General features: G+C 45.7%; 4 protein-coding genes and 1 long non-coding RNA gene across 10 annotated transcripts; 2 read left to right on the top strand and 3 right to left on the bottom strand.

The window, feature by feature from the left end:
• Positions 1-10,998: 10,998 nt before the first annotated feature.
• Positions 10,999-65,885, bottom strand: LOC135399185 (uncharacterized). Of its 2 annotated transcripts, none has more exons than XR_010424209.1 (3): positions 65,622-65,885; positions 23,747-23,805; positions 10,999-11,253 (listed from the first exon to the last, which is right to left on the bottom strand). It is a non-coding gene; the product is annotated as an uncharacterized LOC135399185 (long non-coding RNA). The 2 variants fall into 2 exon arrangements; XR_010424210.1 differs by lacking the exon at positions 10,999-11,253 and adding an exon at positions 22,930-22,969.
• Positions 16,371-36,834, top strand: LOC135399182 (copine-8-like). Of its 2 annotated transcripts, XM_064630950.1 has the most exons (18): positions 16,371-16,780; positions 17,606-17,693; positions 17,886-17,989; positions 18,058-18,097; positions 18,744-18,820; positions 19,130-19,180; positions 22,516-22,547; positions 22,731-22,759; positions 24,464-24,567; positions 25,115-25,261; positions 25,375-25,450; positions 25,542-25,595; positions 25,677-25,738; positions 26,931-27,159; positions 27,248-27,375; positions 28,132-28,292; positions 30,005-30,078; positions 31,907-36,834. In XM_064630950.1, the coding sequence occupies exons 1-18, from the start codon at positions 16,701-16,703 to the stop codon at positions 32,141-32,143; spliced, it is 1,773 nt and encodes a 590-aa protein (XP_064487020.1). In that variant the 5' UTR covers positions 16,371-16,700; the 3' UTR covers positions 32,144-36,834. The 2 variants fall into 2 exon arrangements, with proteins under 2 accessions (XP_064487020.1, XP_064487021.1); XM_064630951.1 differs by lacking the exon at positions 19,130-19,180.
• LOC135399184 (FMR1-interacting protein NUFIP1-like) lies at positions 37,304-39,216 on the bottom strand. Its single transcript, XM_064630952.1, has one exon. The coding sequence runs from the start codon at positions 39,115-39,117 to the stop codon at positions 37,717-37,719; it is 1,401 nt and encodes a 466-aa protein (XP_064487022.1). The 5' UTR covers positions 39,118-39,216; the 3' UTR covers positions 37,304-37,716.
• Positions 54,694-64,592, top strand: LOC135399181 (antizyme inhibitor 2-like). 2 transcript variants are annotated; one of them, XM_064630949.1, is made up of 8 exons: positions 54,694-54,787; positions 60,186-60,451; positions 61,123-61,219; positions 61,284-61,507; positions 62,043-62,203; positions 62,354-62,519; positions 63,124-63,581; positions 64,232-64,592. In XM_064630949.1, the coding sequence occupies exons 2-8, from the start codon at positions 60,377-60,379 to the stop codon at positions 64,356-64,358; spliced, it is 1,308 nt and encodes a 435-aa protein (XP_064487019.1). In that variant the 5' UTR covers positions 54,694-54,787; positions 60,186-60,376; the 3' UTR covers positions 64,359-64,592. The 2 variants fall into 2 exon arrangements, with proteins under 2 accessions (XP_064487019.1, XP_064487018.1); XM_064630948.1 differs by lacking the exon at positions 54,694-54,787 and adding an exon at positions 58,985-59,169.
• Positions 65,886-80,413: 14,528 nt separating the features above from the next.
• LOC135399180 (SLIT-ROBO Rho GTPase-activating protein 1-like) lies at positions 80,414-143,855 on the bottom strand. 3 transcript variants are annotated; one of them, XM_064630946.1, is made up of 19 exons: positions 143,246-143,855; positions 90,950-91,133; positions 90,693-90,858; positions 89,961-90,023; positions 89,484-89,642; positions 89,288-89,416; positions 87,681-87,902; positions 87,520-87,621; positions 86,826-87,008; positions 86,534-86,758; positions 86,392-86,452; positions 86,254-86,331; positions 86,019-86,153; positions 85,829-85,934; positions 84,477-84,698; positions 84,307-84,386; positions 84,170-84,214; positions 83,908-84,088; positions 80,414-83,086 (listed from the first exon to the last, which is right to left on the bottom strand). In XM_064630946.1, the coding sequence occupies exons 1-19, from the start codon at positions 143,316-143,318 to the stop codon at positions 82,246-82,248; spliced, it is 3,255 nt and encodes a 1,084-aa protein (XP_064487016.1). In that variant the 5' UTR covers positions 143,319-143,855; the 3' UTR covers positions 80,414-82,245. The 3 variants fall into 3 exon arrangements, with proteins under 3 accessions (XP_064487016.1, XP_064487015.1, XP_064487017.1); XM_064630945.1 differs by lacking the exon at positions 143,246-143,855 and adding an exon at positions 121,005-121,419; XM_064630947.1 differs by lacking the exon at positions 143,246-143,855 and adding an exon at positions 101,675-102,379.
• Positions 143,856-144,179: the final 324 nt, after the last annotated feature.

Below are 144,179 nucleotides of genomic sequence, written 5' to 3'. Positions count from 1 at the left end.
TAGAAGTCGGCCCAGGACGCACATTCCCCCAGGGCGTTAGTCGTGACGTCGCCCACCACCAGAAGGATTCTTCAGTACACAGGGTGTCATAGCTTATAAAAAAAAAACGCAGTATGCTAGATCCTGAGCGGGTATTTTTTAACAAAAATCTGCGTTAATTTAAAAGCTGTGTTTCCTTGTTTGTTTGTTACATTGCCATGGACTGAAAGCGTTCAGGCAAGAACTAGCTTACATTACAAGTTTAAATGTGTTTTTGTTTTTTCTTAGTTTTATGGAAAGAACTGAGACTCGAGAGCTTATGTATTTCTTGTAGTCGATGAATAACGTGTTAAAAAAATTCATTTCATTCATTATCAAATTTGCTATTGGAAGATCTATATCTAATAAGATATCAAATTCTGCTTCAAAACGCTTTTGAGTAGCAGTGCTTTCTCCCCCTGGCTCTTTAAACTCTTTTTCTTTCTTTCTTTCTTTTTTTTTTTTTTTAAAGAAAGGATTCGAAAGATTCGGGTTCAGAAAATTCTGGATTCGTCTAGTTGAAGCTAAAACTCATGGTGAGCGCTTTTATCCATTTGCTGGAAATGAAAGAAAAAAGGTAATACCTTTAGTGTTTTCTAAGGCCAAATTTTCAAGGTTGCTCTATCCCTGCAATTCCACCTGCAAAGTAGAGAGCGCCTTGTACTGAGTACATCTGCGTAACTGCGGCGCAATCTCAGCTCTTACCTTTGTCGCTTTTAACTTTCAGGCACACTTACTTTGCAGAATAAACAGCAACCCGTCAACAAACTTCTCACGTTATCACGAAACTGACAGACACCCTAGATAGGTTGGAGACGCGGAAGAAAATTTTTGGAGAGTTTTGCTTGACGATATCTTGGTATACGGGTAGCATAACCGTGGTAAAATACAGGCTGCCCCTACCGTTTCCACCCTGACGCCCACCCTCTTGTCTTACCCACCCTCTCCTAGGCTACTTCCTGTCACCCCAATTACACCCCTATTAGCTCGAATCGTTCTAGCATTATGCATAGATACTCCAAGAAAAGTACGCTTTAGGCAGCGGGTCCATAGAAAGCAGCAACCCAATTTTCAAATGCTCTATTAATTAAATCGAGTATAATGTTGTGTCTGCTCAATTTTCGCGTCGGCCGGGATCGCCGCTGAGGTTCTGGGAAGCTCTCATGTAAATTAATGTTATATTTCTGACTCTAGGAGCTTTTTTTTTCGTTTTCGGGCTTATGAGCGTTGCTTCCTAACTATTCTAATACGAGGGTGGTTCCATAAGTTTCCGGCCCGAGGTAGAAAATGCGCGCGAATTTGAAAATGTGATTAAGGACGCGTGGCGCCATCTGTTGGAGGGCCGGAGCACCACCCTCAACCCTCTCCATGCTTTTGTCGGTTGGAGAGCGGCATTTCAAACAGCCAGGGTGCACTCTTCAGTTAAAATTGAAAAAAATCGAGTACCGCGCTGTGATAAAATTCTTGACAAAAGAGGGACTTTCGTCTAAAGAAATTAAAGCGCGACTGGACAACGTGTACAGGGAAGCCTCTCCGTCGTACACAACGGTAAAAGACTGGGCTAAGCAGTTTCGACTGGGGCGAGAGTCCATTGAAGATGATCCACGCGATGGTCGTCCAGTGGAAGTGGTGACACAAGAAAATTTGTCTCTTGTCGAGGAGGAAGTGCTGAGCGACAGGCGTCTGAAGGTGAAGGAAATCTCAGAAAGGCTGGGGCTTTCCAAAACAACCGTTTTTCGCATCATCGGCGAGGGCCTTCACATGAAAAAGGTCAGTGCGAGATGGGTGCCACGACTTCTCTCGTCAGTTCAAAAGCAACAGCGCGTCGTCTGTGCCAAAGAGTTCTTGGAGCTCTGTCAATAGAACGAAGAAGAAATATTGAAGTCAATTGTCACAGGGGATGAGACTATGGTGCTCTACTATGATCCCCTTTCGAAAAAGGAGTCGATGGAATGGCACAAACCAGGAGAAGCACCCCCAAGAAAAGCCAAGGTCACACAATCCACAAAGAAGATCATGGCAACAATATTTTGGGATTGTCACGGGATCCTCCTCATCGACTTCAAAGAGAGGAACACCACAGGGAATGCGACTTATTATGCTTCACTCCTGCACCGACTGCGAGACGCCATCAAGGAAAAGAGGCGCGGCAGGTTGAGTCGAGGCGTCCGGTTGCTCCAGGACAATGCCCCTGTCCACACGGCTTCTGTTGCCAAGGCTGCACTGAAGGAGTGCGGCTTCGAAGAAATCCACCACCCACCCTACAGTCCAGACTTGGCACCGAGTGACTACTTCCTGTTCTCAAACATGAAGAGAGATCTCACAGGACGGAGATTTCAAAACGATAGTGAGGTGCAAGAGGCAGTTTTCCAGCATTTTGCGGACAAAACTTCGGACTATTTTTTCAAGGGTATAACAATGCTGGTTGAAAGGTGTCAAAAGTGCATCGAAGTTAAGGGTGACTATGTCGAAAAGGGATACACTTGTTTCGTCTCTATGACTATTGAAAGTTGGTCGAGCCGGAAACTTATGGAACCACCCTCGTATATTCGGTTTCCAAGAGCAATCGCTTCGATTGAAATTCCAATGTAGTATTCGACATCCGATTCGGATTATTTATTTATTTAGCAATGCTGCATGGCGTCCATTCGGGCCCACGCAGTTACATTGTAACATATACTCAAACCAGGGGCGGATCCAGACCCTCGGTTTGGGAGGGGGGGGCGGTATTTTTGTCTGATCGCGTAGTGGGGGAGGGGGAGAGGAAAATCCAATGTATAAACTGACATTTTGGGGGGTGCGATCGCTCAACCGCCCCCCGCCTTGGATCCGCCACTGACTCAAACTGATATAAAGTTAATAAGCGCCGTCACCTGACTCACAAGAAAAGAACCTATAACCACCATAAATCACACACATGATAACAAGCAAGAATAAATAAACAAACAAACAAACAAAAAGAACAAGAAACGACCATATGCCAATAAAGTTTCTATGTCTTGAAAAAGCTTGGAAGAGGTCAGAGGTACAGTCACTATCTGTAGTCACAGGGACACAACAGCTGGTGGAAGGGCACTCCACTCCTCGACAGTTTTGAAAAAAAAAAAAAAAAGAAGGATTTGCATAGAATACACAAGTATTTGGTTATTCGGGATTCGAAAAATCCCGATATTCTCACAGCCCTATAAGCACGGTTACTGCAAGATACGGGGAGTGTTTCTAAAAGGCGACAAAACTTCAGGAAAATTAGATGTGTTGGTTCATAAATATGTCTGTGTTACACAATTTATTGAATAGTACATTTGTTCCCTTCCTTCAGGGAAACGGCAATGCCAATAATAAATTTTGGAGGAGACACTTATTGTTCGCAGCGTTCTCCGTGTAGTACCTTTCTTCATATGCATAGCTTCATAGATACGTTGTAAGAAGAAATGAGCATAAGTGTTTTCGACTCATCAAATAACCTTGGTGTTTGTTACAAAAACACCTCGGGTAAGATAATTTATTCCGCACAGGTATTCAACCATCGTTTACAAATTCGATGGACGCAACACATGTGCGCCGCGTCCCGCGCATGACTTACGACATCACATGACGTCACACCATAGCTTTACCCCTGGTTTTTCCCTCTTTCTGGTGAACCGGCACACCCTGCCTATACGCGTGCTTCTTTTCACTCTTTCTGGTGAACCGGCTTACGCAAATGCACCCCACCTGTGCCGAAACGCCCGTATACCTCATAACTGTGGTGAACATTGTGAAAAGGGCGCCGCGGAAGCACCTCAGACCGAGGGGTCGGCCCGTGGGTGCTTACTGAATATCCCCCACGGCCTATCCCCTGCCGTTCCACCCGACGATCCTCACTGACACGCTACATCCTTTCGGCGGAAATACCCCCTGACCTTACGACAGAAAGATCCCGTTTCGGAAAAACCAGGGTCTTTCTGTACAGCATTCAAACGCTCAGGGCCAGTTCTCACTTGGCGACGCCCGACGCGGCGTCGTGAGCGGTCCTTATCCGTTAGGTCCTTATCATGTCACTTGACAATGACAAAGAGCACGATGAAGCCCATCCTGCGCTCTGGCACATTGATGCATTGTTGTCATGCGAGGTCTCTGGGGCTCCCTGCCCAAACATGGATGGATGTCATGTATGGTGCACTTGAAGTCTTGCGTTAGGTACCCTTGAGAGCCAAACAGTTCAATTTTCCATCTGAACCGAAAACATATTTTCGGTTTACCTCCGTTAGCATAATTTTTTTTTTCTTCTGTTCCGGTTCGCCCAATAATTAAGTTTCTTTTTATTATTATTGTTATTATTATTTCTATTCATTTATTATTATTATTTTATTTATTTATTCATTTATTTATTTCGGTTCGCTTTGGCACTTTCTTCTCTACCTTCTCCGGAACCTTCTCTTTCCACAAGCTATGGGGGACTATAATGCAAAAGTGCAATTCTCCTTTCCCACCTTAGGCTTCCTGACGCTTTTCCATTCCCACCTTTCCAAAAGTCATTCAGCCCTCTAAATCCCAAAACCTTTCACGGCTTTCACCGAAAGACTTTTCCCAAGCTTGCAACTCAGGTGCAACATCGGCGGCGGTGGCGCACACCTCTAGTTCTGGTATGATCCATATGAAATTGCAAGGTAACCTTGAATAACAAAGTCGAAGGCAATCGAGCTGGTGTAGCTCTCCCTCGTCCAGTCTAGACTCAAGCCCAGTCCTCAGAGTCAACGAAATGTTCGCCTGTTGTTCGAAGTAACTAGCCGACATTTAGACATATATTCTCATAGCCAGACAACTGTGGGCTACCACGTGGTCCGGTATTGCGGTGAAGCAGTCAGTGCAGTAGTTTCGTTTTCGTTCGAGCTGTGTTGGCGGTAAGAGAACGGTATCTCCCATATCTCGTGTTGTACAGCGGAACAAAGGAAGGAATGCAGCGCTGTTTCGGACAGTACGTCATTGTGTACTTTGGAATTCGGCGGAACCAGAGCTTTCCGCTGTCTTGATGGGTTTGATATGTTGCATGAGCATGAAATGGTGAAATGGAGAACAGTACAACAGTAGACGACCCTAGACGTGAAAGTCAGGCTTTTGATTTTCTCGTGCAACAGTTCGCTGTCTCTCGCTCTTGGACGCTGTCCTTGCAATATCTAGGAGAAGAGTATCTGATACGTTATGCCGACAGTGACGCGGCGAAAAAACTCATACGGTGTGTGAAAAATCGAGACATGTTCACGTTGAGCAAGAGCCCATACGGTTATGTCGTTTGCTGCAGCACTATTCCAACGATAGAAGCAGAAGAGATATTGCGTGTCTTTTACGAGGCGCTTCTGCTGAGGTTAAGTGAAGGCTCGTGCAGTATCGACGTCCTGATTGCTTATATGACGGAAGCACCTGCAATGTTGACTGACTCCAATTTTTTTGAAAAACTCGAAGATACTTTTGTTGTCAGAAAGGATGACGAGCCGAAAGTATGCCTCCATGCCTCAAAACTCAGCAAACATTTAACGCACTACCTCAGGAAGTATTTTGTTGGTGCGAAAGCATTTTGCCGAGACTCCGCCGTCCCATTACAGCAGGTTCTTCGGCACATCTCGTCCTCTGCACCACATGCCATCAGGAACCACTTTGCAGGCCCTGAGGCCATTGAAGAGCTGCAGAAGCATCTACAGCAACACAGTCTGCAGTTCAGCACTACAGAGAGCAGCACTGTGTACCTCGTCTCCCGTCACACACCTAGTTGGCTCAGCGGCCTGGAACAGGCTGCGAGATACTTTCACCAGATCTTGTATGCGTTCAAGCTTTGTGGCCATGAAAAGGTCTGCTTCAATGTGCTATTGAGCTGCGTTAAAGTGTCGCAAGAACCTGCAAAGTTCTTCCTGAGCACAGAGTTTCCGAGCACAGCATTGGTCGACTTCTTCCAGTCTATGCCGGAGTACTTTGACACTTTTTCTACTTTCAACTGCGTAGCGCCAGTATGTGAAGACGATCCAGAAACTTCTGCAGAGCACAACAACTTAAAAATTGCTACCCTCGAGTACTACGTGACATTGCTTTGGATTGCCTCGGCGGAGCTGAAGGTGGAGGTGCTGCAACTGTGTCTTCAATATGGTGGTGAAAAAGTCAGAAAGTACTGCCTTAATAAATATCCAACAGGAATTGCGCACTTTTTTTTACAGTACCCATGTGTTTTCGAAGTTTCCAAAGACCGGGGTGCAGTTAAGCTTTGTCTCGACGTTCCAAGGTTTTGTCCGTCTGACGAGGTGCAGAGCGAAAATATGACACAGGCCGTAGTAAATAGCCGTTATGAACTCATAAAAGAGGTGATGCAGGGAACATGTTCACTGAAGAAGTACGAGCTTCTGTCTGTTTTTCTGAGGAGAAATGACTGCTTTATGCTCAAGGGTAACGAGGTTGTTCTCACAAATAGATTGAGGCTGAAGCTCTACGACCAAGGATCAAGCTCATTACATTCTTCCTCCTCAGCGTCAATAACAGAATCTTCCACCCTGGGGGTAAACAGGAATGTCTCAATTAACTATTTTGTGAGTGTCCTAACAGCTCAGCCTGGTGGGCTAACCTTTTTGCAATTAGAAGAAGCGCTGCACAAAAGCCCAGCAAGTGTCCAGGCATACTTCCAGAGTAACTCTTTCAAATCTTTCTTCACGGAAAACACTGAAGCCTTCGTGGTGCTTAACAGTGGCTGTATTTGTGCGAGACAAAAACGAGACTCCCAAGAAGAACAGGGACGGTTTCACCAACTGCTCAAGATCCAGAAGGCTGTAAAGACCTTTGATGAGCTTCTACCAAAGATACTGACGCCCTTGAACAATATCTGCACGATAGAAACGCTTGAAGACATTGCTCGACGAACATGCGAAGCAGAAGTCAGTATAATTAAGCAGTGTTATAAAGGAGGCTTTGTTGGTTTCTTGAGAACACGTACTCACCTCTTTGAGTCATCGCACGGTGGAAGCAGCGGCGGAACTCTTAAGAGTGAAAGCTGTTCAGGTACTGTAACTGCGGTAGCCACAGAGTATGGCACAATTCGCCTGGAACATGTCTCAGTGTTATTCCCCTCCTGGACTTTCATAGAGTACAGCCATTCGCATGCACTCCATTCCAAGCTCAAAGTGGGAGACACAGTGGAAGTGCAGTACTTGTTCTACACTACTGACAATCCATGTGTCACATCGGTCATTAAAGTAGAGAATCACGACCGAGCGGAAGCAGAGTTGGAAACGCGAGATTGTACAGTCGTCTTTGCTGGACCGTATTACGCACTACTTGCCCTAAAGCAATGTGACGGCTCAACTGACACTGATGTTACAGTTGTGTATGCAAATGTTGACATACTGGAAGACCTGCGAACGGGAGACAGTATTAAGGTCAGGGTGAGGCCAAGTTACCCATCCGCAACTGTTTGGAAGGCATACGAGCTGGGAAATGAAAGCGTCGCAAAAGAGCAGACTAAAAGCAGGCAGCCTGTATTGCCCGCAAAAGAAGAGGCAAAGTGCAAGAAAAGTGCCCCTCCAAAATGTGTAAGTGCAGCGACAGCAGTGGCACCTAAAAAGCTGAAAAATGCGGTACTCCATGATGCGATTGCTTACTTTGCGAATGCAATCGGAGACACTCAGTCGGAGGCTAGTCTAACGAAACTTGAAGGTGCACTGCAGAAAAGCCCAAAGCCAATACAAGAATTCTGCCTCAAGAATTTTCCTGACTTCCTTCGATTCTTTGAGAAGTACGGACATGCCTTCAATGTGTCAAAAGGAGGCAAGATCATCAGGACACTCCCTATGGATCCGCAGTTAGATCCAAAGAAAGGTTCAGTTCAAGCTGAAGCAGAAGGGAAAGGTCGCACAGTGGTTCCTGTTCAGGCTACAGGAAATGCAAAAAGTAGCTCAAGTTCCGCAGTGCATGGTAAACCACAGACTAACAGTAGCGTGAAGAGTAACAACATTTCCTCTCAGAAATTGCAAACAGTCCCGCAGATGGCAAAAGAAGTGACTAGGTGTAAGAAAAGTGCACCTTCAAAATGTGTCAGTGCAGCGACAGCAGTGGCACCTAAAAAGCCGAAAAATGCGGTACTCCATGATGCTATTGCTTACTTTGCAAATGCAATTGGAGACAAGGGGACCACAGCTACCCTAACGAAGCTTGAAGATGCATTTCACAAAAGCCCAAAGCCAATACAAGAATTCTGCCTGAAGAATTTTCCTGACTTCCTTGGATTCTTTGAGAAGTACGGACATGCCTTCACTGTGTCAATAGGAGGCAAGGTCATCAGGACACTTCCTATGGATCCGCAGTTCGATCCAAAGAAAGGTTCAGTTCAAGCTGAAGCAGACAGGAAAAGTCACACAGAGATTCCGGTTCAGGCTAAAGGAAACGCAAAAGGTAGCTCAAGTTCGACAGCCAATGTTAAACCACAAACAAACAATGTGAAGAGTAACAGCATCTCATCTCAGAAATCACAAATAGTGCAGCCAAAGGCAAATGTGCAGGAAGTCCGTCCGGTGCAGGTGCAAACGTGCCTGCAAACCAGTGCAGGTGTGCACGTGCAAACTGGTGCACACACGCAAACCAGATCCATCACAAAAACAAGCACGCAGATAATGGCAACAGTTGGAAGTGCTGATCAATGCAAACTGTACGAAATTTTAGAGGTAAACGACACTCAAAGCACCCATTTTGCGACCACAACCAGCAACCCCTTCAAGTACGCAGTTCTTGGGACTTTGTCCGGCTTATGGGAGCAAGGCGCACAGATTACCGCCAAAAACTATCCCAGTCCCATAGCAGTCTACCCGTGGGCCTTTATACAAGATTCTGGCACAGTCACCGTGAAGATGACGCCTGCTTGGCAGCTCGGGGACACGGTAGAGTTTGACGCCGTGCATGACCCGGGAGAGCGCAGTCCATTTGTCACATGCGTTGTCAAAGTGTCGAAAGCAATCAGCGATGTTCCGCCGAAAAGCTACGCGTGCGAGGCCATTCTTGTTACGACGTACTATGCCCTCTTGAGGTTGGTCCCTGGGGACCACAGAAATGAGACGGTGCCAGCGGACCAAACGTTGCTCTTGTTCTCAGACCCAAAAGGCGTGAAGCTGGTGCCGTTTCAGAGGATGGTGGCGGAAGCTGTGCCCGACTACCCGTCCCCAAATCTGTGGAAGGTGTGCAGTTTGACGGACTATCAGACGCGAGCACATATCGTTACCAACGAAATTGCATGAGAAAGTTTGTATGCTTCCGAGTACCTGACGTGCATAGAATGTGATGAGCGGTATGCTATGACGGTATATTATATCTGGCAGCTGTGCCCAATGAGGCTACGTGATCGGACGAGCATCGCACATTCCGTAACGTTCACGCAGACACATTGTATAAGTGAACGGCAACACCCGCATGTCGCACATGTTGGACACTTGGCAACGTAGCCATTAGGCGATGTTGTGAAACACAGAGATTGTGATTTTTGTATTCAACATAATAGTTATTTTTATGAAACTTTGTATCTGAAGTGCAGTCTCCAGATGCAACACAAGAATGACGAAGACATGCACCTGAATTTATGTTTTTAAACGGAATAAACGTGTTTCCGCACCAAAGCTAGTACAAGTTCACTTGGATGTTACGAAACCTCCATCAACTTCCAGTGGGTTTGGTCACAGACCCTTTGGACTGGTATTGGCTGTGACTTGAAAAATATATATCTGCACACACACACAGATCCAGCTGTGTGGTAAGGTTGTCTACTGGTGTACAGAAAAAAGCATGAAAGATTGAGGTTTCTGTTGTATTTTATCTCTCAGTGTGTTCCAGTTACTTAGTCAGAAAAAAAAAAAAAAAAGAATACCTACTCCTAAGCCCTCCTTCCATGGACTCTCTTCCTGGCTTGGCCTGCAAGACCGGTCGTTCCGAAAAGGGCGGACCTGTGGTCCCACCCACTGGAGGTCCAAGGTAATGTGGAAATTGCACACTCTCTACTCGCACCGGAGGTCGTCGCGATTTATGCTTGGGTGTCGTCTTTGTTCCACATGTTGAATGCCGGGGGTGTGGTTCGACCAGGTACAGCGGCACCGCGTTGGTGGCGCAGCGCCACTCGGGGGGGGGGGGGGGGGGGGTCTCCCTTCTTGAAAAACAGTCACATACTCCAGTAAAGGGAAAAAAAGAAAAGGAACTCCAGTATCCAATAAAAGTTGGAGTTCATTGTGATCAAAACATCCTCAATCTTCCCAAACTCAATGGTCATCATTGCTCTGATCATTACCGGCAGGATCCTTTGCATGTTAGTGGCTTCGATTGTCGTTATCCTATCATGATCTATTGGTGAAATTCGATTGCGTAGCTATAATACGGCGCAGAGCGAAAATATTTTGCAAGGTGGATAGCTCCTGATGGATAGCTTGACAAATGAGGCAGGGTTTCGAGCCATATATTAAATGACACCTCACTGCTCCTTTAATATATGCATTCAACACATGGAAACAGATTTCGTCCAAACAGGTTTCAAAAGATTTTGTCCACTTTCACCAATAAGGAGGATTTTGTGCTGCATATTTTCATCTCGATCTCCTATGTTCCACGCCACACTCGTACAGGTGCTATAACCTTGTCGGCTGCTCCAAGTGCTATCTTGCGGCTCATGGTTTGCCCCTAAAACTGAGTTCTCCCAAACCAAGCGGGCCGAAATCCAGGTCAGATGATCGCCTTCCATGCCAAGACTGGTAGGCGGTTCGAGTATGTTTCCCATTTTGAAATTTTGTTTCTACACCATGTAGCAATAATGAAGCTTGTATAGAAACTAACCACAGACTACTGCATCAGAACTAAAGTACTGTAATCTGCATATCATCAATGGTAAAAGAGCAAGGGCACAGGCGAGCTGGTACACGGTGAAGAACGCGTTGCGTTTGTCCTCCTCCCTCTTCCCGGGTTCGTTTCATGCATATCATGCATAAACAGCAAATATTAATGACTACTGGACCTTTTTACTAACGAACACATAAATATACATCACTGAATAAATGAGGTGCAATGATGCAACATGATACACACTGCCAATAAATTCTGAACAAGAGAAGTACCCTTGCAAAATCTTCCATTACACTACTTCAGCTATAGTATGTGACAATTATTGTAACGCTCGTAACATTCAAATGATCACTTGCAATATCCGCAGCAGGTTCCACTGCGTTTGACATCTTGCATTGCTTGTGATAGAGTCTAAAAGATAAATCATTCAGATCAAGTAATGCACAGAAGACATAAAACAATATGAGATATAAACTCTGAACGAGAGAAAAGTACTCTTCCATTATATTACTCAGAGTCTGGCAATTACGGTAGCATACTTCCCGGTAGATCTCCCACACAGCTTGTGGGGGAGACTCAAAGCTAAATAGTAAGATCAACTCATGTGTAGAAAAAATAAAATATGACATATAAACTCTCAACAGGAGAAAAGCCCTGCACAATCTTCTATTGGATCACTTCAACTATACAGGGTGTTCAAAATTAAGCTTTCACGAGCGCTACGCAAACACAGCGATGACAGGAAACCGGATGATAACTTTACACTACTTGTGTAAGAAACAGGTGCTGCTAATTATGTAGCACCTGTTTCTTACTCAAGGAACAGAAAAATAGCACCAGTTTTTCTTTTGTTCGCCTATTTATAAAGTGCTAGTGAAAGCTTAATTTTGAACACCCTGTATAGAATCGGACAACAAAAATTATTAGGACATATTTTCACACGTAACGTTCAAATGAACGCTTGCATTTGACAAATTTCTCGCAGCAGGTCTGCATCTCACACTGCTTGTGAGAGAGATTCAGCTCCAAACAATTAATATCAACAAATGTGTTGAAAACATAAAATGATATGACTTATGAAAGTCCCACGTAACACAACTGTGGCACCAGCCTGAAAAACAAAACAGCAAAATAGAGTATGCTTCCTCCTGAGTGGACCAGACAACGAAATGACTAGAGCTTGCCACATAAAGCACTTAGAAACATTTAGCAGCTCGTAACAACAACAACAACACCGGTATTGCATCGAATAACACGTTCCGCGCAACAAATTTACATTAAACGGAAGTGACGTGAAACGAGATATTTCCAGGTTGTCACAGCCAGTACGGTCAGTACTTTGTAGTCTTCAAATTAGCACTGCTTTCCAGAGGTGCGGAGAGGGATATCCGGGCCACACTCTAAGGCACACCTCTTGCGACACTTTCAGTCCTGCAAGATTCAATTCGGACACTACCGCTGTCACCTCGGCCTTTCCTTGCGATAAGATTTCAAACAGCACGTAGTCGCTTGTCACGACCTTGACCCTACAGTGGCACTTCTCAGGAACTATTGCATCCTGTGTCACCCAAGTTTTGAGGGGGAGAATGCTCAGCATGCGGTGGTTGGTATTCTGCGGGCTGCAGGCGACGGTAAATTCCACGGACTGTCCGGACTCCCACTTTGAATCTGCGGTCAAAAACATTGAGCCGTCTTCTTGAATGAAGCACTGCGATGCAGCTCTTACGGGACACGGCAGGCTGGCCGATATTACTTCGCCGCCATCGACTGAAAGGTTCGACAGTGTGCCGACGCCGCTGACCGTGCAGATTGGTTCCGCTGCCGTACACTTTCTATCCTGACACTTTGAGATCCTGCTTTCCCAGTCCTCGTGCCTGGTGTCCTTCCTGAAGCGCCTACGTTTTGTTACCACCTGAACTTTTCCGTTTTCGAGAACCTTGAAGCTGTGCCAGTCACTCCGAAAGAAGTCTGCGAGCCCGCCCGGATAGTGCCGGCTCAGAAAATTGCGGATGACCTTTGGACACTTTTTCGCTGCAGACTCCAGGGCCTTCATGTCGGCTTCACGTCCCATACGTGCGATCGCTTTGCTGTAGTAATGAATCGCCGCTTTTCGTACGCCGGCGTCGCAGCCTTCGATTTCGTGAGAAAGCTGCATCCCGTCGCCTCTCACCGCATCATCATCATCCTCATCCGCGAGCACCGTGAACCTGTGCACTTTCCACAACGTAGAAGACGGGTAGTTCCGCTGCACCATCGCCACGACCCTCTGTCCAACCGCAAGCTCGTCGAGTCCATGTTGATGAAAATACACAGCCGTTACCTCCTGCGATGTGCTCAGTTGTGGTTTCATGAGAGCAAAATATGGACAGGCAAGGACTACTAAGCATTCACAATGAATGTTGAATGCCCCATGGCCCCGACCTCTTTCCAGTATCGTCACACAACGGACACAGGGGTTGCCAGACTGCCCGATGGAGGTGTAGAACTCAACCAAGCTGCCTTCCTTTGCATTTTGCGCGTGTGAAGCAGGAAGTGCAGTTTCCACGAGCAACCAAATAGGAAAGCACACGGGGCGACGAAACCGCGTCGACATGATCAGGCCATCCCGAGCAGTTCGTTTCACTATTTTGCCGGCGCAGATCTCATACTGCCAATCCTCTTGCTCGACGTCGGCGTTCAACTGCACGGTCTTTCCCGAGCCCGACACATTGTAGAGGTGGCCGTTGCACTTGAGAAAGCCCCTGATTCCGAGGTCATAGTTTTCGTTACAGTAGTTGGCAAGCATAGGATTCTGCTCTTTGAGAATTTCCTGAAACATATCTATGCTGATTCCACTGCTCATCTGTTTCAACAAAGACGACACGTATGTGTTTGTTCTTACTACGAGCCTTGTAACGCTCATTAAATGTTCAAAATTTGAAATGCCACTTTTCAGCCAGTTGGTTTCCTTTCCTGCATTGGTGTTGTTCATGCTTTGCGAAATGCTTCCATCAGGAGCTACTCTGAAATCGTTACAGTAGCTCGAGAAAAATGTCATCAGCCCCTTCGGAAAGTTCTCTTCCACAAACTTTCGTACATCTTCGGGGGCTTCGAGCAGCATTTGTTCCGCCCGCGTAATATCCACGCCATCTTCAACATCTCTCACTGCACGTGCAAAAAAACGTACGGCTGTTTCTTCCGCTGTTAACTGCGGTTCTGTGTCCTTCGTGTCTAACTCCAGTTCTTCTTCGCTATCATCAACGTAATACTCAAAAGAATAAATGCTTTCTCGAGGAGGGTCATCGTAGTCACGACAAGACATGTTACAGGGCAGCATGTCAATCGTGTCGTGTGAGCTGCTCTTCGGACATCTGTTGTCCCCAGTACAGGCATCTGTACTGATGCACTGCTCCACTTCTTTTTCCCCATCTTCCTCGATGCAAGCTTGTTCAATTGGGGCCTCCTGGTAATGTTCTGGGTGCTGAATGACACCTTGCTCTTTTATGGCTACTTCTAACACTGTATCTTCATGGGCTTCACAGTTTTCATGCGGTGATGAGCGAACAACAGTTTCCTCGGGTGTTTCCAAAACGTCTCTTAGAAGAAAGACTTTGTCATCCTTGAACACGAAAGCACTTGAAGAGATGAACATGGAAAGCAGGCACCATCCTTTCAGGCTACATTCACCGTTTTCCAACTGCTGGATCGTGTTCCCCAACCTTTCGTAGAAACGAACCTTCGAACCCGTGCAGGCATGTAGTCCCCCGGGCTGGTTGCTCTCGCAATCTTCGGGGGCAGCAGAGAATCTTGGCAGGCTTAGTGCCAACTCCACTACTGTTCTATCAGGCGTCACTTTGAAAATAATGTACTTCTCAAAGAACTCAATTAGGCCTCCCCTGTAAGTTGTGCGGCAGTGCTCCTTAATTTCTTCCGGAGCGTAGCTTAAGTGCAATACAAGAATCTCGATGCGAAGACTACACGACACAGTCCAAAACAGAGTGACAAACTCTCGAACCAGCGCCGACTCAAGCCTGTTAGCCCCGAGTTCACCGCAGTCAAATTTGTCTATGGGAGACCTCAGCACTGGGGACACACAGTTTGCTTGCGACGTGCAGAAATACTCTGGAAGGAACTGGAAGAAGTCGATCATCGCCAGATTAGGAAACTCCAGGTCGAGGAAGGCCCTCACTTTGGCAGGAGATGTTTCAACACAACGCAACAGGACATTGTAGCAAACTGGGCCACAGTGACCACAGAGGACAATGGCGCGTAGAAGGTTGTGGAAATAAACGGCTGCTGCTAACATGCTTGTCTCATCGTCTATGATAACACCCGGTGATAAGTGTACCTCCTCATCATCTGTAAGAGAGAAGAGGCTGTTATGTGTGGCAATAACCCACTTTACAGTGATATTCATGTGGCATCCAACGAAACGATCCCTTATCGCTGGTGGCGCTTGTGGTGCTGCCTCGTCTACGAGAGTCTTCAGCGACACTGCGGATGATCTTGAAAGTGCTTTGACACTGAACAGGTACTTTCTGAAATAAGCAACAACGAGAACGCTCCACTCTGCAATGTCACATCTTTTCAGAGCGATGCAGGGTGTAGAACCGGTAAGATCAACCTCGAAAGTGGTTCTCAGTTTGCGTAACAGCTTCAGCAAGTCTTCCTTTTTGCTGTTGCATGGCGCCTCAAGTAGGTAAGCCTGCAAATCGTTTAGGGGAATCGGAGAATATGAACAGCTCAGCTTGACAAGCAGCGTTTGAAAAAAGCACGCCAACGTCACTTTCTCGTACAGCCTTGCGTGTAAGTCCGGCTCTGTGAGAGCGGCCGTCTTCCCGTCCAGCACTCGGAACCTATCGGCACAATCTTTGAAGCAAACACCTGTCAGAGCACACTCTCTGTTGATGTACCGTAATGACAGTTGCTTTTGTCGCGCATGCGTGAATAGATATTGCGTGAAACGGTACGCCAGATCGTTCTTCGATAACACATACACATGCAGCGAAGTGTCGTCCAGCGCAAATAATTTGGGAAAACCTTTCACGAAGTCGCACAGCTTGTCGAAACTAACTCCCAAGTCACGCATGCTTTGATACATGAACGTTGGCATCAAAAAGCGAAGGCACTCGACGGAGGCTTGATTCTTGTAACTTGCGCCCAGACGGCACAAGATCTCTTCGATGTCACCAGCGAGTTCCTCCATCTTCAGCTTCACAGTTCTCGCGTCAGGGAGACCGACTTCGTCTCGAGGTCAATGTTCGTGTGCTACGTATCTTAAAGATACTCGCCGTTCCCGCGGGCGTGAGTCACGACTACTTTCGCAGACGGGTCATATACTTTCGGATTTGCCGCAGTCGCCCACGTGTTTATTACTAAACACGCGAAACAAACAGTGCAGGTGCGAGGCGCGTCGTGCACACATTCGCACGCCAAACACGTACGTATATAGGTTTCAGTGGTTTCGGTTTTTCCCCCTTCTGCCATAGCCGTTTACGGCAGCAGTCTAGCTGAAATAGCCAAATAGCCGTCGTGGAAATAGCGTCCGCTCCTCGCGCCACGCCACGCCGCCAACGCCGCTGCCTTCTACGAAACGAAACGAAAACTGCGGCGTCTTCTTTGGCCCAATCAACCCCAGATGACGCCACATGTCACAACATTTCTGCTGCATCAAGCGGGAGGTGAAGGGGGGTTCGCTGCGCTACGAGAACATTACTCGTCAAGCTGTATTTTAAATACCGTGCAGGGGATTGTGAGAAGAGCGGGCACAGATCGCTTATTGGAGATGGTGACCTAACGACATGATGTCCCGATCAACACCAGTGTACTTCGAAGCCCTCGATCCAAACGGCAGGCACTGAACGGTTAGTCAGCGCGGTATGGCGAAGGCTGCTCAGCCTTTTGCACCCGCTGCTGCGTGTGCGCCGGTAACGAAGGTGGAAATCAGCGTGTCTTGCAGGTAAGCTTTCTTTCGTTTGTGAGCAGACGACGACATGATTTAGTCTGCTTAATTTTAACGCATGCAAGCGAGCGTCCAACAAGTAACGGTAGCCACAAGCTCTTTCCTCTTGATTTCGGTCGGGTCGATTTGGGAGCAGCCTTTTCGCTAAATTGATCGTTGCTCCACAGATGATAGGACCCACTCCGTTTCCTCGAACGCTTGGTCGTTTTCTTCGGAAACACCGAAAGGCGAGCGCTCCGCTGCGAATAGTGATCATCGCGTGATTTATCGTGGAGATGACGGGGGACGTGAGGACAGATTTCCGAAATGGTGCTGTGGAACAATATTTGTCCTCGTGATGAGTCTTCGAGCGGGTATTTTCCTGGAGATTCCAAAACAAGAAGTAGAAACAAGTCGTTTGCCAGGTTTTGACGTTTTCTTTTTCCCAAGAAAAGTTATTTTTCAATGCCTGCACAAATATCTTATTTTTGTTTTTCCGACGCTGGAATGCGTAACGTATGACGTGCTAAAGTCACGACGATTCCTGTTTGCTACAAAATATTGCGACAAGCGAAGTCATCTGATCCCTTTTGCGCGAATGTGCGGGGAAGGCGGGGCACCAAGGCTACCACCGCTCATGTAATTCGGGCTCTCCCAAACGAGAACAACTTCCTGTTGCTGTTTCCCGACAGCTTCGGTTCGTAAAAGAAATAAGGCTTGAAATACGGGAAATTTTGCTCGGGATATTTAAAGACAGTTGGACAGAACACAAAACGAACAGCAGAGGACAAGGCTCAAGAGATATGGTTACATGCTGACCTGAGCTTTTCCTTCCTCTTTTAGGCAGCTCAAAGACAAGGACTTCTTCTCAAAGTCAGATCCGATGTGCGTGCTATTCATGAGAGAATGTGACAGTGACTCGTGGCGGGAGGTAATAAGCTAATTGTTACTCCAAACTACGAAGGAAGCCTTGTAAGTGTGTCTGTGGGAAGGAGGGGGTAGTGGTATACACGTCAATAACGAGTAATAACTAACAGTCATAATAATTATATTTATTTTGGCTCTGGTGCCCAAAAACAACCCGTACAACAACTAAGATACCGTTTGCAATGACCCGTCACAGGTGGGCCGAACCGAAATGATCGACAATTGCCTCAACCCTGATTTTGTCACGAAATTCATCGTCGACTACTATTTCGAGGAGCGACAGCAACTGCTATTCAAACTGTAAGTGGTGCTGTCTCGTCCACATCAGTAATTGTTCGCAACTTATAATTTGTATACTCCTGTCGCAGGTTCGACATTGACAGCCCGAGCTTAGACCTTCAGAATCACGTGAGTGCCCGTAGCAGTCTCGTGCACGCAGCACTTTCTCTGAACTCCGCTGCACCCTTCAAAACAACAATTTAGGTGTCCCTAAAAAGCTACTCGTCAGTAATGTTTCTATCAGTTCATTTTCACACACAAAAAGAAGAGAACAGGCATCATTACAAATGTAGCATGACTCCAGCCTTGTTGCACTAGAGAAACAAACATCCCAGAAACTTAAGGGTGTTGTGAAGCCATTTCCAAACTTTTAAAAAAATAACTATGCAAATATTGATTTATGTGTACTAAACATGCACCGGAGAACGGCCTTCGTTAGGGTGCCCTCCGGGTACTTCGAGCAAGCATGATAGAACGTCACTTCCCATGTGTTTGCCGACATCAACGGTAGCTAAAAAAAATTGTATTTTGGAAAAAGTGGACTTTGCATGTCGAGTCCATGGGACGGAGCCATATGTTTAGTGGGTTCCATATTGTTTATGAACCCCTTTAAGGAGCAGTCTAAATTCGTGCTGTCTGATTTTGTACTTTTGCACGTTTTGCTCATTCTAAGATCCGTGGGGTCCAACTCAGAACAAAACAAGCCCTACTTAAGTTGTGACGGAACCCTAACTACAATGTAGCATGCAAACCGAAATCACCTCCCCTTTCTTAGGACTTTTTGGGTCAAGTCAAGTGCACTTTGGGAGAACTAGTATCTTATCAGGGAACCCAAGTTAAGCTACAGCTGTCGTGAGTATGCTTTACATGCTTATGTTGCATCTTAGATATATTGCACCAGGGTTGCATGACTTGGATGGCTGACAAGGTAACCAAGCAGTTGTAATTACCCAAGAGATAGGACCCTGCACAGCCCACGTAACGGTGCACCACTCCCTCGTCCATTCCCCCTACCCTGCCCTCTCAAAAAAAAACTGAATGTCAACCAAGTCTGGCAACAGGGTGACGTGCAACAGCGAGAGCGTTAACTTCATTCTCCGTGTTCAGCATGCACGTTTGCATGGCTCCGACCGTGTGTAATTTGTTTGTCTCCATAAATAGGCTAGACGCCCCCGAGCAATTGGACTTCAAAAAACAAATTATAAGTGAAAGGTATGTTCCAGCGCCACGCGAAGGTCCACTTGCCTGCTCTTGGAGCCTGCCGACTCCGGCATGCTCTCTTCTGTGTCTGGCAACCACCACTGTTGCAACTTTCCTCTGTCTCACCTCCATGGTTCTAGGACAGCGATTCTCGAAAAACCAATCTCAGAGACCCGTTACGCGGACAACCAAATTCTGTCTCGTCAAGCGACCTAGGTGCAGGCTGCGGGGAAAGCGACTAATCAATTTTAACTAGTCCTATGGTCTAACACAAAAATGAAAAATGTAGTGTATTAGACCAACTCATGTTAACAAAAAAACGACACACACACACACGGTGCAAAAGCTGACTAGAATTTTACTTTATACTTTTTATTTTCTGGGTAGGAAACCTTGGGCACTTTTTCAGACGCCAAGGAAAAGGACAGGGAAAAAAACTTTTTTCTCAACAATTTTTCCGTTCTTCTCCAAGGCCTCGTAACAAGGCTGATTTTCTGCTGTGTCTTTAGCGTCCCTAGCATTTGTATGCATAGGTCTCAATTATTAAACAATTTGTTACTGTCACTATTCTTGCTGTCCGTGGCTTATCAGTTGCTTACTATCATTACTACGTGGCCATCAGACCTTTCACTTTAGAAATGGGATAGCAGTCTGCCTTTAGGTCTGAGCATACTTTGAAACTGATCAACAGAACGGATCCACTTTAACAAAGAAAGCAAACAACAAAACCTTTCTGGCAAAGTCACCCTGCAAATGATTTCTTTTTCTTTTCTTTTTTTTTTTGTATTGCTACACTGTTCTTTAGCATTTTAAATGTTCTCCTCAATGTTAGACTAGAGCATAGATACTGTAGACTGCATGGCAAAATCTTAAGTCCATGGCTGCACATATTTTGCTAGGGATGCCCCAAGAATGGTTTTGCAACAAAATTTCTGTTTGAGAACCACTGTTCTTAGAGCCTTTCTGTGCCAGTATCAGTGTCTTTGTCTGTGTAATCTGTTGACCCTCATCCCTCTCCCCCTCTCTCTCTCCCCCGCTTCCTTCACAGAATATTTCTGTGAAATACTGAAGAGTGCTTGTTTTGCATTAAAACCATAGTGGTGTTTTTGAAGCTAGCAGCATTTAGAGCCAAGATGGTTATAATTTACCGATATAATATTTTAATGCTCTTTTAAAGGGACCGTCTCGTAGAACATAGCCTACTAAAATCGTATGTCATACTGTTCTCAGTCATTGATAAATGAAAGGGTGTGAATTGCCTCGCATCAACACGCTTACACACCAGCAGTAATTTTATAAAGGAGTTAGGGTATACTAATTGCAGTCACATAGCTGGCAGTATTTGCTACTTTCCCTGAATATTCACCTCAAGGCTGAACGAAGCCTCAAATTCTGTTGGGATGTCTATGGGAGATTATCTTCAAAGCATATAGAGAGGCTATAATTATTTACTAGTCCTGTCCAAAAGGACAGCTGCACCTAAATACAGGCTACAGAGAGGACACAGACAGCTGGGTCCGTTAGGAGCCTAACCGTAAGGAACCTTGTTTAGTGCAGCTTTGCCACTGCTTTAAGCAGATACTGCATCTCCTAGCTTGTGACAAACATACTGTCAAGGTTGTGATTAATGTGTTTCTCATGTTAATGTATGTTAATGTGTTTTCCATTCATTAAATTCAGCTTGGAGAAAGCGTTAAAAATGGTGCACTAGCACATGTGTCGCGTTTCCCATGGTTTCATGCAAGCGAGGCACTCCTTACCCTCAAGATATGTTGTCTGCTGCTACTGCACCTAAATCCAAATTTTTCTCTTGCAAATAGAGTTTGGGAAACAATCCGACAGCACGGGACTGTCCCTTTAATGCTCTGATGTTCTAGATCGGAAATTTTTAGCACGTTCTGTTACTGTAGGGGACCATGTCAACCAGTGTATTGGGGGAAAACCTTATTTACCCTTATTGTTATACAGATTTGTTTTCATATTAACGGATAGTCATCTTAATAGCTTGCATCTTGCCCGCATGGCAAGAGCAAACATTGAGGACAAAATATCCGTGTTTTACCACAGCACATTGTGAAGGGCCAAATCATGCAGGTGATATTTTGCAGCCCATTACACGTCACCTGATAGGAGAACAAGCTCCAGTTGTCCCAGAAAATACGTAATCTGAGCGCTGCTAAAAGTATAATGTGGTACGCAAAATAATGTTTACACCTTCTACGTGGGTGTTTTTAAAGGGGAAATTTAAATCCTAAATTGAATTTGTACTACTAGAAATTCCATTTGTAAAGTCAGAAATGTAATTTTAAAAATCAAAAATTATTTTGTAACATTAAATTCACAAAAACGCCCCGAGAAAGCAGCTACGACTCCTACGAGTGGTGCGACCGGTTGTGGAGGTCCGGCATGATCTCCTGGCTTGACACAATCAGGTCCATGGCCCATTTGTCTTTCAAAATTGTTCGCTACAGACACAGCACTGACAGTGGATAACAATGTGTACTGTGTTGAGTAAACGTTGACATCAAAAAGCGTTATTAGGATTTCGCTTAGTTGAGAGGTTGTTTCAATTTAAAAATTTGGGAAAACAACCATTTATTTGTTTATTTATAGATACAAAAGTGCGTGCTGACATTGGCATATGCTACAATTGTAAAACTCTTTGATTTCGCGACCTCCACTTCTCACGAATCCGTCACAGGGCACATATTCACAGCCGCCGATTTCCGTGAGTTCGGCGCCCTAAAGTTCGTGGCTTAATTGGCTTTCTTCGTGATAAGCTCGAGATTGCCCTCTGCGTGCTTGATCAAAGTGACATTACACATATGGTTGGGCTGTAGAGCAGTTCAAATGCTTAACAGTAACTTCATAACCAACTGCGAAGGTAAAGCTTGCGATTCCGGCATAGCTTTCGAAGTGTCACAACTTGCTGCAAGGCCTGTTTGTCTGAATTAAGCAACTCTAGGGAAAGGTGCTGACGCCAAGAATCGAACCTGGGCCTTTTGATTTCCGGTCAGATATGCTACCGCTGCACGGTAGCATTTTTACCTGCCCTTACAATTTGCAAATTTTTTTCAAATCGCGGAATTCACCAAAAATTAAGGGCTCGCGAACAATATGGGTTTTATTGTTGTTTTTTTTTAATTATTATTATTTGTTATTATTATTTATTATTACTATTATTTATTATTAATTTGTTATTATTATTTATTATTATTATCATTATTATTAGCATTGGATCAAAAACATGTGCACATACAAACGTAAAATTCGTCAGCACTTTTTGTACTGCATAGGTCATATATTTGAGGTAAACGGCTAGAAAAAGAGCAAAACTTTTCTTGCAGCGGCCTGCCTGGGAACTGCGGATATATCTTACGTAAGTCGCAAGCCTTTGCCCCCTTTTCTCTTTGGTGCAGCAAGAAAAGAAAGCACCTGTTGCATGATGTCCTGGGCTGTTCCATCTTTTTAGCAAAATAATTTCCTGCATGCTCTAGTTCTCTCTGGCTTTTCTTTCCTCTTTTGGGCTTTCAAAACAACTAGTTCTGTTTGTGTGTTTCAGTAACAGTAGAAGAAGTGTTAGATTGCAAGGTAGGTGCTTCTCCTACACTCTCTCCCATACATAGCACACACCATTTCTTTATTCGTGTTGGAGAAACAACATGCACAGGGAACAGAGACTCTTTAGGCGGCACTATAGTTAGAGCATCTTACACGAGTTACAAAAGGTGCTAAGAGACCTATTGCGTGAGAAGAGGTAGTACTCATACCAAAGTATGTAGTACAAACATTTGAAGACAACTGTGAAAGAAAGTAGTAGTAGTAATTAACTGCTAAAAAACAAAAACAAAAAAAGAAAAGCAGAAACACTCTTAGACTGTCCATTAATATTAGTCATTTCACAATTTTGACAAATGTGCACATGCAGATGCAGGGAAACATGAAAGTGGTTCTTGTACAGATTTCACAAACGGTGCAACAGTGGAATCCCGTTCCTTTTGTACTGCTGTCGAAGTAACGGCATGTTTCATAACACACAGAAAAATTTTTTGAAATTTTTGCACCTTCAAATGGTAAAATCCCGGCATTCTATCTCGTCACGACTAATGTGACGGGGTTGTCTGTGTAGAAGGCTGCAATGCCTCAAGTTCATTCATGAAACTTTACGTGCAGCACACTAGGGTGGTTTGCACGTATTGAACACGCTGAGCTAATTCTGCCGACGGATTGGAGAATTTGCCGATGTGATTAACACAACAATTTTGTGTTTGCAAAATTTTATGTTGTGCAGTTTTTCTGATTTATGCACATGTGTGCACACGTGCGCACTGCTGTTTCCTCTCATACTTTGATAGTTGTCCACGACAACCCAAACATCAGATTTCCCATTTAAGCTACTGTCAATAAACCTGACTGATAACATAGATTAGAGCACTGCACAGGTCACATTCTTAGGCCCGGCCTTCCTTTGATTTACCCCCCTCGGGCTCGGCCCGACGGGTTGGGCCTGGCTCAGGTTTTCGAATAAGCCCGGGCCCATGCAGTGCTCTAACATAGATAATGAATGCCTTTACTTACGTGGTTGTACTTTGAAGTTAGGAAGCATGTGCAAAATGACTTGTCAGAGAAAAGACAAACTGAAATGACAAACAGATGATAAATAAGATTACGAATACAGTTTTCGTCCTCTGTTCATTCCACGTAATAAGGTTATACAAATATACGTGAATGAAGGAGAGAGAAGATGCAGGCTATCTGGATGACGGAAGGGAACCGAGAGACAAGGAATAGACGTATGCTGGACAACAAATTCTTGAAAATTTGTCTATTTGACATTCGTCTATTCCTTGTCTTGGGGCTCCCTTCCGTCATATGCGAACGTATCGTTAAAATGTTGGATAAAACTGAGATCACACTTATTCTAGAGACATAAGTATTCACACATTATCATATATTTTAAAATATTAAAGGCCCAAACAATGGATAGCAACAATTTTCAATATTGTATGTGTGGGAATCCTTCAGAAACTAGAATTTTAAAGTCTTCCCACTCATGCGAATGTTGAGGTGAACGTTAAACCGCTGCAATAGGTCTTCTAAAGAAATGCATGTGAGGCATGCTTTTCATCACCTTTTGTAACAAGTAGCCAGACATGAAAATTTGCATGGGCCGATATTCACTCACGATGCTGGCAGATTATGTTCCTATGTTCGAAACACCATTTTTCTTGTTACTAAACCAAATTACAGATCTTCACGTATCGCTACACCTTCTCTTCCAATGTTTTGTCATAGAAAATTATCGACATGCAATGGAATGGCCACAAGTTGGACAAGAAAGATTGGTTCGGAAAGTCTGACCCGTTCCTACAGTTCTACAGAATCAGTGAAGACAATACGTAAGCATTGTCTACCATTGGAAATCTTGACATTCACTGTGTGTGTGCTACAAAATAGACCCTTGTTATAGGAAACAGATTTAATAAGCAAAGCACACAGTGTGAATAGGTAAACAGCAAATCACCCGATAATGTTTGTCATGCTTGATTCTTTTAAGAACTGTGCTATTTTTCTTGAGACAGCGGTTAAATGTACAGGCAACGATTATTGGGCACATCTCTTATTACCATAAGTACAGTATTAATCTGTATGTGTGTGTATGCAACATGATCAGATAAACAAAAGTGCGACTATCTACTAAGTACAAGTAACTTCTAGTCACAGCTGCTGACAGCATGCGTCACATATCATAGGAATCCGCAGCAATTCTCGCAAGCTTTGTACAATGCTGTGAGAAAGAAGAGCGCAATCTTAATTGTGTTTCCCTCTGTAACAACCCAACCTTTGTGTTTGACCTAAGGTAGCTACGGAAGAGTTTCAAACATGTCAACCTCTCTCTCCTGCTGAAGCCTCCTTTTTATTTTTTTATTTTTGTTGCTTCTTCAGATACACAGCAGTGTTTCGCACCGAAGCAGTAAAAAAATCTCTAAACCCAACGTGGCGGCCATTCGCCATTCAGATGCGACAACTGAGTGGTGGGGACGAGGATAGGACAATTAAAGTTGTCTGCTACGACTGGGACTTTGACGGAGGGTATGTGTGTACAAAACTACATACCAAGCCCAATAAAAGCGGCGGAGAGTACTTTCACTTGTACAACACCCCTCGTATTCTAAATCTAATCTTCTAACCTCTCTTTTACAAAGTCACGATCTCATTGGAGAATTCTACACAAATGTCAAGACCCTCGCTCTGGGTCCCGGCACTAGGAATGAGTATGAAGTGAGTAGTCCGTTTAAAAACATTTATTCGATGCCTAAGGACATTTGCAGCTTGTCAAAGAGGACTGACAAGTTTGAAATTCTCTTTACAGCTAATTAATAAAAAGAAGCAAGCGAAGAAGAAGAGCTACAAGAACTCTGGCATCGTGAGTACTTATCCGTTTCTCTCAGCCATGTTGCGCGAAATGTGCATGCGTAAAATGGTGCTCAACAAATTACCTCGATAGGTAAAGCTCATGTCCTTTGGTATCCGCGAAGAAGCAACGTTTCTGGACTACATTAGAGGAGGGTAAGTTGCTATGCAGAGTATGGTTCCCATGTTGTATGTACGGTCATCCTCAATTTAAAGGTGCATGGATGGGCTTGAAAAAAAATATGTCGGGAGTAGAAATTAGCACTACGTAGAAACTAGCATCACGCAATCCTGGTGGGCAAGAAGGCTTTTAGTCTCGCGGATTAAGGATAAACATCTGCTTCCCTCACCTGCCACTCCGCGACGTCATCTCATCTGCCCCAATGGTGAGGGGCGTGCTTTCTTTTTTCTTTCTTTCTTGCGGTTGTATCTGACATGGAGCAGTCAATTGGTCACCTTGCTCCCACGCTGTAGCAGACAATTCTTAGCAGCCAGTGAAAGTGCTCGGATGAGCTGATGTCACGACACGCCTGAAGGAGCTGGGAGAGTTCGACGCTACTGCGCGCATTCTTGTAAATGAATTTTCTCAGGAAATGCATACTTCCCAAAGGGTATATTTTACATGACAGTTCCTGGAGGTAATATGTTCAGATGACGCATGAGGGCCTGCTTTTTCTGCTGCAGAAAATCTCTAATTCTGCGACCGACAGGGAATTAGAAATTATACAATTTGCCATGGCAAATGCTTGCACGTCGAGGCTGACGGAGATATACAGAGACAAAATCTTTATTAACTAGCATGACATAAAAGTAAAGTGTCTACAAATCGAAAATACAGTTGTAGCTAAGCATCACATTGTACTTTGTGCCCTTTTAACAGTAGCATAACACAGTTGACACAGTAACGGCTGAAAAACAATCCGGCGTTTTCGTAGAATTGTCCAGTACCATACTTGTTGCCCGCTGTGAGGAATGCGCTAGATGGGATATCGATAGGAGCAAAACAGAAGCAGTAAAGACAGGATGGATGTGAGCTCAACCAGTGTTGCCAACGTGGGATGCATGGTACATGGTTGTTTTCCTTTCACTTAGCAGGAAAGGGCTTTACGAGCCATAGGTACATCCATCTACGGCTGTGTCCTCAGTCAAGATTCGTAGTTCCGCAAAATTACATGTAAAACGCTAGGTTCCGCGATACATCCTGAATTCCGCACATTTTCGTGGAATCGCAGAAAAGTCAGTGCCATAATCCACACAGTAAAAAAAAAGGCTACTTTCGAGTTGCCCTCCATGCTCCAAGTAGTCACGTAGTGTGAACCACGTAACCTGCTTTTAAACTGCCGTACAGATTACAAATGCACTTCACTGTTGCCATCGACTTCACGGCATCCAATGGGAATCCACGAGATCCCTCATCTCTTCACTACATTGATCCCGTGAAGCCCAACGCGTACATGATGGCTATTCGAGCAGTGGGTGACGTCATCCAGGACTACGACTATGACAAAATGTTCCCAGCACTCGGCTTTGGTGCACGCTTGCCGCCGGACGGTACCATATCCCACGAGTTCTTTCTGGTGGGTATACCTCTCTCTCTCCCTATCCACGTGTGTCCCCCTTTCCCCTGCAAGGGACGCGACACTTACAGGATTCCGTGCATTTCAGAATGGGCACCCGACCGACCCTTATTGTGCGGGTGTGGAAGGTATATTAGAGGCGTACCAAAGGACCCTGCATTCTGTGCAGCTGTACGGACCCACGAACTTTGCACCTGTCATCAACCACGTAGCAAAGTAAGCACGAGCACATTCAATCAATCAATCAATCGAAATCTGTATTTCAGCTGACAGGCTCCCAGCCACCTTTTACAATTGACAAACACAACGTGACATTACGCAATCCGAAAACTATACGAAATTAATACATACCTGACATGAAGGAGACATATGCCTCCACTAAGAAACTGGTACAGTCAAACTCCTTTACAACGAAACTCAGGGGACAGCAAAAAAAATTCGCAGCAAAGGTATTTTCGTTAAAAAGGATGTCCATTATTGGACCTATAGAGCTCCAGCTGGACCGCAAAAAAATTTGCTGTAGTGGTATTTTTGTTAAAAAGGTGTTCGCTATAAAGGAGTTTGACTGTATTATTTATCAGGATAATGCTATTCGCTATATGTCTCCAAAGCTACAAGAAAGACTGTTACGGTCAGTTCATCAGCATACATTAAAGCCATGTCAGAGTAGAGTAGACGTATTCAAGTTCTCTTTCTTTGTGAGAACGCTGGAGGAGTGGAACCGGTTGCCAGTTCCTTTGCTTAGTGATGTATGTAACGATACTGTGTTTACTCGGCTGTTAGAAAGTGTTGTGTAGCATGTGGAAATATTGGGAAGAATTGTGTGTATAGATTTTTAAAAGCGTTTTCTTGATGTACTGATATGTTATCTATGTGTGCTTCGTTGCATAATTGAACATGTGGCTCTCCTGTAACGGCCCGGTAGGGCCCACAGTATTAATAAATAAGAATAATTTTCTTTTTAACTCGCAGGTTTGCGAGAACGTACAGGGACGGTGCCAACTACTTTGTTCTTCTCGTCATCACGGACGGAGTAATCAGCGACATGCCACAGACTATGGAGGCCATTGTGCAGGCATCCTCATTACCAATGTCCATCATTATCGTTGGTGTAGGAAACGCAGACTTTTCTGGTACGTTGCGTGCTTTTCTATCAGCTTGCAAACACATATAATGCGTACTGCATAAACAGTCACTTTTGCACCGTTGTTGATATACAACACGCCTAGTGCTACATACTGTGTTTTCAGGTTTTATGCGTTTTGAAAGTCAGAGAGCAAAAATCGGGTTTTATTTCACAAGTAGCGATGCAATAAAATCAGGCGATGTCGAGGGAAAAAGCATGTTTACGGGTGAATATATAAAAAAAAAAGAGCTCACATTTTAGATTAACAAGAGGTGCCGAGCAGATGTACCGAATGTGCAGTGCGTAGCCGAATTTGTGCTTTTGCAAGTCGATTTTCGGGATTTTTCGGGTTTTACCCCACGTGACAATGATGCAGATTGGTGCGTAGAAACAGGTTTTATCGAGAGTCACCCTAAAACACAAGGCTCTAGCCATAACACGTACATAAGAGTTGCATTGCATGAAGCGTGTACATATTAAAGTTACTAGTACTGAATCAGAATTTGTTCTCTGTTCCTATAGCCAATAACGCTCAGCAAAGTAGGGCTGTGGTAGTACTCTGGAACATTACATAGGCAAGCTGAAAGGGGTGCATCGTGACAAGACATGGTGCATACATAGAGTATTGTGTTTCTTTCCAAATTGTGGGGTAAAGATAAGGTTTTACGTTAGAAGCTATAAAACAGGGTAAAATTGGTTGATACCATATGTGAAAGAGCAGATTTTCGAGTGGGAAAGGACAAAAACGAAAAGATGAACACACCTGATGGCGAGAGGCAGCGGCAAGTGCGGAGTATCTAGTGCTCACGTGCCTCTATAGGTGGCTGAGCTTACACTTTGCCAAGTACAGATCAGTGGGTTTTCTGGGTAACGATTATGCAAATTGGGAGATAAAAACAGGTTTTACCCTGTTTAATCCAAAAACACAAGACTCTATCGACATTTACTTTGGTTCAATGCACTTCGTTTCATAAAATCATATGAGACAGACAGAAATGCTCGACCAAACTGATCAACAAGATTTTCATATTTGGTTCGTGTGTAGTGTTCATCTCAAAGTAGCCTCGTCGAAAATAATTTAAGTATATCGTAACACGACGAACAAACACAGAATAGATTCTGATGGACATGGTAAACCAAGAGGCTCCGCATCTTCTTGTACAGTGTTTCACATGGTTCGCGCTCGGTCAAGCTCGGCTTTACTCTATACTCAAAACCTGTGAAAAGCTCCAGACTGTCTCTAGTCCTTCCCCCAAGTAGTAGTAATTAGTAGAATGGCGTAAATGCTGGCTAGCTGGTGGATAAATTCCATGATAGACAAGCCTGAGCGATGGGCAAGACACATAAACAAACACAAACACGAAGGCTCAGAACCAGCAAGACGTTTAATTGATAACAACGAACTTCATGAACATGTAGACGGTGCGAGGGAAGGCCTTCAAGCGCCTCCTTTGACCTCTTTCAACTCATTTTGTCCTCAATTCCCTATTACTCTCTCTGTCTTCCCTCGCACCGTCTACATGTTCATGAAGTTCGTTGTTACTATAAATTAAACGTCTTGCTGGTTTCGAGCCTTCGTGTTTGTGTTTGTTTACGTGTCTTGCCCATCGCTCAGGCTTGCCTATCATGGTAGTAATTGGCCTTCCTTCCCAAGTCATGTGCCCCCTTGAAACCAGTTTAATGTTCAGTTTAGCATGTCCTCACATACTAATATTACAGCCATGGAGATCCTGGATGGAGACGTGATTCGTGTCAGCTCGAGAGGGAGGACAGCCGAGAGGGACATCGTGCAGGTGAGTTACTTTGTGATTCGGTTGTGATTTTTCTTGCGATCTCAATCTGCGCAACAAATTTTTCCCCACACTAGTGTAGAGCAGTTTTGGCTTCCTCGTATGCCATATGTCATCTGTAGGCTCCACTTGTGATGACAATGATAATCTGTAAAGCTACAGATAATAATTATCGTCAATCATGATATAGCTTCGTGTTGAGCACACTATAAGTAGGGAGTGACTTTTTCGGGTTAAACCTGATTCCACCCGTTTATTCCCCCCCGAACTGACCTCCGACCAATTCGGGTTAAACCCGATTTCTCCCCGAATTCCAGTCACCATGAAATCCTCAAGTGACGTTTCCACTGAAGACGAACAAAAGTCGCCACGTGTAACACGTGTAAGAATTGGTCACTTAGGTTCCCAGCAATAAACCCATGTGTGTCAACACTGTCTATGCCTTCGGGGATTACCACTGAAAGATCACAATCCCGCAAAAAAAAATAAAGGAGAGAGATTAGGAAAGGACTTAATACACAAGAGGAGAAACAAAAACACCCGAAGACACAATTACCGCCAGATTTCTCCCCGAATTACAGATTTAAAAATAGCGCCCGATTTTTACCCCCCGAATCTGAGAAAGGCATTTAACCCGATAAAGTCACTCCCTAACTATAATACCCCTGTCACACGAGCATTTTCGATCCTGCTCGACCGAACCTGCTTGAACCCAATACAGATCGGATGGTGCTACACGGCCGCTTCCAAGCAGGATCGAACTTTGATCCTGCTTGACTCAAGACAGTTCCCATAACAGGATTGAGAATTTCAAGACGGCTCGACGGCCGCGATTTGCATCCTCGACCCCGGTGAACTGTCATAACTTAAGATGGACATGCACGCGAAGCTACAAATGATGCTTACATCGGTATACGATAAATTACCACTAATATCGTTGTTATACATATAGGAAACGCGAAATTAATGAGTTCCGTTTATTCATTTGCACAGGTCAACCATTCAATGCGCATTGAAAGTGGCCGTGTAGCAGCGTCAAAACTCGAGCGTGCTCGGGAAGTTCGATGCAGACCGGATTCGAGAAGGATCGAAATGCCCGTGTGACAGGGGTATAAGGTAGAGGGTGCTCTCTCCGGCCATGCAACCAGCCCAAGTTAGCAAAACTTTAAACCAGTTGTGACACTTTTGTAGATGTGGTTGATTGCGTCATGAGCAAAGTTGTGTGTGAGTGCCAGTACACCCGCGGGTACCTCCGCAGTTTTGAGATTTGCGGGTAGAAATTCAACCTTGCTGCGGGTCGCAGGTAAACTGTATTCTGCAGGTAGCGCGAGTAAACCCGCATTACCTGCGTCCATTAAAATAACCACAACCTTTAATGTTCAAGACTGGGACTGAAACCGGACTGCAACCGAAAACCGTTTGGAACCCAAATTTTTTCAGGAACTGTAGCCGGAACATAACCGCAATTCACCATCGGCAATTAGCCTAACTGAAACCGTAACCTGAAACGAAAAATGTGATTTCGATTACCAGTTCACATGAATCGGTTCAAGTGTGGACGCGAACAACTTTGGATGCGATATTTGTGTTGCTTTACAACTCTGATTAGTGGTGTAGTGTGTGCTTCTGTTACAGTAGATCTCTTCATCATGAAGATGTATAGACTCCCGTATGATGTATGAATCCCGTATAGACTCCCGTATGACATATAAATCCCGTAACTGTAACCGAAACCGCTTTCGTAGTTCTGACGCTGAACCGTAACCGAACCGATATTCGTTTCAGTTTCAGTGCCTGGTACTGACCGTCATCCTCTATTTTCTGTTCCCAGTTTGTACCATTTCACAAATTCCTGCAAGGCGGACCGTGGGAGCGGAACCAGATAAGGCTAGCTAAAGAAGTGCTTGCCGAAATCCCTGACCAGGTCACCAGCTACATGCTCAAGAACCACATCAAGCCTGGCACAGGGGTGCCACAGCCCCGTTCAGACTCTGGGGGAAGGGAAGAGGAAAGCCCCAGCACAGCTCCCACACCGTCCTCGCCACCAGCCGAGGAACAGACCCGGTAGCTCTCCCTAGGTGTCCTCTCCAAAGATAGTCCATCAGCCAAACCAAGTTGACATTCCTGTTTGATTTGGCTAAGCTCGGGAAATCAGTGACCAGACTCTCGAATTGTGGTGTAGACACAGTGACCTCATTCCATTCTCGTTCTGTTATTCTGAGGGAACAGTTTCAATGTCAAGAAGCAACTTTCGTAGTACTATGTAGCTTTGATTCAAAGTAGAAGTGTTTCCGCCACATCAGAAAACCAAAACGTTGCGGTCAATATCAACGTTCTCATAGTAACATTTGTTTTTTTGTAAGTTGAGTTGTTCAACGTGTCATTTCACATGTCAACTGTGGTTGCTTTCCTAGTGTTCATGAATATGGTTTATGTAGCATTTCTGTGTGTCGGTTAAGATATTGAAGTTCAGCAGAAGAGATTTTCTTGACCTCTGTGTGTTAGCTGTAATTACTGTTGCTTTGAATCTGCATATGCTGCTTGTCGCTGCAAGCTGCAGTACTTTTTTTGTGTGTGAATTTAGCTTGTTTTGGAAGTGCAAAAAGAGCAGCTAAAGTCTAAATGAGACAGTCTCTTGCGGTGGGCTCAGAGGTGAACAAATGAAGCAGTGTGATCAAAAAAAGCAAACATTTATGATTTGTCTCTCGCTGAGCAGTTTCTATGAGGTTAGTGCCATTAAGCAATAGCAATCACTGGAACTAGCTGACTAGCAATAGCTTATAACATTAACATTGAGGAAGGCGAGTACCCTGCCATACTACAAAGCAAGGGAGAGTGAATTCAGCAGCAATACTTGACAATGGGCCTTGTGTTCTTGGCTATTTTATGTGCAATGAGAAGCTGTCTGCTACATTAATCAATTGTATATTCTTGTGAGCAGTAGCACTTCTGTGATATCAGAACCTTCATCAGAGTTTCGGAGATAAGAGTTACAGAGAGCGGGCTCAGGATTTAACTGGTTCAAATTTTTGCCTATCAGAGTATTTACAATGTGGAATGAAATGCACGACCCCGGAGATTCCAAAGTTCCTTTGTAATCAAACCGCTGTTCCTCTACGTGTCTGTGCCAACGCCTGTTACCACTGATGGTATTCAGTGGCTAATGTCGGTGCCTCTCGATCAAAGAAAAAACAAGAAAGACACCACGTCGCCACTGTCCTTGCATTCAGCCCACATTACAAACATGAACAAACAACGAGATGCAATCACTCGCAGTCATCTTAGTTCCACAATGCTCTGCCAATGTTTTTTCACAAGCTATTTTGTATAGTCAACGTTCACAATATGCACCGCTTTACCTTGGATACTCAAATGAGGGTTCGTTTCTTCCTTCTTCAGCAGTGCTTGAAGAACGGCTGTGCCAAGGACATTTTGTACGACTTTGTGCGTCCCACCATCATTTTAATTGCAGTCTTCTCTCTCACACTGTTGTATGTTTTGAAACTGTGATGTGCAAATGTGTTTCACGTTCACTTTCTGTCACGACCTACTTGAATTATAATGAGCATGTCACAATCGGCAACCCCTATGAGGAGCCCGTCCGCAAGATCCGCTAGGGGCGCTACTCATCGGCCCGCGAGATCTCCATCATGATTGGACGATGGAAATTTGAATTTTGAACGCGCAGAAGCGGACGTACGACTACTGCAGCAGATGACAGCGACAGCTGCTATGAAAACGCGCAGAATGATGATGATGATAATCAACTTTAGAATGAAACATCTTCCGCGGGACATTCATCGCTTGTACAAAAATACTAAGGTAAGCTGAAGTACAAAGTATTGTAGAAGTTGAGGAAGCAATAACCGGGCCGATGAGTAGCGCCACCGCTAGCTTCCAAATGCGGCACTGGGAAGGGGTGCCTATGACATGGTTGTTATAATATAGTTGGCCGTGCTTTCTGTACTTGTGTAATGACCATTGCACTGGAATGCACGTTTGTTTCTACCACAGCACATGCACATGCAAAAAAGGCCGCAGCGGCAACCCAATTTGTGTTCTATTTACCGTGTATTCACACGAGCGACATTCCTCGCAGAAGCGGGAGACGCGAAAAACGTTGTAGCTCTCTGAGCGCGAGCACTCAACGTCCAGTGTCCGCGTACACTGCTAACCGTGGGGGATATCCTGCGACACAGCCACAAGATATCCCGTAGCAGACGACAGGAGTGGACGCTTACGGTGTCGTCTGCTAAGTGCGCAGTACGCCACTCCCGATATTCCGCACCGTGTGAATGCTCAACATGACACGGGACGGAACTTCGGCTCTGTGAGCAGTGTTTTTGCTTTTTCTTCCACTAGAATATTCCGTGAGGATGTCGCTCGTGTGAACACATAGTTACTCGCTTATTTGTTGACACTGTATAGTATGAAGTCTGTGAAACAAACAAAAAAAAAAACAGAAGAAAAAGAAAGTGCCACGTGCAAATATTTTTCGCGACGAAGGCTGCATGCAAGTGTACAGTAAAGTTTTGTGTTAGGCAAAAAAAGAGACTCTGTGTTTCGATGTTTTCAGAAGCAGAAGGTCGTTTTCGAGCGAGTGACTTCGAGCGCTCGTTTGCTTCATAGTTCGTGCAGTGAGAAAGCGTCCACACATGCAGTAGACCCTAGTTGAGCAAAGTCTTTCAAGTAGTGAAGCTCCATGTTTCATGTGAATTCAGCTTAGATCAAATGCATAGGTCTCTCTCTCTCTCTCTTATTGCTGTATCTTCCAGTTTACTGAAAGCACTCGTGCGACGGTGTGCCAATTGGTGTTCTAGATTCCCGCTCGAGCAGATTGTTCTAGGAACCTTTCTTTGTACACAAAGTATGCAAACTGCTACATTTTTTCATGTTTGCAAGAAACGGTGTGTCGCATTATTCACCTAGCGCAGCGAAACGTAACGCAAAACAGAGTGCGTGGTGCAGTAGAAATATATTGTTTTAGAAATAGTGAACATGTTCGTGCTAACCAAAACTGCAGAGTGATGATGATAAGACCTTCAGGATGTAGTTGACATGTATGCTCAAAGAGTAGTGTGAAATATTGACGGGGGGGCAACAGGGGGTCATAGGTGTTTGTGGAAATTGGGTGCTGAGGAATGTGTTGTAGAAGATTAAGTTCGAATCTATACATTGGCATTTGCAATATATGGAGGCTAGTCAATGTTTCTGTGAAATGCATGACCTCTGCAGCAACACCTAAATGCATTTTCGATGCAATTCTGCAGATTTATTGTTAGGCTTCCGTCATTATGACTATGTGCTGCCGACATAGGCCAGTTGCGTCGATGTTAACCAGTTATCTAGAACCTTATTGATACGAAATTCTAGGTAATCACATCATTTCTCTTTTTTTTTTTGTTATTCCATGCAGTTTGTTGCAATATGGTAATTCGAACTAATTTGCTCAAAAAAAGAAAAGTGGGCCTCAAGTTGTGACAGTTAACACAACCACGCTTTATGCTAGCTTTTACCAATAATACCTGGTGCATTGTCTAGCCATGTCTGGTACCCCCCTTAGTCAAATTATCCAAAGCTCAAAGTACGCCGGACATCTAGAGATCACCAGTCACCCCTTCTCAGTTGGAGGCTAAAGCATGGTCCTACCCTGCATGACCCTTTTAAAGTTAAAGCAACGAGCTCGACAACTTGGAAAAGTGCTGCCTCTCAAAATGTTGATGCCAGGTTTGGAAGGTGCGAGTTGAGACCTCACTTGAAATTTCACAGCTTCTACTTAAAAGCGGTGTGGACAGAATTCAGAGCAGGTCATTCAGACGACAACGAAACGGGGGTGCCCTCTAGGCTTCCCTTACACAGCTCAAGTTCCCGGGAGGCATGCCCTCAAGTCTGTTTTCACGTTTTGCTTTAGGAGCTACTCTCTCTCTCTCTCAAGGTTGTTGCTTGAGTACAGAATGCACTCATTTGCTTCAGTCAGTTATGGAAGCACCCACTTTTCATGCTGCTTCACGATTCATTTGTCCTCGTACATTCATTTTTGACAGAATATAAATTCCGAGACAATTTGTGCTGTGACATAATTACCTTTGTTTTTGTTTGTTTTCTATCTTGCTACTCTGCATAGATGATGCAGTAGAACCATATTGTACGAAGTTTTGGTACCTTTCCAACGTGGGTACGTAACCTATGTTTATTAACGTAGCTACGAAGCATAGTAGCAAAGCAGAGAGAAGCGCAACAAATCTGTTACACCCCAAAAAGTATTTGCTACGATGTGGTTCTACTGAGATCGAGGAGTGCCAAAATGACATTCACAAACAACACAGTATTTCGATAGCACTCACTGCCACATGTACTTCTATAATTTATAACAATACAATACAATACATTTGAAGAGTGGGTGCTTTGTTATGAACGCCTAGTTTACGTGAGAACTCGTCTCGGTTCCAGTTTAAATGTGCAATGCAGTCCAGGAGAAGCGTTTTGCCACACACTATATGCCGTTTGTTTGTGCCAATGGCTGCACCCTGTGTGCGCTTTGTTTGAATGTATGTGTGAGCATATTTTAGAGAATGTTAGTCTTGCACATGCACATTTGTTACATATGGAGAGTATATAATATATATACACACACACATTAATAATGAGTGCTTTGATGTTTCGTTGGAAATGTTGTGGTTTTGTGATTATTTTTTTATTCAGATGCATTCACTGCAAGGAAGATCACCCGAAGTAATAAAGTGAGAAGCATTTTTCGAACTGTTCGGTTGCTGTGTCTTGTTTGGAGATGCACAACGTCGGCACTTGCAACTCCCCCTCACCCATCCTTTCCCCTTCCTTCCTTCCTTTTTTCACCCACCTTCGTCCTTTGACTACAGTAAGCAAGAATGAGCTTGAATGAGGTACGGCTGCCAGCACAGGCTAATTTGCTGCAAGCTCTGGGAGACAGATCATGCACATGTTTATCATACTTCCCTCCAAGATAACAAAATTAATTATGAATTAATAAAATGAATCTGCAAATGAATGTCAAGCTCGCTCATCATAAAGACAAACAACATTCTCCAATGATACATTGTGAGGTATGTAGACAGTAACGTAGCCAGAAAAATATTGCGGGAGGGATTCTACGGGAACTTCACATAGGGGAGAAGATTTGCCCTCGCTTTCCCTCTCCCACGCACGTCATTTAGCCAACACAGTCAACTGCCTTAACAGGAGCGAGACAAACTGACAAAATGCTGTTTAATACTGATTCAACCTGCTGCAGAACAAGCAGGAAGCATATATTTCTCTTTGGATGCTTAGCTGGAAAAAAAGTTATACTGGCCGAAAGCACAGCACTTGACTTTGAGAGTTAGTGCTTCAACACTTCAACGTTCGGGCTCCAACGAAGTCACCATACAGATGAGTGTCTCATTCATATCTACTTCTGTTGAAACATAACACATAAACATGAAACACATCCATTTGATCCTATATATCCAACTGTTTGAAAATTTATCCTAGCTTCACAATTTGGCAGTCCATGGTAACCAGACTTTGTTTGCCTAATGGAAGCTTCATACTGTCTTTGAACTGCAATGTCCTGTGTACTTTTACGGAACACAAAATAGCATAAGTCGTTTTTGTTTTCACACATTAGGTCTTTATGCCATCAGTAGACAGAACAGAGAGGGCTGTTTCACAGTTTTCTTCACGACTGTCGTGCTGGGACAAATCTGCGATTGGCTCTTCTTTCGGCGAGTGACATTCACTGTCCTCGAAAAACTTGTTTTTAACCACAAAATGAACACACTGAAGCAAGATGTTGCGCTCGTGCCGCATCTCATTCGCAAGCAGTTTCTCCAAAAGCGTCAGTCGTTTCTTATTCGTGTGACACGGTCTTGGTGCATTCTGTTGCTTGCGTTTTTGACCCTGGTGCTGCACCTTATTCGAAGCTTTTGTTGGTTCCTCTGGCAAGGATGACTCTTTTGGCTGTTCGACAGTTGCGGCTGCTGGCGGGGCCGGGACTCTCACTTCGGGGGTTTCGTCCTCCGAGGAACTCCCGTAACAATCGATAAGAGACTTCAACACGCTCGGTACCTCAATCTCTTTTTTCACTTCGGCTCCTTTTGCTTGAGCGACAGTTACAGGGTCCTCAGAGTCGGAACCTGTAATTTCCCCCTCTTCTTTTTCGTCAACTTTTTCCGACACTTCGGGCTTGAAATCGCCGGCATCTTCGCAGTTCATCCAATCGGCTTCTGGAGCTTTTTCACATTTTGTGTGTACCTTTTCAAGCTTTGTGTCTTTCACTCTCTCGATTGGGTGTTGCTGCTTGTTGTTCTTTCCTTTCTTACGTCTTCTCCTTTGAAACCTGTTACCCCTCTTCTTCCAGGTCTTCGTGTCCAAAACCTCTCTTCTCGACTTCATCTCTTGCTGCTGAGCTTTCTTGGCCGCTATATTTCTCAGCGTGGGGTATCTCGCCTTTCTTTGCTTGATCCACTCTTCAGCATCTTCTGGCCCTTCTGCTGGTATTCGACGTATGAGCCCGGTGTCGTGCTGCAACTTGACGTGAAGTTCGACCAATTTCGCGCATGCAGAGAAGCGACATCCTTCCCGTCCGCACGTAACATGCCCACTCACGTGTTCGTGATAGTCGGCTTGATCGACGAAAGCACGGTCGCACGGATCGCAGTAGAAAGTCGACTTCGCCGCCTGCACTTTGCGGGGTTGGCTCTGTTTGGTGGCACGTATGAGCTTGCCGATAGCAAAGCGTTGTTTCTTGAAGGCAGCCCAGTCATCGGGCTTCTGGGATTCGCGGGCCACCTTGTACAGTTCATTTTTCTTTTTTATAGCCACTTTCACTTCTTCGGTGAGCCAGGGCTTGTCTTCGGGCGTCAATTCAGACGCTGAGCTTTGGGAACACGTGGGAGCGGCGATGCGTTCCTGTTTCGGTGCTTCAACAACCACGGGCACGTACGACGTGATGATAGGTGGTCCCGTTGCACACGGCCTAAAGGGGTTTGCGAGCAATTCTCGGCCAGCGCAAATCACTGACATCTTCGCGGTGAAAGGGTTGATGGAACTCGTCAAAATAAATCTTTATCGTAATTTTGGATTCGTTTGGATTACATCGGATTGGATTCCACTTGCCGAGAAAACCCAACCATGGTTGCTAGACGAATCCGTCGACATCTGCTTCGTCTTCACGTAAATCCGAGCGGTATAAACCTCTACCCGAGAAACGTCATCATGACGTTGGTAGACAGACTGAAACCGAAACAGATCGGAAGGGGAGAGCTGGGTTCCACGAATGGGCATTTGTTCGCTGCCTCCTATTGAAAGAAAAGTAGGACCCGAAGGTCGCGTCCCTTTCGGAGACCATCGTAATCCCATCAAGACCGTGGCAATGAAAGATGAAAGTCACTGAAAAGGTGGCTTTCGGGCGCGACCTTCTTCGCCTCTAGCTTCGAGCGCGCTGTCGAACATTATGACGTCATTTGTTTACAAACAGGGAGAGGTCTATTGAACAAGAGATAAACTGATGTTCTGAGGCTGGAACAACATAAAAGGGACAGATACAAACAAAGCCTCAAATTGTTGTTCAGTTTTCGTTGTCCGCGTAACGCAGACGAGAAGAACACTGCGACAGTGTGTTCTCTGTTCTGTTTTCTTTTCCTGTCGAGAACGCACGAGGAATAAGCCAAAATAAGTTTAGACAATCGCGAAGCACCATGCAAGCGGATCAAGGTGGGGTGGCTTTCGCTACTTCCCTACTTCCCCGCCAAAGCATTAGGTTTCCCCCTACCAACACCACCTAGATCGAGAAAGCCTGCTTACTCGTCGATGTAACGCAACAACTAATAGTCAGCCAATCAGGATCGTGTTTCCAACGGCAGTAGCCAATCACGAACGTGCTTTCAGCGGTCGTGGCCATGAAGACGAACAACCGTGATCTGCGAGTAGTGATTGAACGTCCCCCGCGTACTAGAAGGGAAAACTTGAAAATAAGGCGCAAAACGGTCCCGTATCTTTCTCAATACTGATTTTCTGGAAAGCGTGTTGCACTTTTTGTCTACATATTCAGGTCTGCAGGTTCCAAGTTAGCTGCATGCAATCATTTGTGAGTTCTTGAATTCGTAGTAGCAGACAAATACTGGCTTTATGTCCACGTAGCGAAGGAGGGAGAGGAGGCCCGATGGGCCCACCAATATGGCGGCCGGTGGCCACGCTGTGGAGCACCCTATGTGCGATCCAGTCTATACTAGAGAGATCAGTGGCCGACACTAGGGATCCCCCATGCGCGTGAGAAGCTGCAGCAATCCGTCGAGGCTCCCTAGCCGACACCAGGCACGATCTCCACTCCTCCTCGCCCTTGCTGCACGTGCTCACGCCCTCGCACTCGCACGTGACATTCCTTGTTCCTCGCCACTCTCTTGGCGGCCTTGGCGGTAGTGAAGAGAATGGCCGAGTTTGAAGCAGGGCTCGGAACCGTTCTTTTTGGGGGGTTCGGTTCAAGTTTCGGTTCAAGGTTATCGGTTCGGTTCGGGTTCAGCACAGCCAAAATAACGGTTTGAACCGGTATTTATCGGTTCGAACCGGTTTACGTCTGCTGTAAATCAGCAGAGCTCGAGGTAAATCGCTACTGTAACTAAGTTTCTTTTGTTAGTGACTTGTACTAGAGTTCCGGGTTGTCGGATTTATCCGAAAAACACATAGCCCGGTAAAATTTTAAGCAATTCGACAGATGTTTTTCTTTCTTTTTAAACCGTGTTATTGTTCTTGGCCTCCTTTTGTGTCCTGGGATTCTTCTGTCCTCGGATACCGTCCCCGCCGGAACATGATAATGGTCTCCGCGACCTAGCGTTTTCTTTTGCGGTCATACTGGCCACTTTGAGGATTCACAGCCAGGGTTTTTCCCCAGGATGTTTCCCGACTTCCTTGTCCTACCCGTGACCTAAGCACTAAAATGAGCATCGAACCGAGGTCATACGGAGTGATCTTATTGGAAGGGCAACTAGTTGCAGTGCTGAGGGGAAGATGGGACGCAAAAGAAAGCTCCACTGAGACTACGTCAAGGAGTACTCTGATTTCGAGGAGCTCACATCGTCTCGAGATCTCAATGTAGAGCTTGTCGTATGTAAGCACCAGAGATTTCCCTACACCCCCCTCAGGGGGGGTGTACACCCTCCCTGCATTTTTGCAACACCCCCCCCCCCCCTGAAATTTCTCAGGTGACTCCACCCAGCTCGGCCACCAACACGTTCTGGTAGTGAGTCCGGCGCAGCGAATTACATCCTGTGCTGTCAAACTTGGGCTGTAGGACCACAGTCATTCAGATGATCGTACCATGCATTTGTCCAAAATCATTTGAAAGTGACTGTGCAATGCATATATTGCGCGTATGTACGAGCAAAAATGCGTGCGGGCACGCAAACTCAATGTGGATCATCAAGAGCCATTTGCGCCCAACTCAACCAAGCGAGGTATTCTAAGGTTTTCACCGTTGATTGCTAGGTGTTCATTGACAAGATGGTAGTCTCTTATCTTTGTCGGTCGTGTGATTATGCATCTTAATGTTGAAATGCCGTTCACAATGAATCTCTATTCTAATGTACTGTGTTCTAAAGTAATAACATGTACAAATAAACCGGGAAAGCTGTGCAGATATGTCACCATTGTGCCACGATTCTAAGAAAAATTCCGTAAGTGGAACCATCACCAAGCATGACCCCCCCAAGTAGTGAATTTCTGGGGAAATCCGGTGACTACAGTATACGGAAAGGGTGCATTTGGAATTGTGGAACACTTCAGTGTGCGATACACGAAATGTATTTTTAAGCCCGTGTCTCTTTTGTGTAGCGTTTTCGTTGCACAACCGTGCGTGCGCCGTCAAGTTTTCTTCAAATTTCGGATATTAACTGAGCTGTAAATCATACATTCGGAAAAACTTCGTTCTCCGAAATACCAATAAACTTCGAAAAATATACATCGGTGAAGCCTAGAAATAAAACCCGGAACCCTACTTGTAACTTAACTCGGTACTTTTAGGCCGTTATAACTTTCAGAGGGACTCGTTTCTTTTTCAGGTAACTTTATCAGAGTAACTTAAACTAAGTTACAAGTTACTTTTAATTCTTTTTTCACTCACGTACACTTATTTTCTTCCTTTCTCTCCGGTTCTTTCAAGGCATTTTAGGCTATAAAACGTGGTATCTAATCAATGATTGTAATCTACTCAGGAAGTAAGAGCCGCTGCCATTGAAATGAAGCTGAACCATTATGCACCCACAGGGACTATAAGATGCAAAGCGTTCGAATTGTTGGGCGTGAACGAAAACGATCAAAGCGTGTCGCACTCCTCCGCAGGCAGCTGAGCGTTGAACTCAACTGCTCACATGCCCAGCAGCTGTGTAGTGCTATTTTGTGTCCGAAGTAACTTGGAAGTAACTCGTTCTTTTTTCTAAGGAACTGCGGGTTACATTTCAGGCTGAATAAATTGGATATTACCTCAGTTACGTTTTTCATACGGTAACTCGTAACGAGTGCTAATTAGTGTATCACATGTGAGAGGTAATACCAGGTTCCGTCGACGGCTTGCTCCTCGTTCTCACATCTTACTCCCTCGACAGAGAACCATGCAGTTCACAGAATATTATCCTTTACCGTACTGAAAAGCGCTGGGAAATGACGCACAGCATACCATTGAACTTCATTGCAAATGACTATCGCCAATTTCTCAAGAAAAAAGGAAGAAAGCTGTCATGTGGTAGACAGGAGCATCTCAGAGTCCCATGCGCAGGCCAGCACGCTCCCCGCTGAAAATAGTGGGGGAGGCCGCTCCTGTGTTCCCTTCCTCCATTCTCTGGACCACACGTCGCAGCCTGTTTCCCTTCGTCGCTAGAGGTCTGCGTCGCTTGTGGATGTCACTGTGAACTATGAAAATTTACGCCGCCTTCACACTGCGGTGCTGAATGAAAGGAAGCCGCCGAGGCACTAATACAGAATATAGCTGTCTTGTAGCACACCTTTTTTTACACCTCAAGTTACAAAAATCTACAGGGATGTCGTGAACCTTTTGGAAATTGGAGGTGAGGCTGTAGGAGGTGCATGGACTCACCACTCCTTGGTTTATTTCTTTGTCTGTTCTATGAATTCGGCAAGATTCCGAGCGATGCAGGGAGCTTATGCGTGGTAGACGAGTGAGAAGGTATAGACGTTTTTACCGTCTCGCGAACCGGTTACCGAATCATATTTTTGCGGTTCAGTTCCGGTTCGTTCAAGGAGGGAGAAAAAATGTTTACGGTTCGGTTCGGGTTCGGTTCGGCAAAAAATAACGTTTTTTTTTTTTTGCGGTTTGCGGTTACGGTTCAGTTCCGGTTCCGACCCCTGGTTTGAAGGCGTCGACGCCACCTCGGGCGCGGACGCCGTCTGCGAGGCTGTAATTACGAGCAGCCTGAGCAAAGTTGCCTCCGTTCTGTCAGAGGTACCGTGGCCACAATATCGAGAGCACTTTAAAGTCATCGGAACGAAGGAGAACGGGAATCTTGAGCTGAAATGTCTCCGCTGTGAGCCGAAGACGAAGTTTCTAAGCGTCTCACCTGTCTCGGTTACGCCCAGTTTAGGCGTTCCTTTCAGTGTTTTGCCTGCAATTACGTATGATTACACAAGAAGGGATGTCTCTGGTCTCTGTGGCTCTAGAGTGACACCTATTATGAGCCAAAGGCGAAAGGTATGGTCTGCGTACAGAATTGCAAAAAGTAACTCTACCCACAATCGGATACTTTTCCGAGGTATTTGTAACTCTATCTCATTATTTTTTCCTGTCAGTAACTCTAACTGCAACTTAATTACTTTTGAAGCTGAGTAACTGTAACTTAGTTACTTTTGAAAAGTAACTTTAACAACCCTGTGTATGAGCGCTTGTGCAATATTCTACCAGTACTGTCCTGAAATCTACTCAATCCCCCCCCCCCCACCCCCACCCCACCCCCCACCGGGCTTTGTTTTTCCCTTTTTTCTTTCGTTGCGCAAAGATTCGTTCACCTCGTTCTGCTCACGTGATCAGCTGAAAACGTCAGCGGCTTCATACCATCCGAAATGCCGTTGCGCGTAATCTCTCTTTTACCCAGGATGGACCATAGGTCGCCCAGTTATACGCCGTCACAGTGATAAGGGCGTGCATGGCAATGACAACGCGGAAAGTGTCAGACGCTATCGCTGAGTTGGTATTGACACACGCTCCCCATTTTTAGCGATCCTCACAAGAGGCGAAGGCTCCGTCCTCCACGTCACCTCAAGACATGTTTGAAGTAATGACTATATGACTCGACAATGTCGCAGCAGTTGAGCTCACTGGGTCGGCAAATTCACCCACGATGGCCATTATGGACATCATTCACAATCACATCGTGGCAGTGATTTCCCCAGAAATTCACTGCTGGGGGGGGGGGGGGGGGGCGAGCTTTCAAGGGGGGGGGTGCTTGGTGAAGGTTCCACTTACGGAATTTTTCATAGACACGGAAAGAATCGTGGCACAATGGTGACATATCTGCACAGCTTTCCCGGTTTATTCGTACATGTTATTACATTAGAACACAGTACAGTATAATACAGATTCATTATGAACGGCATTTCAACATTAAGATGCATAATCACACGACCGGCAAAGGAAAAAGCCTAGCACATTGTCTCACGAAGCTCAATGAACACCTAGCAACCAACGATGAAAACCTTAGACGAAAAAAGCAGAATACTTCGCTCGATTGAGTTGGGCGCAAATGGTTCTTGATGATCCACATTGAGTTTGCGTGCCCGCACGCATTTTTGCTCGTATATGCGCGGAATATATGCATTGAACAGTCACTTTCAAATGATTTTGGAGAAATGCATGGTACGATCATGTGCATGAATGTGGTACAGCCAAAGTTTGATCGTACAGGATGTAATTCGCTGCGCTGGACTCACCCCCAGAACGTGTTGGTGGCCGAGCTGGGTGGGGTTACCTGAGAAATTTCAGGGGGGGTGTTGCAAAAATGCAGGGAGGGTGTACACCCCCCCTGAGGGGGGTGTAGGGAAATCCCTGCATCGTGGATAATGGTTATGTATGACGGTGAAGTTGAACGATGGTCTATGATGTAATGTGATGTGATGCTGAAGTTGATTGCATATGATGGGTTTTAATGTGGAAGTCGAATGATGGGTTGTGGTTTTGATGTGATATAATGGACTGTGAGTAAGTCCCACCATGATGTGATGTTGAATGCACTTCTAGAAAAGTGCCGACCTATGGCTCACTGTTCAGCATCATTCAGCTGCGAGATATCGTCACGGAGAGATGCGATATTATGAGGTTCAATTCCAATGACGGGTTTTAAAGTGGGTGTCGGTCACGGCTCTGATGTAATGCGCGATGTGATGGACTGTGAATAGGGCCCACCATGATGAGACCGACCTACAGCTCACTGTTTAGCATCATTCAGCAGAGCGCTACACCGTGGCACGAACAACTATCTTGTTGATTTAGCCTCAGACTTGTATACATAGCAAAAAATAGTGGTGCGTACAAAATCTTAAATACAAAAATATTACAAATACTCTCAAAAGTGAGTATTTAATAACTCAAAGTACTTTTGGAGGGAACTTATACTCATTTCTCAAGGAACTCCTAACATACAACCTTTCTGGGGGGGGGGGGGATCGAGAGAGAGAGAGAGAGGCACGCTATTCCACTTACGTGTGACGTCATAAATTTTTGTTGCATTTAAATACAACTACAATATACTTTACTTACATATGTATGTAAATACTTGCCATAAATGCTTTGTCAATGCAATATTTAAATAGAAAATGCAAATACATTATTTAAATACCCTAAACGGTGGTGCACGGTGGTGGAAGTGGTGAAAGCGCTCGCCGTTGTCGGCCTCACAGAGGAGGGCAACGTCACGACTAATGCTCCGTGGGGAATGTGCATCCTGGGCAGACTTCTAAGGGAACCGTGTGCCGACATGTGTCTAAATACTTTCATAAATCCATCGAATGAGCTAAGATCAATGTGGACTGAGTAATTGTTTGTACTGGTATTCAAAGCAACAGCATTCCCTCATCGTGGTGATTTGAATGATCAAACGATTTTGTCGTCCCTGCAGCTCCTGTTTGATCAGATAATGTTGGTTCGCGAAACCTATATAACATTGATGCCGTTCGACTGATGACAGAAGCGCAGTATCCACGTAGGCAGGAAACCAAATTTCTAAAAATGTTCTATAATGTACCGTCCTCGGTATAGCTCAGTCGGTAACGTGCTGGCTTGCTGAGCTCAAGATCGTTGGTAGCAATGTGGGGGAGGGTAAACATAGCTTCCAGCACCGTGTGTCGGAGATTTCCGGCGCACGTCAAAAGAACCCCAGGTGGTCCAAATTATCCGCAGTCCTACCCTGCGGCACGCGCAACATGTCGCCACCACGACCTACTAGATTATAACGACCATGTCACAATCAGAAAACCCTATCAGGAGCCTGTCCGCACGATCCGCCAGGGGCGCTACTGATCGGCACAACACGATTGGACGATGGAAATTTGAATTCTGAACGCGCAGAAGCGTGTGTACGACCACCGTAGCAGACGACAGCGACAACCCCGACAGCCCCTATGAAAACGCGCAGAATGATGATGATAATGAACCTCAGAATGAAACATCTGTGGAACGTCCACCGCTTGTACAGAAATACTAAGGTAAGCTGAAGTACAAAGTATTGTAGAAGTTGAGGAAGCAATAACTGGGACGATTAGAAGCGCCACCGCTACCTTCCGAAAATGCGGCGCGTAGAAGGGGTGCGCCTGACATGGTCGTTATAATCTAGTAGGTCGTGGTCGCCACACTTTGCAGGCAAACCGTACGTGTAACATCACGGTACCATTATTATTATTATTGTACTATAATGTTCCAAGCCAGGTTAGCAACCGGTAGTAACCGGGCAACACCTCGGCCACGGCAATACATGCAGCTGTGAAATTTTGAAACGTGCGCGTTCGGACGTATGTAAAGCGCCCGTCAACCTTAATAATAACGATGGGGGGAAAAAATCGGTTTCACTTCCGAGCGCGATAACAGCCATCCTGGGGGAACTGGGGGAATATTAAGTGAACAAAATCGTTGCGTTAAACAAACAAAATAAGTTTATTCAATTAAGATCTCATTATGGGCCCCAAAGTGTTGCTGTAATCGCGCTAGGGAACGAGACCACATTTTTTTCCAGTGTTATTATTAAGGTTGACGGGAGCTGTACACCTGAAGTATTTAAGCAAACAAATACTCAAAACACGTTTGCCCCGACTATATATTTAAATAGGAGATATACGTACATGTAATTATATTCTAAAAAGTACATTAAGTACATTAAGGTACTTTGCATATATAAACGCTGCCCATCCGATGGTCTTGAACGTCGACCTCTACACTGTGCATGTTCTTGTGCGTTTAATTGCCACATCCAAACCCATGTTTTCTCCCATGGTTTCCCAGATTGCGTCCCATTTCAGTCATAACGTTTTCTATCCATCTGGAAATTTTCATATGTGTCCCCCCCCACCCCACCCCACCCCTCCTGCTCACATCTAATAGCAGTCTAGACAGCACGGTCAATTCTTGAGAACACGATGACAGAGTCCCGCACTGATTCTGTTTGCCCCTCGGGATTGACTCTAACGCACGTCACCACCTGCGACATCCTTTTCGTCACCGCATGTTACGCCTTTCCCCAAGCTTCTCTAGATGTACCTTGTTAGTGAGACGCAGTTTGTCACTCCACTTCCCCAACCTTCACCCTCCCAGCCAAGAAGAAACCAAATGAGTGTGAAAGGTTTGTTGCTGAACTGCGTTTTATCGGTCGGCAGCTGCAGCAGGGGCACGACGAACATGACAGCCTCGGAAACATAATAGACCTCTACCGAAGAAACGTCACAGTGACGTAATCCTGACGTTGGTAGACATAGTGAAACGGAAACGGCGCGGGCGGAGAGCACCGATGCTTCACAAAGCCATATTCCTTCACGTCGCTTTCGTGTCTTCATTCGCGGTCCCAGTCCACCGCCGAAAGAAAAGAAGGCTTCACCCCAAGATTGATTGATTGATTATATGTTTAATGGCACAAAGACAACAAAGGCACCCCAAGAGTTGCGACGTCTGAAAGTCAATGTCGTAATAATGCGCGGAATTGTGGCTTGTTATTACGACTTAGTTCGCGCTTGCTTTGTGTAGAGACACCACGGGCACTCCGAGAGAAACTCGTGCCCTTCAGGCTCCTGAAGATGGAACAGCCCAGTAGCCATCTTTAGAAAGAGCTACCGAAAAGATAGGGCGTGCCGGTAGAATGGAGCAGAACAAGGCCATACAACTAATAATATGTAAATAATTGCAAAAATATCTTACAATGTGAGAAGCCCCATTTAAGCGTGGCTTTCTTGTGACCTATTGATTTTTTGCTATAATAGTTCCAGTCTACCAAGTTGGCGGCGCTGTTGTACCATCTGACGTCATTTGTTTGTAAACAGGGATAGGTCTCGCGACGCTGCTGACGGGAGTGCTTACAAGGTTTCAGAATTGAATTGCTGGATGTTATCCACAAGTAATGAAGAAATGAGCTGGCAATAAATAGTGATCAGTGCTGTGCAACTGCATGTTACTTCACAAGTAGACAACAATGTACCAACTGTAAAGGAAAATGTGTTTAAACATACATAATGTAAAACCTCGAGACCAGGGAACACGAAGGGACCCTTAGGTATCCCATCGTGTTCGTGATCTGCTGTGGGCGTGCGCAGAACCACCATATCTCTTACGTACGCAAAGGCGATATAGCGTATACGATATACTAAAACTCTCTATTATTACAGTTGACCAGGGCATCCGGTTAGCGGGTCCGCAACTCTCTCGGGATGTAACCGAGTGACAAGTAATCACTTACTGAACAATTAACGAATACCTGTAATTAATAACTCTTTGTCAGAGAGCAAACTTCCATGCTGATTCGCAATGAGACCAATTAATCGATTAGGGCCATACTTCACATTCGCTAATGCCTGTGTAGTAAGTAAGTGCCCCATTTTCTTTTCTTTTCACCCCTTGGTCATCTTGAGATCGTTGTTTGTTTTTCCTTCTTTTACGCCTCTCTCGAGGTTGGGTTTTGTTTTCTTTACTATTCACGAGTTCTGGAGTAGCCTGGACTGACTTTGTTGGGTCTAGCATCTATTTTTATTTCTCAATCAATCACATGTAATGCCCCTGGGCCCTTGAGGTACAAGAATAAATAAATAAATAAATAAATCCTTTTCGCTTCCATTTTGGAACCCCTCGAACGCCGTCCCGTTTCCGTTTCGTGTTCCCGAGCCATTTCCTCTACACGCGGTGTTCGTAAAGCGTCAACCTCGTCAGTTCCGCAGTCCTATATCAGAGAAAGCGCACGGTACCAAAAGCTATTTGCAAAGCGAGATAATGGTCACGTTTCCAGGAGCCGAACCGATAAAAATAGCTTTTTATCGAAACTAAGGACAATCCTGTCAGGATTCACTCTATGACCGTTGGGTATACTACTATTTCGAGGATGAACCGACAAAGAAAGGAGAGAGAATATTTTCTCGAATGGATTCTGCGTCCGAATTGCCGATCGGCGACATTTAACCGATTAAATAAATTAGGTAACCAGTTATACGAATAGCCCCTATTCCGTGGCATACTGGTCTCTTTCCACGCTGAGTTTGGGAGGTCACGCGGGTTCGAATCTCCGCACCGGCTGCGCTACCCGGGGTTTCTCCTAGGTCTTCCGATAGTCTTTCCAGACGAATGTCGGCACAGTTCCCCCTGAAGTCGGCCCATGACGCATACTAGCTACCCCCCCTGTTCCCCCATTCCTTCCAGCTGTACTCTCTCTCCATCTGTCCACATCTATACGCCGCTCATAGCCATAGTTGCCTCGCGGCGCTAACGCGGATTTTAAAAAAAATATTTGAGGTTATGAAGAAGGATGATATTGCATGGGAAATAGAGGAATTGTTTACACTGCATTCGGTCATATTCCCTCTGCATACATTGCATTTTATAGTATAGTACTGGAGCATTGCGTCCTATTAATGCTCTCGTGACTTCTTTCACGATAAAAACGCGTTCTTTCCTCCTCCTCCTCTCTCTCTCACACACACCGTTCTCAGAAATCTTATCTGTGACCGGGGAAGCCCAAAATTACCTCGGACAAAACCGAGATCCGACCCAACGATTTCTATCCTCTCACTGATCTCACCTTCTGCAACACTCGACAGGCCGAGCAAACCGCGGACGAGTACATCAGCGTTCAGCAAGCCCGTCCCGTATCGACCTGTACCATTCGCAGAGAAGCATGACTCAGAATCTTATCCGTTTCGCCCGATCTTACACAAGCCGTACTTCACGCAGTCAATAGTATCGCGACATGCCAGAGGTCGTCGTGAAACGCCAGAGAGCGAGTATTTTTACTGCAGCCGACACAGCGAGGGAAATCTTGTCACATACGAAGTCAAGTGGCCCGTTACTCTGTATATGTTGAGATGCCGAAAAAATGTACCCTGGGGTAGTGGAACTCCCCCCAGCGTTGCGCACGCACGCGCGCAACGCTACGCCGTTTGACAAAAACTACTTTTCTTGATACTTTTCTTGCGGGGACATTTTTTTTTCCGGGGCGACATTTTTTCCGGGGACGATTTTTCTTGCACTCGGACATGTCATTCTGTGCCCCTGCTCTGGGCTTTATTCAATCCATAAGCTAGAAATTTTGCTGCAGACATCTGGAACATATGAAGCGCTGAAAAGTTAAATGGGGCAAGATGTACGTTGTTCCTATCTGCCTTCCTCATTGATGTCATTGACAATGACATGATGTCATTGATGTCAGGATGTTCACGGGCTCATGGGTGTTCCCAGGATTTTCTTCGAAGGGGGGAGGGGGGGAAGTGCGGGTGTTCTGAAATTCTTCTTATGAAATTTTAGAAAAATCAGCGCCGACCTATGAAAAAGAGTGCACAATTTTCATAAGTGATCTTGAAGCTCCATTGAGGGGGTGGGGGGCACGGCCTCCCTAATTGCACTCCTTTCGGTACGCCCATGATGTCAGGGTTGTCTGCACGCCATCTTGTTACGTAATTAGTGACTTCACGCGGCAAGAAGCTAGGTGCCCGGACAACTGGCAAGCCATCTTGCGCGAAAAGGAATTTCATCGGGTATTCAGCCCGGCGCCGAAGCACCTCTCAATCTGAAGTGTCACCGGCTGCCTTGTATCATTGTATCATTCCCCAGGGTAGATAAACTCGATTCTTAAACAGATAGACAGGGTTTCTTTTGCTTTTTTTTTTGCACCCACCGCCTCCCTCCCTTAGGGACTTACGCAGGATTTTCGTCAAAGGGGGTGTGGATGAAGTGCCATTGCGGTGTGTGTCCGGGGTGGGGGTTACATCCCATTTCGCCTATTCCCATTTCGCCTAATCCGGATTATCGGATTAAAAAGGCGGGAGGGGTGACTGGCGTTAGGCAAAACGGGACTGTCGACAAGTGTGCATTACTTACATGTCCCGCCCCGATAGTGACGTCTGCAAGAAATGAATGCGCTCGTCCGACGACAGCCTTTACGTCGCCCGAAACAAGGACCCTTGACATTTGCAAACGAAGGTGTGTGCGATACCACTAATAATAAAATAAATCGATTATTATCGAGTAAAACGTTTTCGTTGGTTCATGAATGGATTGATAGATGAATGTTTAACGTAAAAAAGGGATAAGTTGCTATACAGACTGAACACGGAAATGCACCTGCTACCACTTTGCAAAATCACTAGCAGGGACACAGGTTTTTCGTGCGGCCAAGAGAATTGGACTGGGACTGGAAAAAAAAAAAAGAGGCAGAAGTTTGGATTTCTACTCACTTCAAAAAAAAAAAAAGAAAGAAAGAAAGAAAACTCCACTCGTGAAAAGAGCGGAGGGAACACGAAGGCATGGCGAAGGGTACGCCGTGACCAACCAGATGGTCGTGACGTGGCCATGTGCACGTGACCTGTGACAGACCCCATTGGCTTAGCACACAGATACGAAATATAACGGGTAAAGTGACTTTTGGCAGCACGCTTGAATAGAACTAGCAAAGGGATAAAGTTGTTATGTGGAGATGCGTGATTAACTTTTGACTTCCCGAGAAAGATTAACAAATTTCTCGCATTTACTTTTCAGGAAGTACTAAAAAATGCAATTAACGCAATTCCATGCTTCAATAAAACCAACGAGGTTGTCAAGTTACGTGAGGATGCGAAAGTGACTTTTGGCAGCACGCCTTCTTTCATCACGTGACACGGATCAGTAGGCGAAGTGGGACTGTCTGCAGCATACATTAGGCCAAATGGGACCCCCCTTGAGTTGGAAGTTGGTGAACTTCCTAAGGGATTGCGAGATAATCCGCTAAAAAGCATTAGACGAAACGGGAGTAGGTGAAGTGGGAAGGCACGGGGGTGGGGTGGGTGTGGGGCACCCGTGTGTGCTGGCTTTTTGGAGTCTTCTTCTCCATTTTGGCAGGTTTGTTTTTTATCAGTTCTTTTGTGTATGTGTGTGTGTGAGGGAAAGAGAGAGAGAGAGGTTATGTGAGATCTTCGGGTGGTGGGAGAGCTGGGATAATCCTTGCCCCCCTAACAAAGACCTTCTCGACAGATTTTTAAAAGACGTACCGCTCCTATTTTTCGATACAAATGCATTGTATGTATAGAGATGCATTGGAATAGCCAGCCCACAAGTGTCACCCCCCTTCCCACCCAGGGATCTTCACCTCGGGAGGTGCTGGTGTAATGTAGGTGGGGGTGACGCTCATATCTGCCGTTCTCTAAGCTTTTTTTCACCCCCTTCCTGCAATTTTTCCATCATCTTAGAAGTGTTCCTTTTGGAAGGGGGGGGGGGTTGCAGGATCGTTGGGGAGCGTGTAGCGGGTGTGCTGGAGAAATTCCAGCCCCCATCCTAGTCAATATTTACCGCGCGTCAGTTGCCCGGCGTTTTTCCCAACCAGGAATCCCACGAATTTTGTCACATATCCTCCGCTTATAACGCGGTACAAGTACGCTATAGGCCCGGCACAAATGCAAAAACAAACTGCTTGAGGGTTATATTTATTCGATTTTTTCTTCTTCTTAGAAGGTAACTGTAAAGTAAGTGTAAGTTACTTGAACGTGGTAACTGTAGCTGTAATACAGTTAGATTTCGAAAACAGTAACTCTAACTCAGTTACTATTTTTGCGGACTATCTGTAACTTAGTTCCTTTTTTGTAGTAACTTGCACGTCACTGCCCCATCCCCACTACGAAGTGCCGACACCCCCCACCCCCAAAGATGAAAATCATGTGCATGTCACTGCCGTGCCGTCTTCCGAGTCGCGAAACTCACGACCAGAATCATCTGATAAGGCATGAGCTCAGTCGCGTGCCTGCTACGAACTCACGTTAAGGTCGACACGGCGTATCGTCGCCGAGCTCGATCGTGCCCTATAGTAGTGCACTCGACCAGATAACATCACACCTGTGACCAGAGATCGGGGGGGGGGGGGGGGGCAAAAATGGTGTGGCAATGGCTTCTGTTTATAAGTGTGATGTTACCTGGTGAGCGTGCGCTAATGATCGGCGATATACGCCATGTCGACGTTCACGTGAATTCGCAGCCTGCGGCTGAGCTCACCCCAGCCTTAGGCAATAATTTCCCTCCCCAAATCTACATCGGCGAGTGTCGCGTCGTAAACTCACCCATTATCTCCAGAATAAGACTAAATATGGCCAGCAGTTGAAACGTACACGCTTACATTCTCTCTCTCCCTCTCTTTTACCTTCGCGCGCCATTTGGAACACGTGCAGAAATTGCGCGCTGACTGGCAAGAACTGCACACTGCAGACGGGCCGGTTAGTGTACATTCCCAAGCCGGATATACAGTACACTCGACACCGAGTGGATGCTCTTCGTTGTGCAGGGTGCTGTCGCTCTTGATAAGCGTGCTGAAGGGGTTGAAGTCGAAAAGCACGCAAATGGAATTCAAAGAAATGAAAGAATGGAATTCAAAATTGCGTGGACTCGTAATCCAGAGGAAGAAACACCCAAGTTTCGTGAGCAGCAAAAATAACATCGCGAATGTGCAACAAGTATCCGACGGACGGAGTAGGTTGTACCGGAATATCCGACGGAGTATAGTTTGCGACACGCGGCGCGAGTCCCACCACAAGAGTTAACTTTATATCTGAATGCTGTAACCACCACCGTATATGCAGCAGACAGCCCAATAGTGTATTCCCGAGACACTTTTGCACACTACTAATACAATTTCGAGTGATGGTGAGGCCGTTTGTTCAAACGCCACCCCTCAAAGTCGCTGACGAAACAGCGGCTCTCTGAAAAGCGTAACTTTCTGTATTATCACCATGGAACAGAGGTCTCTTCTTCGACCACGTGTCTGCTCTTCAAAGCGGACAGGAAGCTCTTCAATGACTGACTGATCGCGAAGTCCAAGGGCTCTTACCGGGTGCATAGTATACAACTTGATTGTCGCGCGCGTTACTATAAAACAAAGCGGGACAGCTTGGACACTCAACAGTCTACAGCCCATTCAGCAAACCGCCCATCAGAGAGCGCTTTTCTCTTCTTCGTTGATATCCAACCGCATCGAAAATTACTGCCATCAATTTCAGTGTAAGTATGCGCACTTGTCTCTCAATCTTACAAATCCGTGGCTTTCCCTGGTCTCACGGATTTCGATTACCATGGATCACTTCCACAGGGTTCTTACGGTATTTGGGAAATTTTTCGAGGGTTTTCAAGGACCCACACGGACTTTGAAAGGTAATATTAAAGGTAATACCTCTAGGCTGTTTTGCACACGGTGCCGCCGCAGAAAACTTTATTAGAGAAATAATTAGAAATGTCGAAGCAAAATAGCTGTTACAGCTCTTTACATTGCATGCGATATCTCGTGACGGTAGCCTTCGTGGGTTTGCTAAGGTGACTGGGAGGGACTCTTTCTGTGCATATTCGGTCACTTTAGCTTCATATGCTCACTTCGCACCAGTGTCTTCAGCTGTCCATAAAGTCAGACAGAATTGAACAGAAAGTGGTGAACACGTGCACACAGGTCGGCACAGATGCAGACGAGCGCAGAGCGTGCTTTTGTACGAACAGTTGCCAAACGGCATTTTGGAGAAATGCTATCGGGCAGTTACTAGACGCGTTCAGAGGTTTCTGTGGCCAGAGGAGGAGCAATGCTATACTCGTGTTCAACATAAAAACGAAAAGAAATGTAGTTCGTCAGCTACATACGCCGTTGGAGATAGACGCAATAGCGCGCCAGGAGTAATACTGCAGCGCCACCACGCGCTATCAATAGAGGGGGGGGGGGCACTTTTTGCTGTAGCGTAGTGTCATTGGTGTCATGCGGCCAGTCTTAACAGCCAATACGGAAGCAGCGTGAGTATGATGGATTACATTATGTGGCGCAGGGAGAGAGCATGGCTTCTCTGCGTCGAGACATCCTATTCCTATCTGCGGCACAGTAATATTTTGAGAGCTGACGGACTAGATTTATTTCCTTTTTTAAAGGGAGACTCCGCACCAAAAATGTGTTGAGGTAACAGTGCAACATCAATCCGTACCGTATCATATTTCAGTGAATACAATTTCTCACTCCCAAGTGGCACAGATAATCAGAAAATGAACATTTTCCTTTGTGTGATTAGGCGCACGGAAAAGCAGTCCAGCAACACTGGGCTTCACCTCACCGGTATTTCTCGTGTGCGGCTTTCTGTAGGTTTTGCCATTACCGCTGGCGAATATTTTAAAACGAAATCGAGGAAGCAGATGACTGGTCATCCATATCGAACGAAGAAGTTACAAAGCGCGTGCCCGAAATGCAGCCCGTGGCCCACACGAGACTACCGGTGACGTCACGAAGGGTACAAGAGGTAGGAGAGTGAACCTTCAGAAGTTTCGGTTTCGTTTTCAGCTTCTTAGCTCTTTCGGCAACTAACGGGTCTCCGACTGCCAAACGAACTTTATTTCTCATTTCGGAATAATGTATCGAACTTATTTCCACAGCAATTATAATAGTTTCGGATTGTCCCGGTCTACATAGTCTACATTTGGTCTGAAGTCTAATACTTGGACACATTGATACGAAACGGCTATAGTTTAGGAAGCAGACGGGGGGATACTTGAAGCCGTGGCATCGTACGTCAAATAATAGCGCGGTGATCATAGTTATCGTGAAGAAATACACCCAGAATTCAAGGGATTTCAAGGGCGACTTCAAATTCAAGGGCCTTCAAGGACTTGAAATATTGACTTTCAGGTTCAAGGGTCTTCAAGGCCCTGTGTGAACCTTGCTTCCACCACTTCCTGTATACCCTCGGCTCTTCAGTCATGTTCCTGGCACTTTTTCAAGCAGACGGTCTTTAGCAGACGATTCTCAGCAGACGATCGGGCGCGAGTTGACTTGAGCCAAAAATAGCCGAACCAACGCCTGCAAGCTATTGCTTTTTTTTCTTTATATATGCGGCACCCGCAACTTTAAACTTTTCTGTTAGCAACTCCAGTTTGAGTACACCTTGCACCACTCCTGGGTAGCAGCTACGTTAACTTGTAACTGTGAGTAGTTACCTTTTTCAGTAATTTGTAAATGTAAGTAGCCGCAGTACTTAGCGAGTTACTTTTCTAGGGAAGTGGCTTCCTACTGTGATTAGCTACCACTATATTAGTTTGTAAGTAACCGTTAAACGTAATTTTGTCGTTTCTTTGTCGCACTGTAAAGAGCTTTACAGCTCTTTACAGTGCGATGTAATTGCGGTTGCACAGCGCACCTGTTGAAACGAACCATCCAGAGTTGCGTTTACTCAGCCTTCATTTGTCAGCCGCCAAATGTAAAGTGACGAAGTTGGTAACCATGGCTGTAACAAGTTCCATTAAAAAAAGAGAGAGAGAGAAAGCTCGAATTGTAGCGAACTTAGTTCCTGCTTTGAAGTGACTTACCCATGACCATCTTGCCCTCTTTCCAGCGTGTGACTACCAGAGTCAAGCGTACTGAAATATGATGTGTCTTGTGCTTTCTGTTTGAGTCATGCAGAAGCAACCGACATGTGACGTTCATCGTTAACCGACATGCGACGTTCATCGTTAACCGACATGTGACGTTGTTTCATGTGTAGCCGTAGCGTGACTGTATAGTCAAATCAGGGCAGCTATATAACAGAGCCTTGCTTCCGCCGCGTGCTATACAGGATCGCGGTCGTGGTGGTAAGTCCTATAGTTTCAGGAGGCAAAGCCCTCCATCCATTTATTTATTTGCTTCCACAAAGTGCCGGTACCAGGGACACAAAAGCTAACGTGCAGTTTGTTATGCCTGTAGAGCGAACGTTTGACTCAAATTACGAGGCCGTGGGAGTCTACACGCATCGTCGTGCCGCAGTTCTTTCGGAAACCAGATGTCGCCGCGAGCCAAGTCTTGTCGCGCAGTATTCTTACGACTCAGAAAAGAGTTCTTATTCTCGTATTGCGCAGCTAATCTAATCTTGCACAGCGAGTTTCGCGCCTCTGTCGCGAAGTCGTCGATAATTGCACTGGGGCTTTCGGACCTCTGAACAAACCGTGACCCCTGAGCCGAAGTCCGGCAGCTTCGCACGAGAGCGGTATCGCAGAATTCAGTCGGGATTACGCGACATATTGAAGTGGTTGGGGCCGTTCTGCAGTAAAACCAAGGAGAAAGGGGGGAAGGATTCGAGTTAGGAATCGCAGGTATTTTCAACGGAAGACTCTTCTTCCACAGGGCCCAGTAGAAGTAGAATATCCGCTGCTCCTAACATAAGGTTTGCTGGAGCTAGTACGTTATTCTAAAACACGTGACAGCTATACGAATATTCCGCGCAATAAAAATAAAATAAGCGTAACAAATAAACTGTTCAGACGCCCATCCCAACACACGTCATTTGGGCGAAGGCTACACGAGAAGTCATTCTTGCATTGCAACTTCCCACGAGATTAATGTGCGCTATCTGGGGCAAAGCAGCAGTTCACAAGCCACGAGGAGGACACGAACAGCGCTCATCCCTGTAGCGGAAGCTATGCATGGCTTCGACGCGAAGCCCGCGCCTCCCTGCACCGGTTTATTCCAGTTCTCTGAACCCGGTTTTCAGAACAGCCCGCATCTCCCTTTCCTGCTCCCGATCCCCTTGCACTGTTAGTAAACACTGACTGGTCTACTCGTGTTATGGCAATATTCTCTTGTGCGTGCGCAGCTGACGTCACTTGGTGTGAAACGTCTTGCGCGCGCAAATGCCTAATCACACACCTGTCATATTTGTTGAAAACGATATCAAAACCGGACGCGCGGCGTCTCACGTGACGGTCACGCGTACCCACTCCTCTTTCATCACAACATGCATAGGCGAAAAACCTGTTGTGAGCAAAAAAATAATAACTGCGCAGAAAGAGTTGCAGCATCGACAGACGAAAACATTACGTCGTTTCCCAGTACTCCCACTTGCATTTCCTGCGAAAGACCTTTCTTGTTGCATATAACGGTGGCAGTGATACTGCGCTTGCGCAGTGTCGCCGGCTCAGATGCCAACTTGCCTCCCGTAAAACTAACGAAGCCGCGCGCATCGCACGAATGGAGAGGAGGGGAAATTTTCCGAAAAGCTATGGAGTCAACTGTCAACTTGTTTCCAGTTGCTCGCGTAACACGAACCGAACGCACACGTGCCGCATGTAAGCAAAAACCGCAGACTTTCCCGGAAGATGCGCCTGACGTCAGGCGACGGCGCCAACAGAGCATGCGTACTGGCACAACTTCCGTTAGTTTTTGCCTCCTCCTCCTCGAGCATATATATAAGCCCCACTGCGCCATTCAAAGCCCCTTCCCTCTGCTTTCCCGTATGGTGTCATTGCAAAATTTCCCAAGTTCTCGTCAACGTGCACAGCAAATTCCCTTCAGACGACCAGATTTTCTGTGTTGACTCTTCTCAACCAGCTTTACAATTCCGCCCAAAACCAGCCTTAAAATTAGCGGGCGGGACGCTTCTCCCCAGGTGAGTGTTCATTCAAAGCACCGCTAAACTGCTGTCGTCCGCAATTCGGCTTGTAGGCACTAAGCCTATTTTCGTAGCAACAAGCGTGTGTTCTACTGGTGTTATACTTTGGTTGTGAATATCAACTGATGAAACTCGACAGATCAAACTCGAGGAGTTGAAGGGATCACTCCAAAATATGTAGTAGAATGCGAGGATGTGAAAGGATCCCGGCAACAGTCATCTGGGGTGATAGTAACAGATAACAGACTGACTCAGTCACTGTATAGGAACATTGCCAGATCGGTGTCATGTTCAGCTTTCTTTCCGTGAAGAGCAGGCAGAGCAGGCTCGTATTGCACTGCATATGCTTTTTCTGTTGTGGATCTCCACCTTAAGATCACCAGTGTCGCACACGACGTGGAAGGAAAACATGCCGGTGCATGCATGCTGCCAAAACATGGATCCATTGTTCCTGCTGTAGAGATGTGCACCTCCCATTTTTGTGGTCGTCCGCTTCCTGGATACGGTTTCCAACAGGAAAGCTCACGCACAGCTCTAATTAGCAATATTTATTTGGATCGTAGCACGGGGCCGAAAATAACACGGTGTCGTGGACCCGCCCGCGCGATTCGCGTATTTTACGCGTGGCGCCATCTAGTGGGGGAGTCTGGTACTACAGTGGAGAGGACGATTAAGGGTTTCCTGCTCAAGTGTTTCATATTCGTTTTGCATCTACAATGTTCGGCTAATGTATCAACTACAGAGCTAAGCTTGTTCTTGGGCACGTCAAATAAATATTATTTTTGAGGATTATTAACCACAACATAAAAATCACCAAATTTATCACAAATGTGATCTTTTCTCTTGGTAACAAAGCTACAAAAGAGTCATTGAGACAAAGTCAGAGGCATCAATATGCTAGCCAGTTGCATGGTCATTGTCATGCCTGTACATTTTGTAGGTCCCAGAAATGATAGCAGTCTAAAATTGCCTCCTTCATTTGCGTGATATTGATCCAGAAATGCTTCTTTCAGGGAGGTCTAACCTTCACAGAAAAGGACAGCTTGCGCCTGTCGAAGATCCTCCTGTGTGGAAGCGGACCCCCTTGGGCAGAGAGCTGAGACCGGCACTGGGCTCTGCGTTAGCCGCGATCAATTCCTCAACCTTTTAAACCTTGGTATAACGCATCCTGCCGGACTCGCCCCCCGATTTTCAGCTCAACAACATGAAGACCCCCACGTGTGATATTGTTAACCAGATGGGTGCCATACACATGGTAGACACCATCACGTCGGACCCGGTATGGAATCCCGTGCTTGGTTGTTCACTGTCAGCACTGTATTTTTATGCAAGGCCATATCATGAGCACTGCCTGCTGTGGAAATGCTACCAACCCTGATGGTCCCATGTTACACACCCAGCATTATGTGTATACACAAGCAGCACTGCACAATGCCTTGGTCCTACACAGACAAAAAGAAAGAAAAAAAGAGAAACTACCTTGAAGTTTTTATAGTGTCATATTCGGCCATAGTGAGTAACAAGAACTTGTACCTGATACCTATTGCAGTAACAGCTTTAGGGCGACGTGACATAGCCATCACTCTGGATTACCAGACTGCGTTTGCGGTACGCTGAGACTGTGTAACCACCACAGCAACAATGCCTAAACATTAAACAATGAGGTTGTCAACAAAAATTCCATGACGTTTCACAGAGCTTCGCCAAAAATTTACAGCGAATGTTGGCCCTAAAATCTACCACATTAGTATTTGCGTTTGATACAATGCCCAAACACGTCTCAACTATGACATCACAGGCAAAAACTTCACTTTCAAATTAAAATGTGTACCAAAAAAAATCTTGGGTCAAACACAGGAGTTAAACATATAGTATTATATGGCTTTTGAAAGAGGGCATATAAAGTATTTGGAAAATGGGACACTGCAAGTTGTCTGATACTCTTTGCAGGATAATGACCAGCCGTTCTTTGTGGTCGACGTCGCTGACGTGATCTACAAGATAAAGCTGTGGAAGCTCAAACTCCCACGAATCAAGCCTTTCTATGGTACGTAGGCCTTCTGGAGTTTTTGCTCACAAGGACTCATCACGCAGTTTTCATCTCTTTGCAGCTGTGAAGTGCAACAGCATCCCAGCTGTGCTTGAACTAATGGCTGGCCTTGGCTTGGGCTTTGACTGTGCCAGCAAAGCAGAGATTGATTCTGTCTGTGCTCTGGGTGTCAGCACCGATCGCATCATCTATGCCAACCCTTGCAAGACCAAGTCCTTCATCAAGCATGCTGCTGCTACTGGTGTCGACCTTATGACCTTTGACAATAAAGTGGAGCTGCACAAGGTTTGTTTCTCTCACAAAGGCACTAATGGAATGTCCTGCCCAAGTGTACAATTAATTTTGGCAATACAGTCATGTCCCACTAATTCGGATGCCTCAGTAACCAGCCTCTACTGTGCCGGTTGCGAAACAAGTGCCGGGATCTTGTTCACGCAGAACGTCGTAAATTTTGTACTTGGTACAGTATTTTCAGTATTTTCGCCCACCAAGAGTCGACTCTCGAGTTACTTGAGTCCAATAAACAAACGCAACCTATGGGATGTCCTTGCAGGACAGCATGGGCTATAACATGAAATGCAGAATTCAACTCGTTGCATGCACCCAACATATTGATGCCAGAATCTTTAAATACCTGTAGTGTGCTCACCTCACCAGCGCGGCTTGGCCTGCTGAGAAGGGTAAATTCAGGGCCCCATAGTTACCTCAAATCGTTCGATCTCGTCGAGCTTTTCCAACCTAATCTGCAATCAAAGTACCCCGACATTCGTAGAGTCGAGTATTCGTCAAGTATGTTACTACAACTTCTGCAACGTTCCAGGTGAAGGAGCTCTTCCCGAGCGCTCGTCTTGTACTGCGCATCCGCGTCGACGACAGCGGGTCGGTATGCCAGCTGGGACTGAAGTTTGGCTGCGAGGTGTCTGACGCCCAGTCTCTGCTTCTGCTTGCCAAAGAGCTTGGGCTCAACATAGTTGGTGTGAGGTATGTCCCCAAATGGTCTTTTCTCTCTTCGGGAGTTCTACCTTCCCAGAGGTTCCCTCCGGCACAACCTGCACCTTTGACCGTAGCATTAGAGTTTGCACATTCCAGGCTTGAGGAGCATGGCGTTTGCTAAGGTGTTGCGTGTTGCAGCTTCCACGTGGGTAGCAACAGCCGCAACCCTTCATCCTTCAGCAAGGCTATCGAAGAGGCGCGGTTTGTGTTTGACCAGGGCCTCGAGCTTGGGTTCAACATGGAGTTGCTGGACATCGGGGGAGGGTATCCCGGAGACAAGGGCTTCCAAACGTTATTCGATGAGGTAAGACTTGTCACCTGCGTCTGTTCTCAGCGAGGCCGATTTGTAAGACTTGAGGGAGCAAAGAAGCGACATTTAACGTGTTTTCGTTCATCAAGGAATCTGTCACTACCCACAATGCAGTAATTTCACGCGTACATGTCACACCGCAGCTAAGCTGCAGGACCAGTTTTTGGGAACGTTTTGAAAATTTTCGGGCAGATAAGCCGCGGGCAATACGACGCGACTGATTTGTGCGACAAAGGAGACCATAGATAAGTCCATAAACAGTGTGGTCCATACTCCGGGGTCAGTATGGTGTACAACAAAGGAGGTCAGTTCTGTGTTCTACCAAGATCGGATTGTGCCCTTGTTGCGTGTTTTTCATGGATCGACGGGTCAGAGCCCTTCTAGAGGACATGAATCACTGTCACCACTTTCGTTAAAGCTGCTTGGGGGAAGGCCAGTGTACCCAAATATGGGCGCGCCCCTGTTACGCATTGTTTGTGCATTGGCAGGGCGATGCTGTTCCAGAGACACTGTCAGCCCTTTCGTTAAAACCAGCATATGGGGAAAATGCTAGGAAGAAGTAGTGATCAGATAACAGCGATATCGCTTTCTTCCGCAGATTGCTGCGACAATTAACGCTTCTCTCGACCTGCATTTCCCTGAAGAAGAAGGCGTGCGGGTGATCTCCGAGCCGGGACGCTTTTTCGTATCATCTGCCTTCACGCTGTACACCACAGTCATTGCCAAGAGGGAGGTTGTCCTTGCTGACGATTCTGTCAAGGCCATGTACTACCTCAACGATGGTGTCTACGGCTCGTTCAACTGCACGGTGTTCGATCACGCCAAGCCCGTGCCCTTCGCCCTGCACTGCAGGGAGGGCAGCCTGCGTCCGTGTTCACTGTGGGGTCCCACCTGCGACTCCATGGACATGATCGAAGAGGACGCAATGCTGCCCGAGCTGCATGTCGGCGACTGGGTGGTGTTTGAAAACATGGGGGCGTACACCCTGTGTGCTTCTTCCAACTTCAATGGATTCCAGGTGCCAGATGTCAAGTATGCTCTAACGTATGCTTCCATGTAAGTCGCATTTCTCGTCTTCCTTACTGGTTTGAAACATTCGGTAGTTTTGCTGAAGAGCACTGGGTTGTGAGGCGTCAAGGTACTGCAATGCTGGGCTGCATTGCGGTCTACATAGCATGCTCTCGGTTTGGCCATCCTCTTTTTGTGTATCAAATACCATGTAGGTTTTAGGGGTGTACATCAAATGTCATATTCTCTGTAAGTTTGGTGGACCTGGACACATTGGACATTGCGGTTTTTGTCACATTTTAGTTCATGTTAATTTAATTAGTATTAATTCATTTTAAAACACTGTCATTTTTCATTTATTGCCAAACCAGGGTTGCTTTTACACAAGCTTATAGAGATGCAAAAGCTTTTGAATAGACACAGAAAACACATAACCTGAAGTGTGAAATGAAATCACACTCTTCCAAACAAGCAACTTTTACGGTGTGTAATACGCCTTATGACAGGAAAGTGAGCGCTTTCTTTTTTTTTAAATTGTACAATTTAAGTTTTTCTATCGTTTGTGTGGCCCACGCTTAAGAAATCTCATGCAATGTTTCTACGTTAATCTTTAACAGTGTGCGAATTGTTTCCAAACTGAAAATGTGGACTCTGGACTTCTAGTCTGATAAGTTGTATATCTCTCTCTCCTTCTACAGCATGTATCTCAAGAAGTTTCCATTCTGGGACCGCCTTGTGTGCCACTTCGGGGACCAATACGAAGACGTTGACACGGCTTTTGTGGAAATGTCGTGCGCTCTGTTCCAGCAGGAGGCCATTGCTTGACCTACCTCACTGGCATTCTGCCTCGTATCTTTTTTATTAGACAATGCTTTTTGTTCCGTTCACCAAGGTTTAATTGATTTAGAGGAATTGATTACATGGCTAACTGGGCTCAGTGATCTGATTTGGCTGTGTATGGATTTTACAAGTACTACTCTGTCGTTTTGTACAGTCCCTTATTGGGGAAGCAGATGTGAAATGACAATAAAAAAAAAGACTAAAGGTCGTAAAATGACACTTGGTTGTTTGTCTCTCATGCTTTTCTGGCGCTAATTTTTCATCCACCAAAGTGGCAGCAATGCCAGTGGGACATTCTGCCTGAATTCTAAGCAAGCGTAACTACAAGTTAACTACAACTTTTTGCCGGCTAATTTTGTTACTTTTTTTTAGTAACTTGGAGATGACTATATGGAGCTATGCAAAAGGCTTGGTTATGCCAAAGGTCTGAAACATTTTGTAGCAACTCTGTATAGCGTGCCAACACTAGGTTGTGCTGCTTTTTTTTTACATTTTGCTTGCTCGGATCAGTCCAAGCGCAAAAGTGTGTGCTAAATATGTCTCAATGCCACACAATCTTGTAGTTCCAGTAAAATGTGCATACGGATAAATGGTGGCAGGCATATGTCCAACCTTAGGGCCCCTTGGCTTGGCATTGACGTAAAATTAGCTGGGCCCGTCTGCACAAGAATTGTGCTAGGGACCTAGCATTTTGACTGTGTGTTTGGCATGAGCTGGAAGACAACGAAGTTTAGGGCTTCAGGAAGTTCCTTGGGGTTTAGGTTCCTCTCTGAATTTTTGTGACAGACAGTCCCTGTACTACTGACCTATTACGTATATGGAAACTGCGATTCTGACTTAGGAGTGGTGAGAGGGAAAATTAGAGGAAGTCCTCAAGACAATCGAAAAATGAAAAAGCCTTATTTTTTTGCAAGGGTGCACTGAAATTAGACAGCGATCACTTTATTAAAGTAGTTCACTGTCTGCAGGCTATTATATATGGAGCAACTGCAATGTGTGCAACACTCTCATTGCGCATCCGACTCATTACACTAGGCTACAAAAATTGTAGACTTCATAAGATGCCCGTGCAATTACGCAAGTGGTCATACTCGTATATTTTGTTCTCTAACGTTTCATACAAGAAGTGTGAGCGTAACATTTCTGCAGAACACAGACATCTTCTGTACCAGCTTTGGACACATGTCCAGCGACAGATTCCAGCGTTCCTGCACGTGGAATATATAAGCTCTCTGGAAATAGGCTTACCTGCTGTCAACGCATGTTTTAAAGGTCCGTCAAGATTCCGGAGGCGTTCATGTGGCACATCCCTTCCTTTCATACCGCCGACACTTGAGAGCCGCATTTCTGAACCTGGTAAAAGCATTACAGAAGACTCGCTCAGAAAATAGTTGCCACTGTGGCAACACGCTTCACAAGTATCCAACTCCGTAGCATAGTGGAAACAGCCTGGAAATGTTGGCGTCAACCGGCACATCGCGAATGTTTGGAAAAATATGGAACGCACGCTACGCACGCAACATCATGGCGATGGTATGGTTTGAAAACATTGCTGTCGATGCCGATATGCTGGCAGAGCCACGGCGGGCCGGCAGCAGAAATAGACCTCTCCCTGTTTGTAAATAAATGACGTCATAGTGTTCGACAGCGCCACCAATTTGATAGAGTTGAACAATGCTCGAAGCTAGGGGGCAAAGGGGTGAACAAGGTCGCGCACGAAAGCCGCGGTCTTGAGGGGATTACGATGGTCCCTGAAAGGGACGCGACCTTCGGTCCTACTTTTCTTTCAATACGAGTCAGCGAACAAGTGCCCGTTCGTGGAACACAGTCTGTCTACCAACGTCACGATGACGTTTCTCAGGTAGAGGTCTATTGACGACCACGACGGACGGGTAGTACGTGTTAGAGCACTGCACGGGCCCGGGCTTACCCGAAAGCCCAGGATCGGGCTGGACAACGCCGGCCATGGTCGGGCATGTACGCGAACATATTTCACGAGACTGGACAGCTGAATTTTCATGTCACTTTTTTTTTTTCCATTGGGTATGGGATATCATGGTATTCTCATCTGAGAACTATCACTTTTTTATATGTGATCATGCTTATTTCGTGTAATGGGTCTGGATTTCACACGTGCACTCCCACACATTTGGGGGTGATAGGTGTGGCGCGGGCACGCTGAGAGTCCGGCACGAGGGTCAGTTAGGTTAGGTGTTCTGACATATTTCGTTCGCGTGAAAGTTCGAGAAAGGGGAACTAACACCGGTGCATGCGCAATAGAGCGGAGATGAGTCTCTCTTGAACCGCAAGGTACATACATATCGCCCACGCGCCGTTCCGCGCTGCCTTCCCAAGCAAGCCAAGAGCCTGAAGCAAGCAAGCACCAAGCACAGAGCGGCCTGCCGGCAGAGAAACACAGCCGCTCCGTTCGAGTGTACCTCCTCACTCTCCACCAATTAGCTGCGTCCTTTTCCTCGCTGCGCTGTGCTCTTTAGTAAATCTAAATATGCCTCCGGGCCTCGAGAACACATAGAGCAGAGGCGCGCTCGGTCCGAGCCTGAGCATGGAAACAGTCGGGTACGGGCTGGGCCCGGGCCGGTGGAGTCGGGCCCGGGCTGGAAATCTGTAGAAGACGCCGGGTGCGGGCCCGAAAATTAGGCCCGTGCAGTACTCTAGACGTGTACGAATTTTCCAGGAGAGTCCAGGATACCTCTGAGGGAAGGGCCAATCTTGGAAAGCATGCTACATACACTGCCCACTCGACGACGACAGAAATCACATCAGCGTCACAAGGGTATGCGTCACACGGTGCGGCAGCTCTTTGAGTCACCAGTCACCACCTTCTACCCCCAACAATGAATCCCTTTTCAAACTAGGCGACACACGATAAACAACAACAATATACCACATGCAGAAAAATAAAATCAGGTGCTCGCAGAGCTCCTCATGTTGTCATCGCGCCCAGTGGCGTTGGAAGTTCTTACCACGGCAGGGGGGGGGGGGGGGGGGCCTAACCTAACCTAGGAGACGTAGGGCGACCTGAGCCTCTACGGCATTGATTACGTAAGCCGCCGCACAAAGCATGCTGGTTGGCACTATCAGCTTTATCACGGGAAGACCGGTTCGAGCTATGCTGGGCAAGGCTGATACCTGATAGGTGCCCACCAGCATGGCTTGCGCGGAGGCGTTACGTTTATCGATTACATATGGGTTCAGGACATAGGAAAAGACAGCAGATATACAGGGTGTTTCAAAAAACGTGTCATTCGGACTTTATAAAAAAACGGGGCGACGGAAAAATACGGGGTAAAGGGCACTTGTGTGGCAACTGAATTTGCCATCTTGCAAAAATATTTTAATTCGATTTTAATTAACATAAACTGAATTTCTTTAATTGAACTCCAAAATTTCCCAAGTCAACCTAACGTTTTTTTTTTTTTACAGAATTAGAGAGCCTGTAGCGAACTTAGTCAGATCCACCAAGAAATCCGCTCGATATTGCAAAGGGTACTGCCGAAAAAAAGTCCCGAAGTTGCGGCTTCAGAGTTTCGAGTATTCAACAGCGCACCAAATCAGTCGGAAAAATGCGCAGAGGGCAGGACATGCTCCTGCCCCCATGAAGCTAGAACAGTTTATCGCCGGACCGGCGTCCAGCACAAGATGCGCAGATAACAAGGCAGGTGACATTCCATCATACGTTGATAAGCGGCAAACAAAAATGATTCCGCCTCTTTTTTCCCGCCCTGTGTTTTATCGACCTTCTATCGTTCATGGGAGCAGGAGCAGTCCTCCTCTCCACGAATCTTTGCGTCTGATTTGGTGCGCCGTTGAATACCCGAAACTTGGAAGCCTCAATTTCGGGACTTTTTTAGGGCAGTTCCATTTGCAATATCGAGCGGATTTCTTAGTGGATCTGACTAAGTTCGCTACGGGCTCTCTAATTCTGTAAAAAAAACGTTAGGTTGACTTGGGAAATTTTGGAGTTCAATTAAAGAAATTCAATTTATTTCAATTAAAATCAAATTAAAATATTTTTTCAAGGGGCAAATTCAGTTGCCATACAAATTGCGTTTACCCCGTATTTTTCTGTCGCCCCGTTTTTTTTATAAAGTCCGAATGACACGTTTTTTGAAACACCCTGTATGCCACACTAGTCGTCGAACGCACCAGTGAACTCCTCGCCGCAGGATAAGATCTTCCCTTTCTAGCCACGAATGCTTCCCTGCGTTGATCAAAAACAAGGCAACGTATGTTTGCTGGAGCTCAAATCCGCGTTTTCCTGTGCCGTCTGAGCAAGGCTACTGAATGGCGTGTCGCTACTCTTCGCGCAGCGGAACCGCACGTACAGTATCACGTAGGATAATTGAGAGGAATAGCACCTATTGGGGTGCTTTTCGTCTCCTACTTTTTAAACCGGTGTTCGTTTTCATTCTGCGGTAACAGAGCTGCAAGCGAATCTGTTTCGGACGACACTTACGAATGAAAGATGGGGTGGCGGGACCCTCACAGCGGAAGGTCATGGGGGGGTGGGGGGGAGCCCCCAGAGCCAAAACTCAGGGGGAGGGGTCAATTGCCCCTACTTTTACTACCCACCTAACTACCCCCTTTTTGCTCTTTTCACACATCCATATGGCGCCTATTTTTGGAAGATCCTTTCCGTCTTTTCCTTTTTTTTTTTTGCTCTCTTTTCACTGTATTTTGTTCTTTTGCCACCGCTCCTACGGCTATCTTATACGCGATAATATATTTCATTTCATCAGCACACCGATTCTAATGATTCAGACTAGATTTACAAGTAAGGTGAGTCATTTACTTTCATCCAGTTCAGTAACCCTCCACACAATGGTCCATACGCAACTGCCTTTTGGTGACGTGTTATTGCCGAGCGGACTGCCTGCCGGTGTGCGTTCTGGGCCGACTTCACAGGGAACTGGACCGACATTTGCCTTACAACGTCCGAGGATCGAAGACACAAGGAAAACCCCCTGGCTCTTCCAGTCTTAGCGTGGAAGGCGATCGTCCTATAATAGCCACAAAGGAACAGGAGTTGTCCTATGGCCGATCCTTTGTGCTGGCGAATTCCTGTGGTCGTTCTAGTGCGGAAAACGTTACACTGGCTCGAGCATGCATGTCACAAGGCCGCTTCAATCCAACGTGTGGACGGGTGCGTAACAGGGAGTAGACTAAGAAGGAACGTGCAAGACACAGACGTGGCATTCGCTACCAACGGTAATTTTATTACAGCCAAACAACATTGCCTCTATGGTCACCTCGCACTCGCTCTACGCATTCGTTCTCACACGTACTATGTACCAACGAGACGAAAAAGCAGTTTTTCAATCCAACGGGCGTCGCGTTTCAGTGGTCCTTCCGTTCGCGCTTCGTTGGCTCTTAGGCCCTGGCCTTAGGTTCCCTTGGAAGTCGGCCCAAGACGCACATTCCCCAGGGCGTCAGTCGTGACGTTGCCCACCTCTGTAAGGCCGACAACGGCGAGCCCTTTCACCATCACATCCACCACCAACTAGACTCTGGCACCTCTGGAGCTCTTTCGCTAGCGCCACCACCATCCTAGGCTGAACGGCTGAACCATATGGCTGAACCCACACCGGCACACTACACGGCACACTGCACGAAGACGACCAGCAGAAGAAGATAAAAAAGTCTTTACTGGTACTATGTCGGTACTATGGTAGACTATATGGTGGTACATCTGTGGTAGTGCGAGGACAAAGAAAAATATTGACCAGAAAGGACCCACAAAAGACTCCTGGCCAATCGCCCTGTGTGGCTAAGGGCCATTTCCCTTGTGGCGGAAGAAGAAGAAGAAGAAGCGAGGGCGCACGAACCAATCTTTCTTTCGTACCGCCGGCAGTTGAGAACCGCACTGAACCTGGCAAAAGCATTACAGAAGCCTCGTGACCTCGATGTCTACTCATGTCCGAACATCCCCGAAACTCCCCATAGAAGAGAATGCAAACATAAACAGTGAAAGCCTACCAAACCCTGAACCTGAACCTTGTTCAAGCGCCAACGGCGTCGCCGCTGAGTGCGGTCTGCCAGACGGTCAGCCATCGATGCAGGAGCAACGGGACCGGTCGCCGCTCGCATCTGCTCTTGCTAGTTACTCCAAAGAATGTTTCTCAGGCGGAATTCGTGGAATCAAGTTCCCTTTGGAATGCCCAGAGGACCACAGAATGGACACGGTAAATGTCTTTATGCGATTTTATGGCCTTTTGTGCCTGCCATTGACCGCGTATCTACATCAGTATATGGTCTACACCCGGCAAGTGGTATGGCCTGACGGGTTAAACTTGATCCGATCTTTCATGCAGGTCGCGGAGAAAACCTGGGGCAAAAAATGAAGGGTATATAGGTATGACATGGCCTCCGTTAATCTATAGGGTTTATTCACTTACGTCGCCATGCTGTATAGGTCCCTCGAAGTTATGTTCCCGCATTCGTTCGCTGCCATACGCTTTTTGGATGACTGTTGACGTCGAAAACATGGAAATTACTTGGATATGCTCAAATCACACAGCACAATAACTTTGAAACACCAAATATACGGCGAGTGCGATATGGGTGACGGCTTCGATGGGACCTACAATATGGCGGCCGATGGCAGCACATCACATCTGCCTGCTAGCGACAGTGGCCGTCTCCTACGGATGACGTCATGTAAATAAGCCCTATACGCTCTACCCGCGACAGTGTTACAATCAAAAACAGACATAACAAGACGAATGTACGTGCACAACTGCCTACTCGAAACACCGAACGCAATCTTCTTCTCGGGACTGCTATTGTTGTTGTTGTTGGTTGGTTGGTTAAATAACAACAACTGTGGTGGTTCCGGCGTGGGGTTCTGTGCCACCACCCGTCGCAGCATACTTTTATAGGAAGCGTTGAAACGTTCTACGATACCGTTACTTTGGGGGTGCTCGGGGGTAGAGAACCGCCATATTTATCCCCAGCTTTTCGTTGAATTCCTTGATCAGCCTAAAAGTGAAATTGGTCCCTTGGTCACAGCTACGAAACAGCTATTGTTTAGTGCATTAGTGCTTTATATTGTTCATACGTAAACAGATAGCTGAATCCCGCGACCTGTTCTGTCGTCCCATCATCACAAGTGCTAAGGTAGTGTCTTACATGGTTATCTCATTGTATTTAGTTCTCCCTCAGGTCCTGTGATTATTGTTATTTTACTGTTTCACCTGTTTCTTTTTTTGTTGTTGTTGTTGCTGCTGCCCCTAGAACTCCCGTAGCATAATATGCCCTTGGCCGCCCACCGTATTCTTATTCAGAGTTCACATCAGCTCATGTCCGCCACCTTTCGTGTCACTGAATGGGTCTTGACTTTACGATCGCCTTCGTACACCTATAAAATTTTTCGTCACATCACTCTCTTAATAGACCTCTCTCTGTTTGTAAACAAATGACGTCATAGTGTTCGACAGCGCCACCAATTTGGTAGAGTTGAACTACGCTTCAAGCTAGGGGCGAACAAGGTCGCGCCCGAAAGCCACGGTCTTGAGGGGATTACGATGGTCCCTGAAAGGGACGAGACCTTCGGTCCTACTTTTCTTTCATTAGGAGGCAGCGAACAAGTGCCCATTCGTGGAACCCAGCCCTCCCCTTCCGATTTGTTTCGGTTTCAGACTGTCTACCAACGTCATGATGACGTTTCTCAGGTAGAGGTCTATTATGCGTGCATAAAGGTGAAGAAGAATCTTTTGCGCATTCTAGGGTTTCCGTGATGAGGCAGACACCGTCAGCAACCTGGCACGCCTTCTCACGGACGCAGCCAATGACCCTTCGGAAAACTGCAGCCAGTCTACATCGGAAATCTCTCTTGGCCTGCCTCCAGTGCCAAAACTTATAGAACTCGAAAAACCGTATTACAGTAAGGAGAAGACCGACAGAACAGTACGGCTGGTACCGGTCATCTTCACATTGTTCGTGTTGGCTCTTTTTCTGGTTGCGGCTATCTGCATCTGGGGCAGATCCCAAGGAAAACACTAACTGTCGATCTGTATTATCTACGATTACTCAAATGCCTGCTCGCTTATTTATTTCTTCAAACTGTCCACTCGAATCAGTCAATACTATTCATTCTGTGCATATACTAACAAATACCTTCGTAAATTCGATACGTGTCCGTCTCATTGTGGCTGGCACTAACGAACATCGACCAGGCAGATGTGATTCCATGCAGCCATAGGTAAGTTACTCAAGAAAAGGAACTGAGTTAAAGTAGCCAAAGTTAAAGTATCAAAGGAGCTACAGTTACCACGTTAAAGTAACTTAGTAACTTCCAGAGACGTATCTAGGATTTTGCTGAGTGGTCCTGGGTCCTGCTATGGACAGCATCCTACTACACTACCTGGGGTCAATTTAAATTATGTGTAATGACAAATTGGGGTGCGGGGTTCAGGACCCCCCCCACCCCCACCCTATAGATACGGCCCTGGTTACGTCAGAGTAAGAAAAAGGAGGCGAATAAATAACTCTCAAAAACTGTACTGTTCTGTCCTAGCAAAGTGAAGCCTCGACAAAACGACGCTAGGGAACCCACACGTTGACAATGTCTTAGTTGAGTAACTTAGTTCAGTTACATTACTTTAGCCAAAGCGGTTACTACATACAGGAAGTAAGCTATAGTTACTGTATATACTGTATATAATTAGTTGCTGCAAAAAGTAACCAGATACAGATGTCCTTGCCATTACGCCAAGGTGCCAGCACTCCACCACCGGACTTATCGTTCTGCAGCAGCTTCGTGGACTGGTTGAGCTAACGAAATTGCATCCACGCGATGTTCACTCTAACCGTTGTCGCTGCGCCACAAAACTCCCAATCATCATCATCATCATCACTCTAACCATCACTCATTATTCTTCCTTGTGCTCCTGGTGGCATAACCTGTGAGACGGTAATACAAATTAAAGCGGATCGCTACATACTTCTCCTTGAATTGTACTGATAAAAGAACAAATTTTCCACCTGTAGTTCCGATTTTTGAAGCGATAGCTTGGTAGGGCGAACCACCTGTGTATAGGTTCGTGCATGACTTTATGATGGGGCCAACCAACACATGACATCCTGTGGCCACGTGACGGCTATATAAAGCTGTATCACCACGACCTACTGCTGTGCTAGTACACTACTAGAGCACTGGTATAGGGCTGTTGCAGCGACGTTTGCACAGCGCCATTTTCATCGCCAAGCGGCCTCGGGTCCAACAATGGGTATCATCAGCGGGTTCTGCGTGCTGTTCCGAGCTCTATGGCGCCAAGGAAAGCTACAAAACATGTAGGAAATCCACAGAAAAAGCGGTACATCTTGTCAGGTGCGAACAACTCGGGACCAAGTACATATTTGAAAGTGCCACGTCGTCTGCTAAACTACCGCGCGTTGCATATTTTGGGGAGCTGACGTTGCTGCTCACCGCGCCACCTGGCTCGCAGGAATAGGTCTACGCTAGTATAGTAGAGTCGGCCGTGGCTACCACACCTGAACGCATGCAGCGCAATGCCCCAAACGTGCAGCCAATTTCTCTTCCTCAAGTTCTTCCTTTTTCGGACAGCACCGGTAGCGGAAGAGAACAGGATTGCGCTATCTAACCGCTACTGAAGGGAGTAGCTAATACGGTATCAGATAGTACCAGCGCTACACACACGTACAACGCTGGTACAAAAAATACAACTCTTGTTATTGCGGCACCTTCAGAAGAACCATATGTGCGTGTCATGTTTTTACCGCTTTAATCCCACTCGGTAATTCGGTGCTTGATGAATGATTTCATGCGCGTGTGCCAAGGGCGAAGAAGCACCACCAACAAAAACGTCATCTCTGACGAATCTCGACAAAGGGTACAGCCACCAGATTCATCATCATCATCATCATCATCATCGACATTTCACGAGTCAGAAGGGAACAGACGACGAAGAAGGTCGCTCCTCTTGTTCGAACCAGTCACATAATGTATTCGGAGGACGAACACAAATCTCAGCGAAGTTGTGGTATTCCAACTTACGAGTACGGCTATCGGAAACGCCAACAACTTCTAGACCATCGACCGGACCTTGCGGACAGTGTTGCCGTACCCCTTCTCCATGGTCAACCGATGCCTCCGAGGACGCCAGACCTCACCACCAACGACCATATCAGAGCGGCCATGTCTCCTCGCGCTGAACGCGGTACGCACACCCCTCATATCCAAGGTATTGACCCCACGGACGACTACGCGGGCATCCACGACCGCGACTTCGAAGACCTTGTGGAGGCCGTGAGCGTCGTGAAGACTTATCCTGGCGAGACGAGCTCCGACATGTCCTTCCCCGACCACTACAGCGCTTTCCGCATCAATTCCTCAACAACATCGTTCAGTGAAGAGGATGACATCGAGTTTATGTATAAAAAAGTGGAAGAAGAGTCTCCAACTCCTGTTTGGTTTACTGCCGAGGACTATCACAATGCACCTGAAGACACGGACGGAAGGTGGAGTGCGCCGAAGTCGAGGTCCGAGCACATATCTCTAGCATCCTGCTCTGGAGACGTCTTGGAAAGACCTCAGAGCGAGCACGGACTGGGGCCTTTGCGACAAAGGAGTTCCGCTAGAGGGATATTTCGATTTGCAGTGAATAACGACGTTGGTCGTTCTCATGGTCGGACTTATTCAGCAATGTCCACCAGGTCACCCTCGTTGGATGATGCTGAAAACGGTCCCGAGGTCAAGAAAACGGGCCCGCCGCCTAAGAAACCCAAGCTCGTCAATCCGGAAGGATACGACGACCTCGACTGGGGAACGGGCGGCTACGCCAGCACTGGCAGGCCTGATGACAATTATTCGACCACACGCGAGGAACTTCGCGCAGCAACTTCCAAGCGTGTACAAGACAGTTCAAGCTTCACTTCTGGGGTTTCCGCTCTGTCGGCAGCACTTTCTAGACGACTTCGACCCACATCTCCCGTACCGAAGACCAAAAGCAACAACGACGACTTGCGACGCAGTACTCGGTGTCTACGTAAAAGTTCCCACGTGATACATCACGAGCGAGATATTGCCGCAAGTCACGACAGTGTCAAGCCTGGAATTGGTCGATGTAGTGTCAGGTCACCAAACTTCGATAGCCCATCTAGGCCGCAAATTTCACCAGCTCCTTCACACCCGTACGGGTCCGGAAACATAACACCCGATGGAACAACGACGCCAGACTCCAAAGACACGACTACCCCGGGGACGTCCTTCACAGAGCCGCGCCGACAACCATCCAGGAAGGATGTACGGAAGGTTCCGACACCCTCGTCCGGTCGCTGTCCCTCTCGAAAAAGCGAGAAAGAACTAGACCTTGCGGGCCGTCGGGTGCCGCAGCAAGAACCTGGTAGCAGCAAGGTTGAGAAGGGGGCGTCTGCGGGTGTAACGCGCATCAACTTGGACAGAAGGCGGCAGAACAGATTAGTGTCGCAGCATACGGACAGAATATCGCAAGACAAGGCTGTTCAAGTAAAGATAACGCGGCCAAACAAGAGACTTATCGTCTGCTCGCTGATCTCTGGTGCCTTGGCCATTGCTGTGGTCACAGTTGTACTCTTCTCGATACTGTCTTGAATTTTCCCCTGTCGCGTACGCGTTAACGCCATGCAATGTGCACGTAGTAATGCAATTATTTATGTGATGTATTTTATAATATTGCAATAATAGTATTACGTGACTTCGGTAATAAACTGAGATCGAACGAACGTTGCCTAGTGCTTGCTCGGGTAGTTTGACGACGTCGGGGTGATCTGAAGCATAGCTGCCACAGTGACGTCGGCACTAGGATCAGTGGATCAGAAGGAAAGTGCAGCGCACTGTACCTTTTGTACCGTCGAAAAAAAGTCCTATACACATGACTTTCCACAGCACCGCCCAACGGACAACATAGCAAGGGCGGTGAGCCAGAGCTGCATCCGAGCACGAACGGTCTGACTGTCGAGCGGTACTGTTGTGGTTACTCGTTGGAGGGATATCCATCTGCAAGCACCATAAAATGTCACATGGTAGTAAGAAAAGACCACAAACAAACAAACCACAATGACGTTTCGAATAGTCATTGGATATGATGAAGGGTCAGCTGGACAGGCTGGCATGTGAATTGACATTCTAAGCGAGAAACACAGAGAAAAATAAATAAATCTAGAACAGGCGCAACTCCATAAGGCAGAAGAAGAAAGTATGGCAAATTCCATTTGCGTAGCTGGGTGATTTTTTTCTCCAATAAAGCGAAAAAAAAGAAAAGAAGACGACGACGTACCACTGCTCTCCACACAGCAGGCGATCCACCAGCTTACGGGGAGTTGCGTGGGGCAGCGGAGTGCTTGCTGAACGGGACGAAAGAAGTGAAGGCGGCAAGGTTCGATGGATTTTCCCGGGTTCGTGTTTTCGGTAGCACCTTAATAAGTGCTGCAATGCTGCAACGAAAAGCTGGTCTTCCGCCGTCCTACTACACTATGTGGCACTAGTTGCTGTGGCAATACCTCCTAGATTGTAGAAGGCCTGCGCACTGCCCAACTCACGGAGGCCTGCGGGAGCATTGCGAGCTGCTTTGAGCCTTTCTCTTGTTTGCTAGCTCTTTCATTGACGTCATAGCAGCATCCACAGCAGGCCTTCGTGTGTGACGCTGTGTCACGTGGGGCGCAGGTCTGATGCTATCTAGGAGGTGTTGGCTGTGGATGCTGCCATCACGTCAATGAAAGAGCGAACAAGAGAAAAGCTCGAAGCAGCTCGCAAAGCTCACGCAGGCCTTCGTGAGTTGGGCAGTGCGCAGGCCTTCTACTCATGGGCGTTCCTAGGATTTTTTCCAAGGGGGGCAAAGCGCTTCGGGTGGGGGGCAAACGTGCCCCCCCCCATCACCTCTTTTATTGGAGGCGGACGTTGCGGACTGTGCAGGTGTTCAGAAGTTCGTATTATGACATCCGAGACTAATCATTACGCCCTATGACTAAAGAGTGCACTATTTTCAGAAGCGACATTGGAGCTCCAGGGAGGGGCCACGGCCCTCATTGCTCCCCTCCCCCCTTGGTACGCCCATGCTTCTACTATCTAGGAGGTGTTGGACAACGGCCGAGCCCTTTCACCATTACCACTACCAGGTGTTGGTATAATTTGGAGGTATTTTGCCCCTCACAGATATCAGCATATCATATGCAGTATAGCGTACATTAGAGCACTGCACGGGCCCGGGCTTACCCGAAAGCCCGAGTCCGTCCCGGCCCGCGGACCGTGCTTTGCGTTTTTTATGCGGGCCTGGGCCGGGCTCGGGTTTCAGCCACCGGGCCCGGTACGGGCTTGAGAACGCCGACCATGGTCGGGCACGCACGCGAACATATTTGGACAGCTGAATTTTAATGTCACTTTTTTTTTTTCATTGGTACCGTGTATCATGGTATTCTCACCTGAGACCTATCACTTTTTTATATGTGAAACAACAACTTTATTTTCGACCTTGGAGAGTGGGGAGTTTCATCGCCACAGGCGATACTCTACCCCATTGCTGGATGGAATGGGGGGAATAAAATAACGAGCCCCTTCACAATAACGATCGAAGTCCGATGGTGTCCAGAAATGTCAGGAGAGCTTTGAGCGCAGAGCGTTGCTGGGCTGGATTGGGCCAGGGACCAAGCAATTTCGATAGGGAGAAAGGGCGAGAGTCCAGCTGACGAAGTGACTCGGAGAGTGTGGTTCGGGAAGGTTCGTAGTGAGGGCAATGAAGAAGAATGTGCTCCAGATCCTCAAGAGCACCACAGTGGCAGCAGGTGGGAGAGTCAACTTGCCTCAAGCGGTAACGCCACTGAGCTGTAAAGGCCACATCGAGGCGCATTCGGTGGATTAATGCAGCATCTTGACGAGAGGCGTTTCGTGGCATGCGGAAAGCGAGCGTGGGATCAACTCTGTTCAACATAGAGGGGGGAAGAATGTCGGTTGTCCGTTGGCGGGAAGCCAGGGGTGTCACTAGGCGTCGCAGAATGGAACGGCGGTCTCCTCTCAGCAGAACAATACGGGTCTGTTTCCGATACGAGAGTGCTGCTTCTGCGGCGCTGTCGGCCTGCTCGTTCCCCACGACACCACAGTGGGCTGGAACCCACAGGAGAACTAGCCTGTGGCCTGCGGCGTAGATAGTGTGGTAAGCCATTAGCACGTCTGTGACTAGGGGTGCGGATGGGCCTCGTATGCCGGAATTTTCAATTGCTTGAAGGGCAGATTTGGAGTCTGTAAAGACTGCCCATTCCCGGGGTGGAAAATCAGCGATGTGTTGTAGAAAGAAAAGAATGGCATAGAGTTCCGCAGCTGTGGAGGAGGTTGGATGTGAGAGGCGTCTTCCGTGCATTTATATGTGATCATGCTTAGTTCGTGTAATGAGTCTGGATTTCACACGTGCACTCACACACATTTGGGGACGTTTGGTGTGGCGGGCGCGCTGAGCAAGTCCGGCACGAGGGTCAGTTAGGTTAGGTGTTGGGACATATTTCGTTCCTGTGAGAGTCTGGCGCGAGGGCCAGTTAGGTTAGGTGTTAGGGAATAACACCGGTGCATGCGCAATAGAGCGGAAATGAGTCTCTCTTGATCCGCAAGGTACATCCATATCGCCCACGCGCCACTGCCTTCCCAAGCAAGCAAGCACCAAGCACACAGGGGCTTGCCGGCAGAGAAACACAGCCTGTAAAACACCAGAGCGGACCTCCTCACTCTCCACCAATTAGCAGCGTCCTTTTCCTCGCTGCGCTATGCTCTTTCAATACGCGGATTTGAAGGGAGAGGTGTACCAAATTATCCGCATTCCTACCCTGCGGCATGTGCAACATGTCACCACACTGCGCAGACAAACCTTACGTGTTCATCACAGTACCATTTGGGCTCTTTAGTAAATCTAAATACGCCTCCGAGCGTCGAGAACACATAGAGCAGAGGCGGGCTGGGACCGGGCCTGAGCATGGAAACAGTCGGGTACGGGCTGGGCCAGGCCGGTGGAGTCGGGCTCGGGCCGGGTTCGGGCCGTAGCAGCCGGGCCTGGGCCTGAAAATTAGACCCGTGCAGTGCTCTAGCGTACATACGTGTTTCCCCGCATTGCGTTCGCGTTCTCACGCTATGTCCACAAGGCATCCGTGTAGACATCTGTTCATTTGAAAGGCTCAGTAGCATGAGAGATACCAGCTCTGATGCAACGTTTACAGTTTCTGGATATGAAGGTACAATTACCTACACGGTAGCGGTACAGGGTACCCCGGTACGGTGTGCTCGGCAATTACCCAATGCACGTGGGGCTTTGTGTTATCTACATATCAAGCTCTGGACGAGATTGAATCCTGGCAAATTTCGAAGTGGCTGCACATCGGAACGCAAAGTTATAATGCGTTCGAATCCATCCAGTACTCAAAAGTAATCTATTTTTAAAAATTCCGTGTGAGCGCCGCGACGCAACTCTGGCTACGAGCGGCGTATAGATACGGACAGGTGGAAAGAGGACAGCAGGAAGGAGTGGGGGACAGGAGGGGGGGGGGGGGGTTCAGACATTCGTCTGAAAGTCTGCAGGAAAACCTAGGGAAAACCTTGGACAGCACAGCCAGTGCCGGGAATCCTCCTAACCGCTACAGTACGCAAACTGGTCGCAAAGTAATCAAAATGGCGGTCTTGCGAAGAGCAGTTGAGTCGTGGATCCCCAGATAGTCTGGGGAGCAGCGTTTCTACTTGCGTTTCTGCTTTGCTCTTCGCATTTTGATTGTTCCGACTGGGTTTGTACATTTTGCATTATATCTCAGCATTGCAATGCTCAATCACTTTGAAATCTGCCACATTTGGGTCGCCTCCCGAGCTTTCACAAAGGACAAAAATACAAAGCCCCAAGTGCACTGGGTAATTGCTGAGCATGGCATGCTGCCACGGCGTAAGAATTGGATTGCAAATCTCTACTGCCTTGTAGATCCATTGATTCCAAGATGTCAATATTGCCTAATATTGCATATATTATTGCCGAAAACATAAAGGATATTCCAGGCGTCTCCACTGTGTGCGTAGGTCCTTTATTTAACAGACTGCTACGCTCCGACATTTCTTGCCCAAAAGTCAATGCTAGTTACACCAGGGCGTGTCAACGTATTTTATGGGAAAATAAACAGAGGTCCATTCCCCCAGTTTCTCTCCGCGGTCATTTCACACTAGGCATTTCCACTTTGAAAACAAACAACTTTTTTTTTACGCATTAACGCGATGAAATGAGAAAAATAGGATCTATACCTAGAACATGAAACATCTCGCAACGCAACAAAAATATAACTCAAAATTTTTAAGTTAAGCAGACAATACTGACTATTTCGGAGCATATACTGTTTGAAATAATGCGTGGCAAAGGACAAAATATTGAGGCTCAGAACGAAAGTGCCTTGTCACCGAAGCACGCTTTTAAAAATGTTTGGCCTGAGATTCTAAGAAACACAAGAATATAAAATACCCATTGTAGCAAACAGCACACATACATACATACATACACTGAATAAAGAAAAACTGGCATGCCGCCTGGTGCAAAAGACAAGGCTGTTTGAAATGCTAAAAGAAAAGGCATTCGGAATCTCTTGACAAAGTTCTGACTTCACTTTTCATGGTGTTGAGCTGTTGTACGACCAAGATATGTTTCAAGGCATTGTTGCAAGTCTTGCTTCAACACTCACGATGCAAAAATATACTCGGTACAAAACACGACACTTTTCCCAAATATAGAAACTGCGTTTTTGCAAAAGCACAAGAATATCACATTAGTGTGAGAGTGAAAATACATGTGCTATGGTCGTAAGTTAATTCATCTGTGCTTGTTAAGACGATCACAACATTCGCAGAGAAAGATCGAAAAGTCATAGCCTAGTGACAGGCCTGAGTGGGGGGTTGGAAAGAGGGGTTACCATGCTGGGGTTTGTGGGAAATTATCACATTACAGTGGGGAAAAATGGAGAAATCTCAGGTGTACCATGAAATTTCCTGCAAAGTGCTTTCCGTACAGTTTTACAATCAATACACCTCACAGTTCACTAGTGACAAAACTACTGAGATCCACAAAGTGCAAAACGAAGTATGTGGTATAATAAAACCTGCATATGTATATATTCCATTGTCGCAACAGTGTACTGACTTGTAAAAACATTAAAATCAAAGCATTTGTGATCGTTTCCAGCACTTCATTGCACGAATGCCATGCTTCTTTCCTTTCATTTTAGTTGTCGTAGTTCTCTCTACAAAAAGTTTAGACACTCAAACATTTTAAAATGCAGGTAAAAGGCTAAGAAACAAGAAATAGTCCCTCATTTCCCATTGCAGGTTTAAAACTGAAATGTAAAAGTCCGTCTTTGGTAAGAAACATGTGTAATATAATAGGCATAGACACCATGTGCGATTAAAACACACAGTGTATATAAATCTGTGCGCTCTGTGTTACTACGGCACTGACATACTGCACATGCCTTGCATGATACGCAGTACTGGCACTACAACTTGTACAGTCGATGATAGAACTGGGCTGAAGACGGTAAGGTGCTTGCGTCTATGCAAACAAAGGGCTCTGCCGCTTGTAACCGCTTCTTACATGCTAAAACACTTCCACCGAGAGAATGGTACAAGTTACAGGGATGCATTTGCCATTTTGAGCAAATTCATGGCTCGTCCACACACATCATCACCATTCCAAGACAATGCACACTCATGTCAACAGGCACTCGACGGCTCCACAAACCACTTCCACACGAAGTGCCCAATCGACAATCGTGAAGACGAAACGTCCCGTTCGGGCTCTACGGCAAACGACACACCTACAAGACTGGGATACACACTTCATCTATTCACTACTCATCAGAAGGATGTCTGTTTGTACTCTTTCTCACATCTCACTGCTTCGGGGGATCCCGTGGACTTCCTCACCAGCACTGGTGGTTTCGCTTTTAGCGGCGGCTTGCTCGGTGTCACTGCCCCCTGGTCCGCCGCAAACTTCCGTGACAGCTCCCTCACCGACGTTGCACTCCCGCTGGTCGGCACAGTACCATTGTCCGACGTCGGCAGGGCACCTTCGCTTCCGCAAGAATTTCGCCTCGCACGTGACGTGGCCCCTTTCTTCAGCGTGCACTGATTTGACATCGCAAATCGCTCCGCGGTCGTCATTAGTGCGTCGTCCATCATGGTTGCTCCGTCGTTCGCAGTCGGACTAGAAGGGCTGACTGGAAGATCCAACACCAAGTCTGGAGTGTCGGACTTCTTGCTGCGTTCTATGCAGTCGATGCTCGAGTGAACTCGGGCCAGGGCGTCATCGAGGTCACGAGCCAGTTCAAGATTTGCTCTGTCCAACTCCTGAGGTGTGGCCAGCTCAAGCGTCGGTTCGAGCGAATCACTCATGCTGGTTGAGGGCCTGAGACGGCGGGGGTCGGGAGGTGGCGGCCCCCCCAGGGAGCAAGGGCTGAGACTACGTCTACGTCCCCCCGGTCGTGCTGCATCCGGGAGGCCCCGGCCCCCCACCTTGGGGGAGTCAAGAGAGAGAGGCTCCATCTCGTCCTGGGAGGACGTAGTGAGGATGGATGTGGATCGCAAGGTGGAACGAGGCGTCTTCGGACTGACACCAGACAGGGAGTCACTGCTGCTGCTAGTACGTCGTTGTTTGTCGTTGCTGCCATCTATGCTTGCTTTGTCGCGGTCTTCGTCTCTGTGAGGTGATAGAAGCAAAATGTGCGCACTGTGTGTTGAACTTCCGGTTGGGGTGGGGTTGGGGGGGGGGGCGCATCTATGAATTTGGGGGTAGTCCTTGGTGCACAATACAGAAAGGACTAAAGACTAGAGGGAGTGCTGGCTAGGAAGACTCCTGTGTCAAACAACTGCTGTGCACACGAGTACAAGTTAGCATGGCTGTGGGTATGTGCACGGCTACGTGGAGATATTTGTAAAATTTTGTTATCTGCAGATAGATATTTTGTGCGGGTAGTGCAGGTGTGCCAGCATTACCAGCAGCCATTGCTTTTCTTTTCCATTTCTCTTCACCCGAGGTGGTCTACATTACAACCGTGACACATTACTCGAGGGACAAGCAACAGCGCTTCGTAGACATATTCTGCTATGTGATTTCCTAAGTGAATGAATGGCCTCGTAGTTTATGATTTTCTTATGGTTCTCACGATGAAGACATGTAGCATTACAGTGCACACTTTCAAAGATTATAGGACAAAACTCTGAATTACATAATAATTTATTAACGGTACTACTACGTCCTATATCAGTCCAGCTATCTGCTAATATGTGCAACACTAAAAGATAAACTTAAGCTAGTTGTGCTAAATACTTAGGCAGTCTAAACTCACTGCTCTCAACGATCACTTTGGCATCTCGTGATGTAAAAACTGCAAACAGAACAGAAGTAACAAAGAAATAAGTGATGTTCACGGCTCCCTCAACGAGTAACAGCGATGTAGTCTGATCATAGACGTAATGGGGCCATTTAGTAGCATCGTGGAACATAAAATTCAGACTTACTTTATCTTGAGCATAATGTACTTGTCGGGAATGAGACCATCCTTCCCCTCAAAGTGGCCCTTCCACCAGTCGGGGGAAACTTGGGTGTACAGCACGAGGGTGTCGCCCCGCTTGAAGGACAACTCCCGCTCCGACCGTGCCGCAAAGTCGTACTGTGCTGTGGCCTCCAGCCTTTCGGACTCTGCCGGAAACGAAAGAACTGTCACCTATTTGTTCTGAGCCCCACCCACAGACGTTAGAGTGACCACAAATGAAATCTTACTTCCAAACAGGTTGATTGAGATCTCTGGCTCTACAGTAAGTGCATCTAGAATAAATAATACGCGTTATAAGTGCGAATCATAAAGAGCACGTAACACGTCGCACGGCACATTGCTCTGGAGTGGCGATCACACACACCTTCTTCCGCTGGAGCAGAGTCCACTTCCACATCTCCGATCTGGTCAACGGTCTGGTCCGGCGGGCTCTCTCCCACGTCACTAAGAACAAAGTAGAATTGCTTTGTTATGAGCTTAGGCACTTTTACAACAAAGGCGAACTCCAAACAAGTAGTTTTCAAAGAGACTAACTTGTCGTCGGGAGCGTCCGCACTGATGTACTTCTCATAAACGATGCCCCCATCGTCCGGGAAGATTTCTTCTTGGTAGACAATAATTCCCTTCACTAACTCGTTGACGAGGTTCTGGTATTGCACCTGGTCTTTGTCCTCGGGGATAGGGACAAGCGTGGGACCGAAGCAGATGGCCAGGTTGTAAGGATCCATCATGTTTTCGTCACTAAACTCTGACAGACTGCAAAGAGGGTTCTTTCAGATGAAGCCCACGAGATAATGCGAGAGCAAAAAAGCTCAACTCCTTACAGCAAAGCATGGCAAGACAATAATTATGCACGTATATATTGTTAGGCATGAGATAATGACAGTACGAGAGGCAGAGAGATGTGCTTTATGACTAGGGCCTGACTTTTTAGGGTTAAACCCGTATCCGCCCGATATTTACCCCCCGAACGAAATCTGTAAAATTCGGGTTTAACCCGAATCTACCCGAAAACATCAGGGTCGCCTGGCACACTCGTAAGCGTGCATTAAAATAAAGTTTGATAACATTGCTAAACATTAGTTCAATGTTAAGACAAATTTTTATTAAACAAAAAAAAATCACCCGAATTCCTGACGACAGAAAATGCCGTAACGGGATTTAACCCGAATACACCCGAATTTTCAAATGAAAAATATCACCCGATATTTACCCCCCGAATTTGGCCAAAAATAAAACCCGAAAAAGTCAGGCCCTATTTATGACCTAAAGTGTGGCAGCGAAATCGCGGTTCAGAGGACCTCAAATGCTTGTGCCCTGAAGGTGGTGATTACGATTGTAATGATGAGGGTGCTGATATGACATGTGATTCTGTCTCACAATATATAGGAGTAAAAAACACAACGAAACATACATAAGGCACATCGACGAACAAAGTAGAAGCAGGCAAGCTAGCTGGTGTTGACTTGATGTTAACATTGCCTCGAGTTTGAGGGAAAACACAGGACGAACACAGGACATGAGTCTATGTGTTCGTCTCGTTCTGTGTTTTCCCTCAAGCTCAAGGCAATGTTAACATCATATGGCACATATCAAGAGCATCGGTATCAAAGCCGCATGCATCCATGCGCCAAGCTTGTGTGCACAACTGTTTGCTTTTGCACATACATGGGTGCAAACACAAGTTATTGTTTAGCTTTCTGTTCCCACAAGAGAGACAGTTGCTTTATTGCATTTTTTTTCTTGCACCCTTGTAATAATGTGATGTGTGGAAGAGACGGAATGCCTGACCAACTGCTATTGTCACATAATTCTTCAGGTACCCTCTCCATGCAAAGGCTAACTCTACCACTTTCACTGAAAACCATGCAGTGAAGTGTACTCACTGGTTCAGGAATGCAAAAAGGTACCTCAGTACCACAAAGACTGGTCTTGGGAAGCTGCGTACAACGTCGCGCACCTTCGAGATGAACTCCTTCTTTGATTCCAGCTCTGAAAGTCGTGCAACATTAAAAATTAGGTTCCACGTTTTTCATGCACCCCGACAAGCTCTCAAAGTTGTGTAGGCTGACTTACGACTGATCTCCATCAGCTGATCGAAATAGAAGATTGGGAAGAGTGGTTCACGAAGTTCCCTCAAGTACAGTTTAAGCACTCCCGCAACAGAATTGATGTCACTAGCATCTGACACGTCTGCCAGTGGGTCCTCGCCTGTTAGAATAAGTCATAAAAATAAAAATAAGTCATAAAAATTGGACATTTTTAATGCATGAGTGGAATGCTTCAGTTTACGAAGCTTGGGCTGTCTTACCCCTTTCAAAAGCATCCTTAAAATTGTTAATCTCCACTTGAGATCCCGAGACTCGGAACACACCTTGGTGATGTAACCCTGAGGAGAAGGGATGTCCCATTCAAGAATGGCAACAAAGCTAGTTTGAAAATTACCTACCATATAAATTGATCACTCTAATACAACTTCTGATAATCAAAGGAACTTCCTGATTTGTGGCCTGCATGGAGAAAATTATGCGCATGTGAAAAAGAAAGGCTCTGAACACTTTGCGAAAATTTTTTGCATTAACGTCACGCACCTCTACGTATTCTTCTAGACTGCCTTCAAACAGCTTAGGCTGCCCCCGAGTCGCCTGCCTGCCGATTCGCTTTTTCCGTGGCCTGGGAGGTCGGGACTGGGGGATGGGGGACGGGGACTCGTCTCCGTTGGTAGGGGGACTTTTTCCCAAAGCAGTGCTCATGAGATCTGACTTGGCTTGCAGTCTGGCAACCACGTTACAGCCCAGCGTATAGTCACGGAATTTCTACAAAGACGTCGACGCTTAAGAGATCGGCCACAGTGAGGTTCAAAGAAATTGGCGCTTCGGTCACCTCAAGATAGAAGTCCTCAGTCTCTTGCTTATCAGCTCGTAGCTTGAGGGCAATGGTCTCTGGCTGTTTGACTCCATTTCTGCTTGCATGCGTTCCTTCCTCGAAGAATGGACTGCAGTCTGTGTCTTTGGCACTCATCATGTCCAGCAATGACTTCTCAGCTGTTTCAAGTGTTTTCCAGATCTTGGTAACAAGATATATTTTGCATTAGCTGAAGCTTAATGCCTTATTTATGTCATGTTCCAGTAACCACGCAAAAAAAACTGTAGAAAGAAAAGCAGGCTACGGCAGAAAATGCGATAAATTGCATTTATCTGTAGGCAGCTCTTGTGACGTATTACGAGTACATTTATCAAATTTTATTTATTGAATGTAATATTTTCATTGAACTTTGAAATTTGAATTACGGATTTACACAAATCCACAACTAAATATGCTCCCTAGTGCAATGACGATAGCCTGGAAAAATGTATGACACTAGTTGCTTGAAAGGCACAGTTTCAGATTTGAATTCAATTAAATTTCTTTTAAATTAAAATTTGAACAAATCACTTGTAGTACGTGGTAAAAGTCTTTTACAGATAGATGACGTTCTCCGTATATTTTTCTGTGGCATGCTTTCATTTCGTTTCTACACAATTTTTACGACAGATTTTTTTTGTATGGTTACTGAAACTCCCTCTCACATAGTTACCTCCTCATTCTCCGTTTTCAGAGAGGTGAGCCGCTTGTTAAGCTGCTTAAAGCGTTGCTCCAGTTCGTCTTGTATGGGATGTTCGACGTTCACCTGACTTGTCTGTCAAGTTAACGGCCCCATTACTTAAATATACTTCAAATGAGACCTCATTAATTTACCTCATCTCCCTTGTAGGGCTGGAAAGCAAATTTCTTAGGCACCATAAAGGCAGCATTGTTGTACTCTAGGAAGCGCTGCTTGTCTGTCCTCGAATCCAGGTTGCTGGTACACTTTCCTAGGGACTCTGCGCTGCGTTGAAGCGACCGCTGAAGACATTCTTCCGAGTTGCTGTACATGAAGAGGGCACGCGACAGACACGTGTGGAAGCCAAAGTCCATGCACTGAAAGTAAAATTGAAATATGTAATGCTTTCAAACAAACACAGAGCAGGCGGCGACTATATGGACAAGACCGTTGAAAACGTCCTCCGCGAAAACAGAATCAGTGAATGTCTTTCCTGCAATGTGTCATATTATATTCAGGAAGCGACTTTTTCGGGGTAAATGCCTTTCTCGGATTCGGGGGGGGGGGGGGGGGGATAAAAATCGGGCGCTATTTTTAAATCTGTAATTCGGGGAGAAATTGGGAGATAATTGTGCCTTCGGGTGTTATCGGGTGTTTTTGTTTCTCCTCTTGTATGTTAAGTCCTTCTTAATCTCTCCTTTTTTGTTCTTTTGAGGGATCGTGACCTTCCAGCGATAATCCCCGAAGGCATAGACAGTGTTGACACACATGAGTGTACTGCTGGCAACGTAAGTGACCCATGCTTACATGTGTTACACGTGGCGACCTTTGTTCGTCTTTAGTGGAAACGTCACTTGAGGATTTCATAGTGACTGGAATTCGGGGAGAAATCGGGTTTAACCCAAATTCGTCGGAAGTCAGTTCGGGGGGGAATAACCGGGCGGAATCGGGTTTAATCCGAAAAAGTCACTTCCTAATTATATTGCGCGGCATTGTACTTTCCTACTGAAATGTCCTTCAGCAATGTGTGACATCAACTCCATGAGAAATGATGCCTGAAAGGTCTTACAGAGAAAGGTCTTTGAGAAGTACTGGTTCTAAATAGGACACTCATAGCCTAAACAAGTGCGGAAAACAATAACGAAAATGCATTAGTAGTAGGATATGTAGTCGACATTGCTAGTGTAGAGGAACAACAGAGGAACAAAAGGAGGAGTTTTTTTTGTTGTTGTTGTTTCAGTGACACACACAATCAGTGAGCTGCTCGAGGTTATAAATTACTCAATAACAGACAGGAATAACAGACCAACAGGGATACAAAGCATCTTGATTCTCTTCGTGTAGATCTATCAGGGTCACACTTTGTAGACAAGCAAGTTAGCCGTAGAGTAAACTGTGTTAGCAATCCACTTGGCTCGTAATTTATTTAAAAAATTAGCTGACATTATGTTCTAATTTCACGTAAGATCACAGGAGCAAATAGGACCCTTAGGCTCCCAGTTCCTGCACCTCAAAAAATGCACTAAAGCTATGTGCCGTTTCAAAACATCCTTCTGCATGTCTTGTTTCTTCTTTAATAATAATCTACTAAATAATTTTCTATCCTGCTCCAGTAAAATGCATCTCAATCAACGACCAGTACACTTCTCAAATGGATAAAGATATAGAGCCTTTAGCATGAGAAAACTCATTACTGGACAATTTAAAATCATATCTTCAGGAGGAGCTCAGTCAGATACGGCAAATGCAAAACAGAACTCACGTCAACCAGGTCGGACAAGTCGTCAACAAAATATTTTTGTACAGCAGCATTGGCAGATTCCATGCACAGCAAGTACTCGTTGCGTGCCTTCAGGGACTTTAACCGCACTTCCCTGTGCTTTGCCTCCCTCTGTTAGGAACGGTGAGAAACGGTGTTAAAGGTACAGCATCTTCATTGAAGTCAGTCAGCAATGTACCTTTGAAACTTCCTTCTCGATGACACGGAACTTTTTGGATTTTTCCAATTTTTCTTTCGGTATCGTCTGCTCTAGCCGGACCTTCTGCGAAGCCACGTAGTTAAGTTTTGCTTCTGCTTGCTGCTCCAAAGAGCGGTACGAATGATACGTCTTCATCGTCTGCAATACGAAGATGTTCAAGAGCAGTTCCAAACATTGGGACCACACGGAAAGGTATAATAGGCAACTACAAAAAAAAAATTTAAGCTGTTCAAAAAAATTTAATGTTCTGTTTTCTCAAATACCTTATAGCTTTGAAAGAAAGGAAGAATCACCTTGCAATCACATAAATATAGTGGCTGCACTGTGATCAAATGATCGTACTTTCCATTTTCAGCATTGTTTATATGCAGAGTCCACTATACAATAACATTTCGATATATGATTAGTGAAGTCAAGTTTGTTAGCAATGTGACCGGCTATAGGAAAGTGACTTACCGTGTGCAGTTCGTGCAAGACTTTGAGCAATTCTTCGTGCTGCTGAACTCCAACACCTCGGCACTAAAGACATAATAGTGGAGATTTACTGAAGTTCATGACCATGGTAAGCAAACAAAGTGTCGATGAACAGTACTTCTATGCGATTAGACTCCATACTGTTGCTAGCATACAAGTCAGCAGTATATAATACAACTTCAGACTAGAGCACAGCACGGGCTGCATTCTTAGGCCCAGGCCCAGGCCCGGCCCAAATAACTTCTAGGTATCCCAAAAAAGAATTCTTTACCCAGCCCGGCTCGTTTCAGGTAAGCCGAAGCACGTGCAGTGCTCTACTTCAGAGCACTCTAGTCAAAAGTCTAGACCGGGACAAATGCCGCTGTTTTAAGTGTAGTGCAAAGCAGAGTAGGGACAAACACTACACTCTCTCTCATCTACCTCCCTGTCCCTGTTTCTCTTGCATGGTTCTCATCACGTTGAACACCAGCCAATCAGCCCACTTTGTTGCACTGCTGCTAACAAGCGTGTCACACCAGCTTTATACACAAGCTTCAGCAAAGGGACTATATTCCTTGGGTCCTCCGTCACATATGTATATCGATGTTCATTATCTTGATCTCAAAATAAACTTCAACTTCCCGCCTTACTGTTTAAATCACGGAATGAAGTAGGAGCCTAAGTACAGAACCTGCAACATAAATAATTTTGCTACCATGCTCTGAGCATAAGTACCGTTCGATATATCCGCTGAACGTCTTCCATTAGGTGTGTGAGACGTCCAATCAGAGTCCCCGCATAGATCTCGCTCAGTGCTGCGTGGTCCCTGCTCTGTTTCTTGGTGTTGGATACAAGCTGCTGCCAGCAGCTGTATGACGAAAACAGGTGCCATTGTTCGCGCCTGCAATGAGTGTATAACACGATGTTTCATACAAGACCGGATGCCTCCTGATGAACAACTGATTATGAAATGCTGATGTGCCATTGCTCACTTGAGCTTCTCTGACTTGTGCCTGAGCAATAGGGACTTCGAAAGCTTGTCGAGGGAGCGCGAGTACTCGAGCTCAACGTCTGCACGTCGACGGAAGTAGTCTTGGATCTCTGCGACGAGGGCCACCTGGGTTTCTAACCGCACATCCAGACACTTGAGCTGGTCGTTCAACTGTTGCCGAATATCTGGACAAGAAGAGCACCAGTACTAAACATCAGTATAGAATTATTTCATCACAAACTAATTATTTATTTATATATTTACTCTCTGCCCACCAACAGCCACTGGCCTAAGCAGTTTAAAATAGAGCATAAAAAATACCAAAAGAAAGAGAAACAGCAGTGAGAGAGAGAGAAAAAAAACGAAGCAAGCGCTGAGTCAAGTTGATAGTCGCTAAGCCAACTGGGTTACATAAGCACATTGCACTTTGATGCCTACAAGAAGAAAAAGTTTCCAGGTTACCATCGCTCACAGAGTACCTATTGTAGGTGATTTGCATACGTGATAATGGATTTGCCTTGTTATATTTGTTATATATTTGCTATATGCTTTGTTATGTATTTGTTATATATATATTTGTCTTGTCGCTGTCCCCGGTCAACTTTGTGACCAAATAAATTATTATTATGATATTTTTAGAGGGAATAAAAAAATTTAGAAACACACACACTTACTACTCGTTTTATGTAACACTTTCAGTGCACAAATAGAGTGTGTGTGTGAAGGGGATATGTACTTATCTGAAGAGAGAGATAAAAAAGAAAGACAAATAGCTCATGAGTAAAAAAAATACCAATAACCCCACGAAGGGTATCTATTGCTCAGTGCATAAAATGGAATATTCAAAAGGAAAATTTAAAAACACAGAAGACTGGAACGAAAAAATGTGACAACAAATGATAGGATGAATGAGATAACAATGGGTTACTTCTGGTATCCAATAGTAACTTCAAGACACTACACAACGAAGTAAAATCTGCACAATGGTTCAAGAATGGCATGCCACTGCTCTATTTTTACTTGTTATTTCAAATGTTGCTAGTACATAAGCTATTACTTTTCAAGGAGCAAGTCCTAAGCTTAACAGGGACTGTTTGTCTTTTGTACGCTGTAATAAGGTCCCTTTAGGTGCAACTTAGCTGCCCAACATACAATAGCATGCAGACACAACGGACACTATCTGCGCAAAGAACCATATGTGTGTTTCTGCTTGCCGTTGCTTCCCGGTTGTTGTCCTAGCACAGCATAAAGTGAACATAATATCACTCAGCATCAGACACGTAAATATTAGTTTTCAGAAGTAATTCAACTGCAATTACAACTATATGCTCATTAAACTAGTTACAATCACAACATCACAATTGCAATGTAGGTTACTCTTAACTTAAGTGTAACATAAGTTAAGTATAAGTTCTCTGAAAGTAATTGAGTTATACCATGTTATCGAGTTAGTTCACCTTCAATATACAGGGCGTCCCAGCTAAATGCAAACAGATTTTTAAAAAATATGTATATCACTTTTTTCGAGATGAAGTCAATTGCAATATAGCATATGCTGTAGGGCACTCATTAAGAGGGCACCAGCAAATTCCTGAGGCAATGTCCTAATTAACGTTCAATAATTAACAAAAGCTACAAAGTTGTCCCAACGAGAATATCTGGTCCCTTCGGTCACCTTATATCGTAGCCGTTTTCCGAACAAAAGTCCGTTAGATAAATCGTTCGCAAAAAAAATCGTGAAGGAACACCTTTTTTTTTAAATTTATTTTGTTCACTGCGCATCCTCGTGGACGCGTCTCTCCTTCATCCCAAATGTGAGAGGGTGAAAGAGAACACTATCGCCTCTTGCGTCCCGGAAAAAGATTAAAAGAAAAAAGAAAATGCAACCCAAGATAAGGGCAGTTCACCCGACACATTTGTTTTTGTTTTGTTTCCGCAAGGTAAAGCTCATCTTCGACGCATGAGGCGGCACTGTGCTCTTTCGCCCTCTCCCATTTGGGGTGAAGGAAAGACGCGTCTCCGAAGCTGCGCAATGAACAAAATAAAGAAGACAAAAAAGGTGTTACTTCACGATTTTTTTTGTGGACGATCTATCGAACGGATTTTTGTTCTGAAAACGGCTACGATATCAGGTGACCGAAGGGACCAGATATTCTCATTGGGACAATTTCGTAGCTTTTATAATAAAAAAGTTAATTATTGAAAGTTAATTAGAACATTGCCTCAGGAGTTTGCTGGTGCCCTCTTAATGAGTGCCAATATAGCACATATGCCATATATATGCTATATTGCATAGTAACATATTGCTATTGCATAGTAACATATTGCTATTGCATAGTAACATATAGCTATATTGCATATTGCATTGCAATACAGCATATATGCTATATTGCAATTGACTTCATATCGAAAAAAGTGATATACGCATATATTTTTAAAAAATATGTTCGCATTCAGCTGGGACACCCTGTATAATTTTATTGTAAACTTATGTTGACAAGATAAAATATTATTATTATCTTGGTATGTAACTTTGTACTTCTTCCTTGAAGAATGCAATACATATACATACGAATTTATCTGTGGAGTACAGTGACTAGAAACCTATGCTGAGCAGAAACATAACAGCATGCCCGAACTGGCAAAGGTGAAAAAGGGCATTTTTTGATGCAAGGCATGCCAAATCACATACAGAGTGATTCCAAAAGTAACCCCAAATATAATAGTATAAAATAATAGTATAAATAATATAAAATAGTTCGAAAGAACAGCGAAAGCAAACTAATTACTGAGACTTATTAGCTACAGTGATTGGATTGCTCGTAACTAACTATTTTTCTAGGTCTGCCCAGCATCGCCAATGACAACCTCATGAGATGCGCCCCACAGATACTACCAAAGTGATACGCTCAACAAGAAAAAACTGTTCCACCACATTATAGTAGATTGCATGGCTACGTCCCTGGCATTCGTGTTTCTTTTCCCGCCGTGTAATTCATTACGAATGTAGCTGCAAGGAGGGGACCTCCCCGCAGCCACGCTAATCAAGGACGCGTAGCTCCCGCTGGCTGCACGACGTAGTCTGGGCACGAGGCGGCACTCGCGCGGGGCAAGGACGCCCACTACGTTCGCCGGCGAACGTTCGCGCAGCTGCTCTGGGTCAGGTGCGGAATGGTGCGGACAGCAGCAGTGCTGGCGCCATCGTCGAGATAAAATCGGTGGTAATGAGTGCGCCCGGTACGCCTTCTTCAAATACCGGCGGCCGGCTGCGGTGGCGGCGCCAACGCCGCGCTCGGTCGGCTCCGATTTTTGCGGGGATCTTTATTATTTTTATTTTATATTTTTTTGTACGGTATTAAACGATAGAATCCGACATCAACCGAGCATGTCTGACGTTATTTCTGGCGACGATTTAAATGTAATCGGTGGCACAACGTGGAATTTAACGAAATGGTGGAATTTTCAGAATGTCTGTCTCCTCGATGGCAGCAAATTTTAAATCAATGTTAGCGAATAACCTCCGCATCACAGGGCGGCACTTCTCTAGGAATTCATTTAACGTCGCACCACGGTGCGTCTTTTCCGTTACACCAACATCACAACCCATCATTCGACTCGCAGGCCATCGCTCAACACCACACCATGGAGAATGACGTAGTGTTGAGCGATGAGCTGCGATGTGATTCTCCATGATGCGACGGTGACTGATGGCCACCATGAGTGAATCTGCCGATGTACGCCCCACGTCAAACAAAGAAATCTCCCCCACCATACCGACGGAATTGTCAAGCCCACTCTGAAATGAAAATTTCGTTTACATTTCTACGAAAATAGACCAAGTATTCGGCCGCAACACGGCAACGCACTGACGTCATGTCTCGTCGTGCAATCGCAGCTTGCTATTAAAAGCAGACGACCTAATCAAACAACCAATCATGGCTCCGCACTTCTGACGTCGCTCTATAAGTACCCTACGTGCTCCAATCTACGCTAGCAGGAGGATAACCGAGCCGATTTGCGCGCTCTCACAGACTGCGATGATCAGACGATTAGAGAGAATAGCGGCATAATAACGCGTATCTAAAATAAGCCACGACTTGTTATAGCAACACTGCACCGAAGTGCCGTTGGTACGTGAATACGTAATTAGCGAACCTCTCCGTCTCTCTCTTTTCCTTTTTTTTCTGGTTACAGTATGGGCCGAATGTTATACGCGGTGGTTCTCCATGCTAATTGGCTACTTTCGTTACTGCTTCGCACTGCAGAACTCCCCCCCCCCCCCCCCCCCACACACACACACAAAAGGGTGAGACAACAAAACGTGACTGCCTGTCTGTGCGGTGAGCCAGGTACAAAGCTGCTTCTCTAATAACGAAGTGCTCGAGAAAACTCGCGGGAAAAAAGTGCTGCCCCAAACGGCACTGCCTCACGCAATGCAATATGGACTGCCAACAAACCTTTTGTTCTTACGTCTCCGACCTCAAATTCGTATGCAAATTTATGCGCTTTGGTACCGCTAGAGATAAAGGCCGCATTTTTTTTAGAAAGCGATTAAGGGGGATCAGCGATTACCATACGGGGTTAATGATGAGACGCTTCCTTGTGTCTATTCCTGATTTCTAAATCATTACTACTGGACACCGCTCCTGCATGACGCTCCTCGCATTCTCCATGATAACGTAAATATCACCTGCTCGCGGCTTATCTAAAGAGGAAAGGATGCGGAGCAGAGCCCAGCAGCAAAGGAAGCGATGGGCGAGGGGGAAAGTGTGGTACGTTTTGGAACTGACGAGCCCCAGCAAAAAAAAGAAGAAAAAAAACTTACGCTACATTTTCTATGCTATTTTTATAAAACATATAAACTACATTTTCGATTACAAAAAAGAAATATTGCTAGGTAAACATAAAGACTGCGCTTAATTTTATTCACCGTCAGCATACTTATTACTTGTAAACGATGGCAAGGCAGCGTATGCTAGGCGCACGACTTCGTGGTCATTTAAGTAATTACCCAATTTGAGAAATCGTAACAGCTGGACTAATTGGAGTAATACGACGCCCGAAGCATTCAACGTCCTAGCGTGCTGCCTAATTGGACGCTGGACTCTAACGGCGGCACGCAGTCTGTGCTCTTTCAAACGTAACACGATAAGAGACGGATAAGGTTACGGTCTCGTGTTTACGTGTGTGTGTGTGTGTATCTGTGCACATATCGCGCAACATGCCTGAATGAAGGAAAACTAACCCCTCGTCGTACATCACTGCAGATACGATCTAGCAGCTGCAACATACGAAACTTTGTATACTCCGAGACAACGTAAGAGTTACAATCACAGAAGTACATATACCTCCGTCAGCGGAGATATGGCAGATTTTGGGAGTACTTTTAAAAGTGGGTATTCTAACTTAAATACTTTCTGGGAGCAACTTGTGCACATTTTGTAAGTTACTCCTAAGATGCTTAAATTATTTTTCAGGGTGTCTACCAAATTGCAGCCTTGAAATTCCCTGACTTTTCCAGGTTTTCCCTGATTGTTTAAAGCAAATTCCCTGACAAAAACAAAATGGAACTTGGTGCCTGCTCCTATGTTTTGGTACAGTTCCCTCACAAAACAGACCGTCTACTAAGTATTAGTGAGGCTATCCTATTTTTCTGCCTCAGAGCTTCTTGTATTAGCGAACTGCTACTCGCGGTAACGTTGCAGCAGCAGAGCCACTCAACCACTGTTGGCACTCGCGATTCGCTGCGCGTCATCATGGCACTTGTCTGCGATTTTCCCTGACTTCAGCTGCTTTTTGGCCAAATTCCCTGACAATCCACTGACTTTTCCAGTCACATGAAAATTCCCTGACAACTCCCTGTTTTCCAGGTTTTCCAGGTTGGTAGATACCCGGTTTTTGTGTGTTTTTCGGGAGAAAGGAAGAACGAGAAAGTGATTAGCATGTTTTGTCTTTCTTCTTCTTCTTATTTTACTTATACATATTTACATACATGAAGCAAGGAGAGCATCCTCTTAAGAAGGTACCGCGGTACCGCCGGAAAAGAGGAGTGTCCATACCCAAACGAGACTCTCTTTTTATTTTTGTTTTGTTTTTATTTGTCTGATAGTAAAAAAAAAAAAAAAAATCACAAATTTTAACCTGATAGCATCTTGAATGTAACGCGTTAGTTTTCTGAGTATTTAGTATCGTACACAAATACTATAGCCTAGGTATCCCAGTCACCCGTTTGCAAGTACGTATACGGTACCATTCGCTGCTAGCGTTTCACTCTGAGGAGCGGGGCTCGACCTGTAGGAGTTGACTCGTAACGCTTTTACAGTGGCTCGTATTTTTAGCGCGTTGGGTGCAGCTGGACGAGGAAGACAGTGAACGACACCGTGCGAAATCTTCACCATTGCTAAGCGAAGATGAATAGAAACTACTTGTTAGACGCGACTTATATGTCGGCTAAGTGTCACACGGCAGATCAATGACAGCTCGACCAGGAAGACACACTTATGCACCGGTCTTGCACCAGAACTAGTTCATCCTTACACGAGGTCAACGAATTCCATTCCATTGCAACGAATAAACGATAAACGGAGCGTTAGGGGTGCCTGACAGGATGGTGGATGTGGCATTCCACCATCGAGCGATCTGCCTGCTTAGGGATTTGTGCAAGATTTTCATGTCAGCGGGGTGGTAAAATTTCGTGGGACATTCTTCGGACATTCGTTTGCGAATTCTGGATGTATTTTGGCCTCATGGCAGGTATTTAGAGGAGGTATAGGATGTTGTGTAAGCTTTTTGGAGGGGTATTAGAGGGGTGTGTTGGAAAGATCCCCGTCCGTGTGTGTGGAGGAGGAGGAGGATGTTGTTACGAGGGTGTATAGGAGTTATGGTAACGTGTCCTCCCAATCTGCCGAATCCCAACTCGCCGAATGCATTGAAGGCCGGGAGACAGCCGTAATCCCTTGACCTCCAAATGTGCTGGTTCGACTGGCCGAATGACCGACATGTTCCTTCCCAATTCGCCGAATTTACCTTTACCACCGTGACTTAGTGGCTAATGCCATCGCCTTCCACATCGAAATTGGTGAGGTGACCCGACTGCGCTGTCTGGATGTTTTCTCCGGGTTCTCCTCAGATGTTGGTAAGGTTTCCTATGAAGGTGGCCCAGGGCGCACTGTCCTCCCAGCAGGGCCGGTGAGAGAAATTACAGACACCGGGAACGCAAGACTACGGAGTCCTGCCCGGACCCCCTCCTCACGTCTCCTCGTGTTTGCAACTGTCGGGCATTGGGTCGTGCAGGCCCGTGATGAGGCCCGGGGCTCCATCCCCCCCCCCCCTCTCGCCGGTCCTACCTCCCAGTACCACTTGTCTTCCGCCGCACCGGCAGGCAGAACGCTATGTAACTAACACGCCGCCAATCAACCATTTCGATTGTTCGTGGGACGTTCTGTCCCTCCTATACGTTCATCTCTCACGGGGCTTTCCATTGCCTTGATAGGCATTACGCTTTCGCTGGAATTGGTTAATAAGCGATTACAGAGGGCTTCAAAATCATCCTCATAGCCAGCCAAAACGTTACTACGATAGGACCTCTCACGATAGTGACGCAGAGCTTATACGGCTTCTAGGTTCAGGAGCTGAAATTAAATAACTTTAAAATATTTAAATGAAAAGCCCAGAAAATTTAACGGACTGAAATGTCTCGAAGAGATATTTTTCTTACTCTAAGTGAACAAATTACTAATCAGCAAACATATTATTAATGAAATGTCGAGACAACATGCGAGCTGTTGGCAAGCATTAAATACGAAAAACCCCCCGAGACCAGGGTACATAGAAAGACCACACACAAGAGAAGTTTGATCCAGAGATGTCCTCCTTTGTTACTCTGGCCATGGATAAATTTATCGTCTTCCTATTAAAATCTTCAGCTGTGGCATTATCTACATGTGCTGCTACGTTCCCTATATAGTCGGTGGTTTTCGTCATAAATACTGCTAATGACATTGCGATTGGATGGGTGTCACCTTTCGACATCATTCCTACTTCTCCGGCCACCGTTCACTAAGGATTCAATGATCCTCGCACGTGTCCTATCTACAGGTCATTTTCCACCATACCGAACTCGCCGAAAAGCTCCTATATCATTTCCCAACTTGCCGAAAGGGGTTGACTTTGACGCTTAACTGCATTCGGCGAACTGGGATTCGGCAGATTGGGCTGAGACCGCTGGGAAACTCCCTGTGCCTCCCGATACGGTGTCATGTGCTTCGCGGGAAATCAGAGAGATCGCTGTCGCTTACTCAACGTCTAGGAGATGGTTCCTATATTGCGAGGATTTACTCTGGGGAAGAATCAACGCAAGCAGCACAACATGTTGGCCCAATATTGGCAACGTCGGCTCAATAGTGGTCCGAGATTGGACCAATATTGGGCCGGTATCGCCAATATTGGGCCAACATGTTGTGCTGCTTGGGAAGCAATATGGGCAAGCATAATGCGCAAATTGCGGTATTGTATAGCACTGTCCGACACTGTATTCCCGCGTGGACGTCAGCACGGTAAATGCGAGCACCGCAGAGAATTGAAGCGGCAACGTGTTACGTTAAGGGACAGCGGTGCTGCACCTGAGTGCATTCGTCTTATTCACGGCCATGTGGGTCAACAAGCTAATGAGATTCGACCACTCCTTCAGATGCACAGCGTACACAACAACCAAATGAAATGCAAAAAGGAAAACTCTCGTCACTTGGCTCGCGAGAAAGAAAAAGGGGGAAAAAGGGGTTGGCTGAGGGCGGGACAACCTTGAAACGCGCGCGGGCTCTGCTGTACTTGGCTGCACACACGACCGCGAAGTTGTGCCTCATTTTTTTTTTTTTTTTTTTCTTGCAACGACCGCAACAAGTGCCAGCGCGTCCCTTGATATCGAAACCCATAAAGCAGTCAGATATGTTCCAAGGATACTACTTGACAGGACGCAACACGTTCGTTCTAAGCCTTCCGCGTTAATTTTCAGAGCCAAAAGAAGTTCCTCGATGCAATCGGAGACGGTAGATTTTGGCGTGAAACAGGTTGGCACTCGTCCAAAATTGTTTTTCTTTTTTGGCTATTGGTTTTTCAATCAACACATAAGTGCACTGAAATGTGTGTAAGACATGCCAAACTGTTAAGAAGTCGCGGTATTAAGAGCATCTGTATATGCAGCAGAAACCATGTATACATATATGTATATCGTGACGCCACCTGTCTCGATTAATATTAAACTACTCTGAGAGATAAAACACAGCGTAGCGTAAGAGAGACAAAAATTCCGTTAGAGCCGATGCAAAATTACACCAAACTTCACAAAAAAAAAAAAGAAGAAATCTCGCTTCATGAGATACCCTTTGCTGCGAAACAACATCTGGCTCTCTCATCAAGGCCCCACAACAGCAGCCCACGTCCTTACATCCAGGGATCTGGATCGAGAGTTTATATAGAACAGATGGTCGTTCCAGACGCAAAAAGTGTACGTTCAAATGCCAAAAAGACTCCGTCGAGGACGCTGAGGCGAAGTAAACACATCTGCTATTGATGTGACGCACACGGGGTGGGAAAGACAAGAAGGTCTTTCAGACCTGCCTGAATAATTTTAGCTCCGACGAATCAAATAAACGGCGCTCAAAAGCTTCGCGCAGTACTGTCGAATGCCAAGAAATACAAACTACTGGAATACGCGCGACCTCTGTCACGAAACTGTAAACGGAAGTAATTTATACAGGCCACCTTTCGAAACTATCACGACGTGCCAGCCATGTAGAAGATACTACAAAAATAGTGTTTAAAATACGTTACTAAATACTGAGCGCAAAATGTATTTAAAATGCAGTAAAGATAGTTAGACATGAAAGTACTTAGAGTAGAGAAGTAAATACTATGAAAAGTATTTAAGATACTTATAACTTATAAGATACTCAAAAAATAAACAGCCACAGAAGTGTCAAAATGTGCCTGCAAATTAGGCATATACTTTATTTGCACGCAGAAGTAGCTGCATTTCAAAGTGCTCAACCGACAACCGTCCTCTCTTCCTTTGAAAAACGTTTCCCGAGAGCCCAGTTTTATGTTAGAGCACACGTGGTATTTCAAGCCAAATGATAACAGCGTGGACATCCTTTGAAACGGCCTGGAAAGGTCAACTGTTGTCAGATGCGGCAAAAAAAAAAAAAAAAAGAAAAAAAGAAAAGAATGTCAATTTGAATATTCGACAAAAAGGAAAGAGTAACTAGAGTACTGAGTACTAAATACTGAAAAAAAGTATTTTAATTACAGTACAAATACTGTTCACGAAGCGTACTCAGTAGGATACTAAGATACCAACAAAAGTATTTAAGATACAGTATTTAGAGTACGGTACTCAAGATACCTCCAAGTCTGCGACGTGCTGACGTGAGAGAGCCAGAAGCTCAGCTACGTAACTATTTAGAGCTTTCAAATAAGTATTTTTTTTTTTAAAGTGAGTTCCTTAAAATGAGCGTAATGCCTATTTTGGATAATCCCTCGTTGTCAAGGCTACACAATAAAGGCGTGAACACGTACACACCGCCGTCGTCAAAGGCAGAAGACACACATATACATCCGCGTACAGAATGCAGAAGCACGAGATCGCGCGGCAATAATCCTCAAATCCGACTCACACTGCTTCACACAATGTAACACACTTAATGAGGTTTTTGCCTACGTTTGCACTCACCGAACCAGTCAATGATTTCCTCATCAAGACGAGGGGCCCAACAAGCAGACACAACCACCATGATGGCTTTCGCCGTGTCGCACGCTGACAGCTGCGGATAAGGACACTGAGCAGTGTCATCTACCGCACGGGCACGCACGCTAGCTCCCCTCGTTATGCGTTATCGCTTCCACTGCAGACGATGAACGAAGCGGGCGATGCTTATTGGAACAGACGAGAAAATCGGGTGACGTGACTGGTCACTTTACGTGTTTCCTCATTGTTATGCGCTGCTCCACAAAAAACGTGCGATGGATGTCCTTCGCGTGTCATCGAACTGCGAGCTACTCACTAGCAAAAGAAACAGTCGAACGCGATGTCGGACGAGGGAAAACTCGAACAATAGTCACTGGCTGGATTGACTCCGTACGGGATTTCTACGCGCATGTTGTCCATTGTAACAGCAGCGTCGTAGCAGACGACACTACCTTGCCAAAGCAACTGGCGTTAAATGTGCGATTTAGAGGAAGGCACCACCACACGAGAGGGTATATTGACACCACATCCACACGTAAATCCTTCATTCGTCACAATACACCGACGCACAACGCAGGATCGCACACACAAATAGTGCCGGTCACCGTCTGCGTCCGGTATTCCAAAGCAGACGACCTTTGCCTACAGCAGACGGCCGCAGCAGGATGAAACTTCTGCGAAACAACGCACAGCACCACTCTTTGGAGTGACTGACGCCAGTCGGCCGATTTATTTTCTTTTCGCCTCTCCCTTTCTTCAATGTGCTCTCTTTTTGCGCCGTTTTGACAAACAACAAGCCAACTTTTTGTTCGCGTTTTCGTTCGGCCAGCGCGTATTTTTAGCATCTGCTTCATTTCGAGAGAGCGCGAGATCAACGGAGGAAATGACGTCATGAACGCCCGCCTTGTGTTCACCCTGCGTTTGTTCGTTGGCTTTTAATCGTTTTTTTTTTCTTCCTTTCTTTCTTTCGGTGACACGCTGATGGTTCCGCTTTCAAGAGCGTTCCGGCTGCCAGGGCGTCAACTATGGCACCGTAGTTTCTACACAACAATGACCTTTTTCGGACGCCAAAGTAAACAAACAAACAAACACACACACACACAAAGTGGCTAATGACACCTGAAAAGTTGCACACCTTTCACCACAAAGCCGCCGTTCCACACTGACACCTGTTTATGCCCACACAGGCATAACATTTATTGGTTGGTTGTTCAACTGCACCGAAAAGTTTTGAACATATGGCAAAATGTCAACAGCTTGTCTAGCCTAATTTTTGTAGGGAGGGTTACGCAGTTTTGCTGTCTTCGAACTGACAGCTTTCTTATTACTATAGCTAATCCTTGCGTGAACGTAGCAGCTAGTACAAACGAAGTAGAAGTAAGGCATCCGTATGTGTGAAATCTTAAAATAGAACTTCACCGCATAGCACGGTCCTAGCCAACCATAATCTCGAATGACATCGTTATTTCCCCTGATTTGCTGAAGACGGGAGGCATACGCCATTTTTGTGACAATTATGAACTGCATAAGAGCCACAAAAAAGGGGCGTACGCCTCCCGTTTTCAACAAATCAGGGGAGAGAACGATGTCATTCGAGATGGTGGTTGGCTAGGAGCGTACTGTGCGGTCAAGATCTGTTTTAAGAGTACGGTACATGAAAACCAACGCCGAACAAGAACTGACTGCAATTTAGCAAAACACTAACACTTTCCAACAGCACCTACATAAGAAATTAAAGCAAACAGCAAAAAATAATTTAATGAAAAATCCTATCACATTCCTCATCATTATCCATCCAAGAGCTTCCAATTTGATCCAGCACAGAAAAGTGTGATGCCTTGAACGAGTCACTCAAAGACGACTGTAATTGGCAGACTGCTCCAGCCAATGACAAACGGCGGACGCCAATCACCGCATTTCCGGGTCGCAACCGAGTAAGCCATAGAGATAACATCCGGCCCTAACGAGAGCCACACGGGCTGCTGCGGGGTACCGATAATCCTAAATAATCCCGCCTTCGTATATACGGCTTTCCGTTTCGACCACTTTTGAAGCTCAATACCGTACGTTTGTGGCGTTAATCTTCTCCGGAAATTGCGTGCTGGTGTTAGGCTTAGACCGAGACCGTGTTTCGCGTGACCGCTCTTCTATGGTAATATGACGTACAGCGATATGAAACCGTCCCGGTTTCACAGAGAGTCATCAATCATAATGGTAACATCTCATTACGGCCGAAGTCTCATTACGGCCGAAAATCCTTTAATCCCCAAGTGTCTCGTTACGGCCAAACCTCATTACGGCCGAAGGTAGTCTCATTTCGGCCGAAGATGTTTCATCACGGCCAAAAAGAAAAAAGAAGCATCCACCATATTAGCAATCGCTGTAGTATGATAACATACTGATTGTCTCACAATATGTGTATATATGTGATAATGGCCCTAAGGGCACACTGCATGGCTTATACCCTCTGGAATGTATATCCATACCTGGCTGCAACATTGCATGCCAATGCGCGTTACAATACACATTTTGACTTTTGGTCGTTATGAGACATCTTCGGCCGTATTGAGACTTTGGCCGTAATGAGACACTTGGGGATTAAAGGATTATCGGCCGTATTGAGACATCGGCCGTAATGAGACTTCGGCCGTAGCGAGATACAATCATTATAATAAAGTAAAGAAGGCACCTGCGCTTCAGAAACGAAAAAGAAAAAAAAAGCAATTGTAGTCGTCTTGGGGGCTACATGCATGGTCATGGGACCATTTTCCTGAGATGTGGCGCCCTCTCGAATGTCGTCTGCCACTGGCTGAAAAAAAAGAAAAAAACAATGCACGTGAGGAAGCGCCGCGGTTTCGTTTTCGTGTCTTTCGTTCCAGCGTCCTGCGTGTGTTCACTATTTGAGTATCCATCATAGGTGCCGAGCCCGGTTTCTGCTTTTTCTGTCTGTACGAAATTTGAGTGCACGTTTGATGTATGACGCAACATGACCCTAGAGCCCGCCGTGCCATTCCATGCCAGATCAATGAGCTGCGCACCACTGATTTGAAGAAGAGGAGGAAGAAGATTCTTGCGCTCGTTGGGCGTAGTGCAGCTAAACCATAGTGCAGCTAAACCATAGTGCAGCCATTCTGCATTAAAGCTATTCGTTATCGATCCTGGGTCCTTTTCCTACACTTTCGGTGCCGAAACCCGGGAAGAGCCTTATTCATTGACAGAACGACTCCAGGAACGGGAAAATGGTATATACGTGTAGTCATGGTTCCGGCTGTTTTCAGCCCGAACGAGAGCCGCGCATGCGCTGTATATTCTGAGGAAAATGGTCCGTTGATCCCGTGTTAGCGTCGCGCAGCAACTGTAGCCATGAGCGGCGTACAGGCATAGACATATGGAGAGAGGACAGCAGGACAGGGGAGGGAGGGGGGTAGTATGCGTCTTGGGCCGACTTCAGGAGGAACTGTGCAGACATTCGTCTGGAAGGTCTGACGGAAAACCCGAGGAAAAGTTCAGACAGCACAACCAGTGGTGGGATTCGAACTCACAACTCCCCAGTCTTCAGGAGTATACAGTATGGAGTATACACCTTTCCGGACCAAATGCAGGGAAGCTTTAGGGACTATTTGCAACGTTGGTGCGTAGATTTCAACGTTAGGGGACTAAAATGAGAGCTAGCTGCAAATCTAAGGGACTAACTTCCCAAGTTACTCAGTTTTTGTCTGACAGTGTGGCCGTAAATGAGTACCGAACCCTTTGCTCCCCCCCCCCCCGTGTTTACCGTTATTATTTACACCAACCCCGTACATATCCATCAACAGAGACCAAGGACCGAAAGAAGATAATAGGTACGACTCCAGGGTTGGCTATGCCCGAATGTCTATGCGTCAAAGCTAACACGACGCTCTTATTGGACAGCGGAGCTCGGCTGTCCAATAAAGGCGCCGTGTTAGCTGTCCCCGACACATCAAATTATTTAGACAATCAGCGAGCATGGCGTCCCAGGCTAGGAATGTGAATCACATCCGTTGTGATTACATCAATTACTGGTCATCGGCAGGTAAGCTAAGCTAAGCTATTCCATCTGGACATCTGCAGGATGATTCAAGCAGATACGTCTCTCACGAGTAACCTCGCTCTCGAAATAGCCATCACAATGAGAACCGTTTGCCCGGATGTGACTTCCTGTTTTTCTCAGCATTTCTCCACCCCGTCCTATACCCAACCAGAATGCGATTCATGCCACGCAAATGTATTGGTACAGCTTTTCGAAACACAGGATATCCTCGCACAAGCTCGGCATTCGCACGGTGAAATTTCGTTGTGCAACGAATGTCCTTCTAAGTCAGCTCTGAAGGAATCTAGAGTAAACCTAAAGAAGGTTCAATATCATCAAGAATATTCTTTTTTTTTTTGTAAATTTTATAAAGGCCGTTTTTTTTCTTATTTATTTGTTTAAATATATATGCAACCAGCGGTGGCGTTGCCAGAAAAATATATGGGGGGTTCTATGGGGACTTTACATGGGGGAGGAGGATTTCACCCTCGTTTCCCTCTCTCAAATGCACTATCAAGGTCAAGGGTATGTTTTCGAGGGAAGGGTTCAACTTCCGAAACACCTCCCCTCTGGTACGCCTTACCTCTGGTCAGATTACGCCAGTGAGTACCCTGGAGACCTGGGCAGACGTTTGCCTGGATGGTCTTCTCGCGAACACAGGGAACACAAAGTGACGCAATCGGACCGCGCGCCATTCTATATGGCGCTTTCTCGGCGTACAGTAATGTTCAATAATTGGAAAGAACATAAAAATAACCGTTTTTGAATCGAAAGTGGGCTTTTACTATGACGTAGATGCGCCACAAAAAACGGAGGGGACAAGTAAGCTTGCGAAACACTTCAAGTCTTGCTTTGTTCCGACTTCAACGAGCTCAATTTGGGGACGAAAAAAAAAAAAAAAAGAAACTCAGATTTTCTGTGTCTTACGCATTACGAAGGGATGTGACATAACTTAACTAAAAGAAAAAAATTCTCAAATGCAATATTTATCTTAGGGAAAAAAATAACGCACCCGAACATAGACGCGCGCGCGTTCCGCTCAAATCACACTGCAGAGTGAAACGAGGAGGAGAAGGAAAAACGCCACCGAAAATATTTCGAGGGGGCGGGAGTATAACCCTGCCCCCCTGCTACGCCCCTGCCGGCGATGTCATTACGGTCAGTGACCACGCTCTAATCGGAGTCGGCGCTTTTAGTTTATTTTTTTCTTTTTTTCCTCTCCAAATTATCCCTGTGTATAGCAGACGACGTTCCTCTCTAAACCAATTGGCGGGCTGTACCGTAACGACGACAAAGCGACATGGGCTGAAAAGGGTAACTATACTGAGGTTCTGTGCTTTTTTTAAGTGCCACTACAGGCTAAGAAAATTGCATTTATTTGATTTCGTATTGTTAAACCAATTCACCTCGATCCCACGGATTTTCGAAAGAACCAGCAAAACTTCGTGATTTCGGTTTCTCCAAGAGTAAGTGACGTTACCGCGGGCTCTGACGTCTGCCTCAGGGCATGCACCTACCAGGTCTCCACTCTCCGCCCCACGTTGGAAGATTCCCAGGAACTATATGGCGAGGAGACGGAAATCAATTTTCGAGGAGCAATGTTGCCGGACGGGTGGTAGATTTAGTCCGTTTTTAATAATTTATGCGTCCATTTGACCCAATATGACTGCTCTCGCACGCTACTCCTCTCCCTTCCCCCACTCTGAGCTCTATTTCCCTCTTCTTCTGACAAATAGAAGGAAAACAACTCCCAAGGCATTTCTAAAAACAAAGAGAGGGAGAGAGAGAGAGAAAAGTAATTGTGACTGACAAGACGTGAAAGACAGGGCGACACGTACACTGAGGTCAGTCTCTGGCAGTGCATGCGGTGTCGCATTCCCAGACGTCAATCACGAGGACACCGTGTGTCACAGCGTCAATTCAACACGCCAATACAAAGGCGACCTCATTTTTTTTACAGCTCCGAAACCTGACAGACAAACAAAATGCCCCTAACTAGCATAGCATGCAAGAGCATGACGTCATGCTTCAAAGTAGTCATCCCCGTTCCGTAGGAGTCAACACGATTTCCTATACCACCTGTGTATACGTGTCCGCAGCAGTGACGACATTTCGTTCGATTTAAGTGACGTTTCGAATTAGACGTACGACAACCTGTCAAATGCTATCTCCCATGCAGAGTCTGTTGCGCAATAGGCACTCATCCTTGAACTATAACGACGTCTGGCAATACAAAAATCATATACACAGGATATAAATAGGATCCGACTTTTTCGAGTTAAATATGCCTTTACGGGATTCGAGAGGGAAAAATAAGGTGCTATTTATAAATCTGTATATAAAGAAAATCAGCGGTACAAGACGCCAGACAAGACGAGAAAACTGAGGAGGACAAAGAGTTGCTTCTTTTTCTCGTCTTGTACGCGTCTTCTAGCGCTGGTTTTTACTTTATTCAGTTACGTTACTATACCAACAGGCTCAACTTTTGACTCTCTTAAATCAGTAATTCGGGGAATAATCGGGGGAATTCGGGGGAATCGGGTTCGACCTGAAAAGTCAGACCATACATATCAACCGCAGGATACAAGTCCAACATAAAAAATAAGAACATGTACCGGGAAAAATCGACTTGCGTCTCACACACCGGTCACTGACAGAAGAGAGGGAGAGAGAGTAAACAAAAACGAGTCTCCAACGAGTGTCCCAGCGGACATCGCCATCTTGGTTGTTTTCCGCGTGCTTGTCCCTACTACTTTCCTTATGTATACTGCGAGAAAACGTAAGAGCTACAGACACAGAGGTAAATCTCCGCCAACGATAATGTAGTCCGTAGAATGAGAGTGGGCATATATACAGGGTGTCTCAGTTAAATCCCGCGCCCGCATAAGCCAATCACAGACGTCCTTTACATTTGTGGGCGGAACTAACCTGCAGTACTTAATCGGTCCCGCCATGGCTCGTACAGTGTAGATGAAAGATGATGAAAGATGGAAGTCACTGAAAAGGTTAGCCAGCTGTAGGACTCGAACCCACATCTTCTGGATTACCGTTGTTGTTACGTATTGTGTATTACGTATTACGTATGTTGTTCCAGCCTAACATCAGTTGTCTCTTGTTCGCATTCTGGATCGAGTTGACTATTGAAGTATGGTTGAATGGCCATAAAAACTCCAGTATTGATTGATTAATATATTTCTCTCTATTTTTCGATCGAGGCTGTTGCATCACCTGATACTACCAAGAACGGCTGCGAACGTCGAGCCCCGCAAGTCTAATGCTTCTCCCAAACACGAGTCAGAAAGACAGAGGCCACGCTTTGTCGCTACGTGCTCATGTTAGCATTCCGCTGTATATTATATCACATCCTACATTTTTAAACCTCCGGTTGGCATTTAATTTCCCCGTCTCGTATACTGCCGCGAGCGCCGTATGCCACGTTTATTTTTTCATGTCGCCAGGTTCCACGGACGTTCAAAGAGAAGGTAAGCATAGACCTATAAGTCGAGCGCAGTTTTATTGCGGGAAAGTACAGAAGGCGCTCGTGAAAGACTTAGTGCCATTGTATATGAATAAGTGAAAAGTCTCGAAGTGTGCTGGAACGCTGCTGAACGAATTTATCTGAATAAGTTCATGGTTTTATATGTTCCTGATTCGAAAACGATCTTGCGCGCCATAAAATGTACGAAAATGTAATCAAACTGTAAGAGGATTCTTTGCCTTCCTCGGGACTCGACTAAAAGGCATAAGTAACTAATATTACCACACTGACGCGTGCGAATATTGTTTTATATATACATAGCCCTTATTCGTGTATGGAATGGAGTTAATGTTGTTGATAGTCCTTGTATCCTAGTCGCCGGTACCTATTGAATTGTTCCCAATTAATTAATCTGATAAGATTAATTAGTTAACTTGTGAAATATTGGCTCAAGGGACGAGGTGTTTGGAACAGGGTACGCTTTGTATAGGGCTCTTCTATTTTTTTTTTCCAGCCTAAAAAGGAAACCAGCAAAATAGACAAAAGAACAGTGATACGTTCTGCAAGTAATATGGAGCCACAATCTCGATTACTTTTAAAAATCTAATCCAATCCAAACACAGCGCGCGGGCCAGTTGTCAAGTTTATCTTTTCTTCTCTATTTTTATTACATGACATTTTTATTCGCTTTTAACATTAAAAACATCACGTTAGCGGGCACGCCTACAGAGTCACTAAATACGCTTCGGGGTTTATTTTTAGTGACTCTACACTCTTAAAACTGAACTTCACCGCATAGCACGCTCTTAGCCAACCATCTCAAATGATATCGTTATCTGCACTGATTTGATGGAAACGGGAGGCGTACGCCTTTTTTTTGTGACACTTATGCTGGTCATAATTGTCACAGAAAAGGCGTACGCTTCCAGTTTTTAACAAATCATGCCAGATAACGATATCATTCGAGATGATGGTTGGCTAGGAGCGTGCTATGCGGTGAAGTTCATTTTTAAGAGTGTAGGCACACCAAAATCCGAGGACTTGTGCCATTTTGTGTGATAACTGGGAGAAGATTTACACATATTTCGCGGGTTCCTTTTAGCACTATACAATCAAATGAAAAAATGAGTACAATACAAACATAATACAAAAATACAAACAGACAAGAAAAGGTAGTACCCGACCCGTTACAGAAAAACAACACCAACAACGAATAACACAATACTTCACTACGCCTACTGAAGATACTTTATACTGCGTATACTGAAGATACTTTATACTTAGGGCCTGACTTTTTAGGGTTAAACCCGTATCCGCCCGATATTTACCCCCCGAACGAAATCTGTAAAATTCGGGTTTAACCCGAATCTACCCGAAAACATCCGGGTTGCGTGGCACACTCATAAGCGTGCATTAAAATAAAGTTTGATAACATTGCTAAACATTAGTTCCATGTTAAGACAAATTTTTATTAAACAAAAAAAAAAATCACCCGAATACACCCGAATTCTTGACGACAGAATATGCCGTAACGGGATTTAACCCGAATACCCCCGAATTTTCGAATGAAAAATATCACCCGATATTTACCCCCGAATTTGGCCAAAAATAAAACCCGAAAAAGTCAGGCCCTATAAAATTATACTGCGTATACTGAAGATACTGCATCAAGTAAACAGAGAAACGCGTTGCCGCAAACACAATGGTGCGAATCGTATTTGTGTGTTATTCTTCCTGTCCTTGTCTTGCCTTGTTGCTGTTATACTCCCATGAGAGAATACCGACTACAGTACCCCCAGCTTTCCACGTTAGTACCCCAGGTTGCATTTACTCCCTTGCCTTGAGATTTACTTCCCAGCACTGTGGTGATTTACTTCCCACCATAAGGGTGGTGGCGGCGTTGCGTGTAGTTAAAAGAGGGACTAAATTATGCCAACATTTTCATTAGAGTGGGCACTTTACTAAACAGGGAACAAACTGGGGATAAATTACAGCTTCTAGTCCCATAGATTGAATTTTACTTCGCATTTTAGTCCTCTGACCCTGTAATTTACTCCCAGTGTTGCAAACTGCCCCTAAACCTCGCATAAATTTCATGCATATAGTCCAAAGCGGGACTAAATTTACTGACCTCTTCCTCAGACTGAACACGCGTTAATAAAAATGGAGTAAACTGCGAAGAAATTACAGCTTCTAGTCCCCTAGATTGAATATTACTTCACATTTTAGTCCCCGCCTTGACCCTTGAATTTACACCCAGTGTTGCAAATTGCCCTTAAATCTCGCATAAATTCCATGCACACCGTCCTAAGCGGGACTACAATTACTAACCTCTTCTTCAGACTGAATACGCTTTACTAAAAACGGAGTGAAGTGGGGAGAAATTACAGCTTATACTCCCCTAGATTTCATTTTACTTCAAATTTTAGTCCCTGCCTTGACCCTAAAATTTACTCCGACTACTGCAAATTACCCAAAAACATCGCATAAAGTCCTTACATATATAGCCCAGAAAAGGGCTATCGGTTATCGATTATAGTCTCCGCAGGGAGATTAAATTACCCATTTTTTTCTCTCTCTCTCCTCTTATTTATGCCGTACAACACTAAGAATAGACACAAGAGTTGACCCCCAGAGAGCCTCTCCATTTCCTGATGAACCGCGATGCAAAACCACCTCCTTATCGCAGCGTAGCGTCTCCTGCCCGCGTATACCACCTCGTGACGTAAGCAAAGTTCATTCACTCCCTACACAGAACATTGTGCGCATCCGCGAACGGGATGCAGAAATTAGCCTGGCCTTTCTTATCAGAGACAAGAAGCACGCAAATCCGGTAAGCTCGATTCCTATCTCGCACGTTCCTTTTTCTCAAACTGCGTCTGCCTCTTCGCTCCACCATCGCCAAAGCAACTGGAATGGACGTGACCAAGAGGCAGAGATTCGTCGTTTAGAGGAAGAAGGATGGGAGACGGAAAGGTCATTAATCTCGGGGGCTTTCCGTAGACAATGTAAAAGGCAAGAGTTGGAAACAAACAGAAGTAACAGCAGTTTTTTTTTTCCCGTTTGTCCCGCGCACGGCCAGGCCTGCTGTTATATTTTTTTTTTTTTTTTGCGTCAAGAAGTTTGGGTGTCGCCCCCCCCCCCCCCCCCCCCTGGTGTTCACTGAACGAACCCGTGCCGTTGGGATATTTCCCGGCAGTATTCGCACATTGCGTTGCGTATCAAGGCATTGCATGTGTAAGAGACTGTCCAGCTTTGATCTTCCCTGATAATGCACGACGAAAACGACATGTGTGTTCCAAATATGTCGCATTTTCATTCCAATATGACAGTTTTTACTGGAAGTAACAGAAACGAAACCGAAACAAGGATCCCCCACCAAGAGGCGGCACAGTGGCGCCCCTATATATTATAAGGGTTACGTTACTGAGCTTGAAATCTTCCAGCCAAAACAACCTCGGCGTTGATTGAACGATGATAGTGTGCGGTGGTTATCGATAACCGCAACAATATATAATATAGCTTTTTGTTTTTAAATTTCATTAAAGGGGCACAAAAATTTATCCTCGGGAAATGAAACATGGCGTTACCTTCACAGTAATATAGGAGGAAAGGGATTCGTCAGTCAGTCGTGTCCTGTCGTCGTTTGTTTTTTTGTTTTTTTTCCTGTACCCAAACTCAAATTTTTCCTGTATGGAGTTCATTTTCCTTTCGGCAGACGTCCTTGCTGTTACCAAACTTTTAACTTCAAATAACCGGCGCTGTGAATGTTTTAACGAAAGCATTTGAATTACGGTTACCGTACCTATAGAAAAGGGTTCGAAAGTATCGAAGTTACTTAAGTAACCGTGGAAAAAAAAAAGAAGAAGAGAAAAGCACTGGTGCAGTAAGAGTATTTCGTACCCCTTGATTAATCTCTTACAACCTCTCTAAAGCTTAAAAAGAAAATAGAAACTGGGAAGAAATGAACATAAAGAATAAAAATAGAAATCGTGGGTGCAACTAGTGCATTGCATAGTGCAACGTGTGATTAAAAATTGTAAAATTGAAATGTAAGTAATTGAAAATTAGGAGATTCTATACACGTCTTAGTAAGAAACTATGGAAATATTTTAAGATTAGCTATACATCTTTCTTTCTTTATATCCATCCATCCTATATATACACACGTAAATTGCATATTCACGATTCTTCCCCCAAATCAGCCAATAAAAAGCAAGCAAAGGCTCACAAAAAAATACCACACTATCTCCTCCTCCCAGCTGGTTAGCGCAAGTGAATATAGCCTATATGTTTAGCTCCATAAGTCGATCATTCCTCCAATCCAAGAATAACATGCGACGGCATGAGACGGCAAAGCGCTTTGCGTCACAGCGAATTCTATTTCGTGACACGAAATGGTATCGTGGAAGTCGCACTCTGTACATTACAGAGAGGAGTCGTGACAAAAAGAAAAAGGACAACAGGAGATGCTATTGTGAGAAACGGACTTCCGCCGCAGAGCCCGCGAAAAAAAAAAGAAAAAGAAAATGTATCCCGTTCAGAGCACTTCCTGCAACAGCGCTCTCTTTCGTAGCTTAGCTCACTTATTTCAATATCCCTGTGACGGGAGGCTCCCACACATCACGTGGTCTTCTCGGGCAGACCGCTGCTTTTTCGTTTATCTGTTTTTGTTTGTTTTGTTTTTTTAAGGCGTGCGCGAATAATTATTTTAAAACCGAATCCGAAACGAAGCGAACGCATACGGCCAAAGCAAATGGAAGCGATAAAACCGAAGCGATAGTTGCATAACCGGACCGGATACAAATGCAGCACGTGCACGGATATAGGCACGTGTACACCCGACACCTATTCCTGTTTACAAACAAATGACGTCAGATGGAAAAACAGCGCCGCCAACTTGGTAGACTGGAACTACTATAGCAAAAAATCAGTAGGTCGCAAGAAAGACAGTTAAATGTGGCTTTCCATACTGTAATATATTTTTCGATTCTTTACGTATTATTAGTTGTATGGCCTTGTTATTGCTCCATTCTTCCGGCAGCCCTATCTTTACGGTAGCCTGTTCTAAAGATGGCTACCGGGCTCTTCCACCTTCAGTAGCTAGAAGGGCACGAGTTTCTCTTGGAGTGCACGTGGTGTCTCTAAAGCGCGAACTAAGTCGTAATAACAAACCACATTCCGCACCGGATTACGAGATTGACAGATGATGCAACTCTTGGGATGAAGCGTTCTTTTCTTTCTGCGGTGGACTGAGAACGCCAATGAAGACTCGAAAGCGACTAAAAACGTGACTTCATTTGTGTGCACCACTAATACAAAGAAGCCACCCCTGAACTTCGTGAAGGAATCATGGCTTTGTGAAACGGTGGGTTCTCTGCCCGCGTAGTTTCGGTTCCACTATGTCTACCAACGTCATGATTACGTCACGGTGACGTTTCTTCGGTAGAGGTCTCATAGCTTTTATTTTTTATTTATTTTTTATCATCTCCACAACGTAAAGATGACAATATATTGAAAAAGTAGCTCTCACTTGTTTTATGCCCTCTATGTGCCGTTTACCGTCTTTACGTGTGCAGCTGATTTGGAACAATTCGAATATAGAATTCCGTATTTGATTCGGAAATCCAATCGCATATCGGATTATTCGCCTCTGTGTTAAAAAAAAATCGAATATTCGCACCTGCCTGGGCTTTTTTTTTTTCGAAAAGCCAAACAGCACGACGTACTGCAAAACGGCAGTGGATACTGGCTCGACGCGATTCTCGCGACTGGTTTAAAAAAAGAAGCGACAACACAGTTTCACGCTCTCTCTTTTCATAGCCGTTTCAGCTAGCTGTTTATGGCGCACAACTTGAACTGCGCAGCAACATTGTGCGGGAGCTGAGAACAAACTCGAGCTTCCCTATGGCTGCGTTCCAATACCCCGGTTAGTCGACTGCCTAGCGGTCTAACCCAGTCTAACCGGGTGCCGCCATGTTAAGTCTCGTTCCAAATCTCGCCAAGTCCGCTATGCAGTTGGCTACCGCCTAGTGCGCATCGATGCAGTCTGGTTATACGCCCGACAGCCGGGATGGAGACGCGCGTTAACGGTACCAGCGTGCCCGCTGTTTCTGCTGGTATGTTTTTTTAAAACTGCGTAGAGAGTTGCAACACATGTTTAGTTGTGAAGGTAAACAGTTTATGCACAATGTCCTACAAACTTAGCGCATTGGAGTCCTGCTGCGCCGTACGCATTTCTTGGGTGAGCAACGAGATGGCGCCACAGGCTCCTCGGCTAGGCAAGCCTGTTCCAATAGTGACAAGCAAAGGGGTCTACTCAGCTGCCTAGTCAGGCGGCTTCGCGGGCGCGAGGTATTCGAACGCAGCCTATAAGATGTTCGATCTGCCCCAATGTTCTAATGGAGTGTAATGAATTAGGCGTCCACACTGCACTGAACGTTCCTTCTCACATTTCCGTTACAGTACGACCAGATAACGGGGACCATTTTGTACCAGACCGAAACGTGGGGGTGTTGACATCGCAGTTCGCCGTTTGCCATGCCCCGTGACGTCATCACTGGCTTCTCGGCAACCGAACGGCGAGGAAGGAAGTTACGTTTTTGAAAAATAATATAATAATTACGCGAAACGCTGTTGTGTTATTGTTCCGGTTACCTGTCTCGTTTTACTTGTCCCTTCGGAAGAAGATTATGTTCAGTCTGAGCACATGGTAACTTGTAACGGCACATTGCTTGTGCCTTTTAAAGTAATACACACTTTTTGTTTCTACTCTCGTCCGCACGCTCATGAGTATACTGGTTTATACACCGTACTTACACATACATAGAAATATTTCCATTTTTTCGCGATAATACGATCACTTACTGTACACGATAATTCCTGTTTCTTTTTGTTTTTTGTTTAACCAAGAAGGCAAAATTGTTTCAGATGCCTTCACTCCTCATGAAGCTAAGGCCCGGTTTCACGGTTGTCAACTTTGAACCGAGATTAAGGGCTGCGAAGACTTGAAGTTACCACTCAATTCGTTTTTACAAACGTTAGTCGGTGACGTGATGAACGTTTCAGTGACAATAACTCCTATTAGTGAAGAGTTAAGCGTTGAAGGCAAATTAAGGAACCGCTGATCTCGGATCAAATGTTAGTCGGCGTTGCTGAAATCGGGCCCAAGAGCTATAACAAGGCATGCATCACCAACTGAAAGGGGACAAAAAAAAAAAAAAACTCTTTTGTTACACATTTCCTCCATTTTTTTTCTTTGTTCTAATAAATATATCCCTCTCCATTTATTTACAAGCTCACACAGTGGGACTTGACCAATTCGAAATCACGAGTGTGATATATTACTCATAGATCGAAAAGACCTCATCAACGTATAAAAAGTACTTCGTTCGTCCCAGTTTGAACAAAGAGGGAATGCGAAAGGCAATGACATTGCGATTGTGCTACCAAAGAACAAAAGGTTGTCTGAGAACCGGGTGCTCGTTAACGGCAGGTGCTTTCTTTTGTGTTGTCGATCTTGCAAAGAAATATTTCAAACATGTTCATGCAAGAGAAGACGTCATTACAGCCACCCATAAGGATTAACTTGTACTGTAATGAACACACATGCACGCCATATGTTTCCATTTTCAGTCCTCTTACGCAACTAAAAAAAAAGAAGAACGACTCCTGTCTCGTGTTCAATGTCACTTCTGAATAGTTTCCAAGTAGACTTAATATTATGCATGAAAGTATAGTAAAGTCTCGTTATAACGAAGTCAACGGAAGTATAGAAAAAGATTCGATATAAGCGGAGGTACCACAAAAAGCTTATGAAAAGTATTCAAGCAAGTAAACAAATCTCCGAGGCTGAACATCTTGGCAGTCTGTTAATTTATGTGCAAAACAAAGAGAGAGAGAGAGAGAGACGTAAGCTGGGTTTGCCGAACGGACTTCAGCCTGCTTCTCCTTTGGGTTGGCGGGACACTTCGAATAAAGCGATAATTCGTTAAAAAGAAGCAGATTTCGTTGTAACGCGGGTTTGCTGTAGTTCACGGAAGGCCTCCCCTTACACAAACATATTCATCCCCTCCTCTTTTTTTTGTTGGCTCTTCAAATTAAACAATTGATAGTGGCGCCTGTTGTGTGCGGTTGTCTTACGCCTGTTGTCAAACAAGTCCCGTAGTCAATTACTTTTATCACTTTCGAATTACCACTATCATTTCTTTCGCAGCGACGCCTGGAACAAACAACAGTACACCAACTGGCACCTCTCCAAGCTTTGTTCTCTGAATGGTGATCGACCAGAAATTGAGTATACTACGATATAAACTGAAGCTCTCACAGTATACGCTATATTAGTGTTACGTGATCATAAGAGGAAATACTACACAGTTTAAAGGACAGGTGATTCGCTCTTATATAGTACTCGTTACCTATGAAAAACGACGTGGCGGACTTATAGGATCCAATAGTATACGTTCAGGAATCTGGAACGCTTTGTAAATGTAATTCGTAAACTGTATTCTACAGGGTGTTTGCTCTAACGTGTCCAGAAATTACATTTAAAGCGAGCGATAAAAGAAAAGCAAGTGGTACTTTTCAGCTACTTGAGTAAGAAACAGGTTCTACCCCACTAGTAGCACCTGTTTCTTAGTCAAGTAGCTGAAAAGTAGCGCTTGTTTCTCTTTTATCGCTCGCTTTAAATACAATTTCTGGACACGTTAGAGCAAACACCCTGTGTATCTGCAGTGAGATACGCACGGCATATTTTCATCCGCTGTGTTAGTATTGTATATTTTGTATATTTGCATATTTTTGTATATTTTGTGTATTTGTATACAATTCCCGAGTCACCATATGTTTGTTTTAATGAAAAAAAAAAGCGTGCAAGCAATGATACCACGAACTCTTCTTTCTTTCTTTTTTTTTTTCCTTTGAGGAATAGGCCAATCTTTTCTTTTCGGCTAATTCATAATCGGCTTTTTCATGATAAACATATCCTCCACTGGTGCCGACAAAAATAAGTAAGTGGCTATATAAAGCCATGCACGGCAAAGGTAAGTAACGGTTGAGTAGAGTTCAATGGATCTTCACAATGGCCTCTTTTGTGCAGTTCAGCGGAACAAATCAGCAGTTCCCATTCTCAGTCAGGTTTCCGCTTCGAAGCGGTTGGGCGGCAAGCCGAAAAAAAAAAAAAAAACAACAACAACAACAAAGAAGTAAAAAAAGAAGAATTAAACCCTGATCAAACGTATTAGAGAGAGAGAGAGAGAGAAGGAATATAGTTTCCATTCTTCATAACATACTTCCAGTTTCATAACATACTTCGGGGAGAGTGCGGTGTCAGCCCATAGAAATGCCTGTGCAGCCATGCCTGCGAGCATATAGTCTTTTGAGAATGTTATATACGTGCATAGGTGCAAGAGTTATGTTGCAAATAACTATACAGAGGCTATTATACCAGAGGCCTACCTATACGTGTAATAATTATTCGTTATTTACGTCTACTCCATATATGCGTCGTCTGCTTTCAAACGCGGGCGTGCAAACTGCATGCTGGGAAGGCCTCATGTTTCACAAAGGGTCCTTCCATTGTTCCGTTCAAATGCATATATTTAGGAATGGCTGCACCGCAAAATGGCGAATGAAAGCAGTCTCACAAAAGTAAGTTTGGCTCACGTTCGGTTCACGGTAAGTTTGGAGAGACCAGCAGTGTCTTTTCTCTCTCTCTTTTTTTTCTTCTTTCTGCTCCTTCTATTCGCTTCATAAATGATGGCACGTGTGTGTGTGTTTCCAGCACAACGATGACAGCAAACTGGTCGTCTTCTACTAATCTCTCCTGTGCTGACTCCTCCGCCTACGGGTGGAGAACATTCTTCGGAGATTTCTTCCACAAACATGCCTTTCCTCTCGAAGACCAATGCAGCTATAATTCGATTCTTGTTGACAAAGTAATTTGTCGCTATATCGTCGGGGTCTGGTTGACGTCCGTACAGCAAAACGCGCGAGCCACCAACCAACACACAATGAACGAGGTCTACAGTCTGGCACCAGGAAATATAATCGGAAACAAGCACGGGAACAATGCAAGGAGATCGGAAATGAGAAGGAAGGCACTGGGACTCTATCCAAAAGTCTTCCAGGAAATTATAAGCATGACGAGGCGAGAGATAACTATACATCCGTACTAGTATTCTGTAATACTTTGTAAAATAGTTTAGAACAGAATATGTCGGAGCAAAACGCAGCATGTAAACTTTATAGTTTCTTTTTAGCAGCAAGTGGGACGCGTCAGCAAATCATCGTACACCGCTGACAAAAATAAAATAAAAATAAATAAATAAAAATAATGATAATAAAAATAAAAGGCGTGGAACAATGAAAGAAAAAGCATACTAGTAAAAATTACTGCAAACATATTTCCCCCTACTATATCTAACAACCCACCAAGGTGACCGACCACACGCTCAAACACTTCCACAATCCAGCGCAACCACTCGCGTGATACGTAGCAGACGACAGCAGCAACAACGCGGAAAGCGTCGGAAACAATAACGTCCCGCACATTTCTTCTTTTTTTTTTTTTTCCCGGTGTGTAGAGAATACCTCCTTACAAGGTGGCGACCCCCTTTTGTGACTTCGGCAAACCCACGTGGAACATGCGCCTACTAAAAAGAACGCCAAACCTTCATCGAAGCCGATCGAGCCCGCGAAACATCACGATCTGACAACATAAAGACACGTTACAAGGGGGTACGTGCCTCTTTTCGCTAATGTACGCCCTTCAGAATTCTCATGAGAACCCTGTTGCGAAACGATGGCAATTCTCCCAACTCGCATAAACGGAAGACGCTTCGTGAAGTTTCGCAACACTTCGCGATTATCTAGCGTACAATTTGCGGTACCAGCGACACATCAAAGGTGTATCATGACTTCTTTGCTGCAAACGTGAGACGGTTTCAGGTCCAATAAAACGGCAGCTCGCGTCATCGGCATACAATAGCAGAGTGCAATATACCTTTGATGTGAGGGTTTTCCGAGCGCATTGTTTATCACGTCCGTGTCAAAAATAAGGACAGCGCTCTGCTATGACAGGAAGAGTCGACCGTGAGTTGAGTTATTGACTGGAACCAGCTGAATTTGTATATACGCGATCTGAATGCAAGCTAAGCACACAGACAGCGTGCTGCATGTAGTGTGAGGTTACAACGTTTCAGGAATGCTTACATGGTCGACACAGGGGGGAAGGGATCTGAGCACCCCTCCCCTTGCAGTAACACACACCTAACATATAATTTTCACTACAAAATTACATATGTGAAACTCATGGTTAGTTTTTGCGCTCGTTACAAATTTTAGGCGAAGTATCTTTGTACCCAGTTGAAAAATGTCTGCAACTCCAAATGGTTAATGAAACAATTTCCCTTTAAACCATTTACGTGCAAAGTGGTTTCAAGTAGAAATTGTTTCATAAACCACTTGTAACTGCAAACGTTTTTCACATGAATATGTTGTCACATTTTCTAGAAGCCAGCCTTTCTTTTTGACGCTACTTCGAACTTTACGGGGTGTTGCAAGCTACCAGAAGTACCGCTCACAGCACGCCCTATCTCGGTATCCTACAGATCCACGACGTCGTCGTCTATCAACGCACCGTAAACGCACCATCTTCGTGCCTCGTGAACGTAGTAAACACACTTCAAGTGCTCTTATCAAGGCGCAGGCGCGCTTCTTCGAGACATTTAGAACCGAAACCTCACAAACTGAAGCGAAAAAAGTTTTTTGCTACGAAACAAACTCACTGTTGTAAAACGTTGAACGACGTAGGGTCCCCGTACGACGTATCCTCGCACTGCCGATCCGGCGTAGACTTCCAACCGTTCTCCCGCCACCTCCTAAGCCGCCGTGGCCGGATCCTGTGTACTCCATTCGAGCCCCTCACGTTTGAATTTCGGGGGGCTCCGTAGCCGATAATCACCCCGTGCTACACAGAGTACTTGCACTGCACTCGGATGACCTCGCGACAGTTGTGGTCGACATCTTGGGCGGACGGCGCGCCTCAAGAAGTCACACGGATGACAAACTTAGCAGACGACAGCACCGGCTACTGCAACATACCATGCGAACGCCGCATACTCTTTCAAAACAATACAGCGGCTTGCGAAGGACGGAGACGAAGGAAACAAAAAACGTTCGCAGACGATCGCTTCCGTCGAGAGCGGTCACGTGACTGGAGCAACCAACAGGTTGTAGCGTCTCGCTAGTCTCGCTAAGCCACTCCCACTCCCGCTTGCCTGCTTCGCGCGCGCGCGCCAAAGGTATACCAAAGGTTCACCACGGTAAAGTTCACGCAGTCCTTGATAACTGTGTTCTGTGTTCACGTGCTTGCAAACATCACCGAGAAGAGTGGGAATTTGAACGAGCCGTTGGATTTGAACCGGCAATTTAGTGTTGCAGAAGACACGCGAACAGGGCAAGAGAGTGTAGTTCTGCAACACTAATTGCTATTTGAAATATCAACGTCTTTTTGTTCTTTTTCACACAGAAGTGTTTTGTAGGCTCTACCACAGAGATATCTTCTTTTAAAAACCTTTTCAGATCTATGTTCGTGTTTTTGAACAAAATCCTGTAAATTTAGTTGTAGACAATGACATTCAAATTTGATCGAAATGTTTCGAACGCAGTGGTTAATACCAATTCTTCTCTGCACCGACGCAGACAGTGTAGAGGAGGCAGCACCGTTCGTTGAGTCCGGTGATATACCGCCTTGCTAGAACAGGTACAGAGGCTTGGATAAACGAGGCCATTAAAAGCAGCCTCGTAATGCGTGCTATTCTGTGCGCACACGGTCCCCTACGGCGACGCGCTTTGTAAAAGTCATAAGCGGCTGTCGGTCGATGTTCAAGGTAGCGACACTGGACGAAGATGTTGCGGCTGTCGCACAGAAAGCGAAGTTAATACATAAAAAAAAAAACATATGACGGAAACGTATAAATACATAACGAAAAACACCTGGCTTGATAGGCACTCAATTTAAAACACCGAAGGAGGTCGAGATACGGCAAAGCGGCCATCAGATACAGATAAGATCGCGCCGGAGGGTGTCTAAATGAAAATTGAGATGACCGTTGCTGTGACATGGTGCACCTTCTTTTTCTCATTATTAATTATTTGTGTCACCGTTTTTCTGCTTTGCTGGATCATCAAAGCGCTATGGCGCATGACGTGCTAAGAGTCCCTTCTGCGTTCTGTGGTTACTATGCCCTGTTGTTCAAGACTATGTTGTGCCATTCATCTATGAACGTGCAGTCAATGTACCTCAAAGCTTCACCATAACTTTCTTGGTCGCCTAACTCGCAGCACAGTCCTCAAAAACGACCGAGAATGTTATGTAAGTACTTCAATTAACATAAATTACTCGGGGGCGAGCCAGCGTCGGTCACTAGCAGCTGCGAAATCTTTTTCCGTCACTTTTATGCCTTCCTCCTCCGCGACGATAACACTGGCGCTACAGTCGACAGTGCGCTCTAAATTTGGACAACGCGGACTCTTGTGCCTCGTAGAGAATGTGTACGTACTACGGTCGCTTGTCAGGTAAGTGTCTTAATTATGTAGTATGATTTCTATCTGCACAGTTCTGCATTGACGGCAGAAAAGGTATCGGGAATTGGATGTCTACAGTACCTGGCATGTTCTTTTTATGTAATTCTTGATAAGTAAACAACAACGTTCGAGATCTTGATCCGACCTGCAGAAATTAATTCCCTGTACCGAAAGGCAGCGATGAACCCAGTTAGTGTAATGACGATACTGTTATGACGAGCCTTGTAAACATAGCTCATGAACGATTCGACTCACAAAAAACGAAGAACCAGAAGAAGAGAGAGCGAGAAAAAAGGTTTTGCGTGCAAAAAATTTATCCAAGGGCCCAATCGAAGCCTTACCTCCATTTATAATTTTGTGCCCACAATATTCTGAAAGGCAATTCAACACCACCACACCACACTGCACTTTGATCTCTGCAGCGAAATGCGCACCACTGCGTTCCGTCCGGTTTCGATTTCGCTAGAGTCAGTCGCGTACACCTAGCGCCGCCTAGCGTTCGCACTCCGAAAACTGGAGCACCAGTAGGAACTTGGCGCCATCCCACGGTGTATATCCGTAACATTGTCTCCTTTGGCTCGGAGGTCTGCGTTTATTCGTTTATGGTGCTATACGCACACTTCGCGCACCGCTTTTATTGCATTTACTTGAAAACCACAATAAAGTATACTGGCAGCAATCAACCAAGAATGTGTGTAAACAGTGCAGGATGACCACCGTCGTTTACAAAGGGTGCCCGATGCCCCCCGCCTGCCTCCGCAACGGCACTAGCCATAGAAAATTGAATTGCACTGGTCTCCCGCCTGGTCAGTCTATGGGTAAGGGAATGTGCATTGGGAGATTAGCGTGCGCCGGTGTATTATGAACCTGGATAATGCAGCTTTCGCTTTCTGTAACTTCGCCTTGCATGAACCGATGAGCTGGCAGTCTCGGGAGTCCGGCTGGTCCCATAATTGAGGTACCCTACGATGCCTCGCAGTCTGAAAATCTACAGTGGTGCGAAGTTTTTGTGAAGAACGAACAGAAAGTAGCGAGAAAGAAGACAAACTGCCGAGACAAAGAGCACTAGAGATGAAACCCCCACAATCTCGAAATGTAACGCCAAGGGGGTAAGATACCTGTGCAGATAGCGCACCGATAAGATTGCTCACAGATTCTTGCATGCAACAGTTACACGGCCCTGTATATGCGTATATCATCACTCGAACTTGTGCTCCGAAATCGACGCAGAAACGAATACAGTAATTACATAGCAATAAGAAAGCTTCTCAACGTTAGTTCGTTTGTTTGTTTAATAAGCATCGCTTCTCCGCCAGCAGCGAGGCTACCGCTAGAGAGTCCACGTGATTACGACAACCAATAGAAACAGCAGACGCCCTCTTTCCTGCGACGTCAGATCCCCGTGGAGATCCCTTTCTCCCCAGGAAAGTGCATAGATATTAAATAAGCCAGTTTTGTAGGTTTATATTGCCTCTGCGGCTAGAGTAGCCACAGCGAAAAAAACAACAAAAAAACATCACGGTGAGGCACTTTTGCACGCCAAAAAGAGAGGGCAGCTCGGACGACTGAACCTCACTATGCAATAAGGGGATAAGTCGAAAAATCCCCGACAAAACTTCAAGTGAGTATTTGGTAAAGGGATTGCAGCTGGGTTTCGGCGAATAACGCAAATGCAAAGCGTGTTAAATTTATCTACAGGGTGTCCCAGAAAACGTGTCATTGAATTATAATAAAAAAACTACACCACCTAGAATCATGCGGTCAAGGGCATTTGTTCTAACTAGGTTTTTGCCTCCTCCTGATGTGGATGTCGTGTAACGTAAGTTTAATTCTGTAAATTTTTGCGAACTGAAGTCGGAAATTTGCCAAGTAAAGGTCACTTTTTACCCCACCAATGTGAAGAGCGTGTCTAATTTACTTAAATTAATGATAATTGACAGGGATATTCAGGGACTATCCCATCAGAAAAAAATAGCCGAACATCATATTTGTCTGCGCACATGATGTCATCATATGATGTCGTGCGTGTCTGAAGCACATAAAAAATAACTTGTGTCGCCGATTTCTTCAACGTAATCCGCCATGTGGGCTTAGGAGGCAAAGACACTTCGGCGGCACAGTCTGGTACCGGCGAGAATATCTCGGCACCCCCCCACCCCCGCAAAAAAAGAAAAAATAGTGTCCTGACCTAACCTGGGCAAACGCATCCTACATTTCACAGGATGGCAACTACCAAATGCGTTATGCTCAGCAAGGCCGCGGTTGTCCTGCTCTAGAAGTGCTTGAGGTTATGTTATTCAAACGCATATAAAAAAAAGGTTCTAGACCACTCTATTTTATTACTTTTATATTTTTAGTTTCCTCTTTCCTAAAGAAAGAGGGAAAAGAAGCAAGCGTATAGGCGGAGTGCGCCGGCCCTAAAGAAAGAGGGGAAAAGCACTGGGAAAGCTATGGTGTGACGTCACGTGCAACCCATGTATATGACCCTCTTTCACTCGCATATGCGATATTTAGTTTTCAAACGCTTTCACTAATTTTTAAAACCCAGAAGTCCCGATAACGAACTACACTTTCGAGAAATTCTCGAGGATTGCAGGCTTGACCACCAGGTATACATGCACGTTTTACTGAGGATTGCTTGTCACACAGCAAGTAACGAACACATAAGCAAGTAACAAGAGCAACAGCAGCAAGTAACAACACCTAAGTGCTAATAGCACACGATGTCATCCCGAATTCCAGAGAAAACAGAAACATATTGTTGTCCCTATTCCTCTTTCTGAATACACGTTACAATTTGGCGCAAATCGAAATTTCAACGCCCGCCATCTTGAGCGCAGAATGACTCCGACCGTTCGAAAATTCCCGGCGAAGGGTGGCTACTTCAGGGTCACGTGATGCTACGTCACACCAAACTCGCGAGTTACTCGGGTTGAATAAAAAAAAACGCGCCCCTTGTCAGACCGACGAAACGAAGTTGGAAACCCAGCCCACACCTGCAACGCAGAAAGAGATTAACACAGGTATGGCTTATTGCGTCCGACTTTCGTTGGGATCGTACTTTCATTCTCCCAATTTCAGTAACTGTCACTTTTTCTACTATCACTCTGTGGGCTGGGTTTGGAACCTCCTTTCGTCGGACTAAGAGCGATTGCGCTCAAAAAGTCATCGAACATTATGCTCTTCGTGCCTCGAAAAGCATGATGTTCGGCTATTTTTTCCGATGGGATACTCATGAATATCACTGTCAATTATCATGAACTTGAGTGAATTCGGCAAGCTCTTCATTTTGATGGGATAAAAAGTGACATTTACTTGGCAAATTTCCGAGTTCAGTTCGCAAATATTTGCATATATAAACTTACGATACATGACATTCACATCAGGAGTTGGCAAAAACCTAGTAAGAACAAATGCTGTTGACCGCATAATTCTAGGTGGTGTAGTTTTTTTTATTATAATTCAATGACACGTTTTCGGGTGTGTGACTTAGCAGAAATTGAACAAAATCCACGAGCATGACATATCCCCCTTTTCAATGGAACATCGCACGCACAGGGTTCTCATACAGAAAAAAAAAAAAAAAAAGAAAGAAAGAAAAGGAAACAGTTTTCACGAGTCGGACTTTGATGGTGATGCCGGGCATAGGGGTGAAGTCACATTTGTGTAGTGGAGCAGCCATGATAGGGCGCATCGTCATGGTAAAGGAGCACAATCTTGAAAATAATGGCCTGGATGGCCAGCATAATATGACTTTTTTTGGTTACTGCACACGCTTTTCTGATTACAACGCTCAATAGACACAATCACGTGAAGTATGGACAGCGTGTTTTTCAACTGGAAGTCGAAGTTCGAAGGAAGTCGAAGCCGCATCGTAGCAAAGTTATGCGCAAAGTTAAGCGTAGTATGCGCGTGTAGAAAGGGGGCCGGATCTGACTGTCCGTCCCATTGACACACATGCATTTCCCGTTGCTTACCCTCCTGTAGCGGGCCAATAAATTGCAATACGGTCCTAAATTTTCTTTGGCAGCTACATACTGCTATGTAGATGTCATTGCCGAAAAAATAAATAAGTAAAAAGGGGAAAAGTCGACTTATCCCCTTATTGCATACAGAGGTTCGATTGTTTCCGAGCGCGTCTGCTCCGCACTCTGCAGACGACCGCTGCTCAGGCGTGCCCTCATTGGTCGGTTACGGTATGACGTTCTCTCGTTTTTCCACAGCGCCAATTCCGCCACCCTCTCGACATACCAACAACCAGAATCTGCTCTTGCGGTGTATTCCATCCGATTGCGCAAAAACTACGTCAGTATTTCGGATGGGATTCTCGGTATTATGGTCAGTGATCAACGAGGAACAAGATACCACCATACTTCCGGAATCGAACGCAGTCGCGGATATATATAGAGAGAGGGGGGGGGGGGGGGTCCGGATGTCCTGGTCACCCCTTCGTTTTTTTGTTGTCACACATTGTTTCCATTGGTCCTAGGTTGTGCAATGTAGCATGTTGTCCAACGCTGGACCCCAATCAGAAAAATCCTGGATGCGCTCCTAAGTACAAGTTCAGCCGAGATAAAACTGGCCCCTATACCGTTCTTTCGGCCCTACATACCTCCACATACTACACAGCATAGCAACAGACTCGCTGCTCCGATGTCACATTGCGCGGACCCCTGCACCCCGTTTAAAGTAACACACCGGGCACAATCAACGCCGTACGACAGACAGGCTATCGCAAAAATATGGGCAAAACATGGGTCCGAGCAAGAGAGAGCATACAAATCTCCCCCGTACGTCTTCTTGCTGTATGTGTAGGGCTTTTTCTCTACCAGGAGGGCGAGTAGGGGGAACGACGTGGGGAGGGTACTGGAGGGACCCACCAAAGCAAAAACCGTATTTGGGGATAGCGGGACCGCCAGTGAGTCAGTCACGGTTGAGTGGTGGTACTTGCAAGTATATGACGGGGCCTCCTTTTTCGAGGAAACACGGAGATCGCGGCTTACCGACAGACAACGGCAAACGCGGCGAAGTATTTGTCACTTTGATCATTCTTGTTGTACGTGGATCATTTATTTTCAACGTATATATATGCAACACATATATACAGAGGAGACAGCTGGGCCCACTTGCACGAACGTTGAGGCTAATTCCTCAGTACTGCACTCGGTAGCTTCGGCGGTGCCTTCTGCACACGGTACTATCCTCGACGATTCCCTTTCTTATACGGCACTGGCAAAGCTACCATGTGCAGCACTGAGGAGCGGCCTGAACGTTCGTGCAAGCGGGCACAGCTGGTGCAAGAAATGTGGAATGGTGGTGTCAAATGATGTAAACGTGAAATGGTACGGATAAAACACGATGGTGGAGCAGACACGTGAAAATGAGAAACAGACGAAGAACTTGCAAAAACGAGAGAGAGAGAGAGAGAGAGAGAGAAACAAGGGCGCTTATTTAGCACTAATGGGGTTGACGGCACGACGACTCGACGTTTTTGGCAAGCAGCACTGCCTTCGACAGGACAGAAGCTGGCTTGGTGGTACGGTGACGTGGTAAACATGGGAAAGGGAAATGCAAGAGGGGGAGGAGAAGCGCCAGCGTACGTGTCACCAAGATTTGTCACAACAACGACCCTGCTCTCTCTTTCTCCCTCTGTACGTTTCCCTTTCCCACCTTCATAACCACATTACCGGTCTCGCGCCACTTCCCCACAGTCCTGTTCACAGGAGTGCCCACACCACGTATCAGTCCGTAAACCACAGCGCCCTTGATCGGCGGCCAAAATGTTTGTAAACAACGCGGTTGCCGTATCCGTGCCTTGTTTTGTAACCGCTTTCGACCTCGGTATTAGTTTTCTGCAATATTCTTAGAAATAGAACACGTAGATTTGCAAGTGTGGTCCCGTACTGCTGGACACTCCAACTGATGCCTAAGATTCACTCACACTCATACTTCGGGGAAATAATCCACCATGTCGAGTATGAAGCACCGAAATTAGTTCAAGAAGAAAAGCCATTCTCTGATATATGCTGTTGGCAGGGTTCCGTTTTCTTTCGTGTGGTGTCGTGGGTTACCAGCGACAAGGAAGAGTAGATCTCTTTGCCCATGCGGCAGTCTTTCACAAAACAATATGCGCGAAGCATCCGGGTATAGGTACTCTCTTTAGTGAGTTTACTCTACATGAGGACATTTTGAGTTTGTCTCAAACATTTCCCTAGTATACTTGGAAAAAGATCAGCGCCTAAGGGATTTCTTGCTCCTTCCCCGTGAATCATATGCCTTTTCCCTCCTCCTAAAAGTGGACAAGGGCACACAGATGACAAACAAATTGTCTTCGTAAGAGGGTAGCTAGTCGTTGGAACGCAGAGAGTGACATGCGCCTAATTGGTGCTGATAAACCTCCTTTTTTTCATTCGTTCTTTTTTTGCAAGCTCTTCGTCTGTTTTACATACGTCGGATAGCCATACATAAGCCTCCACTCATCAAGGCAGTCTGACACAAGTGGCATTTCCCCCCACTTTGGTACTCAGAAAAACAGCCCACATGACGACGAATCGCTTGAGGGATATTGAGTCGTGACGTCACGACTGACCGGCGACCCTGCCCTCTATAATTACGACCCTCGTCGGTGGCACGTGCAAAACACTGCCAAGGGTGGTGCGCGCGTGCTCGTCAAATTAATGACTCCCATGGAGCTTATATCCGAACGAGCTCATGCATGAATGAATTTTTTTTTCTCCCTCAGGGGGCGTAGTATAGTAGAAAACATGGCGCTCTGACGTCACTATCGTGTGCCGCTGCCTGCAGCGTGCCGCGCAGCAGAAACACCTGGCAATAAATATGTACGTGTGGAAAAACGTTTTTCAAATTGTGTCCGTCGCGCCTTATCGATAAGACGATCGGCTGATGCACCATGTTACGGCTTGGAAATTACACGACTACCGACTCAATTACAGCGACCATGTCATTAGCATACCTCCCCAGCGCCGCAATTTGGAGGATACCGCTGCTGTCGTCTGCTACTGCAGAGCGTCTGCTTCTTCCGTTTTAAATTCAAATTTTGGCTGGCCAATCATGATGGAGATCCCGCGGACCGATGTGCAGCGCCCTTAACGGATCATGCGGACAGCACCCTCCATGGGAGCTGCGTATTATGACATGGTCGGTATAATCTAGTAGGTCGTAGTTGAAACAGAAGGAAAGAAGAAAAGGCTTCGGTGATCTGTGTCATCTGCAAGCGATACTGTGATGCCCGATCGTGAGGATCTACGGCATGGTGCAAAACGGTGCAAAACGTGGTGGTACGGCGTGGTGCTCAAACATGCCACTTCTTCGATCAAGCACAAAACAGTAGTAAAAAGCGCCAGAATGAAATCTCTTTCTTTACCTATACATTCCTCCACTGTCACCATTAGTGCGAACACACGCAGGAACATCCCATCTGCCGCTTCAAATTTTATTTGTTGTCACACTAGCGCGAATACCGGCTGCTATCATCAAACACCATCGTGCACGATCTCTCTGCGCCGGCGATCGTCAAACGATCAGGGCTAACGCAGAGGTTAGAATCAACCATGCTGCACCACGCTTTCACGCTTCTAGTTATCTGTAAAGCATTCCTTTCTGCAAACAGGTAAAAAAAATACGAGGCGATGTCGTCTTCCAGATTGCGCGCGTCCTGAATTCCGCGTTAGGGTCATTATCTTCGCAGCCTTTACTTATTTTTTTCTCAGGAAGTCGTAGACGGGTAGTGAAATTCTGCAGCGCGAGTCGAAGGTGAAACGGCGTGCGTTCGTTTTCAGTGGCAGTGAATCGCTACGCGACTCCTAATCCCGCAAGGTCATAAGGCCGCATGCAAATAAGAGCTTGCCCGCCATCTGACCCTACCGACGAGAAGATTAGTATAAGGTTGTGTCCCACGAATCAAAAATGGCTACTGCGCTATCTCGTAAAGACAATGCGACTGCAACTTCTGCGCTCAAGCAAGCGAAGTTGTTCGCAAGAGGAACGTGTAGCACGATAAAAGTTTGAAGGTAAACTTTTCTTTCGCATATGCCTGGGAAACGTTTGAAGAAGCTGTGTACACGGCATGAGGAATCAAAAAGTATCTAGGAAACCACCGGACTACTCCCGAGAAACTTACCAGTTCGCTTCAACAAAATCATGACGTGTCGACGATTCCAAGAGGAATTTCATGTGTGAGGCAAGCTGTAGCTAGGGGCTTTGCAAGCTGACATCGCAAACATATATCTTCGTTTACGTCGGCTCATCCACCCCATACGAGAGCCTTCCATTTCGACTCTTCACGCAACCTTGGTTCACACGTGAAAAACGAGAGAAAAAATTACCGCAATAAAATAAAAGAAAAAAAAAACGCTAGTACAACACACAAAAAATAAAACTCATATTGAACGGTACTGCTTCCCACAATACAACCGCGCTCCGAATCAGGGATGGCAAGTAAGAAAAAGTATAACGAAAAAGCATATGTTACATAAATCATGACCACTTCAAAAAAGGGCAACACGAGAGCAAAAAAATATCAAAACGAAATAGATAACTGTACAAAGGGACCGCTGGGGGGCCCGCGGTTCCGCGACGACGCTGTCGTCTGCTACCACCCCCGGTGTTTCCTCGCAGACGATATATTTCACGACGACGCGAGCTCGCGTTTCCGCGAATGAATGCGCTTTGGTTGTTAGAAAAGCGGTCCTTGCTTTCGTGATTTACGCCTGACGTAACTTCCGTCTTCTGTATGCTTTTCGAGGAAACCCGAAACTTCCTAATCACTCGAACGAAATTACCACAAATCAATGTGACAGCACAAAAAAAGAACGTCCTCATGGGATCCATAATTTACGCCAGCTAACATCAGCTGTGATGAAGCGCCGCTACTTCGTTATGCACAAAGATGGTCATTTATAACGACGCAAAGTTTGCCTTTCATAAATAACATCCCGAAAAAATAACGATAACTTTGAGAGTGCACGTTGTTGAGGGATAAGAAACGACGCAGAGGGGCTATAGAGGAAGATCTGTTCGTCTTCAGTAAACGACAACCTTGTTCTATTTTAATACGCGAGATGCAAATGACAGCAAGAATTGCCTCTCTATATGAAAGTGCTACGAGGCACAACAAAAGCCTAGCTGGCCTAGCGTCAGGTTTCAAGTTTCTCATTATATGCGTTCTGCAATGATCAATGAGAGCGTAAATTTGTCTCATGATGATCGCCGCGTAAGCGATAGCCTAGCCTCGTCGAGCCAATCCATCACAGTGCTCAGCTTTCTGTAAGCAATATAAAGGCAGGGTACGTTCACTGCACATATAATTGCAGGATGTGTAACCTTAGCTTCCTCGAATGTTGGTTACCCTCTGATATACTTGGACGCTGCAGTCATGCAGAGGAATAGATAAGAAGAAACAGGATACAGAGTGCACACTTTTGAAATAGATCGAGTAGAAAAAAGAAAAAAAAAGTTATATATTTGTACGCTGATATGTCACAGATAAGACGATGCATAGAATAAATGGACATGCTCTTCGCACTGGGACTGATGACCTTTCGTGTGTTTCCTCTCACGCTGTTAAACTTGACTGCTCATGTTACAGGTGTACATCTCCTCCATGTAGTGTATCAGAAAGGGAGAAGTCGAGGAACCCCTCAAGGCAGTGTAGGAGTGGGATACATTTTGAGATACACTACATCGCTCGTAGCGAGCTTCTTAAAAAAAAATTAATCTCGTAATATACACCAACCTCCCCCATAAAGACGCAGTAACGAAAAATGGGAGAGAAAAAAAAATGTCACTGAAAATTATGCGCTTCCAGGAATAGCAGGAAGAGCTATCTGAAGAATAGCAGGAAGGGCTCTGGCGTGTGTCCTCTAGCAACAGCGCGCATTTTCGTTCTCCGCAACACGTTGGAAGACAGCCGACGTCATGGGGTGAGAAAGAAATCAACTTTCGAATGACCAATGTTGCCAGGCGCGTGGAAGATCGGGCACCTCATGACTCCATACTGCTCTCAAAAGTCGAAATTACTTCTCTACGTCACACAGGGAAACAATATTTTGGGAGAATGACAATGTGAGACACGAAGATTGCAATTGTAATTCAAAAGTCGTGCAAGGCTTGCACGCTCTGTGAAGTGCACCACATTCAACTACGTTGCCCTTCTGGGAGTTCCCGACGCCGACACTGGTAGCAGACGATAAAGGACAACCTTCTTTTCGCATTCACGCGCGATGCTCGGACTTTCTCTCAACGGACCAGCTGCTGAAGGCGATAGCATCGCCCCCTGACGTGTGCACTCTCGAACCAATATATCACGGATCCTCGGTGTAGCAGACGTTCGCAGTTCACGGACCTTCGCGTAAAGGAGCTTCGTCAAAGGGAAACCTTGAAAGTGCAACTACGCCACCCACGGACAAGAAAAACAGAAAGCGCGTGGCGGGCCAGCCGCCCCTTCCAAATAAACACGACTTTTCAAAATGCGATCAGGGGAAAGCAAAATAGCGACACCCTTGACACGCGCGATAAACTTTGCAGAAGTGTTCAGGGTAGCCACACACGATGATTTAGTTCTCTATGCTTTTCGTTCAGGTCGAAGGCGCCAACTATATAAGGGATAGCGTTCCACCACACACGTAAACGAGTGAGGGATTCGCTACGATGCACCAGAATTATTTCTGTACACAAAATTTCACAGTGAAACTTTTTTTTTCAAAATTTGCAAAATTCCCTGTGTATGTTAAGACCATAAATGTATACCTTACTAATGAACACCCAATGGGCAATTTCTATTGATAACAAAGAAGAAACGCTTCCCGCCCTTGTAAACATGTCGTAAAGGCATTTAAAAGTAACGAAGTCGAAAATGAAACCGGAGAAAGCCATTGCAGCCTATTGCAGACGACAGTAACAAACCACGTGACTTCCTACGGAAGCGTCGTTGCTGTTCAGCTGCTTCGATAGCGCGTCTGCGGAAACCCTCCCCGCTTGGAGACAGGCTCCATCAGCCAACACCCGGGTCGGTGACCGTCAGCACGCTAAAAATCGCTCTCAATATAGCCAGCATCACACGTGGGGGAAGCGACCCCTGCATTTAGATTCCCGACCGACGTTTGCCAATCAATGGCCGCTATTGCACATAACACGGCCGACGCCATATTGCGTGATCCGAGTATATAAAGCGCTAAGTACTGCCCCCATCCTCTTTTTTCCCCAATTAACGTCAGTCAGCAGCAATTTAAGCTCTGCTATCCCCACCGGCGGAAGGCGTGGTTTACCTTGAGGGATTACGCTATATGCAGTAATTTAGAGCGCGTTGGGGTTTATCTTACGAAGCATGCACATGTAAATAAAAAATTATTCAAATTACACGTATTTCAATTGTTCTCTGTGCGAGACACGAGCTGAACGATGTAACGCCGCATCCGAGATTACATGACGCATTTTATAGTACACATTCATTTTAATCTGTGTAGCGAATCGCCCTTATTATTATTTTTTCTTTCGTGGTAGACCGCAAGTCGACTGCGGGGATAGATGGAGAGGACAGAAGAAAGATGGAAGCAAGGGAAGTTAGTATGCATGCAGGGCCGACTTCGTGGGAGACCCAGGAAAAGCCTCGAAAAACACAGTCGCTGGGGGGATTCACTCCCGTTACCTGGCAGCCTCTAGCATGACATTGAAGAAACGAGCAAGCAACCATGCTGGGAATCCAGCCAAAGGCAACAAACACGAAAAATACACGGTATACTACGGGACACAGAAGCTGTGTCCCGCTGTACCTGTGTGCTCTTCGTGTTTAGCAAGTACATGTACCAACTACCCCAAATCGCAGCGCTTGTGGCAAGCAACCGCCTCGCTACCTCTGCACCTAACTCTAAAAACCGTATAAAAAGTACTAAAGAAATTCTTCAAGGATTATGAAGTGCACACGGCGAAGTGCACAGCAGTTTTCCTCAATTTTATAGCAACGCAAAAAAGAAAAGCCTACATGTCGAGTGAACACGAAGAGCTATAGGCTTATTTCTTCTCCCTATGCCCTGTCTAAGCGCCATGCGACGACAACGCAGTAAAGGGACCATGAAAACATACACGAAAATTATGCGTTCTCCGCGGAGAATGTTGTCAAGAACGACTCTTCCATGCAGAGCAGCTCACACGCAAAAATAGCGACCGCCCAACGTACTACCCATCCCCCTACAAGCGGCATGACATCACTGGCATTACTCCAAGTCAGTCCGCCAATGGGGAAGATCGCCTGTTTCTGACGTCACGTCTAGTTTCTATGTCGCACCGGCAGGGGTCGCTTTTCTTTGTCGTCCTTTTTAGTCAATATCCCCGTTATTCTAACCAATGCTCGGTTCATACTCTACACGGCAAATGTATTAGCGCCCACGAATGCCTTAGAGACGCTTGCAGGGACGTGTTGAGGACCTTCTTCGTGGTCCCTTTAAAATGAGAGACACAAAAGAAAGAAAAGAAAGTCGGCGCCTCTTGGCTGCCCTCCCTAATAGCAAAGGAAAGCTGACAGGGTCAGAGAATAGTGAAAGATAAAAGAGTCCCCACGCCCTCACGTTCACTTAGATCAAAACTGGCGGCACGACAAATGGCATTTCGTTGTTTGAAGTGCCCGTAAGTGTGTACCACCTCCTCTCTCTCATACAGGCACTTGGAAAGACACTACAAATGCAAACAACCCCCAGTACTATACAGGAGGGCTGCGAAGCTATGCAAAGATGCACTCTCATATCTTTCCAGTCCGTCGCTCAGAAGTAACGGAGCTGTCTCTCACCCCCCACCCCCACCCCTCAAGCCAGGTGCCCCCCCCCTGCCCCCTCTCGTGAAGTGACGGCGTCGTCTCCCAAGAAGAGACACCCTATATGCGTGGAGACTACTCCAGATGTGCTGCTTTCTAACGGGGACGTAAGTCTGGTCGACGGACCCCCCCCCCCCCCCTTTTCATTTCCCTTGGATTACGCGATGCCTAGAATATACAGGAATGTATGTCGTTCCGCGCGAACTGCCGCCGAATTCCGTTAAAAAGATGCTACGTTTATACAGCCGCACATGAAGTTTTATGTATACGCGCGTTTACAAGCGTAAAAAAAAAAAAAAAGAGAACGACGATTCGTTTGTTATAATTAATGCCAGTACGTTCATAACTCCACGACTTGTAAAAATCGAGGGTACCCTCCTTCGTCTCTTCCTCGAAGCCAACTACACTGCAAAAGGACAGCGGAACCACCTCTCAAACCGGGTGGAATATACTCCAATATATTATGTATAAGCGCACAAAACAAGGACTCAGTAAGGACAATATTCCCGGTTATCCTTTGGTTCATTGCGCGAGTTCACACGTTCATCTACGAACCAAGAAAAGAGCGAAAATAGAGAGCGCGTAGTTTTAGGATATCGGAAGCTCTCTACGAAAACGATACGACAAGGGAAGCTGTCAAATCAAAGATAAGCAATGTGATGGCAGCCACTTCATAGTAACATATCAGGCGGTCGGCTTATCACCATTCATTTACCAACTCCCTGTGTTAGCGAGTCCTAGTACAGGAAGTAAATCACGATGACATAACGTACAGTTTCGAAAACATGATCAGTCAAACGCCTTATTTCTCCAATTAGTCAATCAACCATTTAAAGGGGATGATATTATAAAGTTGCTGATCTTTGATCTGACATTTCATTTATCGTATTTTCGTACACAGCGATTCCCATCTTCTTAAAACTCCCCTCTCTGTCCTCTTTCCCTCCCCCACCTTTCCTCTAATATCCCAATAAACATATTACCGTACGTCCTCTCTAATATCGAACGCGACATCACAAAACCCGCAAAAAGCTTCAATGACGAAAAAAAAAAAAAAAGAGAGAGGTAATCATTCAAACAGAGCGATCACCGAACACAGTAATGCCTCTCCACTCATCGATTCATCCGGCTCGCGAAACACCATCGCCATAAAACCTTTTCTTTTTTGTCTTCCTTCCTCGTGACTATTGTGATGTGTAGCCCGGTCACCGCCGGAATGACAGTGGCTTTGTGCAGGAAGTCTATGCCCAGCAGAACAAAAGTATACGAGTCTCCCTTCCGGTGCGACACCCCCCTTGAATAAAAGAAGATTCAACGTCCATCCTTACAGACTCCGTCTAGTTAAACGACGCGGGGACGCGGAAGTCATTACAGGTTCAGAGTTCCACCTTTGCTTGTATGCATCGCAAGTTCACTGCCGCGGTGTGGTCCGCTTAAAACGATGATCCCCGTCGCGCGATGATGGTTAAGTGTAGTCCGGATAAAATGATGGTCTTCAGCGTGAGTACATAGTATTTTTCCCATAAAACGATACTATACTGTAAGCTTCTGTATATCAGCTCTGGACAGTTATCTGTGTGAAACACAATAAAATATCTTGTACACATGTCGCACGGGTATTTTCAGCTACCTTTAACTGAGTTGAGGGACGTTGTCTCGGTTGGACCAGTTAACGGGCAAGATACCACTAGGAAGCCACTAAGATACACCATGCGTTCAACAAGTGTTTCGCTATAAAGATCAAGTGCAGTCCGGATAAAACGATGATCCCGCAGCATGAGTGAAAAGTTGATGTTGAGAAAAAAATAAACGGGGGAGAGTCCAAAGTGTCTTTCCACAGAACGATTTTTTTATCTCTTTCTGCAGTTTATGAGTATCATATACTCCTGCCACACGGGCAATTTCAAATGCCTTTGAGTGAATGGCAGTTGACCCCAACTACACGGTGAGGTAGTGTTACTCGCGATCTCGGTTGAATTTGACAACTAGCAAGACGGAAGAAACCACTAAGATACACCATGCATTCAAAGAGTGTTCCGTGCGGATCGGCGCCCGCTATTGGTCTGTTCTGGATATCACGTGGTCCAGTTGCGTGTCCTTGGACGCAAAGAGCACAGACGTATCCTAAAAGTGTACCGCTTATAACAAAACACATTTCAAAACAAAAATTTTATACACAAGAAAAACAAAACAAGAATGACAAGCTGGATTCTATCGTAGCTACAGCTATCACGTGATATCGAACAGCAGTGGTGAACGGAAACAGTCATGTGAGCTCATGGAACAACCATTCAGGGCCGTTGGGAGGTTCAACTGCCATTGACTTCAACTGTAGTTGAGAGATCCGTGTGTAACAAGGATGTAAGTAAGTAGGATGGTGGCACTGCTTGGTGTTGCACCCGACGACTTCAATTCCCCTAGACGCAGTCGTGCAGACGTCTCCGCCTTTGCATCTATTCAGAGCAGCTGTGCAGAGACACACAAATAAATAGGGCGGAGCTGACGACACCAAATGGGGTGCCAACGGAAAGGCGCGCTTTTCTTACTTCGGAGCTTGCAGTGCATCTTCCACCGGCGTCTCCACCCTCATATTCGCCCCAAGCAAACTTCCGTTCAAGAAGGAAATGCCCCCCCCCCCCCCCCCTTGCTACCGGCTTGTGAAATCATGACCCTGCAAGTGTAAGTCGACGCAGGAGAAGAGGTTCTTGCAGATGAGCTACTTACCTGATTTAGCTCACACTGGTTGTTGCCTAAAACGATTGTATACAAACAGGAAGTAAGCTCGTTACAGAACACTTCACCCCCCGTACCAAGTGAGGCGTGTATGACATCTGCACTATGTCACCCCTGCAGCAACATATCGGGAACTACATCAAATACCGCGCAAAGTGCCATTCCCATAGCATATACATGACTGAATGGACAGCAGAAGCCGTATTCTTATCCGGGTTCCCCGCTCGCCAACCATTACAAAGGCGCCACCTCATCTCTGAAACGGCACAGCGCCAAGCACTACAGAGAGTCCTCTTGCGACGTTGGCCACAACCGTTATCCGCAACCGCCCAATATCCATTAGTATGCGACCGCACGGCCTATAGGAGACACAGAATCGCGACGCATAATAGCGCTTCGCCGACGATTTCCAAAGCAGACGTGCCAAACAATAACAAAGCAGACGACAGCGTGATCGTACATGCGTTTCGCGTACACGCAGTACAGTTTGCACTAAGAGAAACACGGCCTAAGCAGGGCCATCCAGGTTCTCCTTGTGTACTCCGTGACAATCGTGGCCGCTTTATGTAGAATCACGTAAAATGCGTCTATTGCGGTCAATACCATTGAAATGACTGCTCATCTTTCTGTCTAAAGACGCAAGGACTTGACTCATTGTCCCTGGCTGGCAGACGACACGATGTTCCATTTTGAGCAGACGACAAGAGCTCCCTCTCCTCCCACATCTGCCTTCTGCTTCGAAGATGTTTTTTCGACAGTAGCAGCACGAAAACAAGACCTCTTTGCAAAAGAAGTCCTACTTTACGAGCATGAAACAGCGCTGTATTTCTAAAGTGCAAATGTTCTGGAAAACGGAGAGCAGTTACCTGTTCGTACACACCGATTTTTTTCATGTTTGCACATACAAGTCCAGTTGAATAAGTCTTCTGTGGTACGGATAACGAGAAGCGCCCAAGTGCATCCTCGATGACGGAATTTAATTACTGGGTAGCGAAGCGTGGTCAAGTACGACAACTTCAGAAGCCATCAACAAAACAGAAAAAAAAAGAAGAAAGAAAACAGCTACGCGCTGTATTAATGACCACCCGCACCCCGCTGATAGCGCGACTTCCGGTGCTGGCGCCTGCCCCACCCGTCGCACTTGCAGGTGACGTCAGCGGAACTTCCGGCAGACGAGCTCTTCACATGATAGCACGGGCACTCTGGTTGAAGGGTTAATCATATGTTAGAAACGCCACCTGATTCATGAAGAACGCGTAGGCAGCGCCTGATTGCGACAGTTCTCGAGAAACAACTAGCTGAGCTCAGGTTTCGGCGAATTAAACTATACTATACACCTGCACTTAAGCGTAAGTGAACTGAAAAGTCTGGTTTTAACTAACAAATGGGTTTTGTTAGCTTCGTAGAAGGGTTGCGAGATTTCCTGTGTTGATTTTTCTTCACAGTTATGAGTTTATATCGAAGTGAGAGTAGTTATCCAACAGCTCAAGAACATATGAGAGACATTTTTTTTACTTTTCTACATTTACAGGGACACATTTGGAACCTCAAAATACTTTTATATGAGTTCATGACGCTTGATACATCACTGTCTAAGGCTTTGACGTCTGCCCTACCTGAGTGTGTGTGGTTCTTTTTTCGCCGTTTTGTGTATGCATGTGGCAGAAGAATTGTACGTTAATGAAGTAAGACTTGTACTTTTTATTTGCGAAACTGTACCAGCTGGTTTGACTTTCGAGGCAGTACGTTTTTCTTGAATGCGCATGCTCCTTGCGTGCCTGGGAAGCAGGGATGACATAGTACGTACCTTTTACGGACTTGACTTAATCAAATAATCCATTACCAATGCTCGGTACATGTACTCAAAATTGAAGGAAAAGCTCTACGATACCGGCCCTAGCGAAAATAAATTTACTACCGTTTGCTTAACCTTCACTGCACTACCCCCAGACAAAGGCTAAAACAACTTCAGTGTTTATTATGTTCTCTGCGCTTATTTTAGGGGACCCGTGTTTTGCACGCGTGAATCACAAAGGTAAAGAATAGCAGCTTGAAGCACGAGTCGAACTTGTTAAACAAAAGCCCACTCCTGCAGCTCCTGTGCGAAGTCCTTTGTAAACACACTGCACACTTTGTCGAGTGAGTTCGCCAAACCCGCCGCTGGGAACACGCGGAAGCCGCAGAAACAGCGACACGGCCGCGGCGCATTTATGTAACGGAAACCGCGTTTAATGCGACACTACGGTGTTAGACAGTCCCCAAACATAAGCACAGTGGTTGTAAGTAGTGACTCTAGTTGTAAGATTATAGGGCACCAGCTTCGAAACGGAACACGAGCAATTGTCTGTACACACACATGAAATTTGTCATGCACAACGTGTCTAACTTTTCAAAAATACAAAATACAAAAAAATTGGGGGAGGGGGGACTCATCACTTAAAAAGTGATGGGCAAACCATACAGAGGCATAAATAGTCAAACCAGGCGAGCATCCTTTTCATGAAATGATTGACAGTGAATAAAAAACGTACACCAAAGGCCTCCTATGCGCTGCTGGCGTACAAGCACTGAAGCGGCAGAAATGTCCTTCTATGGGTAACCCGATACATCCTGTTCAGATACATGGTTGTTTGTATCTCCATTGCTCTTTATTCTAGCCAATAATCGAGTTTAGCGACTGGGACACTACCGTAACGTTCGTTGGTAAGAAATCGGGAAAAGCGACTGGATTCTGAAATTACACGAGCGACTTTCCCCTGTACTCCAGTCGTAGATGCGCAAAACGTCATAGCTTTCTGTCGCCACCTGAACGCAGGACTCAACCGTCATGTCTTCTCGTGCCCAGGCTCAGCAACAATATATTCCTGATTAGCGTACTAACAGGCAAAAATGGGAAAAGTCAAGCACTCGCAAGTGAATAATATAATAAGATAATCCTAGTAGCGTAGTACTAGGCCGTAGCAGACGACACCACCGGCCCTGTCGTCTGCTACGCGCGTACAGATATTCCGGCGTCCTGCGAATGCTCAACACAAAACGCGGCGGGGCTTCTGCCTCGTTAGAAGATTTTTTGTTGTTTTCTTGCAATAGAATATTCCGTGGGATGTCGCTCGTGTGAATACGGCTCCATGGTGAACACACGGGAAAAGGCGCAGATGTTGTCGTCTGCTAAATGCGCAATACGCCACTCCCGATAGCAATATTCCGGTACCGTCGAATGCTAATAAGACACGCCGCGGAACTTTTACCTCGTGAACAGTTTTCTTTCCCTAGAGTATACCGTGGCGATGTCGCTCGCATGAACACACGGTTATGGGAAACCCTCGTCCAATTCACTGACAGTTCAAGAACGGATGCCAACGAATGCATGAGACAACTGTAGAGACGCCCGCCAATGAAGCAACAATTGCTCGCTCCCATGTGACCCCGATGTACGAACGCGTTTCCCTCTTTTTTTCACTTCGCCGCCACTCATCAACCTCAATTTCGACAAGCATTCACCATCCCCGTGGAGAATTATATCCAGTCAATCACTCATGGCGAAACTGTCAAGTACGCTCACAAAACCCTTTTCTGACCGGGGAGCGTGTCTTCCACATCCGGTGTCGAAATGACCTCTCACTTATCGGTCCCATCAAAGCTTAGTTTATCTCGGCTTTGAACGCGGCTTACTGACCGCCAAGTGCAGAAACGAGTGCGATATCTCGGCAAAAGAGGTGGCAGATTGATGACCGACGCGGTGTGATGAAGGTTGTGATGGAAACGAAGAATGGACGGCTTACATGCATACGATGAGGCAAAGTTATATACAACTTAGAGTATCAGTATGATGACGGATATTGATCCAAGTTGTAGAACCTTGTGAGGATGTGCCATGTGTAAGGCTTTGTTAAAAACATCAACGAATATTATGATACGGGAGCAGCAATGTCGATGTAATCGCTCAAACAAATCGCGTAAAATCAATGTTTTATTATGACACAGTGGATGCGTAAAGATGCTGCTGCTCCTGATCGGCATCACTGAAATTCGTTTTATTTATGAAGTTCAGTGAATACGTTTGTAGCGAAGACGGACGTGCGCCCTTTGTTGCAGTTCCGGTTCGAACTCCTTTCGGGAGCACTCATAATTTATGGCCCTAAAATGCTGTCATTCACAATACATTAATTAAGAGGCATGCCCTCATTACCCGCAACCGCGTTACGCATGAGCGCGCGCGGCAGGCAACTGCAGCAGGCGCTCATTTATTGTCGTCTGCAATATTTAGGAATATTGCCACACTAGACGTCATAATAGAAACAACATAACAAATGTGGATGCCATTCTCTCGTAACGCATCGCTGTGCGCCGCTGCTGCTGCATGGTAGGTACGCAGACGTAAATATTTCTCAAGGGCACTGTAGCAGACGACTCACATGTTCACGGGCATGCTTATGATTATAGCGGAACACGCGTATTAATCCAATTGACTCCCATAAAGTCCCCGTTCGCGGAACAGTTAGGTAGGCTACAGTCGAATAGAACGTGTCGGGAAATTATAATTTCGCTTAAAGTAAAAACATACAGGAGACCAGTAACTGTTAAGTGAAAGCAAACTGAAACAGCACACGCTATGACGTGACCGCTACGAGCGATCAAAACGAAACGCCGCGCTGTCTTCTGCTAGGAGTCACTTCGACCGCCTTTGACACGAAAAAGCTCCTCACTGCTCGCCATCAAACTCGGAGCTGACTCAGCTGTTGCATGCGCAAACTTCGCATTCGGCGGAGAGAGACAGCTGTACAACATAAGTCGCAAAACGCTATGAATACATTAGCATCCCTGTTGCCAAGACAATTGACAACACCGTTTGAAACGGTAGCTGTGGTGGTAGAGACTGCTCACCTTTGACTTGGCCGTCGAACAGAAACAAGAGCTCGCGCTCCCGCCTGACCGCAGATTTCTTGTCGGCCGACATCCCTGTGGGTTGGGGGAAATATTGCAGACGAAGCGCAGTGGGGTGGCAGGAAATCAACTGTCGCGACGACCAGCCCGAAGGATTATGACATCCGTTTTTAGAGTCAGACGCCACTCACAGGAAACCAGACAGCAACAACGTCGCAAAATATTGGGCGATGATCCATTCCGTTGTCGACATATTTCCTCACGTTATTTTTTCCTGTAGAATTCAATTTCGTACGCACACGGCCGGCTCTTGTGTGAGCATCACAAGGTTAAGCTCCCGAAAACGTTACGAAGAGCACGTTACGGACCCACAAAACGCAGGATTGGCGCCAAACACAACACACAAACCGCGCAAGCACACGCAAAAGGCACCTCCGCTGTTCTCTTCGTTGTTTTTTCAGGCTGATGTGGGATTCACGTTCACGATGAACTGATGGACGGGACAGCGGGAAGAGCTCTCTCCTCTAAGCGCTCTACGTGATAACAACCTTCCCGGTGCATGACGCGCTTGCACTCACATGGGAAGCGGCCATTGTTCACGTAAACTGCTGTGGTCGAAGCGTGGTCACGTGCAGCGTGATGTCACAGAGTACGGTTTCCGGTTTCATCGCTCGTGGCGACAGCTGGGAGCGGCGCTGGAAAGTAGTACGCGGGACAGTAGCTGCGCCAGATGCGCGAACATTCAAAACACCGCCGAGCGTTACGACGTTCTTCAAATTCGTGAGAATTAGCTAACTGCTTTTTTGTTTATCTAAAATTTATTTAAAATTTATCAGTTTCGACACGTCTCCCACGTAAACTGTAGAGGAGCAAAGGACAAGTCAATTGTGCTCAACGAGGGCGCAGTTTTTTGCTACCCTACTTCCTTCAGTGC

Source organism: Ornithodoros turicata, chromosome 6 (assembly GCF_037126465.1).
Source record: "Ornithodoros turicata isolate Travis chromosome 6, ASM3712646v1, whole genome shotgun sequence".
NCBI lineage: Eukaryota > Metazoa > Arthropoda > Arachnida > Ixodida > Argasidae > Ornithodoros > Ornithodoros turicata.
Note: the sequence above shows the minus strand (reverse complement) of the source record. Positions and strands in the feature narration are given on the sequence as shown.

Excerpts from the sequence above, each read along its gene's own strand:
- LOC135399182 (XM_064630950.1), top strand. The coding sequence starts at position 16,701 with ATGGCGAAGGCTGCTCAGCCTTTTGCACCCGCTGCTGCGTGTGCGCCG. Across the intron at positions 17,694-17,885 it reads ACAGTGACTCGTGGCGGGAG|GTGGGCCGAACCGAAATGAT; the intron begins GTAATAAGCTAA and ends GACCCGTCACAG. Across the intron at positions 18,821-19,129 it reads CAAGTTAAGCTACAGCTGTC|GCTAGACGCCCCCGAGCAAT; the intron begins GTGAGTATGCTT and ends CTCCATAAATAG.
- LOC135399184 (XM_064630952.1), bottom strand. The coding sequence starts at position 39,117 with ATGTCAGTGATTTGCGCTGGCCGAGAATTGCTCGCAAACCCCTTTAGG.
- LOC135399181 (XM_064630949.1), top strand. The coding sequence starts at position 60,377 with ATGAAGACCCCCACGTGTGATATTGTTAACCAGATGGGTGCCATACAC. Across the intron at positions 60,452-61,122 it reads ACACCATCACGTCGGACCCG|GATAATGACCAGCCGTTCTT; the intron begins GTATGGAATCCC and ends TACTCTTTGCAG. Across the intron at positions 63,582-64,231 it reads GCTCTAACGTATGCTTCCAT|CATGTATCTCAAGAAGTTTC; the intron begins GTAAGTCGCATT and ends CTCCTTCTACAG.
- LOC135399180 (XM_064630945.1), bottom strand. The coding sequence starts at position 121,131 with ATGGAGTACACAGGATCCGGCCACGGCGGCTTAGGAGGTGGCGGGAGA. Across the intron at positions 90,024-90,692 it reads TTCAGCGGATATATCGAACG|TGCCGAGGTGTTGGAGTTCA; the intron begins GTACTTATGCTC and ends TTATGTCTTTAG. Across the intron at positions 86,453-86,533 it reads GTCTAGAAGAATACGTAGAG|GCCACAAATCAGGAAGTTCC; the intron begins GTGCGTGACGTT and ends TTCTCCATGCAG.